This window comes from Pseudopipra pipra, chromosome 8 (genome assembly GCF_036250125.1).
Source record: "Pseudopipra pipra isolate bDixPip1 chromosome 8, bDixPip1.hap1, whole genome shotgun sequence".
NCBI classification, from domain to species: domain Eukaryota; kingdom Metazoa; phylum Chordata; class Aves; order Passeriformes; family Pipridae; genus Pseudopipra; species Pseudopipra pipra.
In genome coordinates this window covers 9,646,756-9,790,934 of record NC_087556.1, presented here as the reverse complement: position 1 = coordinate 9,790,934, position 144,179 = coordinate 9,646,756, and the positions used below count along the sequence as shown (strand labels likewise).

General features: G+C 39.3%; 3 protein-coding genes, 1 long non-coding RNA gene and 1 other non-coding gene across 10 annotated transcripts in view; 3 read left to right on the top strand and 2 right to left on the bottom strand.

Annotated features, from left to right (window-relative positions):
* OGDHL (oxoglutarate dehydrogenase L) overlaps positions 1 to 46,778 on the bottom strand; it is a 51,653-nt gene extending 4,875 nt beyond the window's left edge. The window contains exons 1-18 of one of the 5 annotated variants that reach the window (XM_064662504.1): positions 46,739 to 46,778; positions 41,957 to 42,191; positions 35,700 to 35,879; positions 31,994 to 32,096; positions 28,418 to 28,533; positions 26,526 to 26,680; positions 23,989 to 24,135; positions 23,270 to 23,360; positions 22,579 to 22,758; positions 22,070 to 22,198; positions 21,507 to 21,686; positions 21,095 to 21,247; positions 19,735 to 19,837; positions 18,988 to 19,116; positions 17,059 to 17,209; positions 13,729 to 13,856; positions 5,007 to 5,185; positions 1,276 to 1,347 (exon numbers count right to left, since the gene is read on the bottom strand). In XM_064662504.1, coding sequence (XP_064518574.1) covers positions 1,276 to 1,347; positions 5,007 to 5,185; positions 13,729 to 13,856; positions 17,059 to 17,209; positions 18,988 to 19,116; positions 19,735 to 19,837; positions 21,095 to 21,247; positions 21,507 to 21,686; positions 22,070 to 22,198; positions 22,579 to 22,758; positions 23,270 to 23,360; positions 23,989 to 24,135; positions 26,526 to 26,680; positions 28,418 to 28,533; positions 31,994 to 32,096; positions 35,700 to 35,879; positions 41,957 to 42,163 — 2,403 coding nt within the window. In that variant the 5' untranslated portion in view covers positions 42,164 to 42,191; positions 46,739 to 46,778. Of the gene's footprint in view, positions 1 to 1,275; positions 1,348 to 5,006; positions 5,186 to 13,728; positions 13,857 to 17,058; positions 17,210 to 18,987; positions 19,117 to 19,734; positions 19,838 to 21,094; positions 21,248 to 21,506; positions 21,687 to 22,069; positions 22,199 to 22,578; positions 22,759 to 23,269; positions 23,361 to 23,988; positions 24,136 to 26,525; positions 26,681 to 27,269; positions 27,292 to 28,417; positions 28,534 to 31,993; positions 32,097 to 35,699; positions 35,880 to 41,956; positions 42,192 to 42,327; positions 42,445 to 46,337; positions 46,358 to 46,607 lie in introns of those variants that run through there. The other 4 variants (XM_064662502.1, XM_064662501.1, XM_064662503.1 and 1 more) reach the window with 4 other exon arrangements.
* Positions 46,779 to 58,197: 11,419 nt separating this feature from the next.
* Positions 58,198 to 60,428, top strand: LOC135417876 (uncharacterized). Its single transcript, XR_010432255.1, has 2 exons — positions 58,198 to 58,776; positions 59,668 to 60,428. It is a non-coding gene; the product is annotated as an uncharacterized LOC135417876 (long non-coding RNA).
* Positions 60,429 to 63,850: 3,422 nt separating this feature from the next.
* On the bottom strand, positions 63,851 to 124,240 carry PARG (poly(ADP-ribose) glycohydrolase). Of its 2 annotated transcripts, none has more exons than XM_064662470.1 (18): positions 123,924 to 124,240; positions 121,053 to 121,119; positions 117,785 to 118,768; positions 115,356 to 115,539; positions 114,107 to 114,229; positions 112,729 to 112,812; positions 111,633 to 111,707; positions 96,291 to 96,383; positions 94,115 to 94,272; positions 85,363 to 85,442; positions 82,893 to 82,953; positions 82,175 to 82,250; positions 79,708 to 79,855; positions 74,280 to 74,358; positions 73,415 to 73,523; positions 68,784 to 68,889; positions 64,655 to 64,783; positions 63,851 to 64,044 (listed from the first exon to the last, which is right to left on the bottom strand). In XM_064662470.1, exons 1-18 carry the CDS (start codon positions 124,051 to 124,053, stop codon positions 63,875 to 63,877), a joined length of 2,856 nt encoding a protein of 951 aa, XP_064518540.1. In that variant the 5' UTR covers positions 124,054 to 124,240; the 3' UTR covers positions 63,851 to 63,874. The 2 variants fall into 2 exon arrangements, with proteins under 2 accessions (XP_064518540.1, XP_064518538.1); XM_064662468.1 differs by having other exon boundaries at positions 115,356 to 115,542; positions 123,924 to 124,210.
* Positions 124,241 to 124,317: 77 nt separating this feature from the next.
* On the top strand, positions 124,318 to 142,019 carry LOC135417875 (mitochondrial import inner membrane translocase subunit Tim23). Its single transcript, XM_064662500.1, has 7 exons — positions 124,318 to 124,470; positions 124,904 to 124,962; positions 128,040 to 128,133; positions 128,375 to 128,459; positions 130,684 to 130,742; positions 132,979 to 133,089; positions 141,428 to 142,019. Exons 1-7 carry the CDS (start codon positions 124,374 to 124,376, stop codon positions 141,541 to 141,543), a joined length of 621 nt encoding a protein of 206 aa, XP_064518570.1. The 5' UTR covers positions 124,318 to 124,373; the 3' UTR covers positions 141,544 to 142,019.
* LOC135418477 (small nucleolar RNA SNORA74) lies at positions 129,903 to 130,105 on the top strand. The gene has a single exon (XR_010432471.1). It is a non-coding gene; the product is annotated as a small nucleolar RNA SNORA74 (small nucleolar RNA).
* Positions 142,020 to 144,179: the final 2,160 nt, after the last annotated feature.

Below are 144,179 nucleotides of genomic sequence, written 5' to 3'. Positions count from 1 at the left end.
CAAGGCATTAGAAAAATGTGCAAAAGATTGGAAAAAAGGCTTGAAAGCCATCCTTCTATTTCTGCCTCTCAGCAACTCCCTTCCTCAAAAAAAAGTTAATTAGCAACTCTCTGCTGAGAATGTTTTATTAGCTAGGAAAGCATCCCTACAAATCATTTGCTTCTGTTTCTACTTCTTCCTAAAAATGTATGCAGATATACACAAAAAGCTTCCATTAATTTAAATAAACTGGGAAGTCCAGGAATGAAGACTGAGGAGGACTAGGACTTCAGCAGATGAAAGACATGAAATAGAACCTCTTTGAAAGAATGTTAAACTATAATTGAATTTGTGAGTGTACAGTTAACTGTCACTCTGCCATTTTTTGGTAGGTGTTCCATCCTCTTGTTTTATTATATTAATATGCTTTATGTTTATATATCTTATTAATACGGGGGGGTTTATTCATAGCTACATATATGTATATATTAGGTAAGCATATGTATAGGCACAATAATCTCTCTACAGATTGGTACAGAATTTAACCCAATTTCCCAGTCTGTGGCTTGAGCTCCTACCTTCTGTGATAAAGCTTATAGCTTGCTTAAGTAAGCACCTGTTGTAGTGCTTAAGTATAGTCAATCAAACAGGTCTTTACTGAGAGTAAGGTGACAAAAATCCCTTTTAGCTGAGGAGGAACATGGTTTTGGAACTATCGTTGCCCGAAGAGTAACAAAGTCAAGACCAAAACTGAAATATTCTTTTTTTTTTTTTTAAGGCTTTTCAATAAATGCATGGCAGTGTATATTAGGAAACCTGCAGTAGGGAAGTGGATGCCCAGCATCCTGGAGAGCTATATACTTTCTCTGTAGAAATGAATGACCAACCTATGAAAGTCTTAGCCAAATCACAATTAGAGTTGCTTATTTTCATGCTCCCAGCAGTACAATTTAGCTCCTCTGCAAAAACCAAGGAATAGTCTCACTTGGCCTTCTTTAGAAATTGTCTAGAGACACCTATTTGCAGTACACACAGCAACATAAACAAGCAGAATCACTGGCCCTGAGGAACAGCCATAAAAAGATCATGCTGCCAGAGATTAATTGTATGTGACCTCAGCTTTGCAATGAAGCAGCAATACTGCACACTTCCATTACTTCTACTGGGATCAAGTTAATGTTACACCAAGCTAAATCTTAACCTGCTACACCTAGCTAAAAGGATGCTTCTTAAAAGAAATATCTCTGAGACGTGAAGAGCAAAAAAAAGGACGTGGCCTTTGACAAAGCTACTTACTGGATAGGCATCAGAGTCATCATTGCTCATCTGCAGAAACCTCTCAGGCCTGGCTGATGAATGCTCTGGACCCTGGTAAAGGTATCATTTAAAACAACATTAAAGAGCCAAATGAGCAGTTAGACATCAGTCTAGATCATTCACTGCATAAATACCTCCTGTCACCCTGGCAGCTCTGCTCCATCTTGCACACCTGCCCCCAGCAGCAGTGAGAAGCGAGGACACACCACAGGATGGGAATTCCTTGTCTTCTATTAATTCTTTTCATGGGAGATTAGGTTTAACATGTATTTCCAATGCTTTTACTAGGTTCAAGTAATTTCTAGCCTCAATAGAGCTGCACAATGAAGACTAGTGAAAAGGCAGTAGGTCCATGTGGGCACAAGAATGACCTTACTAATGCAGGTCAGAAAGGAGCAGGAGGAATGTCAGGAACAGAAACTCCAGATGGTTCAGTGTACTGCAGTGACTCACACTTCTTGCATGATGAACAGGAGCAAACACAAAGTTAACTGCTGACTACCTTTGCTATATTAGCAACAAAAGCAGACACAGGATCTCCCTCGTATCATTGTTCACTGTTCAGTACAGGACCAATTACCTGGATGAATGCTTCAGCTAAAATGGATCAAAATGCATATACACATTATCTGCCAAACTAACCTATGATTAATATCTGCTTCCTCAAGAGGTATTTTATGTTCTGTCATTACTGAACATGTACATCTGCTGTCTCACCAGCAGTATCCAAGGTAATTTCTTGAAGTGCACCAACATTGTTATATCCATTTTACATTAGCAAAACATGCATGCTGGCCACAGACAATATCAGGAATAAGGAGTGTCACAGAATCTGTTATCTTCCTTTCTATATGTCCTTGTTTATAAAGGATGAGACGAAGTTGTGAGGAGTATGAGAAGAAAAAAAAAACAACAGTGTTTTTATATATTGCTAATACTGACAGCCTTTTTTTGTTTAAGTGACAGTTACTGTTAGGAAGGACTTTCATTTTGGAGACAGCTGTGAAGTATTTTAACCCAAAGACAAATTATTACACCTCTCAACCCTCCCTATGGCTCCTCAGTTCCGGATGTTCATGAAAAGATTTTTTCTTTATATGACCGTCTCTCATCATAACTTCCTCTGTTGAAACCTTAACATATGATCTCCAAAATCAGTCATTATTTTGACACCTTGACTCAACACATTATTCTCTCTAATACCAAGGGCAGGATTCCAGAGACCACAGGAGGGCCACAAAGAGGATTAGAGAGCTGGAACACCTCTCCTATGAGGACAGGCTGAGAGAGTTGGGATGGTTCAGCCTGGGGAAGACATAGCCCTATGGAGACCTTACAGCACCTTCCAGTACCTAAAGGGGGCCTGCAAGAAAGTCGGAGAGGGACTGTTTACAAGGATGTGTGACAGGATGAGGTGGAAAGGCTTTAAGCTGAAAGAGGGCAGGTTCAGATTTGATATGAGGAAGAAATTCTTTGCTGTGAGGGTGGTGAGGCACTGGCACGGGTTACCCAGAGAGGCTGTGGATGCCCCATCCCTGGAAGTGGTCAAGGCCAGGCTGGGCCTTGATGAGGCTCTGAGCAACCTGGTCTAGTGGAACATTCTGTTGCCATGATGAGGGGGTTGAAACTAGATGGTCTTTATGATCCCTTTCAATCCAAACCATTCTATGACTCTGTGATTCACTCTACTCTACAGACTAAGGGAATTCAAAGGAAAAAACATTCTGCTGGCAACAAATGAGTAACACCAACAGCCAAGAACTGTGCCTTGTATCACTATTCTTCTGAAGTGTGCCTACACTTTTGAGGTGCCAAATAATCTGGTCACAGATGGGTAAGGACTTGGGAGCAAGGAGCCAAGCTGCACAGAACTGTGGTGCACTGTAACAGTCCAGTATATTGCCATACCTCTGCTCTATACATCTGTTTGCTGTAAATCAAATCCTGCACTAAGTACAGCCTACACATGGACAAACACAGTGCTCCACAAGCACACTGCATTCAATACACTGGAAACAGAGATGTTACCAGCAAATAATTACAGGAGAGACAGCGAGGCTTCCCTAACATACACACACAGACTGCCCCAGCAACAACCTCAATCCAGAGCCTCAACGTCCACATCCATCTTCGATTTCCCTGCTGGCACCACCAATCAGACTGCCAGCAACTGCTGCATGGGATGGGGTTGGGTTTATTTCTACTGTGACCACCTATCCAGTGAGACCTACACTGAATCCATTAGCTACTTTCAGATGAGTCCCCAAGGAGCCATTAGGCTGCAGAGTCTTTCAATCACAACCAACTTGCCTGTGAATGCATGACCTAGAGGTGAAGGGATCCATATCCCATTAGAATCCTTCCCCAAATCATTTTGTCCCCAACGCTGTAGCTATAGAGAGACTAACACTCCTGTAATGGAAAGATCCTCTGGGAAGGTAACAGATTTCAACAGCCTGGTGGGATCCTTAAATGTTCCAAAACCATCTGACATTAGTAGCAAAATAAGCATATTTCAGAAGACCTGTGCAAATCTTCATTGCCAAAAAGAAAGATTAAATGTATTGTAAGTAGCAGAGAACAGACCCTTCAGCTGAATGCTTTCCTGTAGAGGACCACACCTCCTGCTGAGGGCTCATTCAGGCTGTCCCTCAGGATTCAGTTAAAAAAATTAATTTATCAAAACTCCTGTGAACAGCATCAGACCCTTTATTCTTTATGCACAATGGATATGGAAAGCCATTCATAGACATGAATGCACCCCGGTATATCAGGACGAGATTATAATTGAATGGAAATAAACTAAATTGTTTGTGAGAATGGAAATGACGCAGTTTGTGGTGGGAGGGTCTAGAGCATTTATACAGATGGAGATTGCCACTGTGGCACATACTATACTTCTCTTAGTAGGAAACTAGAAACATACATGCATCAGGTATGGTTAATGTATCTGAATTCATGAAGGTTAATGTATCTGAAAAGGAAAAAATTAACCTTGCCTGACAAGATGTTCACGTAACCTTTAAAAATAATTTAAAAGATTTGAAAACCAATTCTACTGCTGATATAAATTTCATATAACATTATATACAGAGCATTCCCCTGCCCTTTCCCTCTAAGACACTGTCTAGTTCCTCCTACTAGCCACCAAAGAAAAGAGAGTCAACAGCTAGTGGAAACATTTTCCTTTCCCTAAAGAGGGAGATTTCTTATTACATCAAAGTTAATCAAGGTCAATTATTTTTGAAGAAGTTTTAAAGTTGCTTCATATCATTTCATTGCAAGAGAGGACTTAGTGCAGAGTTTACACAGACATTCTTTATGCAAAATAAAACCAAGCAAGCACTCCTAGACACTCACATTGTACACTAAGAATCCAGCTTTCTAGGGAAAGAAGGCAGTGTCTTAGGGAAAGATACCAAGAAAGAGAGAGAAAAAAGAAAACACTGGGGGAAAAGTGGTACATGCCAATAAGGAGGATACAAAGCTAAGAGCTCAAAAATGTTTCTCAGGGTTTTTTTGTTCTTGCCTATCAATCTAATCACATTTTTTTCTGTAACAATGAGGCAGTCCAACATGCTAAACAGTGCCTTCCTCCCCTGGGTTTCTCTCACCACTGGATCCCCAGGACACCTTTGGCTTTTACAGCTGAAGAGGAAGGTACTGTAGCCAGCATTTCCCTTCTGCATTTCCCAGCCAGCAGCCCTCACCATTCCTTCCATTCCGTGCGGCAGGAGCAGGACGATCCCGTTGTGCCGGACCCACTTGGCCTGGCCAGAGCTGATGAACTGGTCTATTATACACTGTGCCGTGTTGTGGAAGTCACCAAACTGGGCCTCCCAGCACACCAGGGCGTTGGGACTCGCCATAGCAAAGCCAAGTTCAAAACCTGAGAACCAAACAAGCAGGAGAATTAGAAAATAAAGAGATTTGCTGAGAATTCAGTTCATTTCTCATTAAAAATAAAAAATAAATCCAAAATAAGAGCGTGAACTGGATTTTTGTAGCCCTGTTGTAAATCATGCTGTTTTCAATACTACCATTTCCATCAAAAAAACCAGGAAATTTCCAATCCCAACTCCAATCCTTCAAATGATTCCTCAAACATTTCAATATCATACAAGGTTTTAAATGAACAACTAAAACCCTCCCTCAGCTCCAACTTTTGAGTAATGTTTTCCTGAGAGCTCACTACTATCTTTTCCTGTAAAAACCCACTTACAGCCCATTACCAGTTCAAAAAGTTACTTATTAATTTTAATACTTGCACAGCCCTGCACAACACTGGGGTTTTTTCCCCCCTCTCTCATCTGCAAGTGCTGAACAAAATGACTGGTGACATCAATTTTCAGTCTACAGACAGGACCATAGTCTTCAGATATTCAAAAAAGCTTGAACATAATAGCTGCATGAAAGACACATCTGGGACTTGGATAAACAATCCTTTCTTTGGCAGAGTTAAGGACCCTTTGGGTCTCTGCCTTAGTGGCAGAGGAGACCAGAAGTGCTCTTCATGGAGACAACATCACTACTCCAGCTATGAAAACAGAAAGATGTGACCTTCTCCCTCTCTACTGTCTGGTGGTTTTGGTAGGAGGTAAATGCAGAAATTTCCCTTAACTTGTGCTGTTTGAACTGTAAATTCATCAACTCCATACAGAGCAGAAGTGCCACACATTCCCAGTACTCAGCCACATCAGGTTAACACAGCAGGACGAACATACTGCAGCAGGAGCTCAGGTGTCTTGCACAGAGCAAGCTACACAGCTTCTTGTCTGCTCCAAAAACTTGTCAAGGCCCCAAAATAACCGAAGGCTCTACCTCTTAAAGGCAGAAACAAATTATTGCTCTCCTTGAGAGACCTGCTGCAGTACAATAAAGCCCTGGTTCTATAACAGGACCTGAAGAGATGATTGGCAAAGAGAAAAGAAACCTAAACTGGTACTGCAACATGAACTAGGTAATTGATTCCTAGCAGCTCTGCAAAGGCAAAACATAGAAAACTACAAGGGTGTTTGCATGTGCTATGTCCCTTCTGCTGTGTAACTTTCAAAACAAACGCAGAATTTGGTGTCAAGTCAGAACATGAAAACCTAGCCATGTGCAGAGTACCTGTCTCAGTTTTATAACCATGCTTACAGGTAAGGTTCCATAGTGAACATCTAAACATAGAAAATAAATATTTGATTGATAGATACGTTTTATGTTGAAGCTCTGCACACAATATAATGATCTGCCTTCAGATACAGAAGTGCGACATGGGAAGACTCTTATTGAAGGTTACACCAGCAGAGCAACTAGCTTTGCTGTTGTAAAATTTTATTTGAAAAGATACAGTAGTGTGTGGTAACTCTTTCCTGACTGATTGCAAGACTGTAAAAAACCTCAGAGTGAGCTAACAGACTAAGATTTAGTATCTCTTTCAGTTTCTTTAAGACCTGCACATGTAACTGAAGTTGCAGAGTCCCATCCTGCTACCATTGATGTACACTGAACTCAGCCTCATGTTTTTGCTATGTACATATCACTGTAATTCCCATTTTTGCTGTTTGCCTTACTGATGCTGTTCTACAGCATGTTCTACAGGCTTGATAGCAAGACCGGGTTAGGCAAAAATGAACACAGTCTCTGGTAATAAAATACCTGTACTGTTTAATTTTTCCCCTGACTCCCAGCCTGCCCCCACCTCCAAACACTCACAAGAGTAGTGTACAATTAAGACAAAAATGCACCTAAGACTGGCATTTGGGATGCAGAGAGAAATCCCTTCATAGCTGAGAGAACAGTACATCCATCTAGAAACTATGCATTAATTTGGGTTTCTTCTCTATTTCACTTACAGACATTTTGAGGAATACAGGACGAAAATAGCAATTTGTAAACCTCATGCTGTGGGTAATATTTCCTAGATCCAAAGGTGGCTATGAGCCAAAATACAATCATAAGTCAGGTTCCTAATATGCCTCCTAAATATGGTATGTGAGTAAAACCCAATACCACTTTGTGACCATCAGTATTTCGTAAACTACAGTAAATGTTGCAAAGCCATGAAAAATCCCAAAGCCATTGGAACCATAATTTCTGACTTGATCAAACCCACTATATGGCTCTGCCAATCATGAACTTCAAAAAGCTCAGGCTAGCTGGAAGAGACAAGTTTAGCATCTTGACATTCTCCACACACAGGAGGCTACTGCAACAGGTTCACCATCAAGTGATGGCTGACATCTCTCAGATACTCATAATTTGTGATTTATACCCTGGTGACTGGAGGCTGCAGTCCCTCTAGGAGAGTCTCCCTTTGTGGAGTTCAGTGGATAAGAGAATTACTTTAAAGGGAACTGTAATACCAAAAAGATTATATAAGCAATATTAGAAAAATACCTAAAATACCTTTTAGATGGCCTGTCATTACAGGCACTACAAAAATTAATATATTATGAGATGGAACAACATGTGGCACATACAGCATATGTGCACATACAGCATACTTTAATGTTAGTGCAAAGTAATTGATTCAGCTAGGGAGTAAGATCACAGGATCAAATCAAACCTGTTCAAACCTTCTTTATCCTGTTTCAGTGTTGTTCAACTTTCACTTTTGTTTTCATTATCAGAGGGACACTCTGAGAGCTAAGCTAAGATTGAGGTCTCTGTGTGCTGGATGCCACAAACATATACAAGTAGTTTCATCCCTGAAAGTTTTACTGCCAAACTGAGGGAAGAGGGAGTGAAGGAAATTGAGAACTAATAAACATGTGGTTAGAGAGAGTTTAAACTAACAAAACCGAGACTAGTCATGTATCGAGTAAGTCCCTCTGTAACACTAACATCAAGAACACCCTTCCAACACTTGTCATGCAGTTTTGACATAGGTCATCTATGCATGAAACTGAAATTGCTTTAGGTTAACTTGATGAGTACAGCTAAACTGGGACTGCTACAGGATTTCACTCTTCTGCTCCAGGAAGAGGCTCTTCAGCCAATCTCAGTATACAAACTTTCCTGGAACATTACTAGAGGGACAACTGCAGGACAAATTAACTGCAAGACAAATTGACTGCATGAGCAAAAAAGCAACAAAGTGAAATTGTTTATTCACAGAGAGAACAGTTTTACAGGTTGTTTTTATAGTGTGGCTTCATAGCCTACTCCTTTGTAATTCCAACCCAGCTTTTTGCCTTCAATCACCATGACAAAAAATTTTGAGTCACTTGGCTTTTGGGCTGCTGATCTCTGAACAGTCCATCCATGTCTTCAGCAGATGTTAATGATCCCACCAAAAGGCAGCTAGTAAGTTAGAGGCCAAAAGGACACTGTTAAGTCAGACAGGCCTTTTCTCTGTGAGTCACCGTGACAGGTCACTACCACCAAAGATGGCTTTTGCTGACGTGCCTTTAGCCTGGCTGCCTGAATGGCTTTTCCTTCACAACATATTTTTGATATCTGGCCTCCTCATTTGTGTAATTCTGTTGTCCTTAAAACAATGAAAACAGTGGAAAAATTTACACAACTCCTTCCATGCATGTTGTTCCCAAAGGTATCTGAAAAATAGATTTCCCTAGATAGGCTTGAATCCCATTCTAATTTTACACAAGCTTTAAGAGACCATTTCTACTGATTGGGTGACATGGTTGAGAAAATATGCAATATGTTCAAGACTTATTTGTGCATATGCTGCTCTCTGTAAGGGTGGGGTAATCTAGCTTTTAGAGAAGAACAAACTGAGGTCTTGATCACTCAGAGGTATCAGTAATCACACAGTGCTTTTCAAAGAGTTTGCAGCTCAGTGCACACTTAAAATTTGGTCACAGCACACACGTGATTTTACTCCATATACCAAAGACCACTGCTAAAATTCACATGCAAAAAAAGAATATAATTTCTCACATCTTATTGCAAACCTTGTGCTAGTCTCCACAAGGTGAAAATGTTCTAGGTGAAGCTGCATCCAAAAGTGTGATCTTAACACAGATACCATTTGCAAGCTTTCTGACAGCCATAAAAATATCTGGGAAAATATATCCAAATGCAACCTATGCATTCTGATTAATATTTTGAAATTAATGTTGCCAATTTCATGGTACATGTGTCTGTGGTAAACACATTCTTTATATACCAGAACTCAGTTTTCCACCAGGGAAATGACAATGACATTAAAACTATACCAATTGTAGCAGAATAGTTTTAACTCTTGAGAGACTAGGGAGTCTGTCAAGAATTACTGCTCCTACCTGCATGTGGAGAAAATTGCTTAAAGAGCAAGATCTGAACTGCTAAACTAAGAAAAATTGCTGGTGGAAAGACACCTAGACAGATACAAGGTGAACAACCCAGGAGTAGTGAAGTGCTTCTCCTGAAAGAGAATCTTTGGGGCACCAAAGTCAAGGTCAGGGAAGGTGACCTGAGCTAGAAAGTCTCCACCACTCTAGGGATGGGACATGAACTGCAGGGGAGCAGGTTCCTACCCAGGCCTCTCATGAGGGCTCAATCTCAGACCAGAATAAAGAATTTTACAAAAACTGCAGCAGAGACCTTGCAAACTTTATTGTCTGTATCTGCAGAAACAAGAACTGAATATTTCTTCAGAATGCTGTGCGAATCTTGTGAGTTTAAGGGATTAACTCTTACACAGCTAGAAAAACAGGGAACAAGTTTAAGCTGTGAGGAAATCCAGTGTCAAGGCAACCAGGCAGCAAGACACAGCTTTCAAAGAATGACAGATAAGGAATATGTACACCTAAAGGGTGTTGGAGAGCAACCAGCCAACTCCAAACACCAGGCAGCCACTCAGGGCTCAGAGCACACCAGAGCACAGGGAACCAGGACCCAGCACAGCACTTTGGTAAACTTCTAAACTGAAGAGGGAGGGGGAAGAAAGATACACAGCACTTGACTAAGGCTGCAAAACTAATGCTTTAATTGCTGGAGTTCATTAAGGTCCCTAGATGACAGACCTAGCAGAAATGCTTGTTTCTATTAGTCCAGTTCCTGCTGTGCTCCCTCGCTGTTCTTTCATCACTCTGGTACAGAAAGAAGTGTTGTCAAGCAAAGTGGCAGCTTACACAGCACACTGTGCTGTGTTTTTCCCCACAGCACTTTTCATGATTGTCATAAGAACTGTAGGTTTTCAATTAATGTAAGTATGGCTATAGCTATAGCTTAATTCAATATGATTCCAAAGTGACTTAGGCATGAATGTTAGCTAATGGTTAAAAGGGCTTATCAGAGCAGGGATTTAATGTCAGAACGAGGAGAGTTACACAGACAGATTTGTGCTATGTTAGCAGAAATTCTAAGCACAGGGACTACAGACTACATGCATCCTTTCACAAATCCAAACACAGCCCAGGAGAAAGTGAAGGTAATACCCATCTGGTGGCTGACTCTATCAAACAGAAAGACTGATACCGTCTTAGAACTCCATGCAGACACCATTAATTACTGCAGTCTGTCCTACTTCCTAACACAGTTTCTGACAGGTAATTGTATTTGCTACCCCTAACCTTAAAAACACACTGCTCTGACTGAGTAGTAATGCTACATATTTCATCCTAGGTGAGTATTGCAAAAAAAACTTTACACCAATACATGTCCTCTTCCTTTCACCTTTTGCTTTAAACTTGACTTTTCCCCTTGAAAAAGTATCATGTTTCAAGAATTTCCTGAGCTATGCACTAGTTCCAAGTCTTTCTTGCCTGATGTTCCCTGGAAGTTCCCAGTACAGGATGCTACAGCCCAAGATCTCTCAGAGGCTGAATCTGAATGAAAGAATCACATCTCCTGGATAGAGAATCAACAGTACACAAGTCATTCTGAGGGCTGTAAAGAAAGACAGGAAATCCTTTCAAGTATTTAAAAACTGCTGAAGAGGTAGCATAGAGTGTCTCTAAGTTACTTTTGGTTTTCTCCTCTATCTTAATCAGCAAATATACTCAGACACACTTCGTTTGCTTAAATGACTTCACATGGCCATCTTTTATACTTCCAGACATTCAGTTTCAGTAAAAGGGAAAATTTATAGCCAACTGAGTGGATGTGCAGCTAAATTATAATAATGTGGATATATCTAAAAATAGTAGACACAGGATTTCAAACAAGATTATCAGAGGTTGTTAAATACTCTGATGTAATGACCCAGGTACACACACTCCACAGTTTCCTGTACACAAACCATAAACAGCTGTCTGAACCACAAGTTAATCAGACTGCCTTTGTTTTATTTCTAAGTGAAATCAGTCTTGTCAGAGTATCATTTAAACGGAGCATTGACACCCCAGGTGTTCCTACACAGCTCAACAATAACTTGGTGCAAAGCTCACAGCTCTGAACAGATACCAGCTCTTGGCTTATGTACCTGCCAAGGAAATAATCTGTAATTTTATCATGTTTAATCCATGTTTACTTAGCTCTCCCTCACAGAAAGTAAAGGAATTCCCCAAATGCTTCTGAGGTACTGCATGTTAAGGCAGTCATAAAATAATTTCCTAACACATTTTCACCTTTCTATTCTCTCACAACTCTCCCAACCCCCACCAAATACTTCAATACACTAATCCCAAACTGTTCCTTTGAACTGAATTATATAGCAGAAACAGCATTAGAGAAAATAAAGTGTTGGGGGGTTTGGTTCTCCTGAAGAAACAACTCCATGAACTGCAAACATGCACTTATTCTTCCATGTACTAAAGAGGAGACCCAGTGATGCTACAGCCAAACAGGTATCAATTCTAATAGCTCCTCTTTGACTGAGAGCCTTAACTAGAAGAGACAGGTTCACACACTGCTGCTTATCCCAACACTGTCTCTCTATGCAGACAATACACAAGAATAAACCTGTTGGAAAAGGTCAGTATGTAAAACCTAGCAAGGGAGAGGAAACTTCATTATAAAACCACTTCAACATAGAAACATAGCATTTTTGGTTTTAAAAAACCATCCCAACAAACACACAAAAAAAGCCACATCACTTATCAACTATTTCTACAAATTTCATCTCCTTTAATGCATCTCAGACAAAAGGGATTTAAAGTTCTTGACAGTTAAAAATATCAATATTATTAGTTTTGAAGAGCCTGTCATCCCATCTGCTGAAGCAGAACTGCACAGAAATGGTACTCTTGTTTTCAATGTGTGAAAGAATCCCTATTTTACCCTACTGCTTGTATTCAATGAAAGTTACTAAATCAACTTTCACCTATTTTTTGCTGGGCAAGGTGGAAGGGCCAATAGGGAGCAGGATGAGATCAAGAAAGAGAAAGAAAGAGAGCCCACTTGGTTAGGTTTTTAAAGAACAGAATTGTGGCAATAAGAATTGCCCTTCAATATCAACATATCAACACCAGGCTTCCTACTGAGGCGTAATTTTTGGAACAAAATCAGATTTCAACAGAAACATCCAGACATTTGTCACTTCCGTTTGGATGTAAAAAAAACCCAAACGCAGAAACCTCTGACTCACTCATAAAATTCACAGCAACACAGTAACAGGCTCAAATTAAGAAACCCCAGAATACACTGTGAGAAACAATAGGAAATTGGAAACAATCATTCTCTGAAATTAAATTCTTGCTTTTTATCTACGCCAATTATTTTCCTCACATTTATACACATCCTCGCTTGCACTTTCCTATTGAGAGTTTACATTTACATGTTAGGGATACAAAAATGTGATTCTGTTCACAAGAATTCTACCACAGAACCAACAAAAATACCTAAAAAAAAAACCTCAGTTCTTCAGACCATGTTCCAATTATACAGTTTTATACCACTTTAATTTTTAAATTATTAGCAATAGGTAATACGTAGCATTGTAAAAATTACTAAGTAATCAAATATTTCCAGAACTTTGAAGCAAGCAGCTATTACCATCCTTATCTACTAAAATGTTCCATCTTTTTCCTTCATGCAATATTTCATTATTTATCCAGAGAATCAGTAACACTGATAAATTATTAGATGTATTTCTTTTGTGCTCCACATTCCTCTTGCCACCCTCATCATGTCAGAGTGAGGTTATCCATTCTGTGTGGCTGAAGGTAAAATAATTCACTATGATTAATGCTATCACTAACAAGAATCTGCTTTCTTGAAATAACACATTCAGAATAGCAGTTTAGATAAGGCCAGGATGGATTTTTATATCTGTGTTACAAACTGTCAGTTCCTCCCCTTTTGAGAAAGCATCAAGTGCACGTTCCAGCATTGCCAAGATCAACCACAACAGATGGATGCTTTCAAGTGAATCCCAAATTGTAAAATGTGGGGATGCTTGTTTAAGAGATGCCAGACCCTGGGAGGAAGAGCTTTGATACCTATTTCATATGTAACCATTTTACAGATTTTTTTTCCCCACATTCTTTTCCTTGCTGAAAGCTCTGCTTCTTGTGCAGCAGAGCTATTAAAACACAAGCACATCTGTCAGAGACATACCTAAGACCCCGTATTCGGACAGGGAGCTGTTGCACACGGTGTAGGGGGCCTGCTGCTCCCACAGGTGATTCATGGGGACACACGTTCTCTTGTCAACTTCTTGGTCGTGAAGCACGTGATGGCGATGGCTGCAAAGAGTTGTTCAAAGAAATTTATTAACCAGGCATAACTTTGGGCTTCGACAGAGCTGTTTTCAAAGCTAAAGCATCAAAGGTACGTGCAAGCCACACAGTTGTCTTTGCTAAACACAACACCCTGGTTTGGTCCAAAACCATGTGAAATACAATCACATCTAAATACAAGGGCTGCACTGTAAGAACTTTCACTGACTATCCAGGCTTGTTCTCCAGAACTCACAGAAACTGAAAATACCTCATCACTAGTAGAACCTGGGAGGAAAGGGAAAAGGATGGGGAGGTTGTTGCTATAAAATAGAATGATTAAAGTAAAAAAATGCAGAGGAGCAAAATTGTTATTTAAAAAATTTCATTCTTCCTCCCTAACAGAGAATCTAATCATTCTTTTCCTTAAAACAACTGTTTGTCTTTTATGCAAAAAAAAATAATCTAATCTAATCTCAGCACCAAGACTCAAAGAAGTTGTATCCTCTTTCCTGGTATTTCCACTCACATGCACCATTTACAGTTCTCTAGAAGACCATTAATCAGCATTAGAATGGGGCACCAAGGAATACTACCAAAACAGAGATGACTGAAGTAATTACTGTAATCCATTAACTCTCTGAGCAGACTAACTGAGTGAATCACAACAATATGTCCAGCTTTACAACTGCTAACATAAGGACAGCTATTGTACTGGTAACAATACTGTGCACTGTATAGCTGCCAACACTGAACTAAAGTCTGGATCTTTTTGTACTTCCCTTTGCTATAATGAACAGTAGCAAAAGAGCTCTGAAATTTATTTAGAGGTCAACAACGTAAGGCCAGAACCTTGAAAAACAGCACAGGGAGGGAAGTAGATAGACAGGGGAAAATTCAGACACCAGGCAGCTGTTTGGCAGAAACCATTTTTGCCACTGACATTTTGGTTTTGCCATTCAGCCAAAGATAGAAGGCCCAGATAGATGATAAGCTCCTTGAGCACAAAGTCTCGTGTTTACCTAGCAAGAGGTGAATAAGATGAGCATAGATGGACAGCCAGAAACATTCAGACATACAAGTCAGATGTGTGAAATTGTCAGGTTTACTGACATCAAAGCAGTACAGACTCAAGTCTCTCTCCCCCCCTTTCCTTCCCTTCTCCAAGAGCGTGCCTCCAAGATGAGAAGGGGCCAGGTGCTTCTATCTGCAGCTTTACCTAGCTTCTATCTATTGATAGTGTTGAGGACTGAAACAGGAAGAAACCAAGCCCTCACACAGAATATTGACAGAAAGGACTATTTTCTAGACAGCACTTCCCAAGTTCCAAAACAGTGAAAACACCCCATCATGTTGTTTTCACTATGGCAACACAGTATCTTCAGTTCTTCCCAAATCCTAGCCTATACTCCCTCTTCAATTAGTCTCAGAGATTTGAGACATTACGTACTTCAAGGACTTTGGGGAGTGAAGAAGGGAGTTATTACAAAGAGAACATAAAATGACATAAGCTTTCTACATGTTTGCAATGTGGTTTTTTCCAATAAAAATGCACAAGTATTTGCAAATGTCTTCAGTTGTCAGGGAAGTTGCTCACTCTTATTATAAATTACAAAGAAACTCAATTACAGCTAAAAAAGAGCAGCTTTATGTCTTAGATGTATCTGTACCACAAGTTAACTTTTCTACCTATTCCTCTGGTGAAATGAGCTTGAATACAATAGATTGAGCTAAGTCTTACATATTTCTATAGTGTTCTCTTCTGTTTAACAGAGTAGTTAAATACTACCTGACTTCCTCAGGTCCAAGGCATTTTTTTCATCTCACTCTTTATTGTCCAGCTGCCTATCACATTCGTAACAAAAATTCAAAATCTCACCATGGACCAGTATTTTGTAGATCCCACTACCCATCAGGCAAACTAAAAACCCAGCAGTAAAGCAGAACCAGGTTCTATAAATCAAACATCTGCATATCAGCTTCAATCCTGAACTTCACAAGAATTCACTGGAATGCCTTTTTACTCGTTTTCTAAAAGACTGAATAATAAAACCCAGATAGCACAGGAATCCTTAGCTAGCCTTCACCAGTCTAAATAGCTTTCTATCTGAACATTTTTTTTTTTATTTTTCCCTATATTGCTGTGAACATAACTTCTCTATCTTAAACATCAAGAAAATTTGGAAAATAGTTCCGAAAAACCCTCTTCCTCCAGTGCGAGAACTGGGAATACAGAGAGTCAGTATTTGCAAGATAAGTCTATAGGTGTGCTAGATATGACTAAGCTCACACTGAAATAGGTAAGATGCTAATCAATGAACATGGATGTTCCTGTCCCAGGAGATGCTCACTTTACAAGACCATGGTACTGAAATCAAGGAGGATGAGAAGTTGGAGAGGGGGGAAATCTCCCAATTTTCAGTTTTCTTTTCAAATCTTGTTCCAAAGGATTCTGTGAAACTGCCATGAAAATGGAAGCAAAAGGAAGAAAGCCCAAAAGACTGGATACCAAATGAAGCTCGGCACAGAAAGAGAGTACTGTACCAGAGAAGACAGGCACCCAGATTTATTTCTCTTTTCTGCAAGCATGCACAATGAAGCACAGTACAGCTGCTAGTTCATTCACCCCAGGAACTGGCATCACATCAAAGGCTTCAATTAAATACATCATTAACATTTTACTCCACAGAGAATCAGGTAAGGCAGCAAACTGTATATGTATTACCAAGTGATCAGATTCTGCCTTCATTCATGCTCCATAGTCATTAAAAGTCTCAGTACAAAGGATCTTATTTGACTTTAAAAAGCCTTGCCAACTGGCAACATGTTTGTTCACAGGATATGCAAGTTCCAAGCAGCCACCACTGGAATGGTATTTAAAAGACCCAATCTCGTGCAGCAAGTCCCCTTATCTTATGTCTTAGCAATTAGATGGAATGCAGCTGAATTTTTTTGTTAAAAAGCGGGGGAAAAAACATAATTTCTGCTTTTCAGCAAGAGAAGGAAGAAAGTATTTAAAAATATTTGTTCTGCCTTAAATACTCTTCTTTAAAATGCTGTTTACAGAGACAGGAGATTTGATTATTCTTGACTGCTAGAACCTGTAACATTCAGAATGATGCTGAATAGCCCCAACTTCCCCCTCCCTGCAGAAGACCATACTGTTTAAAAAATGCCAAGTTGTTTCTGTAAGTATGGGACCACATTCAACAGCTACCTCAGTACTCACCTGAAAGTACCTCTCTCCACATCCTGCCCACTTAGTCGGACATGGATCCCTTCCTTCAGAACAGAGCCAAAAGCCATGTACTCTGCTAAGGCCCAGTCAACAACCCTGTTCTTGGTCATTTCCAAGCGGGCTTTCAGAATCCGAGAGAGTCCTACAGTGGAATAAAGATCAGAAATGAATGGACCTACTTCAGAGAAATTTTATATTCATATTACATTCACCATTTCCCTTCCTCACTGGCTAACAATGAGTTAAACAGAGATCCTAAATAGGGTCTACAAATTGTTTTTCTGGAACTGAACTGCTAGCAAAGTAAAAAAACTTTTTTCCCTGGCAACGGGTTGCATAAAGTTCATACCTTGGTTTTGAAGAAGAAAGTAAGATTGGCTGTGTCAGAAACTACTGAGGACAATTAAAAGACCCATGGTGAAATATTTCTTTAAGACTTATTTCCACATCTCTAACACCAAGTACTTTTTGTAAGAGACTGAAAATATTAGCAATTTAGTTTGTGATTTTTTTTCTTCATTCCTTTTCTCATTTTTTCTTGGCATTTGTCTTATTGGACTTTTGGAGATGTTATAAAGTGAAACAGACTGGGTTGATCAATACTATGAATATCATATAAATAGAAAAGTGTAGCAGCTTCCAACAGATTTTCAGTTGGTAAACAATAGTTGGTTTTTTAGTGAAGATTTTATAAGACCAACTTACCTTTTTAATTAGAATGTCTAACACTAAATTTTATTGGGTAACTATAATTTTTAATTCATCACTTGTCACAACAAAGTGCACAAATGTGTAAAAGAGCTTTAAAGTTTATCCATTAAACTGTATCTGCTCAACAAGCCTGCAACTGATAGCTGGGAATGCCCTATCATCATTACTTGTGTTTAATTGCCCCAAAGGAACACAAACACATAGAACACCTATGGCAGACACACTTTTCTCTAGAGTCACCCATCAAGGAGAAGAAAGATTAGCTAGAGATTTTGTACAGAAAAAAGCTCTTCCTCCTGATTCTAAGTGCATATCCTACAAGCCAAAAAAAAGAAAAAAAATCCCTAAAAGTGCCTCCATGTTTCCCCATGGAATGAACATGTTATTACTCCCAGTAGTTGCTAGATTTCAACCCTACCAGGAAGTAAAATTATCTCAGAACTCAGAAGTAAAAGGATCTATTTACTTTTTTTTAATTATCTTTTACTCAGAAGTAAAAGTATCTCAGACAGTGTTGGGATTCCACAGTGAAACAGGCAGTTAGCTTCTTACTGTAATAGATGCCAAAGTCAGAACTGAATCTCTTCAGAACAAAAGCTAAGATTTTTTTTTAAAAAATGCTATATATATGCTATCATCAATGCTAAATGGTAAGTTGAAAGAAAAACTGTCAGAATTTGCCTACACAGTGTCCATTCAGCTGTACTAAAATTCAGCTCATAGTAGATCAGCAATGTTGCCAGGTCTAAGAAAGTCCCAACTGTATTTCTGAGCAGAAAGTCATCTAACTACAAGAAGTGTCTTAAGTGGACCTCAAATTACCTCAGGTTTTAGCATGAGAAAACTCCACTTTAATAATGCCTCCTGAGATGGGTGTCTTACTTCCCAGTCAGTCCCACTAATATGCTGCATTTTCCACAAGGACTTGAAGAATGAAAGAAGGTATTTACTTAACGTTACAAAAAACTTTTACTGCCCTCAGAGGAAAATCTAATTTAATGAGGTATGGAACAGAAGTGATGTGATACTGAAAGAACATTATGCTGAGAACAAGCAGCAGGACCTTCACTGTCACATTTTTCTTATCCATAGAGTAGAAGAGTCAAAATAAAAAAGTCACAGGCATTTTCCTCTTTGGGAAAAGGCCCAGCAACAATTTCTGTGCAGAAATACAGAAAAAGAGCAAGAGATACAAAGAGCCCAGCTGACCTGAGTGTATTTTGAAGTCTTTGACTGGCACTGAACTAGCTACATTGCCAATGTGAGTCAGCAGGTCTTCCGAAATGCCAGTGGGAGGACAAGACATGCTCTTGGGTTCTCCATCCACATTAAAGAATCCTGGAAGTAAAAATTTTGGTGAATGTTCAAGGACTGTTTAAGAGATATCTATATTATCTACAATTTATTTAAAAATTCACAACTCTTAAGTGATATTCTAAGCAGCAGGCTAAACCTAGTTCTTCACCTTTCACTGGGAAACACAATAATTTTGGTTGTCTGCATGACAACATAACTTCATCTTACAGGCACACAATGATCTGCTTTGTTTCTGCTTTCACTCCCTGTGAAGTCCAACTATGTGGGCAGAGGCAGCCAATAAAAGGCATATGACACCTCAATCCCTCATATAAAAATCATAAAGCAAAAAGAGCATGAGATACACTCCTTCTTGACAGCAGAGACAATTAACAGTACAGGAAAGCCACTTCTCTGCTGAACTGGGAAGACATCTTTTTCAAAGTCACACCTTACTTCACGTGTTCTTTTAAGCAAAATATTTATTTCAAGTTGATCTGGAAGAATGCTATATTTACCCTTAGCAGGGGCTAATCAAAGGTCACGTAATTCCATTTTAAAGCAACATTATCTGATAAAATCTATTTAAATCCTGGATTATGGACTCAAACTAAAAGTGCACTCAGATAACACTAGGATAAGTGAAAGGACACTTCTTACCAGGCCAAGGTGAATCAAGCCAGTGCTTGATATGTAGGATCTTATTATCCTTGGATCTAGTATATGCTTCTTCACATATTCTATCATACTTCGCAATTTCTTCCTGTAGAACAAAAATCTTTTTTAAAATGGATAAACTTAACACCCTTGTATCATAGAGGTGACACCTATCATTCAGTAGGATAACACATTCTCTAAATGAATTATTTAGTTCACAGGACAGGTGTTACAGAGGACTGTACCGAGAGCTGAAGTTGCAAGCATTACTCTAAAATGAGACAGAACTGAAGTACCAAATATAATTTACAGTCATACTTCTAAGATCAGAACCATTCAGCAATCTTACTCCTGGCTACAGAAGCCACTAAATACCGGAAAAGAACTTATTAGAAAACCAGTCTTTCTGGGAGAGTCTAGTTAAGAATCTGCTGGCCACCCCTGTCAAGGCAACAGATACAATGCCATGTTCTGTAGAGGCAGAATGCCTCTGCAATATCTATGTTTCAGTCCAAAACCACACTCAAGTTATTGAGCCAGCTAATCTTTAAAGGCATTAACAACAATGATGAGCTCAGTCTGTACAGCAAAACATCCAGGATCCATCCAGGATCCTGGATCCAGTCACCAAAGTCCATGTCACTACTGGCACACTCTTACAGTGATTCAGGAAAGTTACTTCTGCATGAGCTGTGATCACTCCTGCAGATAACTGAATCCACCTACAAAAATTTTTTTCTTGATCTGCAATATCATGTCACTGCATAGTTAGCCACACCTTCTCAGAAGGTCCTTTGTTGCAGCTGTACTCTACACACTCATTTTCAAAAAGGTTAAGGTAAAGACCTAACCAGTCTAATGCAGGAACCAATCTCTACACTTTATCCTTCTGGAATACTTCAAATGATCTCTGAATTTAGTTGAATTCTTGCAAGAAAATAAAAAGGCTAAATTGATTCTATTGCATCATTGCTGAACAAAAGCCTGCCAAGGTTATCAATATGAAGCTACAATTATACCTGTGGGTGTCTTGCTGCTGAATCAAGAGTCTAGAAATGAAGAACAGCTGACAAATCCCTCTGTTTTCCAATATTCTTATCTGAGCACCTTTTACAAATCTCAAAACTGAAGTAAATTTTTCCTATGCAATATGTATTAATTACTTCACAGTACTTTCAGTCCTTTTGTTACAACAATACTATCTATTTTACATGAAAATCCAAACCAAATTGAAACACAAATTGTCAAAGGGTGAAGACTTCTCACAGTGAAGGGAAGGTTTTCAAGCAGACAGCATACAGTGACAGTTGTGTCTTTCTACTGAACAGCTCCTTAGGTTCCCTTCAACTCTGTTGATGTGTACCTCAAACTCCTGCAGTGTCACAGTCCCATCTGCAATCAGTTTGTCAGCATATTTCTTCAGCACTGGCACCTGCTTGTGGATCTGTTTGTACATTAGAGGCTGGGTGAACATGGGTTCATCCATTTCATTGTGCCCTCTCCTACGGTAACAAACCTACAAAGGGAAAGATAGTTACTCTTGGTAAGGCAAAATGTAAAATGAAATCTTTCCATTTCATAGTTTTACAGATATTTTTAGGAGGTTTATGGTATAAAAAACACTTATGGTTTCCTGTGGGCCTGTTAGTTGTTTGCCTTTTTAAAATGAGGATGCTAAAGGCCTTTAAAATCAAATGTTTCTTTTCTAAGCCACAGAAAAATAAGAGAGCAATACATAATGCACAGAATGAAAAGTTAAGAAAACCAAGACTTACCAAGTCAACCACCACATCTTTATTGAATGTGTTTCGCCATTCTGCAGCCACATTGCACACATACATCACTGCTTCAGGGTCATCAGCATTCACATGAAAAATGGGAGCATTGACCACACGAGCAACATCAGTAGGATATGGAGATGAACGGGCCATACGGGGGTCTGTGGTGAAGCCAATCTAAAAATGACAAAAACTTCTATTAAAATAATTTGGACACCTCCTTCTACTCTGGTTTGAATGCTTGAGGTTTGCATTTAATAGTAATTTACACAGCAGTAGCACCAGCTTTTCAGTTTGGCTAGCTAGCTTCTTTTTGCTCCCTTAAAAACAAACCAAAGCAAACCTAATCCAATTAAGTATTACAAATTGAATTAAATAAACATAGGTGATAAAATACTATCCACTCAGTCACTAGATACTATGATCATTTTCAGAAACACCCCAACCATTTTAATAAGCAGAGGGGACAATGCACTCAGCTAATAACAATCAAGAATAAAAAGAAATAGGAGAGCAACTATTCAGCAGAAAAGTTGATTGGAAAATCCTCTACTTGTTACCTGGTTGTTGACCACAACGTGAATGGTGCCATTTGTGGTGTAGGATGGGAGGTCACTAAGATGAAACGTCTCATAAACCACTCCTTGTCCTGCAAAGGCAGCATCCCCATGTAATAGTATGGACATAACCTGAGAGGGACAATTAGACACATACATCCACACCTATATTAGAAACCAAAACTGCAATTTAAGCTTCTCAGCAGGATTTCTTTCTCCATATTTCTGTAGTGCTTATAAAATAGAACAGTATTTTTATAATACACCATAAATTTCTCTGAATTCTGCTGCCTTTGTTCAGTTTGCAAACAAAAGAAAGCTTTAAGCCTACTTTGTCAAGTTACCCTTGAGGTACCATGTCAGAAACCTTATCTAGTTCAACAGGTGATATATCCCTTTTGTGGAGAAGGAAAAAAAGGAAGATTCTGTGCTATGAAACTACTGGTAAACTATTTTCATTAAAAATACTATGAAAAACTACCATTAAATTTACTATAGTAAACAATTTTTACCTTTTTCCCTGCTGTATCCCCTCGATAAAACTGCTCAGCTTTTGTTTTCCCCTGCACAACAGGATCAACTGCTTCCAAGTGAGAAGGGTTAGCCATCAGGGATAGAGTGATTTTCTTGTTTGTTGTTCGGTTGATCCTCTCATGGTACATTCCCAGATGATATTTTACATCTCCAGATCCCTAACACGCAAGATGCAATCACAATTCAGGAATGTCATTCACACCTACTGCATCTGATCCACTACTCCTAAAATTTGTGCCTCAGCCTGAACAATGCATCTAGTTAACTGCACATCAGTATGCACTGTGGGTTTGACAACATAATTTCAAATTGGAACACTGCTCCTATTCTATTACCTTACTGTTGCCATGCAATGTTGGGTAAATACTTACAGAATATTGATACTTATTACATTTATATAAAACAAAGAAAGATGCTTAGAGATTATGAACTCAGTCAAACTCTTACTCATCTACAGTCATTCCTGAGATATCTTCTGGATCTTAGAGGTACAACATAATCTTTACATTCATTAAGAAATTTCATCAAATCACGTTCCTCAAACTAGAAAAGAAGGCAATGCATTTCAGCAGCTGATAATGCTACTTTCATAATAACCATGACCAAACCAACTAAAAACTACTTTGAATGTTGACCTCTCTATACAGATCTCTTGAAAAAGCATCTCACCTCATCAGCTGCTTCAAGTTTGGGATCAAACTGACAGAAGATCTGCTCCAGCTCTTTTCGGATTACATTAGCCAATACATTCAGCCGACCTCTAAGAAAATTCCAGACACAGTTATGTCTCAAAAATGGCAGTAACAGAGTCAACAGCATAAAACTTACAAAACCTACAAACCACCCTATCAGAAATTTGCAAAAGTTCACTTCAAACTTTTGAACCTGATACCCTTGATTCAACTCTTCTTCCTATTGCAAAGTCCCTCCGATGGGTTCCCTCAGATGTTCTATAATACCTTGCTATCCAAGTGAATTTTGTAGTTATCTAGCAGTCTTTATATTAATTATCTTAAATAATTAATTATCTTAATTATTAATTAAGTCTTTATATTAATTTATATTAATAATTAGTTAAGGTAGACTACAAAAGTGAGTTCAATACTACTCACTAAGCTTTCCCACTTCCAGATGCTAGGCGACACCATGGCTGCTGCCACTTTTGTTTGCAGCTTCAAACTACACTGAGGAGAGTTTCTCTACCATTTACCTGTGAGGCCTGTAGCCTCTCACTGACAGGCACTTGTTACAGTTCTGTGTTCCCATTACTTGCTGAGATTGACTCTTGCTACCTCAGCTTTTTTAATATCAACTTCGTTAATAAAATTCTAGAACCTAAAACTTAAACACAGTGAGCCCATTTGTTAGGGTGTTTCCATTGACATTACCTATGAGGCATCCCCATTATAACATATTCGATTCCCATTTCACTGGATTTGTCAATGATGGTCTTAAGAGCAGGAATCATTACTTCACATCCTTCCAAACCAAATCTCTTTTCAGAAGACCACTTGCGAGCAAGGAAGTCTTCAAATCTTTGCCAAAAAGAAACACAAAAAAAAGAGTGTTTGTTTTAAGATAATGTAGCAAATAGTGTCAAACATCTTTTAGCAAATAAAATTACACTGTTTTAAAACATCTGTGAATACAAGTTTTTAGGCCTCTGGTATTAAGTCACACATAGGGAGGAAAACACAGGAAAAATTAAGTCTTCTTTCTCTTCCACCTGAGAAGTATTTACTAGGACTTTGAAACAATGAAGAGTCTCCATCTCAGACCAAATTCACTTCCCAAGTTAAACTCTGTTCCCACATACACAAATACTGACCACTGGGAAGGCAGAGTGACAGCAAAGAAGTCTCTCCTACAAATTGAAGAAAACATAGCAGAGAACCTGTACTAAATACTTGTAAAAAAACAGAGTAGAAAGCATGCCAATTCCATAGGTCCCATTCAATGGCAGGGCTCCTCAGACTGTGTGATGTAACAGTTGGGAGCTTGCCAAGAGCCAGGACAGTGGTATCTCTGCCTCAGCTGCAGCAGTGGAATGATGTCAATCCCTGACAGCTCTGTGTTCTTTCACTCTTTAATGCATTTGGGCCAGAGGCAATGTGAGCGGTTAAAAAGTACCTTTTAACAAATGTTGAAAGGATTATATGTTGTAAAGCTTGGAGATACAAAAGGCAAAGCAAATACATCTTCATCAAAGTAACTGTATTGGTTACATCATCTGTGCAATGCCTCAACTCATAACACTGCCATAATCCATTAATACTCAACTTATTCCTCACTTAGAATGCTGACATTTACCTCTTTAGACTGAAATCCTGGAGGCAGTGAAATGAGTTGTTGCCAAAAGACTCTCCTTAGCTCACCCATTAATACCCTTACAATTCAGCCATCCAAGCAACAAGCCAGACCCTCAGCTTAAGGTATTCTGCCAGAATCCCTCAGGAAAGTCTGTGGGACTATGCCAGTAAACTGGAAGTGGGGTCCCATGGGAACAGCAAGTCCTACAGGGTGAATCAAAGCAGTGTACATGCTGTTTTCCTCCTCTTTGCAGCTCCAAGTTAGGCCAGTATTGGACAAGCAGCAAGTTCATTATTTGAGGCAAATTGCCACTAAGTGTGCAGAACTACAGTATTTCACAGTCACATCTTGCAAGTCCCCCACATGCCACTACGAGTGCACAAAGGCTGGCAGCCCATCCACTGTCACTCCACACATTCTGTACCCAGTGAGGAACACATCTCATGAAAGGGATAATCTGGAAATGTTTGACCCTGCCCAGATCAGACTCCACATCAGATTTTTTTCCTAGATCATTTTTGAACCATAGAATAAAAAACGCACTGCAGAAAAGAGGATAGAAATTTTTGTAAAACTATTTCTCTTCCATTTTCAGGAGATAATTAAATTGGCAGAAGATGAACATTTGGCTCCTTCATCCTACTAGAAATCCCAGATCTTTTCACAGTTTACATAGGAATAAAAGCACCAATTCTTGTCTTAAGATAAATGGAGGTGGTTCATAATGAGCACCTGTTAAACAACAAACAAACTTACTCAAGTATAATATTCACTTGGCCATTAAGTTACATTTTTATTTCTGTTTAAATGAAACTTTTAGCCAAACATACATTCTTGCTATAATATTGGCTAACAAAACACCTGGAAAAAATATCTTTTGACACCTCCAATGAGCACTTCACTTTTATGTCTTTGAACATGGAATCTTAACAAAAAAATGTGCCTTTATAAATCTCTGACACTTGCGTTTATCAAAGGACATGCAAACTGTTTCAGATTGTAAAAACTGGAATGAATCTTGTGTCTGAGAAGTCTTGTTCTAAGGATAAGAGGATAATTCAGTCTCTGGGATCACAGCATTTCCACACAGATAGCCACAGTGGAAGCAATCAATAAGCTGTTTCCATATGTGCTCTCTTACATTGCAGAGACTAAAACTGCTGCTGCCAGGTCATGCAACAGTGCTGCACATCTTGGCACATCCCAAAAGGAAAAAGGCAGAAACAGGACTTGAAATAACATTCCAGCATTGTTCTGACACCTATTTTCTGAAACAGGATACAAACCTTTAACACAGATCTATATTACTTGTCTGTTGAAACAACTTTTTCCCATTTTATTTCCTCAAGCCAATGAAAACATTGCCCGATATGCCACTAAAGGCTGGACAAACGTTACAGAACACAACCTGCCTTTTAAGATAATGGAATACTAAAAGTCACAACATAGACCTGGACACACCTCACAGCACACGCTTTCCTTTGATATCACAGCCAGGTTAACTGCACCCACCTGGGCTCCGCATTTCACTGACTCTATTCACCTCAGCAGTTTACAGATGGCAGCAGCTCCCACCCAGCAGCCCCAGAGCAGTTTCCCAGCACCACCCCAGTACCTCATTGAGCGCACCAGCCTGGCCAACAAAGTCCTTTTTTCCTCATTAGTAAACTTCATAATTCCCGGCGTCTCAAACTTCTGCCGGATCCACTGGCACTGCTCCACATCATTGATGAACATGAACTCCAAGCCAATGTGCTGGCAGTAGGTATTCTAGGAAATGAAAACACCAACAGAGAAGCTTTAGGAGCTAATGGGCCACAAAAAAAAACAAATACATTTTTTAAGTCATATTCTCTGTTACTCTTCTGAAAGCTATATTGTCATCTTCCTCTTCCACAGCATCTTCCCCGCAGCAATTTTATAAGTGGATAAATTATTTTACTGAATCTAGTTCTGTGCCTCAAAGCTTTCTCTACAAAGTAACAAAATTTTGAAAATGAAAGATTGTCATTTTATAATGTATTTAAAGCAGGCCAATAAACCCACCTTAACTGGCACATTTCACCTAACTCAGTACTGTTCTTACAGTCTTTTCTTTAGATGCATCAACAAAGATTTCCACTTATTTACCAAAATTTACCCTGTCTTTTTTAAATGTCACCTGAAATCAAGCAATAAAGACAGTGAGAAGACAAGTATGAAGTCTCATGCAAATTATCTGATAACTGTCAACTTTCAGAAACTTGGAAATCTGAAAAAGACTCCAAGCAGCTGAGAGCAGAGAAAGGGCAGGGAGAAATGCAAAGACACAACAGAAATTTTATCTCCTTGCTCATTTTTTAAATTTTCTTTTTCTTACCTTAAAAAGACTATTTCATCAGAAAAAATGTTTCCAAACTAAAAGTCAACAGAAGTAAGACCTAGTGTGAGTTTGAGACAAAACCACTGTGAACAGAGATGTTCAAAATCACTCATACAAAGAGCAGTATGTGCTCTCTACTGCCTCTAAAAAGGAATTGAATGTTAACTTCAATTAAAAAAAAAAAAATCCAAAGCTCTAGAGAGAAGAGGAAACCAGAGAGTTCTCTCTCCTTAACACAAATCAGTTCCTTGAGGCTTTTAGATTTTGCTATTGATTTTGTCCATTTATTTGCACATTGCAATTTTAAAGATTTTCTCTTGAAAATTGCTACACAGATAAGCTAGAAGTACAAAAACAAGAAAAAACCCAAATATAGAGCTCAAATGCACAACAGAGATAATATGTTAACAATTTACCAAGCTTCAGCTAAGCCAACATAAAAGTCAAACTGAGGATATCCAGCACTAAGTCACTCAGCAGTCTGCAAATTCATTACCATTCCTACTTGCTATTTTGCTATTTGGAGTTCTCCTCTAATGATAGTGATTCCTTCAAATTAGTTTTGCTTTAAATTATTTCAGCTTTGATGATTTCTTATGGCTTAAACCCTATCACCTGTCAGACAATGAAACTCTACAAAAATGACTGGGGATGGAAAACAAGGAAATCACTGTCTACAAGCTACAGCCGGGCTTTCATGAATTTGGTACCCAGCCTTCATATTTTATCTTTATATTTAGAAGTCTCACTAAAGCTGAGGATCTGAAGGCAACCTCTGAACATCCTGAGCACTGTATACAGAGCTGCTTTATCTGTGGTTCAACACTTCAAAGACAATTTCTAAAGGCTCTACTCCTTTAAAGCAATATCAGTTCTTGACAGAGCGAGGGCTCGAATTAGTATTCTACCATATTCACCTCTTTTATACTCATCCTTAATCTATACATTTCAGATATCCAGGTAATGAACCCAAAGGTGCTGCTACCTCTAGAAACAGTACAAAGGTTATTTTTCATGCCACTTGAATTCTTTACATGCTCTGTTAATAACTGACAAATTAGAAGGTTCTTTTGTGACTGACAACTGGAAAAAGTTCACTTCTGTCTGGATGAAAACAACCATAAATTCAAAAATGTCCCACTGACCTCCAGGCGTTTGATGATCTCTCGTAAAGAAAGACTGTTCTCATTTCCTCCTATGAAGGTAGTTGTTGGCAGCTGAAAGACTTTGTCCAAATCTGATTCATGCAAACCATAAAACCCTACAACAGGTACATTATTGATTTGCAGAGCAGGGCAGGAGACAAAAAGGAAACCAGCATTGTTTTTCAAACCATGGCAATTATGTTTAATAAAACAATATTAAGAAAGAAGGTACCAGAATAAAACTTGAAAATGTGAATATTTTTCAGGTATCCATTAGTAAAACGCACTTTAGTCTGGATTTTAAAACTAATGTTTTAATTAAATAGTCATCATTTAATTAGAGGATAAACCATTCTTTCTTAAATGCTCAGATAAAACAACTGAAATTAAAATGGCCCAAACCTTTTTTATATTTTAGCTATTAGCACATATGCCATTGATTCTCCATACTATATCTTGCAGTTCACTGTTTAGTAAAACAACTAACTGTGATGATTGGGATTTATTCCTTGCTCTGTCATAAGCAACAAACACAAAAACAATCCCTCCTGACAGAGAGAACCAGCTGGTTGGAAGCATACTACATTAATAGATACACTAAGAGAAAATACACAACATGCTCAATGTAATGCAGTACAAGCACTCTGGTAGAACTTCCAAGGTGTTTCTATTTACTCTCTTTCTCTTTTTAGGGTAGTTTGAAATAGTCATGTAATGACCTGCACACAAAGATTTCCCACACTCCCACCAACTAAAACAAGGAAAGCATATGTTTAAGCATATTGACCCATCTTGCTTTAGACATACCTAAACTTCTTCTGGCTGAGAATATTATTTAAGAAAATACTTCACTTAACTGTTATGCAGTTTCAAAAACCAAAATACAGATAAGCAGATAAGACTGAAAGACTGGTTAAAGACAAGTTAAAAGCTTTGTACGATATGAGTTTAACCTAAACCTGTTAAATAAAGAAAGGAAAAACAGCTTCTTACAACTGTAAGAAGCAAATGTATGACACTTATAACAGATATTACAGTTGTAGAAAGTCATATGTACATTAAAACTATGTATTTCACAGAATTTCTGAGTTGGAAGGGACCCACAAGGACCATCAAGTCCAACTCTTAACCGAATGGCCTGTACAGGGATTGAACCTGTGACCTCAGCACTGTGCTCCAACCAACTGAGCTAATCTCAAAGGTTATGTGTGTATGCATGGGTGAAAATATTCTAAAAATTAAAAACAGCTTCTTTTTAACTTTGAATTCTTTATCTTGATTCCAGACAAGCTGCAGACATGCACTTTAACACTGACAAGACAGCCTGCACATGACTCTTAAATCAATAAAGAATAGTGCTCCCTATTCCCTACTAAATGACTTTTCTGAAGATGAAAATGAAGCAGCAATTTAAAGATGAAATAATAACAGAACTTAGCATTTAGAGTTGAAGTCAGGCCACAGGACTGCATTGGCACCACTTTTACTATACAGCACTGTCAGTAAATAACACATTCTCTGCTTTAAAAATAATATATTTTAAAATATTCATTTTGGTTTTAATAACAATTTTAACAATATATTAAAATTTCAAACCTAGAGCAACCAAAAAAAAAAGGGTAGGTACCACTACTTCTCCTTTTTGGTATTGTAAGAGGTGTTTTCCCAGCAGGAGGTTAGAGGGACACAGGGAATGACAGGGGCTTTAGTGTCATTTGAAACAAAGCAGTGCTAACTGTTTTGTTGGGTTTTTTCTTTGCTGACTTTCCCTCAGACTTCACAGGCTCTTCATGTGCTATCATGCATAAACCAGAACACGTACAGGAGTGATCTGGGCAAACACAGAACATCTGTGCTTTGTACTGCAGCACCACATATTTACTGAAGCATCACCTCATGTTTAAAGAGATACAACCTTACTGAAATCCTGAGAGCAATTCTATAACCCGAATCATGCAGTAGGTACATCTGTGACTACCTGCATTTTCAGAAGCAACTCTCAGAAGAAACTTCCTACCACAAGGTTTCTCAAAAAGAAACCAGAAGGAAGGATGAAGTAAATGCACAGAAAAAAATCAAACACTGAAATACTTTCGGTACTAGCAGAGACCTTTCATAAGTTTCCTGCTTGAAACATTCAAGGATGGGCAACATTTGAGACCCTCCTCTTTTTTGCTGTGCCAAGACCAGGGCAGAAATTTTGTTTGCCCTCACAAACTGAAATCACTTCAGATAGACTCTCAGAGACATCTCATTCAGAGGTCTCACATATTTTTCCTATGGGCACAAGGGCTTCAGTGTGGCACCTTCTGACCAGTCACAGCACTGTACTAAACTATCTGTACAGTCCAAAGAAATGTGCACTGATGTGCTGGCTCTGACCCATGCTCCAAACTGTATTCACTCACTAAATGTCTAATATATTTACTAGTAGGTACTTTCCTTTAATTAAAACTGACAAACTTCAGAGAGAATGCCCAATTTGTGTAAGCACCTCTCAATTTACAGTCCTAGGCACTCTACCGCCTTTATGTGATCAGAACTGCTTCTTTCCCTACCACCAGAAATAGAAAACACAGCAGCAACGAGGCAGTAGATGAGCTTACAGTAAAATTAAGAAGAATGTGCTTTATCTACTGCTTGCACTACGTTTTATGTCTGGTCTGAAAAGCTTCCCAACACATCAAAGAAAAATTGATTCAGTGTCTTCATCGAGTAGAAAACCACATTTTAAACAAACCAGGTAGATTGAAGAGTAGAGAAAAATCAATCAGGTGGGTTTTTTTATTCAAGCAGAGAGAGGCAAAGCAATTGATCAGTGCAATTTCTGAGACCTGCCCTCCGAGCGACCAGAACTACCTTTACCAGGGCAGACCTTGTGCACTCCACTCTTCCAGCAGTAAGCTCAAGTGATCACCATTGGATTATACCCACAAGCAAAGAATACTATGCTTTCCACCTTTTCTTTTGATAAATTCAAACAGACTTCTTCAAGACATACAGAAGGAATAAGTATCATACACTAGAATCAAAACTGGGTATGAAATTTTCCCTAAGTCTCTCTGTCCAGTGTTTTATTTATTGCTTGTCTTCCCTATTGACTAGCCTTCAGATGTCCCCAGTTCAAACACATATCAAACATAATGGTGTAAGAGTAATTTAGATTACCAGAGTCTTGGCCTAATGTATTGATTAGTATTAATTTCTGGTGTGGTTCAAAAATACAAGATTCAGGGATTTTATAGAGTGCTTATAATCATCATTCATCAGAAGAAGAATTCACAGGAACCTCACCTGTGATCTCAAGGTAGAAATTCCATGGTCCTGAAACTTTAGCCCCCTTACAGATACTCAAAGGCACTATTTCATGATACCAGCAAGCAGAAAAGGTAGAAGGTTCCTTGAAATGTGGCATCCCTGCCCATGGAGTGGGGTTGCAACTAGATGATCTTTAAGGCCCCTTCCAACCCAATGCTTTCTATGGTTCTGTGAAATGTCTTATTTAATCACCTCAGCCCAAGGAGACACAAGAGCAAAATGCCCAGTGCAAGTAAGAAGGCAGGCAGACATACACACCGAGCTTATCGATTGTAGTAATTAGGTCAGAGGGAACAAAGGAATCCAGGTCTGCATCCAGAATTCCAAGGGGATCTAGCTGAGCCACATGGTGACCACGGATCTGAAAATGGAGGGAAGTAAGAGAAAAATGAAATCACACTAACAGAAGTCAGACAAAGGGAAAAATTCACTGATATCTCTCCACAGTATATATCTCAGCCATTAAGTCAAATAAACAAACACCACTAGTGTGATGAGAGGGTCACATATTTCCCAAATTTTCTCATAAGAACAAAAAAAAAAGCATTATATCACTGGCTACATATACTACCTGTATTAAAAATTAATCAATACACATTAGAACATAACATTTATTTTATCTGACACACAATTCAACTGGGATTACACTGAAGTTTAAGTGAAGAAAGCCACTAAAGATTACTCTCAATCTCTGAGTAAAATTAAGAAACTATGACTAGTCTATAGGTCTTATCATTTGCCAATTCAGTTATTTTGTATTTCTGCTTGAATCTTCCTTTCTGAACCTGCAGAATACTAAAATACAGCACTGCTGACCTAAAACACTGATGGGTGCTGAAGTAGTTTATATTGGTAGTGAAAGGATTGCTCTTCCTGAGCTCTGTTCTGCATCAAATAGCATCTGATAGCATCCATTTTCAATTGTGAAATTTTGGAAATTTGATCTGTAACAAAAATTGACACTCAAGACACAAAAGAACACAAATTGAGTGGGGAATTTAGCCAGCTTTCAGTTATAAGTATAACTGGTGTCAGTGCATGCCACAAGTTGCTATAAACTAGTGCCTTACATTATCCTATAACATTGCCACACAAGAAATTTTGATTCAATTGAGCCACAAATATAAAACAATTTTTAATATGTCTCTTATGTGTGACTCTCATATGCCAGATTAACTCATGAAAAGCTTTGTATAGATGAATATATGAATATTTTCTCCTTAAATTTTTTCTTTTTAATGATGAATTAAGATCACTTGGGTAGAATTTCATTCACACTATGAGTATCCTAATTGTCCCTTAAAAAAAAAAGAAATTATAAACTGTATTATTAACAGTGAAGTGCATCACACAGTCATAGAGTATGATTGATCCAAATATTCTATATTTGCAGGAGAGTTCATAACAAAACGGTTTCCAGTCTTAAAAAAAACCAGAAATGCAGCATCTTTTTTAGAACCACCAGCCCTGTAAACTCAGCCTGATTTCTGCAATTCTTTGCATCTCATGAATCACCAGTAATAAAACCCTGACAGGCCAAATGATGCCCACAGCATCATCTGTGCCATCTGACTGTTTACAGCAGCACTAAGTCTATCTGACTGGAACTAAGCAAACAATTCTGTCTCAAGCATCATCAGTGGGAAAGAATTCACCTCCTTAAGTTACATCTGCTCTATACTATTAATAGGAACAGGAAGAAGACCAGTAAAAATGCCAAAACACAGAAGAGCAAATCAGTAAAAAGATGTCCCATATTACACTTCAGGAGCATTTAACTAAATGACAATATTTTCCTTAATATCAAGCTATTCTTAATAACTTCTACCACTTTCACTGGCTACAGGAAATAGTAACATCTGCAAAAATTGGAGATCAACCTTGTGGAAATACATGCATAAAAAATTTTCATCAACTGTCATAACTTTGACTAAATGCAAGTATAGACTACCTGAAACCAGACCTTAAAATCAAGACTTCTAGACTAAGATGTAAAGAAATTAAAGAAAATAAACAAACAATAAAAGCCAAACCAAACCAAAAAAACCCACCCCAAAATAAAAGAAGACTCAAGAAATCAATTTTTCTAGACGTGCTTTTGTTAAGCACACACATTTCACTGGAAATCCTTGTTTCAGTGTGTCCAGTGCTCTACATTAGAAGAAGCAATAGATTAACTGCCTTTTCAGAAGTCCAGCTCAGCAGACCACAAAGTAGTTTGCCACAAAAACCATAAAACACTGACAGGTTTGAGAAATGAAAATCCTGTATCCTTCTGCATTTCACTTCATTATCAGGCAAGGGAAGGTCACAAATTATTATGCCCCTTCAACACTGAATTGAGAGGGTATTAAATACCTTTTAAAAAACACAGTTGCCTTAGGCAATCCTCTTTGATTGTTTGCTGCAGACACATAGGTGCCTGCCATTCACACAGACATTTCTGTTCCATCTCTTGACTTGGACAGCACACTCTTTCAAACACAGGGAACAAAATGGCAATCCCTGAACTATTTTCAAGTACATCATGTCAAAGTGGCCTCACATTCTCCAATTTTTTCTAATTCTTCACCAATTTTTTACTGCAAGCAAAAGTGGCAGTTTTCTACACACCTATTTCTAAGCAAATTTCATATATTCTTTATATTCACAAGCATTTATACTCTTTTACAACACCTTTCCAACTCAAAGGTGACAATGTGATGTGTACAAAAAAAGGCTTTCAACAAGTTCCTCTTCTGTTCTCTGATGACATCAGACAGGAGTTAAAATTCTTAAGGCAGGGCAGAACAGATCTGCTCAAGTCAAATTGTAGAAAACTTCTTGGGAAGTTACATACTTATTTAAAAAATAAAAATCAAATGGGAATATTTTGCTCAACACATCTGGTTTTCGGGGTTAGGGGTTTTTGTTTCGTTTTACACTGGTTTTAAGCCTTTTATTGAAATTAAAATACTAAATAGAAGTCTAAATAAAAATATTTAAATTTGTTTTACATTTAGAAAACATGTAACCAAAAGCACTGTATTATTTCCAAAATCCTCCTTCATTTAGAGGAAAAATAACGATATTAGGCCTAATTTCTTAATGTCATAGAAGGGTTAAAAATTTGAGTGTGAAACAAAGTCAGCTTTGATGAACAGCTCTCTAAAAGAAATCCATCAAAGCTGACCCAAACTCTGTCAGCCTTCCAAAATTCAGCTTCTAGTTAATTCATCATTTCTCCTCTCTCTTTTTATCTATAATCCTGCTCAAATCAGGAATCTCAAAATTCTCCCTAAATGTAAGGGAAGGAAAGTACATTTCATCCTTTCTTACAAAAAGTAACATTTAGAGCTGTAATACAAACTTTCCCAGAGGTGAAGACTTGGATCATGGAAAAGTTTGGTGTTGAAGAGAGGGGAGTGTTCTTATTTCACTGCACACATCTGGAGATTCACTAGTACCAGTACACACAGGAAAGCTCCCTCCACATGAAGCACAGTTACTTCAGATAATGTGGCTTTCCAGTTTGGTCAGGCAACTTACTGAATCAGACACACACACACACACACACACACACAAAATCTTAATACAGTCCAGGGAGCCAAAAGAATAGCAAAGGCTAAGCTTCGACTTGTTTGGCTCCTGCTCCTTGTCAAGGGACAAAACCCAAGAGATTCATGTTCCCTTTCACTAACAACTATCTCCATAAAGTGCTTCCAGGCTAAATCAGATGACCAACAACAGGTCTGCAGGTAATATGGATAATGAGTTTGCTAAACCAGAGGATCACCCCAGTCTGAATCCAGCACTTCTGTGTTTAGACACTGTGCAGGAAATAAAAAGCTGTCTAGTTCAAGATATTTTGGATCAGAAGAAAGACAACAGTTAGGCCCAGAAGACAAACAAGAACATAAAAAGGAAGAAAAATATTGTTTGCAAAGTAGAGGCCCTCCCACACCTCCCCCCAGAAAACACTTACTTGGTATGCTCTGATCAAAGACTGCACAGCAAGGTGATCTTCAACAAGCTTTTCAGCTTTTCCCGGTGTCTGGGCCAGGCCGTGGCTCTGAAGAAATGATGCTTTTCTTTCCAGCTGTGCTGGCAGATGGGGATCATGTGCTTGGCCAACATTAGCATTTCGGAAGAACAAATCCCAGGACTGGACACGTGTACAGAGAGGAAGAAGGGAAATTTGTTACCTCAAACAGAAGTCTCAACCAAAAGCAGGTCCTTCAAGGTGCAAATGCACCCCATTACAGTGTTAAGGACCACAAATTACCAGCAAAAAGAGAGCACTGACATGTCCAAATCTCAGTAGCAACTGCGTGTTTTATTTACACAGAGCCCTTTTCCTCCCATTTCTTACACTGAGCTTGCTCAGTGGAAAACTCTCCAGCACATATGAGTGCAAAACACCTTCATCCACTATCCATTCACACAGCTCTTTCTAACTGTGCTATGTATTCAGACAACCAGGAATGGGTATGATATTATGTAGCTGGTAAAGAGCCTACAAAACAAAGAACTTTAATAAATGAAATTAATCCATTCCTTTAATGATACTTATAGAATTTATGAATTCTATAATTCATAACTGAATACACTATATCAGAATCAGTCCTTAAGGGTTTTTCTTGAAGAAACTATTTAAAAGCAATTAAAGTCTTTTTGAGTGAGGCTTTTGTTCTAAGATGCCTTCCTCACCAGCTCAGGTCACCTTACTATGAAAGAAATTATGGACCTGGTTCCAGGTCCAAGCCATAATTTTAGAAAGGTACTTATTTCAGAAGTTGAATCACAACAAACAAAAGATCCTTTCATTTCCATCTGTGCTTTTACACAAGCTACTTCATTCACATATGCCCAAATCTCGTTTTCCTGAATTGTTTCCATTCTAATGAGATGGTCACTGTCCCAGACTAGAATGGTGTTAGATACATGAATGCTAACAGACATAGGGGATAAAACATCTGAGATGTTTATACTCAACCAAGAAGGAAGTCTGCACTAGCAGGCAACTAAGTAATACTTGTGCCCAGCTTACAGTTGCCATAGAAGTTAATGAAAGCTCATAAAACACTTCCCTCAGCTGGCTAACTCCAGAAAAAAAAGAAAGCTATTTCAAAACTTTAAAATCTTCGTGACTGGAATAGAAGAACCGATATAAATTTAATTTTGTGCAGTGCATGTTATTTACCATGGCTGTGAGCTTCAAACTAACACATCTCAAGGAACCAAGGGCCAGAAAAGACAAAAAGTAGCCCAGGGAGTTTATTTTAAAAAGATTACTTCATATATTCATTGCAGAACACACAAAAGAATCAAAATAATGTAGTAAAAACATGGCACAACAGGAAAATACTTATAAAATCACGTTTTCATTAACAAAAGGTCTTCCCATTGAAATTTCTTCAAGATTTAAGTTGTTCAGAAACACCACGAGAGGGGAAGAATAAAAGAGCTAAACATCATCCAACCTTCCAAGTTCAAGTTCTGGAACTGGAGGGGACCCATTGAACCTGTAGATTAGAACCTCATCATTAGCATTTGACTCCTTTGTTGAGTCAAAACCTTTTCCTTTAGATGTAAAAGCACAGTCCCACAAACAACTGAATATTTTTTTAGACAAGTGCTCTGCCTAGAGAGTTGCTAACAAAATTCAAATAGACTTGCCCAACAAGTGACTTGTTTAAGGAGAATCAGCACAGGACCCTTTCTTCATGCAAACTCACAAATACAAAGAACACGTTTACATCTGAAGATGCAGCCAGCTGGGACAGAAAGAACCTATACTATTTTGTCCTATCACATTTTTGAACTTATTGATTTGTTGGGCAGGCTTGACATTTAATCAGAGGGGAGGGAAAATACATCATTTGGCTACAGAAAATTAGTTTTTTCTAGATACACATCCATCAAAGCCTTTACAAATTTCTATAGTGTCTTTCAAGATTGATACCAGATTATAGTCTTCAAGTCCTGTGTATCAATGTCAGTCTTTGGCAACAGCATTTGCCATGTGACTGAACAGAGAGAAGACCAGTTTGGTCTCACAGCAAACCTGCAGCTTCTCAACTAAATTCGTGAAGTTCTTCAAGAAAATGGTAGAGGAGACTTATAACAGAAAAATACATCTGCAAAAAAACAAACTTACTATAGTGATAGATGATACATTCTTTTTTTTTTTCCTTCTGTCAGCAAATCTATATTGTAGTTAACCATTATTTTTTCAAGTAATATAACACCATTCAAGTGATTCAGTGGCAGCATTCTACTCTCATATAATAAACAGTGTTGCACTTAGAATAACAAGTAACATATTTGTTATCCTGATGGTTTGTTTTTTTCCCAGTGACATCACAATATTTATCAACTGCAGTGAGGACAGTAAAGCCTTAAAAGACACACACTGAGCATCACTACATCACTTAAAAAAGAAAATAAATAAAATGAAGTCAAAACAAAACAAAGCCCCCACACTTTTTCCTAGTACATAAGCCAAGGAAGTGATTACACACAGTAGAGTGGCTGCATGCAGGATAACATGGCAGGCATTATGTACTCCATATCCAGCCATGCAGTTTTGTAATTAATCTTGTGATAGTAATAACTGAGCCTTGTCAAGCTTCTCTCTTATGATCTATGGCCCTGACACCAAGTTTCAAGGAGAAATAATGATGCTTTTTTCAGAGACTACGTCATTTTATTCTGATCGTTGCTTTGGCTACTCTAAGGATGGGAAATTCAAAACACAAGGAAAAGCAGGTAATCATCAGGAATGAATCTGCACCAAGAATAAAAGCTCCTATGTCTATACATGCATATTCCTTGAAATACAATCATGATATACATAGAACAGAGAGATTCTCAGAAACACTGAATATGCTCGTTGGAATGTGACAGCCATATTTCAAACAGTTTTAAATAAACAGACGAGGGAAGAAATGTCCAGTCAAATCTTCTGAGAGGGAAATCATTAAGGGAGTCTTGATTAATTGGAGTTTCTAAGTAAAAGCGAATAGAGTATGATTTTTAAAGCCTAGGGAGAAAACAAACAAACAAACAAACCCAACCAAACAAAGAAACCCGAGCATTTCCATCTAATCAGGGAGGCACATCTCGTCTGAAAAGGGGCTATCCGAGAAGAAGAAACATGAGGAGAAATAGGATATAAAGAGGAAAACTAAACAGAATGTTACATCTAAAGACCTAGCACAAACTGGCTCTCTGTGCTGGACATACTGAATAAAACACTGAAATATGAGTGACCTGCAGAGAGTCAAATTATCAACAATACCATAACCAACACCACATGGTGTCTTGACATTATTTTCCAACACTTCCACCCCTTTCCATAGCAGAAGGACAAATTCACAACTTGTCTACAGTCATAAAATTATGGCATGAATTTTTCTGTATTTTTAAGAAAATGGGGTGATTTCAACCCTTAGCATTTTTAATCTGTTTTATATAAGCCCAAACTGAACAATTTCCATCAGTAAAAATCTCGGGTAGGTACTCACAGTTTTCAGTTGATGAAATCAGATGCATTTCAAGAAGCCAAAAATTAATTAAGTTGATGAAACAAAGTAAAATTAATTGGAAACATTCTTCTCCCCCTCACTTTTTTTCTAGGCTGTGAAAAACCTAATAATTTAGGCAAGAATAGCTGTAATCCATTATTTCCACCAACCTTCTTCTTTTAAGCCTCATAAACCAGGGACACAGCGAATTTACTTTGGTTCATTACTGTTGTAAGTATATTACACATAGTTAACCTAGAAAAGAATCCACACATTTTTATAATTGTGCTAGTTTGGGCTGGGGTAGTTAATTTTCCGCACAATAACTGGTTTGGGCCTGGTTTGGATTTGAAAACGGGGTTGGTAAAATAGAGATGTTTTCATTACTGCTGAGCAGCACTTACACAGCATCAAGGCCTTTTCTGCTCCTCACTCCACCCCACCAGCTGGGAGTGCACAAGGAGTTGGGAGTGGACACAGCCAGGACAGCTGACCCCAACTGACCCAAGGGATATCCCCTACCATAAGACATTGTGCTCAGCAGATAAAGCTGGGGGAAAGAACAAGGAAGGGGAGATGTTCAGAGTGATGGCGTTTGTCTTCCCAAGTCACCATTACACACATGATGGAAACCTGCTGTCCTGGGGATGGCTGAGCACCTGCCTGCCCACAGGAAGTGTTGAATGAATTCCTTGCTTTGCTTTGCTCATGTGGATGGCTTTTGCTTTCCCTATTGAACTGTCTTTATCTCAACCCATGTGTTTTCCCACTTTTACCCTTCCGATTCTCTCCCAGTCCTGCTGGTGGGGTGACTGAGCAGCTGTGTGGAGCTTAGTTGCCAGCTGGGGTTAAACCACGACAAAAATGCATCTTGAATCGCCTGGGATCCACTCCCTAGGCCACACCCTACTCCACCAGGACATTTACATTCCTCTGTCAATTCACTTCTGCTGGTTTATCGGTCACTGTTCAACCTACAAAGCGCATCACCTCATCAGGATCCATCGTCAGACCGTGTCTGAACCGCCAGACGAACTGGATCTCCTTTCGGCAGGACTTTCAGCATTTCCGCCCACTCCCGAGCACCAGCAAAGTAACGAGCAGGTCTAAATTCTCCGAAGCCTTAGTTCAGCACCCTGGCCAGCTCCGGGCGGCGGCGGTCCCCGCGCCCAGCGCTGCCGCCCCGCTCCCGGCTGATGCAGGGCTTGCACTTGGGCTGTGCTCACCCAGGGGAACTCCTCACCCCGTGACAGGTCTGCCGGGCTTCCCAGCAGCGAAATGCACTCCATCGCGAAGGGTCTGAACGAGGAATTTCATTCTTCCGAGAGGAAGAAGTTCACCGCTAACCAACATAATGTAAATAAAATAAAACCAATGTCACCGTGATGTCACCACCTGCGCTCCTTATGCCTGAGTTCATCCCCTCAGTGTCCTCAATACAAAAGGGCTCATATGGATCTACCCCCCACACATCATGAGGGATTCTCAGGAATTAGTTCAGCACAGCCCCACAACGTGCTAGTCCGTTCCACACTGGCTGGAACTTCAGCTGGCAGTTACAGGATGAGGTCTCAAGTCAGATGGGATGAGAGAAGGAGACACTCCTGGAGAAGTTCTCTCCAGTTCCAGGTTAAGGGATAACATAACAGACCTAGAATCTACCTCCTATGTGAATAACAGTCAGTCTTCAGCATTGTCACTGCATATATCAGCTTTCAACAGGACTAAATTCATACACAACATCCAAAAAACCACCCAGAACTGCCTTTTTTGGTCTCCGTTTTTGTTTTCCCTCCCCCCCTCAATGTGCATCACTTCCTCAAGCTGTAGACACATAATCAAACTTAGAACAACAACTTTTAAGTGACATTTTGATATACCTGCATCGAGAATATGGGAACAGACAACCAATTTGATAAACATTTTGGGCACAATTCACATTACTTCCCTAGAAAATGACTTTTCTGTCTTAGAATTTATCAGACTTCTCATCAGCTTCTTAAGTTACTATACATGTATCACCATAACAGAGCCTTCCTTGTCAGCAGAAAGCTTGTTAGAAAATAAGTCTATGTATTTTGCCCACAAGAAAGGATTTGGGCAGTAGATTTAAAGTTCAAAAAAAAATGAAACAAATGTGTGTTGCCTGGATAGAGAGGCAGAAAGACAAAACAAAATACTTTTCAAGATACTTCAGAAGAATTTTCTGACGATTTCAGATTCAGTTTTAAGGTTACAACTTCCACAGCTACCTAAGGGTTACTAAACATTCATCTTCTTCAGACAGTTTGGAAGTACCAATGTCAACACACATTATTTAAATATAACATATTCTACGATACAAGCTTACTACAATAAACCAAAAAATGAAATGTATTTTATTCTTGGGTCTTCTTCCAGGTGTAACTAGTTACTGAACACTGCTTGAACAGCATTTCCACGGAGGAACAAAGTTTCAGAGCAGCTTACTATTTCTGGTCTGGACTTCTTGTTCTTTCCCCTCAGCTCATCATGCCCACGGCTCCTCTGTACTTTTATAGTTGCAATATCACATCTTACAACAATCAATATGCGGGAAATTAATTTCACAGTTTTCATTTCATACAAGCCCTTTTCCTGAGCTTTTTATAAAAAAACAAGTTAAAAAGTAAAAAAAAAACCACATACCACTCTTGAACCAATATTATCATTTGAAGGTGAGTTTTAGGCTTACCTTATGCACACTTTCAGGGTTTTCAAGCCATGCATAGTACATTTCCTCCACATAACTTGAATTGCCCCCACTTAGGAAAGGTTCTGAGGTTCCTGACGAAAGACACCGTTGGCCATGTAAAAATGCCCTTCTGGCTATGTTCTGCTTTTCCAGAAGTTTAGTGCCATGACACTTCAGCACAGTTGCAAACAACTTCAGATGACTCATGTTTGTTTATTAGACAGACGATCCAAGTCTATTAATAAGACAAAACCAAATTTAATCAGAAAAAGAGACAATGAATTGCAAACACGTTTCAGCCCCACAGTGAAAACTGATGTTTATGGCTACAGTGCTCTTCAACAAAGCTCAGGCCTAGGCATGAAGCTCACCTCAGGGTTAGACCTAGAGCAGTGGAATCGCTGCTGATGGCCATCCCCACATCAGCAGCTCTCTCACAGCTCCTGTAACTCATAACATTCCCCTGAAGCAATCACCCCTTGTACTGCATGCCCTGAGCCCTGGTTCCCTGGGAACAAATGAGTCCGTTAATCATTGACTTTTTGGGAGCTCTGGGCAACCCCAACTGTTGTTTCTCTGTTTAGAAAGCTGCAACCTTTCCCCAAGTCAAGCTGGGGTAGGTTCAACCAACAGTGTCAAACACGGACACCATGGTTACAAAAATTTATGCCATGAGTAATGGAGCTGACAAAATAATTAGAAACATTAGTTAGGTGTTCATATTGACATTAGCCTTCAATCAGTGTTACACTAAGAAAAGGCTCAGGTTAATTTGTTCTCCTATCTAGCAACATTTATCTTGTTCTTCCAGTGAACTCTTACCAGCTTTGTAACAAGGAGAGAAGATTCCCTGCAGTTTTGAACACAAAGGGAAAAACAACAAAGGTTGAATCTTGGGAATGCTGAACACGATCAGCTCCAGTGCTAGCAAAGGGAATCAGAGCTCACCTTCAAAATAACACGAACAAATGCAGCTTGCACTAGTCCCAAAATAGAACAGTCTTAATGCTGAAGTTGCTACAACTGCAAAGTAATAGCAATAATGTGAAAAGAAACTATTAGTTTCATTTTCACTGTAAAAGTATTTGGAATGTACAAGAATAGAGAGGGTTACTTAAGAGGAAGTAAAATTCAGATTTAACTCCAAGGTGTCTCTCATTTGTTTTGTTGTCTACCGAGAGAAATAATTTATTTGGTCACAAGGTAAAATACAATGTTTTTTGTTGGTGGTGTGACTAGTTGAACAGTTGTTAAAAAGAAACAAAGGTACTGAGCTGCCAAGTGAACTTCAAAGTGTTTTAAAAACAACACTGTCATTTTGAGTCATAGAATACATTTTAATGTTCCCCATTACATATTAAGTTTTCTTTATCTCTATTCAAAAAGTAATAAATACCTTAAAAATTTTGTGTAAACATTTTCTGTATATAAATCCCATTAAATTATTTTCTTACTGTTTTTCCTGTCACCCCCTCGCTTCAAAAAAACAAAATATATGGTTATAAAACTCCTAAATTTCTAAGGGGTGGCAAGAGCTGCATTTTTCACCCTCTGATTTAGAAGTTAATATTGATCTTTAGAAAAAAAGCAAAAGGGCTCTTACTAAATAAAACAGTATTACTCCTTGTTCTTCTGTGGCATTACATTTTTAACTCCCCATCTATTTTAAGTGCTGATGACCTTTCCTAGTTGCTGCCCAGCAGGGAACTCTTCTCCTTTGACACACCAAATTCCTTTGTTTCCACTTTCAAGACTTCTGCAGCCTTTTCACTCTCCCCCAGTAGCAGATCTGACATGTAGTTCCTAACACCAGCTGCCATCATCCACTTACTGAATGTTCCAAACAAGCACTTGTCCACGTTCTCCACGGTGCCCGACACATGGAAAGTATCCTCCCGAGGCAGCATCCTCCTTTAATCCTATGAACCCCTCAAAACCACAGACTCTTCTCTCTCCATTTGGCATTTGCAGCAAAATGGCAACAGTTAGGATACTGATATGCTAAATCCCCATACATCAGCATTATTTCCTATCTACCAATATTCACTTGTCATTTCCCATTTCACAGACTGAAAGCTTACTACGACACCGATTTCCTCCTGTGTCAACACCCCGTCTCTGAGCTGGGCTCTGAGGCAACTGTAGGAACAGAAACACTACCAGCACCATTCTGAAAGTAGATTAAGTCCTGCAAAAGCTCAGAGTGACTGCAAGAGCACTGACAGAGTTAATACACCGCCTGCATACATAATTCTCTTTAAGATGTAACCCTGTGGATGCATGATGTCATTCTGGAAAACTTGGTAAGATTTCAACATGTTATAACAGGGAGAACAGAGAGGTCACCATGGCACTTACAACTTTATGAGAGAAATTATTATTCCACCTATCTTACTGCATGCAAATCTCACCCTCTGCCACCAAACTCTTGCACAGATACCTCAGGGGTGGACACTCATTCCTACAGGGTTACCTACCCTCATTCAAAATGGCTCTGCAAAGATCTAGGAGATAAGACAATGAGAGAAACATTTTCTCAGTTTATCATACTACAGTGGCAAGCTTCTTAAGCAGGGGTAATTTCACATTCTTTCTTTAGAATATGTCTGTCTGAAGAATGTGCAGCTCTTTTTTCTAGCATTTAGTAAAGAACACATAGCAGAACAACAATTTGTCAGGGAGATTTGAAAATGGATGCAAATGACATAATATATAACAGAAACAAAGAGCTTGTAAGTGGTACCAGTCACTTCCAGTTCCATTTAAATTTCAAAATGGGGTCAGAACCATACTTCAAACTCTAGCTACTGAATATGCAATCTGTAAGAGCTATGGTCACTCCTGTGAAGATATAAAGATCACAGGTGAGGAGAACTGTTACCACAGCCATTATTCCTATCTCATGAAAAAGTAATGCATCCATTGTTATGCATGTATGAAACACAAATGGACAGAGTCACCAATTGCTTAATTCCGGTCAGATTTCACTACAGACTAATACAACTCAAAAAACCTGACTTCTTCCTAGTTCTTCCTTTTGCACACACTGCTTTTCAGCACAGATGTCAGCTGTCAGCAGCTAAACAAACCAGAGACCACCAGCGTGATCATAGACCATTCCAGCCCACTCAGCCTTGAGGCTGTCAGTCAAAAACCTGCACACAGGACAGCAGGCAGAAGTTGGAAGTAGTAAGACCTGTTCCACTCCACTATGCTTCCTAAACCAACCCTGAAATGGAAACAGTGATTGGCACGGAATCAAGCTGAGCCAAGGGCAACCTAAAGGATGGTATTAATTAAATCCCTACCGGAGGTCAAAAATAAGAAAGAAGCAGTGAACCAAAAGAACAACCTGATATTTAATGCACCAAAGCACTCTCAAAATGGTGGAATTAAATGAAAGCCCTGAGCAGCTGAAGATTTCTGCAGCTGTTCCGTCCCAAGCGGCGAGTTAGCTTTCACCTTGGCACTTCCAGCTCTAGAAGTGACCTAATGTCATGGGCAGTCTTGTGAATTATTCTACCCAGGTTTCTACAGGACAGTAGAAGCAGGCAGAAAACAGCAAGGCACTTCTGATTACAAAGCCTTTATCCAGCTTTTTACAAAATCACTTTAAATATAAATATGTTGCACATATGAATCACTATCCTTCTGGTATTGCCAATGCCCTTACCATGTTTCTTAATGCACAGGAAGCCCTGCTGCCAATGTTAACAAATGATCTTTATGCTCTGCAGAAGTGGTCATTAATAAGCCCGGCCCATATTTCGCAAAAGCACTCCTTCATCCACTATCATGGTCATTTTCTCTATATTCTGCATACAACTCACTCCTAAAGCACTTTTTAAGATTGAAAAATTCTAATAAAACAAGGCTGACAGTGAAAAAAATGCATGAAGATAATAAAGTTTCTCCGAAAGTCTGTCATAGATAATTTAAACTAGTGATGCATGGAACATCCTTATTAAACAAGGCTACTTCAGGGGTATAAACCTCCACGTGCTAAATGCTTCTGCTCCCCCCAGCACAGATGTACCATGCTGCACAGAGAATCACAATTCTCCATCCAGAACTTTGGCCTGGAGGAAATTTTCAAGCCACAGGGCACACACTGTAAACCTCGGGCAACGGAGGTATCTCAGTGCCTTGAAACCAACGGATTTATTACTGTCCCCTCGAAAAAACGCCTTCAGTGGGTACCGAAGGGACAACATCACCGCAGTGCCACAGGGATAACATCACCAGGGTACCAAGGGGATGACACGACCGCGGTACCCAAGGGACAACATCACCGCGGTACTCCAGGCTACCAACGCGTTGTAAAAGAGCAGGGGGCAGTATCTGTGAGGGGTCGGGTTTGCTCTCCCGCCCCTCCCCGTACCGCAAGGACGCGTCCTTCCCCGCTGTCCCGGTCACCGCGGCCGCCACCGGGGCCCGGAGCCCGCGGGGCTGTCGGAGCGCTCCCGGTGCGGCAGGGCCAAGGCACCACCGGGGCCCGGGCCAGGAGGGGCCGTCCCCGCTCGCCCCGCGCCCCGGCGCCCGGCCCGCGGCGTGACCGCCCCCCAGCAGCACGGCGAGCGGCCCCGGGGACCTGCGCGGCCGGGCCCGGCCTGGCCCCGCCGCCCCCCGCCCCTCACCGGCGCGGACAGACCTGCGGGGGCGGGGAGGGTCCGGCGCATCCGCGGAGGGAAGGGCAGGGAAGGGCAGGGCAGGGAGGGGAGAGCAGGGCAGGGAGGGGAGGGCAGGGAGGGATCGCCGGGAGCGGCGGGGCGGGGGCCGCACCTGCGTCACGTGGGGCGCGCGCGCTGAGGTCACGGCGGGGCGGGGCCGCGCGCGCCGCACCGGCACAGCCGCGCGCGGGACACGGCCCCGCCCCCCCGGACACACCCAGCCGTGGCCCCGCCCCCCCGGACACACCCAGCACTGGCCACGCCCCCTCGTCCCCTCAGAGCCCAGGGCGCCATTGCGGGTCTGTGTTCCCAGGCAGCCTTTAGGGACCACCCCCCCCAACAGCTTTTGTTAAAATATAACTAATTTAGTTTAAAATATAACAAGAGCACTGCTCAAGTGAATCGTTTTGAAGGGTTATCCAGAGGACAAGTTGTTCACAGCACTCCTGTGCAGGAATGCCTGGAAGTTTCACCCAGGGTATGTAAAGTGTCCCCAGGGGCGCATGCGTTTCTCTCCAAAATTTGTTCATAAACCAGGCTGACAGTAGTAGACCTTGACCAAAATGACAGGAACTACGTGTGAGGGGGTTTTAGGACTGAGTTATTGTCCCAAGTTATGTGGCCAACTATAAAACGCAAGGCAATACCATTTTGAGTGTTCCTTTGCTGGCAGAGTTCTTATTTATACCTTTCAAGTTTTCTCCTGGATGCCTTCAAATTACACTGTCTATCCATTTTCTCTCATAATTCAGAGATGACATATTTGTAATTTACCTTCTCTCTATCAGCTTACACATTGCATACAACCAAGTTCAGTTGTCTATACAGACGCTAAAATTGGTATTTTAGGTAAATATTGACACCATGACAAATCCCAGTCTTTGGTAACTTTCTGAGTAAATAATAAGATAAGATTAATGGGAAAACTTGGCACACCTTAAAAGGGGGAAAGAGAGAAAGAACTATAATTTGTTTTGTGCTAAGAGTATAGTGGGAAAATGAGTTTATCAGGGTCAGGTGGGACAGAAATGAAAAGTAAAAACCTTAAGAAGGAACACAACAGGCTTCATCTGAGGCTTTATCACCTAATGGTCACACAAATTTTCATGAGGCTTATTGGTTGTTACAATTGTTGATTAGAGGAAAATTAATTTCTTCAAGATGAAAAAAAAAATCTTAATCCTCACATAAATACATCAAAAACCTTATTATCCTCTCAGCAGTTTTCCTGGCAGCTGTGCATCTTCAAGGAACTGATAAATACTGCAGAGCAAAGGTGTGAACGATGTGAACTGTTTTGTGATACAGTATTTAGTGCAGGGAACAGATTGTGAGAGGTTTGGCAGGAAGAGGAGGCCCTGCAGGATGGCCTGTCCCACCTCAGAGCTGCCCATCACCACTGCCCAGGGACGTGCTGAACTGGTACCTGCAGCTGGCCAGATGCTGGCTGGGCCTTCTGGCAAGTGGTGAAACATTATTAGGTGCTGCAATTACTACTTGAGTTTTAACCTTATTATGAGCACACAGAAGCCATCTTTAGAGCAATCATGTTATGCTGACTGAGCATAAATTCAATTAAAAATTGTAGTGAGGACAAGCAGACCTCCCCTTCACTCCAGAGGGAAACCCACATGTCAAATCTGACTGTGAATACCACTGCAGCAAACAGGGTAAATATGCTTGGGTAGACACTAAGATATTACAGTGTATTTCAAGTGCTTGTGCTGTTCCTGGAAGCCTTTGCCCAATTTCACATTTATGTTCTTTTTTTTATTTTTTTTTTATTTTTTTTTTCATTTTTCACACAATGGGAATTTGTATGCTTGAAACAGCAAGATTGTGGTTTATTGTGCTTTGAAGCAGCTCCAAAATTCTCAAATATTTATTGTGGCTGGGTTGTCCCACCAGTCTGCCCCAGCAGCTCTTGCTGTACTGAAGCACTGCCTTGCTGCTTCCGGCTTTCAGTGTCACTTTGTCACCAGCCTGCAGCCCCTGAGCAGAGAACCTTCTTGCCACCTCTCCATTTGCTCTCCAATGAGCTTATGATGGACAATAAGCTATTTTCTTGTGATTCCCATTTTAATTCTTACAATTTCCATTTACAATTCACATTTACCTGCCCATTTATGTGGTATACTTACCTCTCCCACTTACCAGCCAGAGGGAGATCCATACACTGGCTTTGCTTCCTGCTAAACTATCACACTTTTTAATTGGCTGGAATGGAAGTCCATCAGTGCAATGAAAACTTAGAAAAAATGCAGTTTGTAGCAGACAGAGCCAAGTGTGCCAGCCTGCCTTGTGTCATTCTCGTGCCAGCTCCACACTGAGGAAGTGTTATGTGCTAGAGAAGTCTTGCCTGGATAAAATGTACAGCACAGGATAGTCACAACAGCACCCCTGTGCTGTCAGATGTGAAATTGTCTGCTGTGCTGAAAGACACACTGCCTACCCGTGATTTATATTTTACATTCATCCTCATTTTCTGTAGCAGCTCAGTGTCAATCTAACATGTTTGCTTACTTAATTCTGCCTCCTTTATCTCTCAACTCAGGCATGAGTTAACAGAACTAGAACCAAGCTGGTTTTGGAAACTCACCATGTTGCCCACTGAGGGCACAAGGTGACTCACTCTTTGTTCCATGGTGTGGTACTCCATGTCCCTCTCATGCCTTGCTCCTGTCTTCGCTTGGTTTTGGTGTGTGGATCTTCCTCACTGGATCAGCAGCCACTTGCAATCAGCACTGCTGTTCCTGTGGTTAATTGCTCCACACAACACTCCTTCCAACACAGCAGGACTTCTCAGTGGGCTTGTTTCTTCAAAGGATAATCTCATAGGAGGTGGTCTGGGTACAGGATTACTCATAGAAGGACAATCTCATTAATAGCTTCCCCCCCTGAGATAGATACATTTATGTATTTTTGGCAACTCTTCATTGTTGTTGGTAATGTAATTCCAGTAGAGACAATGTTTACCAGAAGTTCTCTCAAGACAAGCCAGGAACTGTATTTCCCTTTATTTCTCTATGTGTTTATTACACAAGCAGTCTAGAAACCAATAGAGGTTCAAATCTAAAGTACCATCTTTTCTTAGAACAAGGCAATTTGGAAATTGTAAAACATGCTCTCACTCTGAGCCTAACAATAAATGCTGTGAATGTTATACAGACTTCGCTCATTAGGCTTGTCTAATATTTAAAATTGAGACTTAGAACCCTCATAGCACCCTAGACCAAACAGTTCCAACAAATGATTCAGTTTTCAGAGGGGAGGCTTTGTGTGGTTTACTGCTTATCCTAGGTAAACATTTCAAATAAGTGCTAAAATCCCTTTTTTAATCCCTGTAAATAGTAGCAGAGTAACAACACTCAGTCTTCCAGATGGGATTTGCACCAGTTCCTTGTACAACATTTCTCACCCATTTCTGCAATGCTTTCAGTTGGAATATTCTGAAATTAATCTGGCAGGCTCCCAGATTCCCCCCTCTGCCAAGCACAGCAGCCTTTCCTCGGCAGGTACATCACTTGGGTTGATCACAGCTGCCTTGACCCTTCCCCCCAGAACTGCCCTGCTACCAGATGCACTCACACAGGAGGGTTAACCACAAATTCTTGCTTAAACTCCCCCCAGGATGTAACAGAGACCTTTCTGCTTCCAGCCCAGCACTCTCTGCTCCCATTCCATGCCATACCCTCCCTGTGCAGTATCCAGCATCCTGCCTGCTGTTAAGCACCCTGTGCTGTCAGCACTCCACTTATATCTGTTAGTGTGAAAAGATACTAATTGTAGACATACTTTTCAGCCTGCAGTTCCTACCATATCTTCCAGAGGAAACAAATTACTTTTAGCAGCAGCTGACAATTGCCAAGTGCTGCCAGGCAGTTCCTCTGGAATATTTCTTATTTAAACTTCTCTGGGTTTGCTCCACAGCTCTTGTTTTTATTCTAGCAGATATATCTGCATTGAATGCAGATCCCCTCCCGGATACTTCTCTGTTGTAGCTACAGAGCCTTGTTCTACGTGTTTAACTACTACAGAGTCAACAGGTGAAACCATGACCCTAATGAATCAGCAGCAAATTTCTGCTCACTTCAGTGCTTTTCCCCAGTCTCTTTTATCTTCCTTTTTTTGTCAACATATCATTTATCAGGCTTTTCTCCTTTCCCAGTCCTACTTAGGAGAAGCATATTAATTACATATGCAGAAAAGTTTATGTGAGGAATTTCACATGGGTTGTTTGTGTTCCCTTTGCTTGCTGAAACCTTGGCTTTGTGCCATAAGCTTCAGTAATATCCTTGACTTCCCTGAACAAAATTCCCATGGCAAAGGAGACATGCTGCTGGGTGTCTGAGGGACAGAAAAATCAGTCCCAGTATCACACTGCTTCTTGCATTGGGCAGGTTAAATGTGAGGCAGCAAGGGAAGCCAACAGCATGCTGGGCTGTGCCAACTGAAGCAGAGCCAGGAGCTGGAGGGAAGCAATTACTGCCCTTTAAGCTGTAGGGATAACGTGGGGAGGGGAGGGGGTTCAATAGGAGGACAGAGCCAGCTAAGCCAGGCTCTTCACAGAGCTGCATGGCAGGAGGATGAGATGGTGAAATAGAAATGGTTCAATCTAGACACAAGGAAAACATTTTTCGCTCAGAGGATAAACAAACATTGCAACAGGGACCCAGAAATATGGTGGATCTTCCATCCTTGGAGGCTTCCAGGCACAGCTGAACAAAGACCTCATCAGCCTGGTGTAACTTCAGTGTTGATCCTGCTTTGAGCAGGAGTTGCCCTGGATGACCTCCAAGGTTCCTTCAAACCTGACTGAAGCATCTGTGATTCGTACCAATTTCACAACAGAAGTCACGTCAAACCCAAGGGTAAGAATGCAATCAGTATCTGGTCAACAGACAAACTCATGTTGATAGTTTTATACAGATAGCAGCTATCTTGCTTTTAATTATTCTCTGTTCTAAATTTTCAGGCTGTATTGCTCTGGAGGAAGCAGCTTACAAGTACAGAGTGTTTTATTGGAAGACCAATATCACTGAAGACTGTTCCTCGATCGATTCTGGCCAACAGGTTATCCTCAAGTGACTTTATTGTCCAAACATATTCCTGGGTAGAATCAAACTGCAGGAGCCCATTTGTCTGGCCACAGATCTGTTAGAGAGAGACAAGCCAGACAATAGAGACCATTGAAAATCAAGAAAACACAGCTTCTAGTTGGTGGTTTCATGAGTCTTTCCTAATAAATTAGCCCATTACAACTACAAGAAAAAAAGCAACTATCGCTGTAATTATTTCTTTGATATTTCACTGTATTATCACTTAATTCTCAGAGTAAACAAATAACTACAGCAGATACAAAGCAGTGAGTCAGTAAGAGACGTAGGTTAGGGAGGAACTCTGGCATACAACATTTATTATAGCTGCCAAATAATGAATTCATGTGGAAATTAGCAAGAGCACTAAACTTAATTTGTCCCAGTATTTTAATGGGAAGTTAGTAAATTGGCAGGCAAAACAGCCAGAAGTCTTCCCACTTACTGTGGAAATAGATCACCACTGGCACTGTGAAAAAGCCTGCCAGCATTTGGCAGAATAACATGAACAAAGCACTGCCAACTGCCCTTTCCCTAACCAAGAAAGAATGTTCTATGTCACCAGTGGATTAGGAGAAAACTGGTAGAAAATTGTTTTCAGAATTTGCAGGTGTTTCATAAGAGAGTCCTAACAAAAACAGAAAAAGATAAATCGTTTTTGATACCTTTCTTTTGGCTAAAACACACTGCATTTTTTTAGGTTGTCCCTTTAGGTGAAAATAAAACATGAAGGTACCCTGACTTATAATACTCAACTAGAAAATTATCCTCATCTCTTTAGAACTATACCACTGGCTGCGTTTTCTTCAGGAGGATCTATTTTGATTTTTAATGCTATTTATCAGGATGAAGGAATGTGTAATTATCTTCCCACTTCTTTCATTTGGAAGAAAATAAATAAGGCAAGACAGTTCTCCATCAGCTAAAACTTCTGGGGTATCAGAGATTTGCAGCTCTCACTGGGAGCAGGGTTTGCTAATGAAGCTTTTGAAGCCACAGTGGCAGTGTCTGATTGTAATTGCTGAAAGGTGACTCTTGAAGAGCTTTATTTGCACTAATCAACACCACGTTGTGCCTCAAAGCTAGAGTTCCCTTAGATGCACTGTCCCTACTGAGTTATTCTGCAATAACTAAACAGGCTTTTCTGTTTACTTCTGTTTTTCAGAAGTAAAAACATATCTGTTTTTCAATGGGATCCTTTGGAGCTCCTCTTCAAACTTGTACAAGTAAAAGTTTATAATTTCTTTCCAACACTTACCTCTTGCAACCCCCAACTCTTTCTCCTGCAGTGCCTGAGCCAAAGCAACCTTCAATGAAAGTACTAATGTAAAATATCCAAGGGTGGGGTGGGCTGTGAATATCAAATCCCTTATGTGCAGGGTCACAATCATTACTTATTTTCCTGACAGTGGCCATTTGGAAACATTACATTCTCAGTGCTGGACTCAGCTGGACAGTATTAGAGAGAGATTCTGCTTCAGAGCTGAAACAGCTCTGTGCTTCCCTTATTTTTTGTTGCCAGTTAACTGTACAATTGTTCCCCAGTAAGAAAGAAACATCTGAGCTGAGTAGACACCTGAGCATCTCAATTACCAAGGTGAGATTAATGTCTATGCTTCACATGGATTGTTGATCCATGAGCAGCCACCGTATCACTGAAGAAACTTCCAGAAAAATAATGTTGGTGTTAAAGGAAAATGCAACAACTTACCTCAAACTTGCCTGCAGTGTGTCATTTTGTGCTTGTTTTATCATCTCAGAATAAATTGTTTTAACTTGGCCCCGAATTCCTTTCAGACTAACTTGCTGTGCAGTCCATGCTGTCACATTGCACAGATCCTCCTGTTTTTCCAAGTCCTCACCCATCGATGCCACTGAATTGCACTAATGCTTAAATTGTGGAGCTTAACAGTTCCATAACAGTGTCCAGCTCTCCAGTCTCTGCAGGCCAGTTATCAGGACATGTTGGGATGGTGCTTGTGAAAAGAGTCTTCCTACAGCTCCATTTGAAGGCATTTTGAGCTGTGTGACATCCTAGTCTGATTAATCATAATATCCCCTTCAATGCACAGAACACTACATGAAGAAGATCATCATTAAATGAAAAGCACGGCCCACAGTAAGGTGAGTTTTGGTGGTAATGATGGTAGGTTTGGAGTTTTAGTGTTATTGCTGTGGCAGCCTAAAGCAATTACAGATGTTGCCCTAACGAACAGACCTTTCCTGCACAGACCCATTCCTCTGGATGTGCACAGCGCCTGTGGGAGGCTGTCACTGAAGCCAATTATAGAAAGCTATTGAAAAGTCTGTGAAGGTGTTTGGCAAGTGAGAAATAAATCCTACCTGTAGTTTCTTACTCAATCCAGCTAGCAAATCATGATCCTCACTCATTACCACCTCGGACCTTGTAGCAAGGGAAGGCTCTAGCTGCAAAGAGCAAGGATTGCATGTCATTTTGGGCACTGTGATTAGCCCAAGCCTTAAGCAGACGAGTTTGCATGTGGCAGTTCAGTCAATACTGTAAAGCCACTGAGCACAGCGGTCGCAGCTGTCCCCGCAGCGCTCGCCTGCCATAGCGGCTTAGCGGGAGCGAGCCGGGAGCCTGAATTACGGCTCGTCCTGCAGACAAGGGTGAGCCTTTCGGGCCGGCGCTGAGATCATCGGCTAGACACTTCTGAGGAGCCATCAGAGCAGTGAGACCATCAGACCAGAACAGAGAGAGATAAAGCAAGCACTTCAGTAAACAAAGAGGCTTTTGCAAGGAATTAACACCCTCTCAAGCGTGGGACAAAACACACGAGGGTTTCACCCACCGAGCCGGGAGTTGTGGCACTGTGTGTTTGACCTGCTTGTGCCTGCTGGACACTGGCTGAGCAGGGGACACTCAGGAGTCCCTCGCCTCCTCTTGGCTCATTCTTTCTCTCAGCCCACTTCAGAGAATTTCCCCCACCTGGGGACGTTCCAAATGCTCATTTTTCAAAGGCTTTAAGATACCAAACTACCAAATACATTACAATACTTGGGCCACTGGCTGCTGCTTGTGTTATATCTCAGCCCCTGAGAAATATTAGGGCAGCAGAGAATGCCTGGCACTACTTGTTGTTTCAAGACGTTCATTTTGATCCATACATTCCATCCAATAAACATCGGCCAAGTATCGCTAGAGATCAGAATCTGAAGTTGGATTTAACTTAAGTCATAGCTCTGTCAGGTCATTGCCACAGAAATTTTGAGAACAGCAAATCCTTCCCCATCTCATTTAAGTATATAAAAGCCTTATTTTGGTCACAGATTAAACATTTTTCATGGTTACAATTTTACACTGGACTGTAGCAAAAACCAATCTCCAAGTAATGTATTAACATTTGGAGGCTCTCTGAAGGTCACATGTAATCAAGATGTGAGGCAAAAAGAAGGGGATGCTTGTTTAAAGCAAACAGAAATCTTATTAGCCTTGAAATCCTTCAAACTACTGGGGCCAAAAGCTTTCCTGGCAGCCAAAAGAGGTTCTTGCTGTCAGTCAGGGTAACAAAACCCTTCCAAAACTGACATGCAGAATGTGCAGGTTCATCTGAGTGTTTCCAGCTCACATGCAAACAACTGGGAAACAATTTTAAGACTTCAAAAACTTTAAAACAAAACCAAACAAAAGAAGTCAGTCAAAAGATTCAGAGCCAGAGACACTGAAGTCATATGACTTTAGGAGGTACTTAGTTGTCATTAGAAACATCTAGTCCTCATGATTGCTCACAATCAAATGGCCCAGCTTCAGACAAGAAAAAAAAAAAGTGCTTCGAATCTGTTGCATTTTAAATTCAATCTGCTGGGTTTGGCTGCCTAGTTTTTGTGTTTGTGGAATTGGCAGAATGAAGGGAGGGGTGTGCACTCAATCAATCAGTAGGTCTCTTTTTTTCATCTGAATGCTCAGGAAATTGTCATCACCAACAGTAAAGTCTAAATGCCACTTAGCTGAGATTTACAATGTGGATGAATTAGAAGCCTCCTTTTCTCAAAGCTGCAGTATGTTCAATCCTTGTCCAGAAGACACCGATTTTATTTTTTTTTTAACTTTTCTTGTCAAAATACAAAAGTTTTGATTTTCCACAGAATGTAACATCAAGCATCCTTTCATTCCTGACCCACATTTGCCGCAGGTCATGTAATTATGAATGAAAATGCCACTTTGTTTATATGAGTTCTATTTATGACAGAGATTAAGTTGTGAAATTTGTACTCCTGGCATCTTATTAATACTGCTCTGCTGTAAAATTCCTCAGGCAACAGGGGAAATAATGACTTAAAACTGCAATAAGATTACCTTACAATGCAGGCACTTTGAAGATAGAGTTACCTCTGGATTTGAAAATACAATTTTTTAGGACCATATCCTTTATATAAAAGGGTACGAAACACTTACAATTACCTTAATTTATTTTCAAGACATTTTGGTTTAGATCCAATCAATTCCTAGTACATTAAGGAAAATTTTGTCATTATTCATTAACAGGATTTAGCTATTCACACCAATTTTCTAAACCTTTAATTCTGAAAAGGTAAGTCTTCAAATCTTGGCAAAATTAACTTCATGCCGTGATGAAACACTTTGATCTATACAATATTTTTATTGCATCTGGTGTGCCAAGATGCTTTGATAAATGAAAAAATGAGCAAATTCAGCACTTCCCATCAACTTCCAGCTGAAAGGTGGTGTACATGTGCAGAGGAGCCAAATCCTCATTGTCACAAGGCCATGGAAGAGGATTCTTCTGAAGTATCTCTAAAGCAGTTGACATAAACTACATCTAAATCTTAAGTGGACACAATTAATTGATTGATTTAACTTCCTCCCCTTTCAAATGGAAGTAAACAAAACATCTTTCTGCTTAGTTATAATCCACACTAATGTCATAGTTCAGGATTATGAACTTTCCTAAGTGTCCCTTTGTAGGTAACACCTGATGTTGAAATAGCCCAATAGAATAATTCAACAAATACATTCCCTTTGTGAATGGAGCAGGTTAAACTCCAGGGACAAGATCTGTAATACTGTGCTTTTCACCCTGGTCAGTCCTGCAAGGCCAACAGTGCCAGAGGGGACACCCTGCCATCTCTACACAGGGATACAGTTACTTACTTGCCTGGTTATTCAAGATCACAAAAGAGGACACCATTAACATGGGAAGACACACAACCCTGTGGAAATATTTAACTGAAAAACGACTTTCTGGTGTTCCAGGTACACAAAACAAAACAACTTGACCTAACCAGGCAGCCTGCAGAAAATTTTCCAGGTTTTTCTTATTCCCAATTCTAAAGTTGCAAGATTTTGGCCATGGAAGGTGCTTAAGTTTGTGATTTCCCCACAGAGTTCCAAAATGAACTTGACTTACCCAGACACGCTCAGAGCTCACGTTGCTATTTTCAAAGAAACCTCACCTTTCTTTCCCTCCCCTGTAAGCAAAGCAAGACTATGTCAGTGTCCAGTCAGGACAGTCCTTCACAAATGAAAAACATTAATCAAATAGGCACCCAAGGGAACTCATACAGGTTTTTCCTTGGACACCAACACATGGGGAGATGGCAACCCAGCAAATGGAACACAGAAACAAAAACCAGCTGCCTCCCTAAACGGTTTTCTGTCATCTTTGCAAAGACCTGCAAACTTGAAAACTAAAGGCTAATTGGGAACACACATCCACGCCCCTCTTATAGTTGGTCTTGATGACAATTTCTGAGAGAACCCAAACATCACGTTTAGAGAGCATGACTATAGCAGACTCCTGTGATAAATGTGAAAACATTGAAGTTTACCCCTGATTCTGTCTTTGCTTTCCTGCTTTGTTCTGGTTTTTAATAGGTACTATCAGCAGTTTCTGAGAATAAATATAACTGTTTCCAACAAGCAAAATAATTTTCTATCTGTCTCCACCAAGTGCGTGTAGAAGGGTGAAAGCACTGTCTTCGAGCAAGAAGTCTCCTAGCACACTCCTCCACCCTGAAAAGATGTCAGATGCTCAACAGCCATTACAGAGCACATCCAGGCAGGATTCACAGAGGTTTAATTCCTCACATACTCAATCGTTGTTCCCAGTGTAAACTGCAGTTTACACAAAAGCTCACAAACACTGTATTTCCAGGCAAAAACATCCTTAATGCCTGTAACCTTTCGCTAAGGTCAGACATTTAAAAAAAGTGACAACACAGGGATGTATTAAAACAGTTTGCAATTTGACATTAGTACCTTCCCACAAAAATAGCCTGGGAAGGAAATGTCATTATTTGCATAGGGACAGTGATTAGATGCTAACACATGTAACATATGTTTTCCATCCAAGCTGGTAGTGTCATGTGTGGCACTACATTCTTGTTTCTTGTTCTGTTAACTCTAAACATGGACTTTAAAAACAAATCTGCCTCATTGGTCTTTTGCCTCCTTATTTAGCAAATGCAGAATCTCACTTCGATAACTAATAGGAAACAGCTACAGTAGGTATAAAAATTCCAATAATTTGCAGAAGGCATCTCTTTAAAAACAAACAAACAAACAAAAAGGTGTTACTGAACTGGGCCTTCCAAGTGAAAATAACAGAGCAGGGAAGACAAAGCATCTGTGGGAAGTTCTGTCCAGAGTAAGTAGGTTCTTACCTGTGTGTTATATGAATTCTCCAAGAGAAGATTTACACAAACCAACACTTAACACTTGGGTAGAAGGAGGAGTTGAGGCTTTTCAGTAATCTTTACCCAATCAGGCAAGCTCTTGCCATTTTACACCCAAAACAGAAATCCCCTCGTATTCTATTACTCTGCAAATTTGAACATCAAAGTGGTCCTCTTAGATACTCAACAACGAAAAAAAAGGGCAAAAAAATCTCACATTTTTAGTATCACCTGTTTAAGATACCATTAATAAATAAAGAAAAAACACAGGAAAAAAACAGCACAAAAACCTGTCTTTTTCTTGTTTTTTGGCAGATCAGTTGTGCAAAGGATTTTCAGTGCAATCCACCTGATTTAGAGGATTGATGTGTTTGAACTCCTGAGCAAGCACAGCCAGGTTGTAAAGACAGTGCAATCTCTCTCCCTCTCTAGTGCTCAGGTTCCCCTGTGCCCTGCTTTGCAGATTTACAGCAGCTGATTAACAACAATATTAATGATCCACACTCCCGGTCGTTCGCAGCAGCTTCTTTAATCCCCTGCAATGCATGTGCAGGCACAGCAGAGCACCCCCCCCCCCGCCCCCCCCCATCCAGTGTCACACAGCACTGCCAAGAGGACTTGGAACACGCCAGTGCTTCCTTTAACTGCAGCCCAAGTGCCACTTACCAGAAGCGCGCAGTGAAGCCCCGGCTGACAGCTCAGCTAAGCAGGAATTGATGGCATTGCTGTAATGGAGTTATCAGTGACAGATACCTCCTATGCAGCTTCCAGGTCACACTCACTTAAGCAATGATAAATGAGCATGAAACACTGTTAGCACAAAACAAGATCATAAATACTCAATTCTGAGCTAAAAAAACCAACAACTTCAGGCAGCTGTAGCATCTTGCAGTTTCTACGATTTTATGGATGTTCTCACTCCTGTCACGAACGTGCCACAAAAAAAGTGAAAGACGACTTTATGCAGATATTCAAAAACAAAAAGAACCCCAGTCATCCTCCCAGAGCAAACATTGCATCACCCCACACTGACTAACTCACAATTACCTCAGTGACCCTGACAGAGTTTGTAACAGCTTTAGGAATCCCAAGGTCTGACATCCATCTGTCCATCCTTCTGCCATATAATGCTGCTCAGGCCGAGAGGATGCAGAATGTTTAAGATGTAAACGTCAAAAGTGTGAAATTCAGTTGTCTGTAACTCCTCTATCCAAACTGACATAGGTGGGAAAACAATGGGAAAAAATGGGAAAAGCACATGGTGAAGCAAATTGTGTTTTATTCGCAGGGATATCTTCCCAGGCTCCAGTTGCTTCTAAGAACTAATACAGTGTATTCCTGAAGGTGTTTGCTGATTACAGTGACAGCTGATCAGTGACAGGAGAGACTGGCAGCTGCTTTTGCACTGCAGCAGTAGAGTGTGAGCACCTTCTGCCTCCCCTCACCTGGGGTTTATAAGGTACAACACGAAGGGCATCCACCCTTCTCCCTACCCAGCCATCACTCAATCAGAGCCCTGCCATCCCCAGCTCGTCCTGCTCTCGGCCAGACACCACTCATGGAGAATGGGATCCATGTACGACGGACTAAATCCTTCAGTATTAACACTGCAAACTCAATAACCACAGCTGCATGTAAAACCTGGTGCAATCATACAATATTTTGATCCTAATTTTCTGCAGTGCTAAAAAAATGGATTCCTTACTGCCTTAAAACAAGATTTTTGAAAAGCAGTTTGAAATCTCATTTAGGAGGATTTCAGCCCCACTCTTACAAACTCTATGACACGCAACATGTTTATTATTTATACTTTTTAGGGGGTTATTTGCTTTTGTTTAGTGACATTTCCTTCATGAAGTTCAAAGAGTATTCCCAACGCTTGCTTACCTAAAGCCTGGGAACTAACATCAAAATGTCTGCAGATGGCCATACACACGGATGAAACCACACCCTCCCAATTTACAGTAGCTAATTCCTTTTTACAGTGCTGCACAGATGGAAGCAACCACTACACTGTACAGTAAGAATAAACTTCTCAGCTATGTTTAATATGACAACTTACTGCTCAAACTAACTGTAGTGCTGTGCCATGTGTGTTCAAATGTGCTGGAATTTCTCTGTCCTGGAAAGGAAAAATCACGAAACCTTGCTTCGGTCAGAATTTTTTAATCATATTCCTACAAAATTATGTAAACATTAGCATACATATCCAGAAAAATCAATATAATATAATGGTGCATAAACTGTAAGTTTAGAGGACTGTCAGGAACACTTGAACAGTTTATAAATTAATATATACAGTATTGGGTACTCTTCATCAGATAAGAAAACCTCAAAACTGAGCCATTTAGGTGCAAGAGCCGTAAAACAACAGAAGTGCTCCAACACCAAACTTGGCTACGAGGCAACATTGCAATCGACATGACTGCCTGTTGTAGTTCCACCATAAACATTCCATTTAGCCACTAAAAAGTATAAAACAAAAGTTTTGGTAGGAAGTTTATTTTTATCGGAAATCATATAGCAAACATCCCTAAAGTAATAAAAAAACCCCAAACCCGAAATACTCCATAAACAGGTTTCTGGAAGAGTGAAACTGAAGCTTTCTAGGCTGCACAAGGAGATCATCAGCATCTCCATTCCACTCTACTTCCAGCAGAGCACCAAAGGCCTCACTAAAAGAAAACGTTTTGGGTAGTTTGTAAACAGAGAGTGGTGGGTGGAGGGAAAAAGAAAGATGCAGAGCACATATTGGGCTGACATGCAGCATTCTGGGCAGTTCAGCTTTTCCTGAATTAGGACACCATGAGAATGTAACATCATTGTTAACTTGCTGATTTTGGGCTATTTTGCTTAAAGAAAAAACAAACAAAACAACCAAAAAAAAAAAAACCCTCCAAAAAAACCCCAAAAACCAACCAAAAAAACCCCACCAAAAAAAACCCCCTACTTAAAAAACCCCAACCCCAAAAAACCCCAAGAAAAATAAATTCTTCAGCCTGCCTGTGATTAAAGTCATATTCAAAGCATTCTTGCAATGTTGCCCTTTACAAGATCAGGAACACACCACAGAATGCATGATATGTCACTCTTATTCAGACACCACATTAAATGTGTTATTTTCCTCTCCTCCTGTCCATACAAGCATAATTCATAAGGGAAAAAAAAACAAGTATGGTAAACATACCCTAATGAATGATTTCAAACAAAAGGCATTCTTCCCCATATTAGAAAATTCTCAGTATCACTGAAACTACAGACTGTATAAAAAGACTAGGATTATCAGGGAAGCACTTGACACTGCAAGAACTCTTTTAACTGAATTCTTCTAATATGATCATCAGAGAATCCTTCCAAAGTTAAATTCTTCTGTTTCTAGAGTTGAAGTAGAATTTCATTCCACCATATTTTGGTACATTTTTCATACCTGACCAACCACTTCTTACAAAGAAAATTCATATTGCACTAACAAAAATGCATTTAGCTACAATAAAGGGGAGGTCATATCTAGCCATCTAAAGCTTTTTGCTCTATTTTTTCCAGTTGTTTAGGAACAAATTCTGTTAATCTCTTCTTATAGGAAATCCTGAGTAGTAAGGTGAAGAAGGTTTGGCAGATAGCACCAGTTTTCCATCACTTGTCATAATTAACAGGGTACATTTATCATCAGCAATGCATCTAGAAGCACTATCCTAGTTTAACCTAAATGCCCAAATAAGATCCAATCAGCTAATAAAACACTGTTATTCCTATTAGCAGCATCTGAGCCAACACTGAAACATCAGGAGGAAAAGATTTCTGCTAAATCTGAGGACACAGATTGCAGACACAGAAAGAAGCCTGAATTCTAGCACGAATCTTTTCCTTATAATGGACAGGGGTGGAGAAAACTACAGGTGGTGGGAAGAACAGGAAAAACCCCTTAAACTGCTGTGTCCATCACCTTTCCCCACTTAGGCTTAATGCCAAGGCATAGCACTCTGAAGGTGTTTATAAACAACCCAAACTCTTCCCTATTGCTTCCCCCAGAGCAGCTCAGTGAGTGCTTTATCGTGAGCCAGACTGCCAACAGCTTCCAGCATTTAATTACCACGGTGTCTTTGAGGCTTGGAGAAGTTTTATCTGACATAAGTCAAAAGGATTCATTGATATTAGAGGCTTAGGTCACTACATTTCCTGCTGCAGTTTTACTTGTATTGCTAACTTGTAATAGCAACCATGACAGACCTGAAAATCTAACAAAGAAGAGGCTAAACTTAGGAATTTGGGCTTAATCCGAGCTTAAACTACTAAAAGACAAGTCTCACTGGATTGGCCCTGTACGTAGACCTGAAGAAGTTTCATCACAGATGTATCTGCAGTTTTGTGTAAACTATCAATGTACTACAGCAACACTAATTTGGTATTCACAGGCAGTAACAGCACAGTTTTTACACATCTGTTTTTACACTCTGCATTGTTACCATTCCCATGTCTAAAATGACACAGGTGCAAACTCCTAACAAGACCTCATGTCCTTATCTGTAGCCTGCAGACTTTCCTCCCACTGATATGTGATTTGTTTCCTCACTCACGTCATCCCATGGGGATCTTATACTCACATATATGCACACTGTGATAAAGGAGAACTGATATGACAACATAAACACAACTAACAGACCTTAATTCAAATATCACCAGCAGCACTGAACCTTAAGAAACTTCAAATAGACTAAGACCTTGTTCAGTGTGGTAACAGATAGCACCACCAAAATGGTATGGAACAGTTTCACATGAAAATGTTTCCCTCTGCTTTGGTCACATTTCTCATTTTCCCACTCTCCCGTACTTCGTTTTTTCTCTCCTTCTTCATGCTCACCTTATGCCTGATTTGATAGAGACCATGCAGTTGTGAAATGCATTATAGCTCCTCCAGAATCTTTCAATTTTTAACAATTTATTAAAAAAATAGATTAAACCCAGGACATTTTAAGTTAAACGAACGAAAACTTTGGTAAGAACACTGATGGCACCGTGGTAATCTTTAAGGATTATGACAATTTTCAGCAAGAACAATCATTACAGTGCTTCTCTCTGACATCATCCCAGAGTTCCATGGCTGCCTGCACTCCAGCTCTGAGTCTGTGTAAGGAATCTACATAAGAGTTCTGAAAAATAAAGGCAAAGGAGTACAGGGAAATATTCTAAAGTCTTTCAGCAATCTCTTGAGTGAAATACACATGTACCAAAATATTCTACTTAACAAGGTATAACACAATCCAGACTTACCAAAGAACTTTTTTCTGTACACACATGAACAAGGTTTTCATGTATGAAACCAACCAAATAAATCTAGTCTCTCAAAGGTGTTTGTAGTTTTTTTGTTTGAATGTTATACATAACTACCAATGCAGTCAATATAGATTGAGTTAAGCCAGCTCATTCATTATGTCCAGCATTTCACACAATATACCAGTGGGAGGAGATAAACATTATTCTGATCAGATACATTTATTTTAATCTTCAAAGCACAACCCTTTTTCTTCTTCATCATCATCATCAGTAGAATCTGCATAGGACTCAATGGTGTTGTATATGAAAGAGTACAGCTTGACATCTGGTCCTGAAGTGGAACAGTTTCTGCATTCTTCATTGTAGTATCTCAGCAACAGCCTATAAATGTCCCCTTAAAAAAAAAAAAAAAAACCAAAAAAGAAATAATTAAAAAACATGTAAGAACATGCCATATGAGCCATATGAGCCCATGCACACAGATATAGTGGCTAGGAATGTCTCTCTAAATGAGCAGTGGTAGAGGAGCCATGCAATGGGAATGTGACTGCTTCAGGTTGTTCAGAACATAGGATGGGCTCCCTCAACTTCCTGCACCAGCTACCCCAACACTGGGCTTGCATACCCATTACTTACAAATGCATTGCCAATTACACTGTAAGACAAATCTGTACCAGGAATGTGTAAGCAGATTTTCCCCTTTTTAAAGCATTACTGAGTTATATTAAAAGCTTTTGCAAACCTTCTACCTACGACATATATCTGTGTTTTCCAGATTCTACAGCTTAACTCCCAAGTGAATCAGAAAGAATTCCAGAAGTTTTCTAACAGATTACACTGTTGACCCTGAATCAGAAGAGTTCCCCATTCTGGAAACAGGTACAAATAAACCAAGACCTATGTGCTTGTGTTCAGGACTTGATGATGATAATTCCATTGGAAAATTTCTACTTATAGAGATGGTTAAGTCTCTTTGCTGCAAGGAAAGATTTTTTTATGCTCACCAATAGTTTGGCCCTTCTCACAGAGAAAAGTATGCATGCTGTAAATATCCCGCATCAGCTCCACATCTCCAAAGGTAAAATAAACAATATCACGTCCAGCCTCAGCAGCTGCCAATATCTGTATTAAGGCTGAAACAACAAAAGAGATTATACACATAAATACAGGATCAAATCATTTGCTGAAGGGAAAAACACAGCCTAATTTTACACCAAAGAATCACAGCACCCATCTCCAGGTGAACACTGCAAAGCAATCTGAACAACGGGTAGTTAAGAATACTGGGCACTGCAGCTCAGATGCTGAAGTATTCTGCTAGAGCTGCTAGTGACAACCTACTTTGCTAGTGACAACCTACTTTGCAGATAAACAATGTGCTTGAAATTCAGAGGAGTTTCTTCTGGTCTGTGCCTGCCCCCAAGCAGGACACAGCCACTAATTAGCCACTAAATGCCTGTGGCAGCACAAGGCAACAGAGCCCCATCTCACATCCTGGTTTGAGCTGCTTGCATCGAGCCACAGACAGTGGGGTACAAACCATTTCCATGCTCTGCCACCTGTCAGAAGGAATGGAGCCAACCCTAGGTAAGCTATGCAAAGCAGGAGCTGACCCAACTTTTAGCTTCCCAGAGGAGATCTGTGGTTCTGCAGCCTCTTACTGTGCAATTTAAGGTGCCCACCACACCCATAACAGAGACAAGCAGCATGGAATACCATGGCTCAGGCTGACCTGTAGGAGGCGAGTGCTGATGCCAGGAATGCAATTCATGTTATTTAACCTCCAGCTTTCTGTCACACTCACTAGACCAAGCTGCATTCCAAGTTCTGTCAATGTCTAACATTACAATATAGACAAGACTGTTCTTCTATATGGAGAAGAAAGAAAATGCTTCCTATTTTGGAAACAGGTTTCTGAAGATTCATCTTGAGAAGTGATGTGGGGTATTGAGCAACAGTCCAGCTGAGCCAAGCTAATGACCCACTGCACCTGGAGAAAGTGGCTCTGGTCCACTTCTCACCCACCTCCTGACTTTTCTGCAGCTCTCAGGTACTCAAACATCTCATTGTCCCAATTCCATTTACCAAACTGGCAGAAAATTGTAGGAGTTGTTTTCTGCTAGAACAGCAGTTGAATTGGCTGAGTGAAAGGTCTGCCAAGAGCCAGAGCTGAGGCAAGGGAGGGCCCCAGACCACAGAGCCAAGAACGAGAAAGAGGAGAAGAAGAACAAGGACCCTCTCAGGTAGCACCAAACTTAAAAGAGCACAGGTCTTTCACCAACCAGTCCTGCGAGGCTGGAGTGTCACAGGGGCAAGTGATCAGTCACACCTTCCTTCCAGGGAATGTTACAACAGTCCAAATAATGGACCCCAGCAACTATTTAATCTATTGCAGCTTGTCTTACTTCAGAGCCTACTGGTACAGTTCTGATATTAATTCTTTCCTTTTCTACCCAGTAAGTAGAGTTAATTAAAATGTGATTAATATTGTCTTTGTAAAGATTAATGTTAAATAAAACAGCATACATACTGCATTGCCACCTGCTAGTGGAAGCTAAATAGAAAGCTGTTCATAGCTAAAGAATCTTTCGCATTTTTAAACAGAGACCTAGTAAAATATTGCATTCTTTAATCAAAAAAACCCTCTTGTAAACCCATTGCTAAAATTATAAATTACATGATTCACATGTGAAATTAATCTCAATCTGGGAATGATATTTTAATTAAACTACTGAACCAGCTGTGGATTTAGTAAAGCTTCAGTAGTTCAGCTTTTAAAGAGTCCAATTAACTGGCTTGCATAGGGGAACAGAACTTAATGAATACTATTTTTCATTCCAAACAAACAATGCAGTTTCACTTTACAGAAGATATTAAAAATATCCTCCTGTTGATTTTGAATTGCTGTAAATCTTATGAAACTAGGACCAAAGTTTCTGTCAGGAATCAGACTTCTCAGTCTTCTGGACATTAATGACATACAACACCATGTGACATTTCCATGCTACTGATGCAGACAGAAGCACCACGGGAAGAGCAGTAGAGCTGAACTCCCCCTGCAGGCACACCGATGCCATGCTGGGCCAACACCCGGCACTCGCTGCCCAGGAGGCACAGCCAGGACCTCAGAAATACCCCGGCAGCACCTCAGCAGCATTTCCATGAGGCCACAGGCCTGCTTTCCTCTCCTCCCACTAATCCTACAGGGGCCTTTTTAAAGCATCCTTCCTAGTGAACTTCATAAGTAAGAACACCAAGTCAGCTAAGGAGCACTTTCTCACAACCGACAGAAGTTAAATTTAGGTATTTATGAGATGCCTCATCAGATCGCTTCCTTTGCATTTTCAATAAAACAACTCTTTTCCAGTGTTTAGACAGTTGCACAGAGCTCCAGCAGCTACTAATTGTTAAATTATCCTCTGGTTTCAAAAGCAAGACAAGATCTTCCAACTTCTCCTGATTATATAAACCTATTTTTTTCAGTATTGAAAGTCTTGAGTTTATACTGAAATTCTGCAGAAATTTCCCTAACTTAGTTGGAATCTGGCTTGTTTACATACCAGGTCTTTTTTATCAAGTCAGGTTATTTTTTTCCTCCCTTAAGAAGACTTAAGATTTTGCATCATTTGTGACCTTGAGTGAAACCATATTTTATACACAATCGTGTTCCTTTAACTTGCAACTCAAAAAGATCATGACGAAATATCATAGTGCATTATGGCACTTATCCAATTATATCCAATTGCATCAAATATTTTGGGGGTTCTGAAGGCTCTGTTACAGGTCCAGATATTAATTCTTAAAGGACAAGGGTGGATATTCGAGAATATAGGTCAAAAAGTAAGATTTTAAACTCTGAAAACTATTTTGTCATTCCAATACACTATCAAGCCACTGTAGACAACAAAAGCTATTTACTTGGACTCAGTGATGCAGTGAGCAACCCCTATTCTAAAAGACACATCTAGTGTTGAAAAAATAATGAGTTAAATAATGAGCCATAGTTTTATCAGAAAGCCATACATTAAAAAAATATACATGGGATATGAAAGTCTAGACCCAAGACAAAGACCTTATGCAAATTAAAGTGTTTATTAAACCTCCCTAACACAAACGAAATATGCTCAGATCCTGCAGTGAATACTGCTCCTGGTATTGACAATCTGCACTTGGCAGCCCATTTTATCTAATGGACATCAAAAAACAACTGTCAGGAAATCAATGAGCATTGAGAAAAAAATAGATGCTCAATGAATAAAACACATTAAGAAAGAAAGCTAATGAAGCTAGGAGCCTGATGGTTGTTTGTCTCAATGTAGCTACTTAAAGCCATTCAGAAAAGAAAATTTTAAATACTCTCCAAATGTCTGGAAACAAGAAAAATGTAAATTTCTACTTAGGACTTATATATGAGTCAGGGTATCAATTTACATGTCAGGATCCATCAGTTCTTGACTTGATGGAAAAGGTCTTAAATGAATGTAGGCATGTGATATCTGCTGCATTATAAATACTCTAATTAAATATAAAAGAACATGAGAAAGTGAGTGATATAACAGGCAAGTCAGGAAAGAAAGAAGCATGTCTAAGTGACTGGAAACCTCTCTGGCATACAGCAATATATTAAGGAGCAAAACTAAACATGAAGCATTGCCAGCAAATATGTGATGCCTTGCAAATTACCAGGTACCTTAAACAGCTCTGCAGAGATATGAATTTCAGACATAATCTAAAAAGTCTGCTCCAGAAAGGCCAACTGATTCATATGACTGACAGCTGCAATGAACATGTTCTTTTGAGAACTAAAACTGTGTATCCATGCTTTTGAAGGTTTCAGTGCTACAGGTCCCTCTAAACCTGGCATCTTACCATCACGTACTTACCTCACACTTTAAACTGAAAACAGCACATAAAAGCAGTGTGTTTTTTTATTGTTTAGGGCAAATTACTCATGGCCTAAAGATCAAAGCTAATGAACCAGTTCTATGGATATTTTAACTACTATTCCAATTCTCGGCTAAAATGTATTAATTGGAATAAAACCAAAAAATGTACTTGAACGAAAAATATGGCCAAGGATCAAAATCTAAGTTATCTGATTCATTTGGACATAAGGAAATTTCTGCAATTTACCTTTTAATCGGGAGTCCCCTCCAAAGGCACCACATCCCCAGTTTCCTGTGGCTATTGCAGAGAGATGTTGAGGTGGAACATTGGGTCGAGAGAAGCCACAGTAGGCCTGCATGCAGACAAGAGGCAGAAGATGAATTTCATAGGCAGTCTGGTGCAACACTTTCAAACAGTAAGATGACAACAATAATCAGTATTGTCTTCTAGCGATGCCAAATTCAAACTACTTCAATATACTATTAGTCTTCCTTTAAATTTAAGATCAGTAACAAAAACATTTAAGGCAAGAAGAATTTTGCCTTATTTGGATCCAAGTTAAAAATTAAGATACAAGTGCTGAGTTCCAGGGATTTCACCACAGCTATAGGAACCTTATCAGGATACCCAGAGCAGAGAATAACTAACAGTAGATGGTAGCATGTTTGTTGATTACATAATAGCTGAACTGCTGTATCCAGTATCACCAAAATTCCTCAGAACTCAAAATAAAATACAAAATGACATCTTCCAGTACAGGTCTAATGAAACAAATGAGGGTAGGAGAAGAAAGTGTGATATTCACTAATAAACCTTGAGTAAAGGCAGGTGCTTCCATGTACAGAAGAAAAGATAAATCTCTTTGGGAAGTTTTTCAACAGTACAAAAATGTATTGAGTTGGTACAATTGTCTAATATAGACTGAAGTACCCACAGTTTCACTCCAATCTGATCTAAGCTGCAAATTCAGACTTCTGTTATAATTCAGTTAAATTCAGCAGGGTGCCCTGATTCAGAGTTTACATAAGGAGCACTTACACATCATCAGGTGCATGCAGCTCTTTCAAGTCAGAGCCATTAGTGTGATTAATGTCCAAAGCAAGTGTGCACCAAACTTGTGGCCCAAGCAAGCCAGTACACTGGCTGTGGGGACAATAATGCTTCAAATTCTATCCTCCCAGCTGGGAAATGGATTGATGTTGCAACAGGATGCCATTTTCTTTTCAGCTTTTACTTAATAGGCATGTATTTCTCAAGTTACCAGGACATGGAGAACAAAACCTGTCTCGTCAGACACAATAAGTCATCAGCAAATACTTGGGAGGACTTCAGCAGCAATGAAGAAAAATATCTAAGTAAGTGCTCCCATATGATTTTTCATAGCAAACAAAGGACAAAGAAAACTCATCACTTTTTTTTTAGAGACAATGCATCAATATTTTAGATAAGTTTCACCTAGGAATGCAGGAATATGAAAGGTTTCTGTGCAGCTTTAAAGGAGTTACTTCCATATCAGAAACAGAAAAGCTGTTACTTTTGAACTACATAAAAGAATCTGATTTTAAGTTGTAACAACTTCTAAATAATATGAGAGAACATACACTTGAAGTTGTGTGATGCTTACAATTAGTTTGTTTTCATATAAAACTATTACATATAATTCTCACACTCAGCACCGTTTGAAATATGTTCTGCATACCATAATTCTTAGGGAAGCATTTCTTGTCAAATATGAAGCTGCAGCTTTTTTTTAATTGAGGACTATAAAAATAGTCTTAATGACATTTATGAGTGGGATTGCCAGTCCAGTTATAAGTCAGTTGTTCCCCAGGATTTGGAAAGTGAAATTTTAACTGGAGAAATCATTGCTAGCGAGAGTCTTTACCAGGCAATCATTTCAAGGGGTAGCAAGGACAGAACAGTGACATGTCTTACACACAGATCTGCAAACCTTCATGCTGAAATCAGATACAGTGATTTATTTTTTTCTTACTCTGAACAGCTGGCTTCAGACACATTAATCTTGTTTTCTGGGTATGGGTTAAACCAAAAACAAGGGTCAGCCTCAGACATCTTACTTTTGAGAAAACTAACTGGGAATGAACATCTGGTTCTTTAAGACAAACGATCTTAGAGAAATCATACACGGTTATAAGAAGATACATGTTTTAAGAAGAATCATTTGAGGTTGTTCTCAATAATTTCATAGTGTCCAACAAAATAACAGACAAACAAAAGAACTTCTGGATCCTGAGCTCTGTTTACTAACACTTGTATTTCAAAGCCTGTCTGCATATACTGGGGTATATGGGTCCTGATTTATTATAGAAATGCAGTTGCAGCTTATTCCATCAACTTGCTTTTACCCACAGAAAATTCTTAAGGTTAATATTAAATGAAATGGAAAACCCCACCACAGTACATGAAAAAATATTTGAATAATTAAAATACTGAAGAAACTCCAATAAGCTTGATCAAATCTTTACTGTAATAAGCAGAGAATTAACTCAGGCTTAAAATTTTCTTTAAATACCAAATTAGTCCTCATAAAACAACATCAGCCAAACCAATACACTTTATACAAGTTGCAGTGATCTACCATAATTTATTTTAAAAATCCAAACTCACTCAATAAAACTAAAAATTGTAGGCAGATCATAAATTCGCTGGTGTAGGTAATTTGAATTTTGTTCTAAGATATCACTGAAATTTACAAAATGTACTTAACTGTCTTTTTCAGGGCTAATTTCATTATCAACCACGAAAAAACAAGCTGATAAATGTTACTTTAGTCAAGATGCTAAGGTTTTACAACTAAATTAAATTAGTCCTTCAGCACTGTACATCATCTTGAAGGGGTGTATTCCTCTTCTGGCTGAGAATCTGGGCAGCCTACTCCTATGTTTGAATTTGTTTAAAATACATCCTATGTTATTCTACACTCTGCTATACTACAGGAAGCAGGAGGCTTTAACACCTGCAGCACAGAGCCCTTATATTCAGCACCCAAGCTAAAGCAGGTGCTGCATCTCTAAATGTAGAAGGACACTAAGGAGACTTCATCATTAGCACATTCTGAACCCAAACATAAGCACACTAATACAGCATAACTGAATTACCATTCTTGTACTCAACTGCTCAGTAAAAACAGCACTGCCATTGCTGTAACAGGCCTTTCACCACCTGTGCCTCACACCAGCCATGCAAGGCCCTCATTCCAGCCCAGTAGCATTTGTACCAGCTTAGAAGAATTTGCTATGTGAACTGGAGACTGATTCCAGATACAGCATGTTAGGAGATAAAATCTGTGTGTGAGATAACAGCAGAAAACATGGGCACAGGTTGAAAGCTAATATCTCTTAACTATAAACAGCTCTCTGATAGCAATTACTAGTCACTGAAAAAGTACAACCCCAAAACCTGGGAAAAGACTGCTTTAACTTTAATTAAAGGGCAGCAGTGAAACAAGAAAACCAAATAACAGGAAAATCTCAGCCATGCAAATGTTAAAGCACCTGCAATGGCTAGGGAAAGTAACCCAATGTTCCCAAACATTATGCAGCACAAAGTCCAGGGCAGAGACCAAGGGCTGGGAACCATCTCAAATATCTTCTTTAAGGACAAAATCCCAAAATAGGCAGAGGACAGGAAAAAACATGCCCACCACAGTTACAGCTTCCCTTGTCAAAGAGCTCTTCAGCCTGGCAACTTTGGTGTCTGAGACTATCAAGGACCATAGACACTGCAAAGTGCAGTTCTGTATACACACAGATAACTCAGGGAAAGGTCAAGGACTGACAACTTTGAATACACACCGATAATGGTTAATAATTATTAGTAGGAAGTGTGCTGGTCTCAAATGTAAGTCTAGAAGTTTTGTTTAAAGGATTAAAACTGATTTGTCAGTCTTCTGAACACTGTGTGCTCTAACTGGCATGTATATACACATATCCAGCTGCAACCACCCTTACAGCTATTGTGAAAATAAAGAATGGGGATTTATGAGCAGCTGGATCTGAACTCAAGAAGTCATCAACATATGAAAAGATAAACTCAGGTAATATGTCGATACCCCAGGAGCAGAGAAGAAAGGTGCAAGAAAAGGAAGTGGCACCACATCTATGAACTGTCACCATGTTAAAACATGAGGCACCTCCTTCTCCACCTTGACTGCACAGCTGAGTAGGATGCAACAGAGCAAAGCACAGGAAAAGAACTTAATACCATAATTTTGAATCATAGAATGATTTCAGTTGGAAGGAACCTTGAAGATCATCTAGTTCTAACCCCCAAGCCATGGGAAGGGATGACATTCACTACATCAGGTTGTTCAGGGCCCCATCCTAGCTGGCCTTGAACACTCCCAGGGATGGGGCATCCACAGCTTCCAACCTGTTCTAGTGCTTCCCCACTCTCACAATAAAGAATTTCTTCCCAATATCTACTCTAAACCTGCCCTCTTTCAGTTTAAAACCTTGTTCTGTATAAAAGGTCCCTCTCTCTCCTTTTTTAAGCCCCCTTTAGGTACTGGAAGGATGAAATAAGCCTCTCTCTGAAGCCTTCTCTTCTCCATGCTGAAGAACCCCAACTCTCAGCCTGTCATTTAGAAGCAGGACAGGGAAGAGTAAACAAAACATATATGCAAGTTTCATTTATATTTTTGAAAGTATTTTATACCTTTGAATGGTGTATCAAAGGACAAGAGTTATTTTTCACCATCTTGTGTTTAACATTGGATAGCAAAACCCTGAAGTTCACCTTTTTTTTATACGAGACACAAATAAGCAAGAACTTCTTTAGCTCAAGACAATAATACAAAACTATTTGAAAAGGTACAATAAACATTAGACTGCAGGCTGATTTAAGAAGTTACTGGCCTTGTTGAGCTCTCTTCTAATTTTCTCCGGACCAAACTGATCAAGGAAACGTCTGAAGTGAAATGCATCTATAGCAACAATTTCAGTGTGGCGGCGCTGCCATTCATCCCTAGAATTGGAGGGGGAAGAAAAGTAGATGGCATTAGTTGTTTAATATTGGCCATATAACCAGAACTCAAAATGAGTAGTTCTCTGCAAAGCTTCTCTGTTACAAGCAGTTAAAAAGGTGAACTCGTAACAGGCAATGCAGTGCTCTCTCTCTGGGGGTTGGAAAGGAAAGCAGCATCAGAAGTGAGACAGGTTGCACCATAAATTTGGGCATAAACGTGAAACAAACCCAATTACACAGCACTATTTATTAAGTACACCAGAACACTGCAAGGTCAGTGTCTCTCTGTCTTCCTCTAACATTTAAATGAGTATATTGTGTATGTTTCTCTACCAAATGAATAATATTTTGTATACACTATAACAACATTGTCAGAGAAATAAATTCAAGAGCTCAGAGCTTTCTACTCAGATTCATGATATTAAATCTTATTTTGCCACACATGAACTGCACTGTTGCACCTGAGGTATTATTGTCAAACTTCTTGTGACATTACAATCCACAGTATCTTAACAAAAATGTGGATTAAATACATACAACTATAAAAGATGTTGGTCTAAGAACCAACATAGGGTCAGGTACCACTTGTTAGCATTAACATCTTATTATTAATATAACTTTCTTAACTTGTTTGCTCTACTGAAGAGAGCAGCATCAAGCAGTCAAATACTCTATCAAGGCAAATGCTAGGAAATACTTAAGAGCACCAAGGTATTAAATTTGTAACATTTATTTGTTCCTTCACTTAAACTTTACCTTGGGGTCTTATCTTCATGGCTTCTTGCCCAGCGATAAGTTTCTGCATAGCCTGTATACTCACTGTACTGCTCAGTACCTGAAACAAAGGATTTTCCATATTACTTATAAAATATGCACATATTTTTCTCACTTGGCGAAACTCTGATAGGAATCACTGCTTCACCCAATGAACATGCAGCTCCCAGAAGCAATGGAAAATAGAGAACAAGATCTTGTGAAGCTCCTTTTCCACAGGTGAGGAGTAGCATCCACCACAGAACATGACAAGCGCAGATCTATGTCTGCTGCCCAGCATAATAGCAACAAGACAGTTTTCAACTTCACCACTCCCTAGTTCAATAGCTTCCCAATACACTGCCTGTCATCTTTGAAGTTTTACCAGCTAATATCTGGTTAACAAGAACTGTGATGGCATCTTGCCTTTCTTTTTTTTGTTTTTGAGGTTACTTACTACCTGTAAACACAATGGTAACAGTCACTCTGCCATTAAAAATGTGGCAGCCCCACTTCAATACAGTTGAGCAAACATCTGGGCTGACAGTTTAGGAAATATGAGAAGAAAAATATAAAGAAATTCAAATGTATTTGGTGAGCTATATGTTTACACATTTTATTATTCTAACAAGTTTTATTTCTCTAACAAAATGAAATCCATACAGCTGAAGAAAACTCTGATGGTCAGAAATCAAACAGATTTCCAGTATGCCAGTGTTACCCAAGTTGTTGCCCTACAGGCTTTTGAGGGTAACTTTACACAAGCATAAGTGGGACTGTTAAAGCTTTGTAGTCTCATTGCCCAATACATCTCTTCCCTTTTGTTTTACATTGGTTCAGCATCATTTCTGCACTATGGTTCCTGGCAGGAATTGTCAGATTTCACAGCAATTAATGGCACTGAATGGACTAAAGGCCACTGCTCTCAGCTGCAGTGGTCAGCACCACAAGCCACTTCTGTAAAACCACAAGGACCCAAGAAAACATGGTCTGGAACACACTTGGCTGCTCTTGAAAAGGTCCAACAGTGTATCTTGTCAAGCATGAAGGGCTGTAAGAAAGCAGCTTATTAAGGCCACCAGTAATTTCAGCTACTGTGCTCTGCTATACCAACTCCTTTTGAATGGTTTATCCCAAGACCAAGAAGGAGCACATCTTAACTGAGAACAAGGATCATAACCTTTCTAAAAGGCTGCCTTTCACCTCATTTTGTAGAGCTTCAGGACCTTGCTTCAAAACCTGGGGACTGCACAAACACCTAAAAGAAATACTCCTGAAGTAATGCCACAGAAAAATCACAACTTTTCCCCCAGTTCTGAGCTCACACCAGCTGAATTTGGAAGTAGGGACTGAAAAAGATAACTTGTTTGGAGAATTTCAGTTCTAACAGGTATAGTGTGGCAAAAGTTATAAACAGTACGAGTAAGAAGAGAACTGTTGAGCAACCCCTTAATTAGTGACACCAGCTATGCCTATAAAAAGAACAGGAAAAAAATAGATTTTAGAAAGAAGTGCAAGCAGACAGCACAAAACATCTGATTATTAAGACAAGACTAGTGCCTAACTATTGTGCAGATCAGCAATACCCAAATGTTTAAATTTAATCTAGTTTTCCAATCTCTAAATAAAAATACAATTAAAGTTGAACAATCAAAACCATAAAACTATTAACTTTAAACCTCACTGACAAGTGAATTTGAATGTTGGCCTTCAGTAGTCTCAAGCACAGGAAACAAGCTGTTAAAAACTGTTTAAAATTATGCATATCCTTCAAGACATTTTCCCCATTTATCCTTATTAATTTTAACTGCCAAGGCTTATCAGCGCTTCTTTAACTCATCTGCCCTATTATCCACTCATTATTTATTTAGATTTGTCTAGATGATTAATCATACTGAGGGCACACAAACCCCACTCAAGGCTATTTTGAGAAGTTGCTAAGCAAAATGAGTGGGATGGTAAAAGATTCCTCACCAAGAGTTCACTTCCTGATACCAAACCATCTCAAAACTGTGGATGACAGAGTATGAGCATGTATTCACACACATCCGTGCCCTCATACAAAGGACAACCACAAGTAGCTTCAATATTCAGAAATCAGCTTTCTAATTGAATTGCAGGCAGTCAACCTTCAGCAAGACTCTTCCTGACATACATAAAATTCGGTTTTACTGATATGCTTGGAAAAAGTGTCCGAGCATACAGCAAGAAAAGACAGACAAGGGAAGAACGTGACTTTTCTGAGAGCTCTCTTCAGAGGACAATCTAACAAAACTTCCAACTTCAAGAAGGAAGCACTTCCTTTGGTGTCTAACGTGTGGAAAGAAAACACTAGGTTATCAAGATATTGTACCAGGATAGACTAAATGATAGTTAAAGTATTAAGCTGGCTTTTTCAATGTTCATTGTTTTCATTAATTTTTATGGAATTGCAGTGTCTGATGACAAAAGCACCAGGAAACAAACAAACAAGCAAACACACACACATTTATAAAAAAATCAATAGCAGAGAAACTCAAAGAAATCACACAAACTCTAAAGCCATGTTCCAGAAACCCAAAGTTAATGAAAATCAATGACTTTTCATAAGTGAAGCTCTGGAAATTTGTAAGGCAAAAATGATTATTCAACTGGCAGCACTTTTGCCTCTGAACTACTGGGATATAAACTTTTGTTTCTGGGAGAACAGAAGCAGTATGGGATAAGCTGGATAAGCTAATGTTTCTGTTGAATCTTTTTTCTTCCTATTAAAAAAAATAAAGGGGTAAAAAAAGGCAAACCACAAATAATGCACAATAGCAGAGTTCCATCAGAACTTTAAAAAAAAGCTACAAAACCTAAAAAAGCCTACCTAAAGTCAAAAGAATCTATGTACAAGTACCATTCAAAAACCTATACTTTGTGAAACTGGTAAAAGTTACAGCATTAGACATCAACCTAGAAAGATTTACAACTACTACTAACAATAAATAGACCTTTCTCAGACTCCACAGTCCAGCTTTATATTTGCATATGACTTGTATAGTATTATAGTGTTTCCAGGGATTGGGAAAAACTCCCCTATAGTGTTCCTCTAGTATTTCTTATGAGCTAGAGATTTTACCTCTGGAGAGGCAGTTCTACTAGCACTGAATAAAAAGCAGATGTGAAAATTGCAAGAGTACAGTTTTGTAGTCACCAACATAAAGGTACATTAATGTCAAAAGTGAGGGGAAGGTCCTTCTCTCCCTTTCAGTCAGTTCTTCCAATCCTTATCTTGCACCACCTTAAGTCTTCTGGCTCTCCTGACACTGGCATGATCAGCCTGCTAAATCCAGCTGAAAAACAATTTTCCCCCGAGTAAATTTTCAGCTGAACCAATTATCTGATCTCATTTGCTGCCTGGGTAATGTGGTCAGAAGCCTCTAAAAATGCATTGCTAAGATGTGGTCCAGACTGGCCATCTGCAGATTCAAAGCAAACATGGAACACAGCTTCATTGCTCTTAATGCTGCCTGAGTACATGTGAGCTCAAACAGGGGAAAAACAGAATGAAAAAAAAAATCTGAATGAAAACCACTCACATTCATTCACAGCCCTGCCAGAAATGCAGCTGTGGGAACCTCTGGCATTGCTGTTGACATTTCTGGAGGTAGATGTCCGTGCTGAAGAACTTGACTGTTTGCTTGACCAGTTCCATATTCATTACAGCAGTGAGATTAACCAGATACTGTGCAATCACAACAAATTTAATTTATCTCCCAATTTCTTGGACTCCTCTGCAAATTTAAGCTGCACAGTTATACCCATTAGGCCACTGAGTCAAGATGCATCACAAAGAATGTAATTTATCAAGAGGATTGTGACACAGGGGAGACTTGGCTAAGCACCAAGGTGGAAGAGCTCCAGGGATTAAATAAAAATGATGGAATGGATATTTCCATTAGTGAAGAACACCATATCACAAATACTAATCACAAAACACTGTAAAGCACTCAAGAAAACTAAATGTTGCTGCAGTGAAAAAACATCCTCACCTTTATTTGTCCATTTTTTTTTGCAGGGGAATGGAAGAAGGTCTTTCAAAACATTCATTTAGTTTTCCCCCCTCAGTTATTACTCAGATTGATAGCTGTGCTCTATTTTTACCCCCCTCATCCAGAGAACATATTCAATATGTTAATACAGTATCATATCCAAAATATACAAAAGAAGTTTGTGATAGCCAAGAATTTTTTTTCTGACTCATTTTTTTAAAAGGTAATCACAAAAGCCAATTTATCAAAAAGTTTTCACAGAAAAGGCATTAATTCTGGCAGGGTGGAAAAACAAAATAAAACACTGTCTTAAGAAGATTACCAAGTATAACATTGAAAACAAAAGATGTTCTGCCCAGTACAATCAATAACTCAGGAGAGAGTAAGCCTTGCAAGATTTAAGTTCAATTTTCTACTGTGTATGCCTGTGAGAGAAAGAAGTGCTATAGATGGACTTTTCCAAGAACTGTATTCTAAAACCTATACAAATTCTTGATTTTTGAGACAGCTCAGGTACCTAAACATGATATTTTTACTATAGCAGACTGAAAAATATAAACATAATCTATTACAATATTTACCCACAGGATCTCTCTGATCATATATTTTTTCTGTACAGTTATTCTTTAGAGTAAATAAAGTATAATAGCATCATTTTATTTTTCAGTCATGAGAAATGCTCACTGTTCTCGTGTATAGAACCCAGACACACAAGGCGTGACCTGGGCCGCTCCAGTTTTTAACAGTGACATTTGGTCTTTTGATGCAAACTATTTTGATCCAGTGGATAATAAAACATTCCAAGTTCTATGACAGAGGTGGACAGAAAAAGGAAATCTCTTTCAGCAAAGCACTGGACATGCACAGCCTTTCAACAACTGGAGAAGCAGTTAAGTTTTTGATGTTGTAATTGCAGACTCACAAGCAACACAAATACATGGGTGTAACTCACAGGATCAAAATCCTTAAGAGACAGTTCCTGACTTTCTACCCTTTTTTAATGGATGCTGATTTTTTCCTCTTCCGCTTCCTCCCCTTTTAGGAACAAAAATTGCCCATCCTTTAACAGAAGCATTACCCACTGATAGTTGGGACCAGCTAGTAGTTGGTAATTGTGGCTGTCACCGATATTGTCCAACAGCATTCTTTAGCTAGAGACACTCAGGACAAAAAAGTTCTGTCTGCTTGCTCTCACTTTTTATTCTTTTTGCCTGTTTCACAAAGCATCTATTGGAACATGGTCTTAAGGGGTGGGATAAAGTAGGAAGCTCTTTGTCAAATGAGTACTGACTTTTTTTTCCTTCTTTTTTTTTTTTTATCCCTAAAGCATTTAAACATACTAAACTTCAACCTGAAAAATATTTTCTATATATAAAATCAGAATTAGATGTGAAACATTTTCTGCAAAGACTAACCTGTGATGATAAGACATTCATTGTGATCCAAGACTTCGGTGATGAGTCTTGATACAATCAGTTCTGGATTGATTAAAAACCGAATTTCTTCTTGTACTAGTCCTGCCCCAGTCACACCACCTCCAACAAAACGGTTTGCAAAATCAACCTAACAAAAATACATTCAGGGGGATTAGGAGAGAAGCAAAGAGCATAAAATCCTTTCATTTACCAAGGTAAATAAAGTCCTGTACAAATTCAATAATTCTGTTGAAATCTGCTGCTATCACTTAAAAATACAAGCAGAGGGACTGATTAACATGATCATGCCTTTCTCTTTTTTTCCATTCCACTTCTCAGAAAACGTAAGACAAGTGAGACAGCAAAACAACTTTGGCATCTCAAATACTCTGAATCCAGGTTTTGTGGGTTTTCCTTGAAGAGCACATATTTAAGAATAAAACACATTTCAGTAAATGTGAAAGATGAAAACAGCAAATTAGAGCAGTCTTTTTGCTTTTTAGGGATATTGAAAAATCATTAAGTTGTCCTTTAATAAGCATTCTACCCCAGCTGTCCATACTGAAGAATTTTTAGATTAGCAGTGTCCCTGTAACAGTTCTATACCCATAAACCCCTTATGAATTCTCCTTGAAATGCACTAACAGAATCCCTTACAAATTCTCCTTGAAATTCACTTGAACAAGGCAAGTAATTTTGACTATTAAGGTTTCTGCTTGAAACAGAGAAGCTCTGGACTATTTTTTGCTGCAATAGTACACATTTTTGCAAATTACAGTTTCATATAAACAACAGTTTTACAAGGATTTTGTTTATTCAATAAAGTAATTACTATTTATGCAAATTAACTGCCCATAGAAATTTATTATTTTAAAAAGTCACTTCATCTTCGAAATGCTATTAGCTTCTAACTGGTTTTTACTTAGATAAGAGCACATATACAGGAGGAGAACAGAACTTGCTGGAGTGACATGAACACCTGTGTAGATTACAAACTGATCAGGAGTTAGAGGCAAGCCTAAAGCACACCAAGAGCCAGACATTACAGCAGCAGGTGCTCCTTTAGTCTATCCTGGAAATACCAACACATTTCCAGTTGTTTGAGATTTACTGAACTTGACTACAATAAAAAAAGTTACATGTAAGCTACACAAATGTTCAGTGTGCCAAGGCCCCAAAAGCACTTTAACTGTGCTGAGTAACCCCTCGGGCCTGTGTTACAAACACACCCCCTTGTCCTGGAGCTCGCTGAGACACATCACGTGTGGGCCCAGCCCAGCCCAGTCCCTGCTGGTGCTTGGATGTCCCTGCTTGGATGTCTGGGATTGTCCTTGGTGCCCTGACTCATCACCTTTGGCTGATGGCCACCAGCAAGTCAGCAGGAACTGTTCTTGTCACTGTTTCTGCCCTGCTTGTGCCAGCCAGCCAAGGCTGGGGTCACTGGGGACTCCTGCATTGTCCTGTCCTGCTCCCTCCTGGAGTGACTGCTCTTCATCTGAGCTGAAATATTTGGCTTGAAATAGCCAGGAGGAGGAAGATCACATCCTAGGCAATACTTACATCTACAGAGTGCAACACTATAAAAATGGTTATTATTGAGCAGTTGCTGAGTTCTTAATAATTTCAAAACTCATTTGAATGCTCATGTTTCATAAAGTCATGAGACATTTTAAAGTCTGAGCAAAAAGCATTGGAGAAAAAAAAAAGTCCTCCTATTCTTTCTACTCCTCTTCCCATGCAGTACTTGTCCCTGCTCAGAAAGTTCCAATTTTGTTTGTTTGTTTGTTTGTTTTGGGGGTTTTGTTTGTTTGTAGTTTGGGGTTTTTTGCGTAATTTTTTTTTTTGTTTGGTTTTTTTTTTGTTTGGTTTGGTTTTTTGTTGCTTTGGTTTTTTTTTTTGGTAAAAGAACTCTAAAAGGCAGTCTATTTTTTTTAAAAGAAAAGCAGAAAGCAAACAAAAATATTGAAAACTCAAATATGTTTCTTCCTATAGATACGGAGAGGACATCCTCCTTATGAATTTCTTTTGCTGACTGCCTCCCAGACTGAAACAGTGGTGCTGGCAGCAGCAAGAAAGTCTCCTGAACTACTGACCTGGTCACTGTCTGGGGCACAAGAATAATTTTTAAAAAATAAACTGAAACCCTTGACAAGTCATCAAGATCACAGCCTGAATCTTTTATCCTGTCAATCTTCAATCCTGGCTTGAACCAGAAGACCTGAAGCTGTCCAGGGCTTGTGATTTTCTGTCAGCCATTTCTGTATCAGGTACCTGTGCTACCTAGAGCTGGGGAACACTGACAGTGTAAGACTGCCCATGGAATTAATTTTGATGTTTCTTTTACACTGCATAACATCTTGTCATTTAAGTCAATTGAGGGTAAACAAGTAACTTAGTTAAGCTGGCAGACCATAAAAGTACAACAAAAACATGACATAAAGCCACATTAACTGTTGCATGCACTTACCTGTAGCATACCTTGTCCATTGCTTTCGATGGTGCCTTCATAGGTGACATGCAGTCTAGAGAGTTTTTTCTGAGATCTACCATTGAGGAAAAATATTGTACAGAAAGGACAATTCAGAACCTCCACACAGAAGCATCCATTTTAAAACAAAACTCAGCCGAACCCAAACTTCTTACACACCTTAAACATAAGGTGGTTAAAAAAAACCAAAAACCCTGAAGGATTAAAGAAAATACGTTTGCCATTCAGAAACAATTTCTAAAGGTTTAACGTAGTAAATTGTTCAGTTTCTTCACCTCTTTCACCATAAAGCCCCAAATTTGAAATTGGAGTTCTGTGTTTTTCTTGTCCCACATTAACTTGCTAACCAGCAAGAAAACTGCTACACTTGTGTTCATGCTGGTTATCACCCATATTTGTTACATTTCCTGTCATTTCTTAAATCAAGTCATCTCTCTCTTTTTTCCCCACTCAAGCAACAGCACCAAAGACGTGCTATGTTTTAAAACTTGACTTAAGACTTGTTGGTTTTATGGACAAATCAGGGCACAAACTACTTGTGGCAGTTCACCCACTTCCCTCTGTGCTCCTTTCTGCAACAATCCATAGCAAATATTGCTTTCTGCAGTTCTTCCAGGCCTGAATCAATTGCAAATGTATGAGATTCAGTTATCATGGATTTAAGACATTTCTTGCATTAACAGGATGTTTGACTTACCTCTCCCAGTCTGGAAATTCCTGGAGACACTGCCTTGTAAACGTCACCAATCCTGTAGGTTCTACAGGCAAACCAACCCCAAAGGAAAATGCATTAAGTAGGGGAGCTTTAGTCCTTAGATTATTTTAACTGGTAAGCTTTTAAAATTACAATCATCATTCTTAGCAGAAACCAAGAGCTTAACTTTCCCCAAGAGCTGCTTTGAATCTTTCCCTGACAGCCTATGCTCAAATTAAAGACAACATGAAGATCAAAGTATTTACTTCTCTTACAGCTTTGTAGTTTGAGTATTGTTCTTTTTCTTAAGTGATTTTCCCTTTAACAGTAAACACTACTATAAAGGCTCAGTAATTGAAGTAAAATGTGCTGCCACTTAGAAAAAAGGAAACTGCACACGTTTGAAAGCAGCTACTGTTCAGTACCACCAGGCAAACCACAGAGTGAGTACTATGGATGGCTGAAGTAGCAGCTCATATTTCCAAGAAAGTCCTACTATGTCAATAAAGATGCAGTGTTAGTGGATTCCAAACCAAGCAGTTTTCAGCCCTGCCAAGATGCTAGTGAAATTCACTGTATTCCAACTGAGAAAAGACTCTTGCCCTCAAGAGAAAAAGAGGAAGTGTTGCTCTCTGCAGGAAGGATGCAGTATCATCTTTTTTCCTTATGTTACTCAAAAAAGTTCAGTTTTGCAACAGAAAGGAAATATCAGCCTTTTATTAGGTGATGTCATCCTAAAAAAACCTTCATTTGAGAGTCACTTCTTTGCTGCAGCAAGTCTACTGCACTGGTTTGTGAAAACATTCAAAACAGTATGTAAAGCACAAACTCACCCTTCTAAAAGCCTTAAACTGTCCTATGCTTTTCTTCACAATTTATAGGGGTTTAGGGGAAAAAAGGGTTACTTGCTCTTAAGAAAAGTGCACAGCATTCAGTAATCAAGTGCTTTTCCAGATGGGAACTCTTGGTATCAGTTGCAGTATTTTACAAACTAAGCATTCAACTTTTAAGTGCAAAGTCTTCAGTCTCCATTGTGTTCTTTTACACAGAATTCAATTACTATTTACAGTAAAAAGAGTTGCAAAATTATTACAGTAATTTAGAAAGTTATTCAGTCTTAGGAATTCCTGAGTTATTCAGTCTGAGGAATTCCTGAGACAAAAAAAAAAAGAATAAAAAATTTTTAATTCAAGAAAAGAGCATTCAAGAATCTCATTAAATATTATTTAAAGTTATAATCTTAGGGAATCTAATATGGTAGGTTCATAAAACACGTTCCCAACAAATTTCATATGCACAGTGGCTCAGGGACAGCTGCCTAAATTTAGGATTTGGTTTGCATGAAAACTTTATAACTCAAGTATTAAAAAAAGCTAGTACACTGTATCTCTTCTCAGTCCCACACATAAATCATAATTTACTTTTTACCTCAGAAATTTAGTTCTCTTGACAGTGTTGAAAGTCTGACAGCTGAAACAGGCTATAGCTGCATTTAGTTTGTGGTAAATTAAAATGATGAACTGAAGATGGACTGAACCAAGGGCTTCTTATATTTAATAGTTTAAAGCTGTCTTTTCTTTTAAAACATTCTGAGAAAATATGAACCTAATAGGGAAATGCTGACATGTAAAAAAATGTAAAGAAATGGTTCTTTAAAAAAGACTATAGTAAGGATATTGCTGCAGATGTGATGTATGCTACTGCAGTAAAATCTCTTTCTCCCCAAAAATGCAATATATAAGGTATGATACAGTTATCACAAAAATAAATCTATTTGTGAAAGCTTGTGCAGATGTTCAGTTCATGGTAATAACAGCAGATCTGACTATGCACTAATTTCTCAAAGAGTTGGAGATATCTCATGTCTTGCTATCACTTTTTTATTTGAACTGGGCAAACTTCACAACAGCTTTGCTTTGGGACAATAGAAGGGAAATACCTGAAATATCAACACAAGTAGGGGAAAATCCCTCAAACTACAAACATTCCAGTCAAAGAACTGTGTACTGCAGGAAACTTGAAACCTGACTCCAAATCTTTAAGTCTGTGGTTTTAATGACTGTATATGGTGCCAAGCTCCCCCTACATTCTCATTGTGATGCTGTGCATATATTCCAAACATTATACAAATATTTATGTCTACACATATACACAATGATATACACACACACTTATATATATATATATATATCTACAAGGGGGTGAAAATATATCTCTGGATTTTACACACCCCCCATACACACACACACACATATATTTATCAGAAAAAAGAAAACAGAAGAAGCCCTGTGCAAGAATTTGCTTGCATGCATCATGTACATGGTAATCATATGTATATGAATATCAGTGTACTTTGCAAGCTGGCTTTTGTTAGACACTTCCATCATAATAATGCATAGCCATTTCTAAATTTAATGGGATTAAATCTGACATGCATCTGCTTTGTAGTTCAAAAAAAGAATAAAGGATATACTTTTTTCTGTGACTCTTCTAAAATAGCAGAAAAGGGTCTTAAGCTTCTCAGGCTTTCTTGGTGACCTTCCTTCAAACAATCTGAAAAACAAGAAATAAAAGCAATCAACTAGATTTCAGGGATATAGTGCATAGTAATTAATGCTACTTACTAACTGCAATTTGATTTTTTATAACTATCATGCACATATTACATTAGCCTTGCATTTAAGTACTGTACTGTAGAAAGAACTCTCTAGACAGCCCTTTAGGAGTAACAAGTTTGTTGACTTGCTACGTTTCTGATGAAGATGCCAAGTGAATATAAAAAAATGTCATTTCAATATCAACATTCAGGAAAGCTACTAGTTTTATTTGCAACAGATCCAAAGGTTAACAGGCTTGGATTAAGTGACCAAGGGGTGAAAACATGTATGTTGAGTACTCCAAGAACCAAATGTCTTACCCTTCTTTCAGCTCAGTGAGTTACACAGAACAATTAATGCAATTAATTAATAAATTGTTGCTTTCAAGAGCTGCACTGCACCAGCAGTGCTTCTAAAGGAAAGAACCTTCCCCCAGAAGAAATGGCTCCATCCACTGGGCTTTAATGGCATTCTAACATTCATTTGTAAAAACACAAAGCATTAAAAAGAAGTATCCTATTTTTAGCCCCTAAGTGAATGTATGCTTTTAAGGTTAGCTGAAATACTTTTACTGCATCATCTGTCTTCCAGCAACTTGAAAACGCATTACTTAATTTCATTTCCAACAGAGTGACAAGGCATTGTGATTGGCAACACATAATGGAATTTATCTGGAAGGGAGAACAGCAGTGACTTCAGAAACAATCCCCTTTGAATAGGAAGTTCACTAAAAGATGCCTGATCCACTGAAAGCCCTGAGGATGTAAGATTCCCCCCTCAATAAACAGTCTTAAGTAAAGGAATGACACAACATTATTCATTTGTTTCCATGTACTGGAATGACAACCTGCCTTTAAAACCAGAGTCCTGTCAGATGAATTCAGCTTTCAGCAGTGAAGTGAACTAGATTTTTTCAGTATTTGAAAATTCTTATGAGGTATACAGGCTGAATAGATCCATTTCAGCCAAAATCTATATTAAGTCACAGAAGCTAATTTTATTAACTTGTTACTCTTTGAATACTGAATCAGGACTTTAAGAAGGCAAACTCCAGACTCATACAGTCTATTCTAAAATGGGCCAATATATAAGTTCTATCAAGGGTTTGTGCCTGCACAGCTAATAGGGGTTCATAAAAGGAGCTATTGTGTGCATGTCTGGAGGTCTTACCTAAATGCCTAAATTAATTCTGACCTTTTATCTTCAAGTCTTATTTGTTATGAAGCCTTTAAACTGGTTAATTTATTTATTAGCCTGATCATGCCTTTACTAGGGTTTTTTTTGCCTCTTTACAGCAAATTGACATCTTGTTTGAGTTGTAAGCTCTCAGGAGAGAGTTCTTCATGTCACAAAGGTGATTGATGATTCTGTATAACAAGCAAATTGGGCAGAAGTGGTGCAGAACTTGAAAAACTATGCCTGAAATAAGTCAGATCAAGCCAAAACCAGTCATATTTGTGAATGCAACAGCAAATGCAAGTGATTTTTACATGATTTGAAAATGGCCCAGTCCTACCCCACTAATTTAACTCAGGACATAACACGACAAAGTTACGGATGTTTTAACCTTGAACCTTATTTCTGAAATGATCAATTAGGCAACATTATGGGAATTTTTATTTTTGAAGCAAATATTTTAAAGACTAAAGCTATATCAAGGCATCACTAGATATTAAATAAAATTCTTCCTCCAGCACAGATCCTACTAAAAAAACACCCAAAAATCTAAGTGCAAACCACATAATTTCCTGACAGAAACACCCAGGGCCAAACCCCATTAATTCCAATTAAAGAACTCATCCAAATGAAGTGCACTGTAAATCAAATGCAAAGCACTTCAAGCTCACTTTCAGGTGAAGTAATTGAAATATTACTGGCAATTGCATATGTAAGCTGTTTTGCTTTGTACAGGATGTTCCCACTGCCATGCAGCAAACTTAAATTTAGCAGGTACTGGAGCTAAGAAAGCTTCCAGGGCTGCCCACCAAACATAGCTGGAAATTCATCTCTCCAGCTTCCAGGCCACGGTAGTGGCAATGTTAATCACACAGAAGACCTCTAGAGAGATACACTTAAGTATTCAAGCAATCAAGTCAGATATTTTAAAACATAAGTAGATGTGTGAACAATGTCATAAACACAAAGTAGATTGTTGAAGTCATTGTGGCTAAATGAAAACTCTTTCCTGGCAAATATTCAGACACTTAATTGACTTAATTGTACTGAAGAGAAATCCTATATATGAGAAATAAAATATTAAAAATAATAAGAACTGATATTGGGAAAATTTAAAACAACTGTCAGCAAACCTATAGTAAAATTACAAGGCAATAGTTTATGTAATTTCAATAATTATTACAAAAAACATGTGCATTTGTTTTGCAGTAGTGTTTTCCTAAAAAAAAAATAATTAGTGGAAAAAAAAGCATTTGAAAATCAATAATTTTGGTTTTTGCAGTCTAAACTGCAAACTCACAATTCTATTTTCAACCAGCATTTGGAGCCAAAAGCTCTAAAGAACCTGCTCTTAACTCCTTCCAGCGATGAGGCAAGTGGAAAATCTGCAAGGAACTTCAAAGGCCGCACTGCCAATGATGCAACAGGAATGTGATTTAAGAACATTAAGAGTAGTATGGATCATAATCTAAAGAATACTTCCCATTCATAAATCCATGGCATTTCATAGGAGTTGTTTGCAGAAGTGTGGATACACAATTTTGTGTTGTGATCCCTACAATTAACTACGTGCTTTTTCCTTGACTCCCCCACAGGCACTAAAAAGTGCCTTTTTCTTTATTACTATAGTTGAAGATACACTTGTGTTGTTTCTTATATTTTAGTGTGATCTCACTAAAGATAACATCCCAGCAAGTATAAAACATTTTACTAAAACATCATTTTTCTCCTACAAATAAAAGTGAAAGAAGGACTTAAAAAGAAGTACTATGGATAGCCAAATTTCACCCAGTAAAGGGATAGAGCAGTTGGAAGCATGGAAAGTTAAGGCAGAAACAAAAATACTGAACAATTTCCTTCGACCTCAACAACAGTGCTAATCACTAAACAGAGCCTTAGCCTAAGGTATAGAATGATAAAACACTTGGAAAAGAGAACAAACCAAGTATCTTGCTTTTTCTACCTTGCTGCATTTCAAGCCTATGGTTATCTGACATATACATACATGTAGGAGTGGAAATAGTATGTTTATGTATGTTACTGTCAACTTGTATTGCTCTCCATATGATTGAGGGCTATTTTGATTAAATGGCTGAGCATCCTCAATTGCCAGCAACCTTAATGGGAACCACTGAAATTTCATACTGATACACAGCACCCTGAAGGAAAAACCAATATAGTGCTGAATGGCCCAATAAGCACATCATTTAGGATTGCACCAGTTACACCAGGGAGCACATCTCTTCTGTCTTTCTCCTGCAATTCCCAATCCCTTGGCACAGTTAAAAAAAAGTGGAGTTCCAGGAATAGAAGAGAAACATAGAACTTCCTCTTTTTCAAAACCAGTATCATACTTGTCATGAAATACTTTGTAAGCTTTGCTTTCCAATACTAAGCACAGTTTATCAAAGCACTTTGTTTCACTTTGTTTTACCCTGGGGATCTAAAACCAGAGATGTCCAACAGCATGGTACAACTGAGTTCTGGACTAAATTATTATATTTACTAAGCTAACAAAACTCTTCAGATTAAGTACTGTTTTAATCACTACAGCAAAGTAATTATGCCAGACTTGTTATAAACAGTGTCCTTTTGAAGTTGTCTATTTAAAGACGATTTCCACATTTACCAAACATAAATGTTGATTTCAATTTTTTTCATAAAATTATATTCAAAGTATTCCATCCATGGCTAATGAGAACATATACCCAAGGCAGGCATAACAGAATGAGTTTTGTAGGATCAGTGTCTGTAAACTCAGAAAATCTAGAAACACCTTTCAGAGAAGCAATGCATCTCAGTCATCTCTCAGAGTCACTAAATAATTTATTCCCCAGAGAATATTCATTAGTGTTGTGTAATTGATGTTGTTTATGGAGAGACAATTGCATTACTGGTAAATTAGATTTCAGTTCTCCTGCATAAATGTACTATACAGTTTCTCATTTCCTTTCATGTATTATATATTCCATAAAAGATATATATCTTAACTAGTGTGTTTTTCCCGTCATTTCCAACCACTTGAAGTTACTTTAAAGGTTTGTTTCATATACATGGAGAAATTCAGTCCTAGTGGAATACTGGTGGTTTCAGGCCAGGTCACCCACTAATATATGTGCCAAAAGACCCACCAGGCTTATGTCATCAGACACACTACATTCAGTTATAATGGGGGCTACCACAGATACATAACATCTCCACTTCAGCTGGGAGGTTTTTGAATAAGGAAAACAGATGGGTTATTCTAACTTGACACAACAGCTAAGAACAGATCTGTAGCAGGTCAAAGACCCAGCAGAAGCAAAGCAGGTCCTTGACAAACCTATGTCCTTTCCAGAACACTGACCCAAGATTGCAGACATTTTTCCTTGTATTTTGCTTTCACGTTAACCAAACCAGATAGTTTCCTAAATTATCAAATTCTACAGTGTCTTAACACTGTCTGAGAACTTGGTTAACAGTGGGAAAGAAGAATGTCCAAGAGCAGACTTGTCTAACAAGATTGGATGGTATCCATTTCAGTATCTTATAAAAAATAAATGCAAGAAAGTACGGTTTGACCTCAGTATATTTCAAGAGGAATATATTTTTCATGAAAGTCCTAATTAAACCACAAACTATTCACCAAAGAAGGTTAATTATAACTATCATCACAAGAAACTACTTTAAACTCTGCAACTAACATCATAAATGTAGAGAGTCAATGCAATTCATTAATAAGATATATAAAACTGTAAATTCAATTATTTCTTTCTTTTGTGATGGGTTATTTTTACATAAAGCTGCCCAATCTCTTGCCATCAAATACATTAAGTAGTGTTTTTAAAAAGAAAAACGGAACACACTAAGTTTAGCTTGATATTTTGAAGCAGTACATTATGCTACTTAGTATGATCCAATGTTTGGCCACTGAATGGATGCCATTCTATCTACTAGAATTCATAAATATTAAAGCTCTTAAACTACCAATTCCATTTTAATCAACTATATTTGAAATGAATTATGTTATTAATGACTTAAGAATCATAATAGGCCCAACCTTGCCAAGTACAAAAGGGAAGAATTCAATTAAATTACTGAGTATTTAATTATACACAGGTGACTTTCAGTCTGTAGCAAGATGAATAATCAAAATAGACAGACAGTGTCACAACATACTATTAAACTGAGTGCTTCATTGGCAAAAGAGGAATGGCCACCATTTTATTCCTCCTCTCATTTGGCAAGGCTAACAGGCAGGAGAGGAGATGAAAAGCACAGATGATGTATGTTAATACTAACACACAGAACAACCCTCCTCCCAAACAGCTGCAGTTATGTCTCTGTAAGTAAATTTTCAATATCTTGCACTGAGTGTCTGCTGTTTTGTCAAACAGATTCGTACCTTGAGGGGAGGAGGAGTGGAACTTACACTATGGTAGTTAATACCACATAAAAACCTAGAGCAGGGAGAAGACTAGGAGGAAAGAGGGAACATAATGGCATTTAAATGTAAAAACCATAACTATTTCATAGTTTATAAAAAGGCACTAATGTTGAAGTCTGCAAAAAGACTGCTGTGTAAAACCAAAAACAACAAGAAAACTTACACAGTTGTGTTACTAACTTTAAAGTCAAGAATTTCAGTATTTCAGTCTCAAGGAGTAGAGGGGAGGGGTGGAAGCTTTTTGTATTAATGTGGACAAGAAATGGAGAGTGGAATCAAGGAACACCACCTTTGCTAAAGAAAAAAAAGCCCTCAAATGTATCCACTCAGTAATGTTGCTTTGTTAGGGAACCACAGCAGAATATTTTTTGGTACCCAAAGAACAAAGTCATTCATTCACAGTCATGTAGCAGATGAATTATGCTGAGGAAAGAACTAAGTCTGGAAAAAGCTGCAGACCATAATACTATGGGGACAAAAGGTTGCTGTGTGAACAATCTGTTATGCCCATCGCTAAGCACAGAGAGCAGAGCAGCAGCCTCCAAAGCCTTTACATCAAAACATTGTTATAAACAGGAAAAAAAGAAGTCAAAAGCATTTTAATTTCAGTCACTGCCTATTGCCTTTAGAGTATATCCAGCTTCACAAAAGACTTTTTTCTAAAAGCTGAAAATACACAATGCGGTGAACCAAACCTTGTCATCACTGCAAGCCTGAAACAACAGCTGAAAACATGACATTTTACTCTGTCCTTGCTACTAAAGAACTTACTTTGAAGGGTGAGAAAATATAGGGTTGGCAGGAGGAAAAAAGAAATTGGATACTTCTCCCTCCTCCTTTTAGATTTTAACTAAGGTTATATACAGTAACAGAAAACTATACAGTCTTGTAGTACTCTCTCCACTACTCTTCAATATCCTTTTGCTTTTATCCTGCCAGTCCCCCTCTTATTTTACCCACTGCCTGTCATACCTTTTATTCTACTTCACTGATCTGTTTATTATCAAATGCAAAGTACAGAGGGTATAGGGGTGTGGATTTGCTGCAACAAATGGTTAAGTAAAGTAAAGGACTGGAAAAGGAAACTGTACTTATATAATAAATGCATAAATTGGCAAACACTGAGGAAGAGCCACTTTTAATCCTCAAGAACCAGAGGACATCAGCTTCCCTTCTTTTCTCCAGTTTGGCAACAATATTCTTGCTCTTGCACAAATAAAAATGGCTTTCTGTCCCATGTGACTAGAAGCTGAGCATTACTTCATCCATAAGGCAAGAGGAAAGCCTGAAGGTTGTCTGCTGTATTCCCCTTCTGAACAACATTGTTGGAACTTACTGTGAGTGAGAGCATCAGGAAGCCAAGTCAGAAAACAATGAAGGACTGACTGGAATAGGGCAGAAAATTCTGAATGGTTAACACTTTATACTGGTCATTCTTTAAGTCTGTGGCAGGAAATTATTTACCTAATAATTTGCCAAGGCTTTTTTATTTAAAAGTAGCTTGTGACATTACACCCCAAGTATTTCACTGTACTACTGTGACTTTACATTGCTCTGAAATGTTCATAGAGGAGAATATGAATTTACTCCAGTTATTTAACAGTGTTTTATTCTGTAGTTGGTAAGAAATTATCCAATTTAAATTTAACCACTTGGTTTATAGAATGTTTAAGTTACAACAAAAAATGGTAGCTTAAAGTCCTTTAAAAATACCATAAAATATAGCTAGAAGTGTGTAGTCAAACAGAACTCCTTCCAGACCTTTTCTGTCCTCTTTCACTGCTCTGAACATCAATATTTTTTAATGCATCAATGGTATTTTTCATTTACTTGTTCTTGTGAACTACTGGTAGAAAAACATGCTGAATTGAATGGCATATTAATGCCCATCCACACTTCTCTTCTGTAACCCACTGCACTCTAGGAATAAACACCAAGACAGTGCCCCTGGTCTCCCTTCTGAAATACACAATTTACATAAACCTGTGAAAGCCCTTGAAGGCAGCAAGCACCAAAGCCATTATTAGTTCATCAGCATGCCTGACAATTTATTGCAGGAAATTCTAGTGCAATACAGCTCTCGTGATACACACACCCAAGTGTCCTGGATCACAGGGAACGCTGGTTTTGTATCTCATCTCAGCTGTCAGAGCACATACACCACATATGTTAACAGCAAGGAATAAGAAAAGCTCTAGATCAATTATCTATCCAAGCTCCAGATTTAAGGTGGATCTACACAGACTTGTATGGAAGTGCCAAGAAACAAACCCTCATTTCTAATCTACAATTCCACGTGAACCATAATATTCTGCTGCAGAAAATGTCTCCATCCTCTTCCCTCATTTAAAAGTGGTATAAGGATATTTAAATTATAACAAAGATGTGAAGAAAAATTTCTAATCAAATCTGTTTGCAAGCTAGCACTGATGAAAAAAGAATAAAGCTTTGCTTAGAAATCAGAGTATCTTTAGGTAAATTCTTACTGTGGTCTTAAAATCTCTATGTTAACTTGCAGCAAAAAGGACAGGTTAACATGCAGCTCTACAACTGCCTTAAAATGATTATATGGATGCAGAATGAAGTCCTATTGATCTGACTTAATGTGCCGATCACCCCTGATGATGACACAGAGACAACAGAAATGTGGCTGGGGAAACACTGATCTTTAACTTAAATATATAGAACACTTCAAGCTCAACTAAAATATACCATTTGCAGATGACTGGCTTATGAGGAGTTAGGAAATTTTATCAACCTAATTAATGCCAGAGCACGAGTGTGTCTGTGTATGTTCACGCAGGGGGAAAAAAAAATTTGGAATATTAATCATATCTTCCTGTGCACAGGATCCTTTCTTGCAGCATTGCACAGTCTTCTTGTCCCTTAGAGGACAGAAAAAAACCATACAGCAAACTGCTGAAATCAGCAACAGAAACACGAAACAAACCAGTGTCTCTCCCAAATGACACCAGTAATATTTTCCTGGGAGGGTTATCGGCTTCATTTACTCCAGAGTGCCATACCTGTTGAAGTTAATGTCTGGATAACTGGAATACTCAGACTTCATCTTCGCATTGCGACGTGGAAAAGTACAGAAGAAAGCATTGGCCAGAAAGCTGGCGATCTGTTCCTGTGACATGGTGATGGAGTGATTCATCTTCTGTTTCAGTAGAGGTATTGGCTACCAACAAAAGAAGTGAGGGGGAAGGAGGGGCAGGGGGCAGGGAGGGAAGGAGAGAGAAAAATAATTAGCTTACCCTTTTTGAAAGAAAAAACAGGAGCACAAAATTACACTTGTTATATTAGAGCAAGAGTAATTTAGGCCGTTGGTAAAGCCTTTAATCAGCAGCACCATTAAAGTCAAGAACAGTTTATTCAAGACAATTTAGAAAAGGTTCGCCTGAGAAACTGCAGATTTCTAATCAATAATAAAAAGAAAGATCAGGAAAACACAAGTCATCAAACAAAACCATGGGGAATGGAAAGGGGGAAAAACAGACAAGATGTTGCAAGTGGGTAATGTTAAAAACTGAAGTAAAAATCCACGTTCAATAGCTGTATGGTTAAGAGCCCTTAAGGAATGCTTTCAGCTACAAAAACCCTGCTTTAAATTTTACAAAGAAACAGGGAAGTCATAATTCTGTGACTCTTTTTGAATTTTTTTCCATCCTACTTTAAGAAATAGCAGTGACAGTATTTGCAGAAAGTGCATAATTATCCATTTCTTTTATAAGCCGAATGAACAAAAAGCTCAGCTTCACTTTGTTATACATCTTTTTTATCAGGCATTAGCCTCCTGATTTGGAACTTTGGCTCACAGCATTCATGGCATTTTATGTGGGTTTTTTAATTATGTGGTAATACGTGGTGTGGGGGGGATATATCATTCTGACTGCTTAGGAGTAACAATTACAGTAAACCCACTTGTGACAGGAGAAAGAGAATAGTTTTCACCTCTTCTTCCAAAATTCTCAGCCATCATCATTAGCCAGGCTCCAGTAGAGCTGAGCAGCTACCTTTTCATCCTTTCAGTTGTGAATACAGAAACTGCTGCTAATTTAGACTGCAGAATACACAGCCCTGTTTACTCCAGAAAACAAACAGGTTTTCCTTCATTCTTATAACTACTACATTCATGTTCACTGAATCTCATTCTGTCTTCTGGCTGTTTAATTAACACACTATACTGTGATGTCTGAAGTCATACAGCTAAAAGGATAAAAAAGCCTGGGCAGCTCACTCTAATAAGTTCTAAAACCTTATGAAAACAGAATATTTTGGATAGTGTTACACTGCAACAAATTTAGCTTTAAGCTTAACCAAAGAAATGAGTCTGACAAAGGTCTTCACAATTTACATTGCCTAGCAGTACATGATCTTTATAAAAGGCATTACTACATGAACTTGCAAGTCATGTGCTTGACTTTCGTGTTCAGAACCTTTACAGCAGTCTCAAACAATGTCCTTCATCAAGTTACTGGTAAAAAAATTTAAGAAATATTCATAGTTTGAAATTATGCATCTATTTTAGGACTCTCACAGCATAACAAAGTAGGGAGAGATTTTCCTGTCCAACGGAATCAATTTGGAAAATGAAAACAAAGAAGTTTACAAATTAGAGTTGTTTACCCTGCTAATGTGTTACCTCACCTGACCAGTCTTATTCACTTTTATCAGCTTTATTACTTCCAGAACTAATTCCCACAGCATTCATAAAGAATTATCTAAGGTTTCTATGCATGCAAGTATTATATGCTCTAAGCAGAATACAATGTGTTCCCAAGCAAATGAGGGCTTTATGAAAATACCACTTCTAGGATTAAAAAAAATCTAAAATAAAAAATTAGAAGTTTCAGGATTATTCAGTTGTTCCAGTTTCTAAGTGTGATTTTTACAACCTCAAATGTTGCATGGTCATTTCATTTAAGAAACACAAGAAGAAACTCCAGCATACACAAAGGAAAGTATTACTGAAGCTCAGGGTAAAACTATGACAGTAAGATTTACTTTTTTTTTTTTACATGCTATTACATAATTTCAGATGTGTATTGTCTGTTCTTCTCCCGAGGCCTCAGCTGCATTCAACACAAAAATTATAGCTTTTATTAAGAAGATAACATGGTCCTGATGAACTTAGCCATCAGTTACAGTTTGCAGAGAATGGTCTGCCACAGAACACCTGCTGGCTGTGTTACTTACCTGAGTGCAGATGGTAGGGAGACAGAGTGCCAGCTTGACCATATCAGGAAGAATGGATTGGAAGAGATGTTGAGCCTCTGCATCTTCAAGAACCTGTTAAAAACAAAGAAGAAAAAAAAAGCATTTTACCTCAGAAATAATGACTGAACAGAAAGTTTGTGGAAACAGGACCCACTCACAAGAAATGAGAAAAAAAATAAGTCTTTATGCAAATCTGTAAAATTTTCACAGTGGTACCTCACTGAATTTACCTTGCAGTAATCCACTGATGGAAATACAGAAGCAACTCTCAAAAGCTGCAGTTGAGAAAACATGTCACCAAATGCCCTTTTAAAGGAACCTTGAATAAGTTATCATTTGACTCTTTCCAAAGCAATGAACCAAACTCTCAACTGAAAAATCCCTACCTAACCACAAAAGTACTGGAACGCTTTGCCTGAATTTCATATTCAGGTCACAGTCCAAGACGAGCACCTGTGACATTCCCCTGCTAATGGCAGCTGAAATGCACTCCTGGCTCAGACCATTGGGCCTCTGCAGCAGAAACAGGAAATCCTGTGCAAGAGGATTCAATTCTGGGCATTTTCTGCCGTCCATCCCCACCGTGTTCCCTCAAGAACCACAGCCACTGGATTATGTAGTGGGTGCAGCCTGCCTGGTCCCACATGCTGCAATCTTTTCCATCTCTTGCTGTAAAACAGCTGATACTGTGACTGTTTAAGCTGCCTCTCTCTCTCTACCTGTTCTAACATTCTTCCTGAGAAGGGAAGATCAGAACTGACAACACTGAAAACAGATGGACACACCAACGTTTCACAAGGCTTCTCAAAGCTTTTATACTCAAGACAAGTCACACCAAATCTTTCATGCCCTTTTCTCAGTTCCCTCCCTGATACTGTCTAGCCCACATGTTTAGCTGCCAAAGTGTCTCAAGCCAATATATTCAGAGAAAGTCCAGAGCTTCTCTTCTAAGTTGCAGAAGCCAGTTCTGAGCTCAGCATCACAACCCCAGGCTTTAGATGAACCCACTCACACCCCGATTCATGTATCATACACCTGTTTTTAAAAGGTGCAAAAAGGTCTTTATGGTGGGCAATGCTCTTCTAAGAAAAGCTAGGGCAGGAGGTTGTAAGAAGAAAAGCAACATAAAGTGGTGCAGCTGCAATAAATGAAGGAGCACAAAAGCCTCAAAACTCTCACATTCTGCCATATGAATGGGCTGAAGGAAGATCAAGAAGAGAAAAGCACATTCTTCCTTGCACTGCAGCTGGGGAGCGGAATCCAAAGGTCACAGTTCAGCCTGCTGCCTCCCTCCTTCCCCTGCACCCAGTGAATGTGTATTTGAGACCACTATCTCTACCAGTTTCTAGATTAAAATCATTCAAATTCTGAAATGGTGGCTTTAAAACTACAGAATATTATTTTTCGAGTAACACTTGGAAAATAATTTGATTTACTATCAATTTCACACAAAACCAGCAGCAGCCAGAACAGATGAAACAGCATGAAGGTATTATTAACTTTGGTCTCTGCAACATTTAAGACTAATTGTGAAATCACAGAAAGTGATCTTTTTAGCCATATGATCAGAGCGCTGTAATTCACATTTCAATGGAAAGTCTCATACAGCCTTCAGAGTGTAAAAAAGATACTGGCAAATCTCTTGAGAAGAGGAAAATCTGGTGCCTCTGATTCAAAGCATACTGTTCCCCATAAAGGCTGAAAATATCGTCTAAAGGCTACAACCTCTCTTCTTCTGAGATCATGAAAATAACTATAGAAATATCTTTGCTCTATCCTCTCCCACTCCAAGTAATATAGAGGGATAAGAGTACTCAAGAAGTTAAAAACCAAAACACAAACAAATGCCCAAAGGAGAAACAACTTCTGGTAGGGAAAAGGGGGAAAATAAAACAATCCCAAGATCTACACAGTTACTTTCTATGTATTATGTATGCTACTTGTGGAGACATGCAAACAAGGTTTTAATGTAAAGTTTTAAAATGAAACAAGAACTTAAAAAGAACAGCAAGCCCAGGAAACACGAAAATCATTTGATAAAATAGAGGAGGAATCCAAGTAATATACAAATTACTACTGAAAGGAAATTTATTTTTAAGATTAGGAAATAAGCAAGATGCATCTCTCCTGTCACTGGCTGCATATTTACCCACATATTTATACAGCATAAGTCAGATATTGAAAACTATGACCTAACCTTTAACATTATCTGCTCTAGCAGGAAACTCTGCTCTGTTCTTAGGCACAATGTTTTTAAGTGCCATAAAGTAACAAAATGAGCGTTTAAAGTCTGGAATTTCAGATCTCAATACACAGAATGAATATGTAAGTTATATCTATTCAAAAGATGACATTTAACCTTAGATGTCTACCAGGCTGTCAAATTCTGATATTCTCTCCCCTTCGGGTAACACTTCCTCTCTTTTAAACTTGACATATAAATAGTGGCTGCCATGCTTTGCTGACTGCCACAGACTGTACAGTATCACTTATCTGGTGACACATTATGGCACCAGACTTTGTCACAGCTGTCAAAACTTCAACCTTTTCTTTATGCTTCTTTGAAAACAACATAATAATAGAATAAGACAATTTCTTCCCAAAACAGGAGCCGGCCAGCAATTGCACAGCTCAGCTCTGATGCAGAATGCTTAACTACAAAGGTCACTTCTTCAACTCTGAAATTCTACTTTTCCTTTTTCTTACCTTCCTGATGTTGTAACAGAATACGCCCTCCTCTCGACATTATTTCTATGCATGGCTTTTACTAGACCTCTACTAATGAAAAGTGTCAAAGTTTAGAGGTGTTAATCCCCACAAGTTCTGACTTCTCATTATTCTTACATGTAAATGAACTGAATTTTCTTTAAAAGCATTGGGTGCCACAAGGACCCCACAACTTCAAAAATATGACTGTTAGGAGTTCACAGACCTGGACAAGAAACTCCTAACTCAGCACTCTTCTCTATCAAATGACCAAGCATCAACAGCCACATCCATGTAACTACAGCTTACCCTTTCTGCCCACACTCTTCCTGTACAGGTAACATTCCTGTGAGGTTTCTATGGAAAAGAACACCTGCAAATCCCTGCCTGCCCTCAGCCCTCAGCCTCTTGTGACCACTAACCCAGCACACCATCACAGGTGCAGCTCTGTAGACCAACCACTGTCACTGCATATTCTCAGCTATGCTGAGTGCAACACAGAGCCTGGTGTTATCTGTGACAGTCTTTTCAGACTTTGAAAGCAGCAAAAAAAGAACACTCAGTCATGGAAAGTAAAAGGATTCCAGGACATGGAGTGTTGACACCACAGCTACATCTGGCAGACATCCCACGCTGCAAATGCCAACCTGGGAGAATCCAGCATCAGCACGGAGAACACCTGGGCACAGAACTGAAGGAAGATTTATTTAGAAGGAAACCCTCTTCAGGAAGCAGTGACTTGTACTGATGTAAAATCCAGCATATTTAGAGTGCCATTAGCTATTCTACTTATTTGATGCTGCTGAAAGAGGGATGTGTCATTCTATCCCCTCAAACACATGCACAATCAGCACATTTCACCAGTTCCAACGTTCACCTGACAATTTCCTGAGATCCTTCAGCTTGCTAATTCTACAGGAAAATAACCTAGGGGTAGGGGATAGCCTTCCTCTGCATTAGTAAGTCAAAGCAGCCTACCAAAAAGTCATGCATTATTAGATGTGTGCAGTGTGGATGGTAGTGAGACAGAACCAGTCCTGCCCCTTGTCAGTGGGCTACGAAAGGCAGATATCAGTTGCAAGTCTTCTCACTGAAAAAAGCAGCAATATTCTACTCAGATTGAAGCTGTTACAACAAGCATCTCCCTTGGAAGTCAATCTGTTAGAACAGGAATGTCTGTTTCAATTCAGTAACATACTTTTACCTGTGTACAACCTTTTTCAAGGCTACAACTCTGCAAACATTAAGAGAAAGAACTGAGTTTGCATTTTTAAAAAAACCCTAAACATTTGTTTTATAATTTAAGGAATTCTAAAATATGAAATGGTTGACAACAATTTTTTGATAAAGGAAAATACATGAAGTACCATAGCAATTTCGGTTTTGAACAATTGAACAGGTTCTCCTTTCCTTATTACCCATACACGTCCTTTGCAGCTTCCTTCAGGATTTGAAATAAAAACATATATACACTGTTGACTTTATTCAGCCCTCCAATCATGCAAAATATGTAGGAACTGAATAAAAGAAGGGGTTATACCCTGAGGGAAAAGTGTATGGAATCAAAGTTGGAAAGCATGACTTGTCTTTTGCCAAAGAAATCACTTGGCAATTTGCTCTGGAGCGACTGATTAAATGAACATGACTTAGGGCTCCAATTCCTCAGATGCAAATGGCTCAGTGAGCCGTGGCAGAGGGACAAGCTCTTTGCCAAACCTGCACTGCAATTTAGCAAAAGGAACATTTATACTGCAGCAAAGAGGCCTGACTAAATGCAGCCATAAGTAATGGCCTCTTGTCACTATAAACCAGTCCTCCAAAACGTAACGGACGAGGATCCTGACAGTCCTAATAAGAAGGATCTGCAGCAGTATGGGGTGATAGTGATGGTAGAGAGTTTAAATCTAAATCTGACAGCTCATCAAAGCAAACAAACTGCACATAGAGAACACAAATTTGGACAGCTCCATCTATCACATGGGAAGGCAGAGCCATCATGCCAACAGACAACCAGCATGCTAAGACAGCAACGGCTTAATGCTTTCAATTTGTTTGGGTTTATATCCCCACACTAACTTCTGTGGCAGGACAAGGACCAATTGAATCATGTTCTTAAGGATGAAGAGGAAAACCAGAGTGCTTCCTTTAGACTATGTGTCTCTTATTTCCTAATTCTAATGGATTTTGTGCTTCTGACTTTTTCCTTCCCAGCTGCCATAATGACTCATGCTGTAAGTGCTCTGTACCATTAGTTACTACACTGAACTGCCTTTCCAGTAACAAGCTTCCTAATGATTTTATTGTAAGATATCATATGGTTAGAGGTGGTAGTGCTGAACGAAGTAACTAGACAAACCAAATAACTTGTCTCAAATAAAATATTTCTGTATATTTTTACAGGGCATTTCGAGCCACATGGTAAATATTTCCAAGCTGAAAAACTCGATTTCAAAGAGGTGTAGCAAATAAGGGCACAAAGGGCTGTAAAGCATTAGCACAGGCTGCCCGGGGAAGTTGATGAGACACCATCCTTGGAGGTATTTAAAGAACATGTGGATGTGGTGTGCTTAGGGACATGCTTTAGTGGTGACCTTGGCAGTGTTAAGTTTGATTCTGTGAACTGAAAGGTCCTTTCCAACCTAAATGATTCTATGACTCTGAGACACTGAAACACCTGAGTGTGCTCAAGCAATCACAACATGTGGCTGCACCTTTATTGCACTGAGCAATGTTGTTTTCATTTTCTCTTCCTTCCAGAGCAGCCTGAACTTACTTTCTTTCTCTTGTCTCATACAGAAGTCACACGCTTTCAGTATACTCTTTAACACTTAAACATGGTGTTTAAGTTTAAACACTTAAATCCATGACTAGAACATCCCAGTGCCAATAAAACAACCAAGCCACTGTCTATGACATTGAAGTGTTTTACCTGAAAGTAAACCAACCTCAGACTGGCAACCTGTACTCCCCATCTTCCCCTAATCCTTGTCATGAGTGCTTTTAAACATTACAGAATCCTAAAAGCAGACTTTCTCAATTTGTTAGTTGGAACAGCTGGGAAGAAAACAAACAAAAAAGCCAAAACAAGTTTTTATTGGTTGACTTTAAAAACTAATATATTTAAGTTAATACACTTCCAAACAAGCTTCACTAAGTTGTACTCTCTACAAAGCCTTTTCTTCTGAACAAGGAAGGAGATGAATTCTACTTAAACACATTGTACCATAACTCTTAGTGTACCTCATACCTAGACAGAGACACTAGGCTGCAGCCCACTAACTCGTATGCTTATGTAAAAAGGACTGCTTACCATAATGTCAAATATTATACATATAAACAGATTGAAACCTATAAGAAAATAAGGAGTGAGGGGTGTGTGTGAACATTTTAGTTCCCATTTTATTAAGTTCATTAACTTCCAAAGCTGCGTCTGCCTCCTTTAGTTCCCTCACAAAACTAATTCAGTAGGAAACACACTTAGCTGTCAAACCCATCCCATTTCTTAAGCACTTGTCTGATTAGAAACCAAAGGGAGGACAAAGTAATCTTTGGAGGAAAGAGGGAAAAAGCCGCAACACTGGATTATGCAGAGAAGAATCTTATTTGAGAGGAAGAATGCTTCTGACATTTATCAAACCCACAAACTGACACTTCAAAAGCAAAAAAGAAGACAGCTTACAAGGCAGAGGTTAATTCATTTTTGTTTAATTCCCCCCCCCCTCCACAAGGCTCATTCATGAGTTCTGCCAATCCAACCCTGGAATGATCTCTCAGGTGTATCATCCGTAGCAATTGCTGCTTTGTTTTCAAAGCTTTTAAACATTCTAAATAAAATCTGAGAGAAAAATGTGTATTAATTTTTCAGTCACCTCTTAATGGTCTTAGAAGCCCAGTTTATACTTCCAAGGTACTGAAATCTACCCTCAATCGTTTTCATTACCAATGAGTGAAATCTCAGTCCTGATTCTCTACAGGCCACCAACAGATTCTACCTGTGTGCTCTTGCAAAGAATTCTATCACTGTTAGAGGCATCACAACCCTTTCCAAAGCAGTGGCAGAGTCCTGGGATGAAAAGTCAAATACTACTTTCTATGTACTTTCAAGTTACTCTTGGGAAGTAGAGGAGTGGAGAGGACAGTGACCTTGTTTCTACAGCAAGGCTGTAACATGGGAGGGGGGAAAAAAAAGTACCTTTCACCTGACTGACACAAGTTAAAACACTGTTTCCAGGTTTATTCAAAACTGATACCTCTCTAAATACAGCACTTGGGGAAAAATGTTCAATACTGCTATGACTTTAAAACATCTGCTAAAAACCACAGTGTAGAAGCATTTGAAAGCCATTAGATATTTAATATAACTTTTTTCAACCACTTTTGAAACTGATAACCTTGGCAGTAAAAGCTTCATGAGATAACACAGCTATTACTCTTATGAAAATTGTATTTTCTTTAACATGCCAAAAAAAAAAAAAATGTCAAGCAGAGGCAGAAGGGGGAAAAGGATCCAGTAAAGGTAACACAATAGCATTGCAGATTTCATCAAATCTATAGACTATCTTTGGCTTGACTGTCAGTATTACATAGACTCAAAATAACCAATAATTTGAGAAAAATATCCTGTAATTAATATTATACTGGCCAAATAAGACCCTTAGATCATATTCAGGGTACACACTTTGCCCTCTACAATTTGTAAACCTGCTCTTTAAAGAGTGCATGGCAGCTGGTAACAAACTCCTCAAGGAAGCAATATAAGCAAATTCAGTTTTTCATATGAAAAGGCAGAAATTAAATAAAAAAAGAGGTATAGTTAAAATACACTTCATTTATGCCTTCATAATCATCCAAACAATGGCAATGCCTCTTTATCACTTCTCTACTTCCATGTGCACCTTTTCCATGAGCATTCCTCTTGAAATCTTTGACCATCAGGGTTTGTTTTGTTGTTTTGAGGGAGGGGTTGAGGGCTTTGGTTGGTTGGTTTTTTGTTTTTTTCCCCCCTAACAGTTCAATACACTATAAATAAAATAACATAAAATAAAATAAAAAATCCAAAAGCACAAAGCAGCTAAGGAAAGCCCCCACAACCAACAGGAGCTTCTCTCAGTCATTTGGTAGATAGGTGGGCACACATAAAGGATGACTTACACATAATCCAATGGAAGGAAATCAATCTATTCACCAGCTCTCTGACACCAAAACAAACCAAGGCAAATATCAGAAGACAGCTTTTAAAACCAGGACATTTATATTTACTGTGGGTTTTTTCTTTTTCAAACAGGAATGTTCTCAATACAGTGAAAAACTATGAAAGAGACCCTCAGAATGTCTTCATAAAGATCTTTATTAAAGCATTAAGTATCCCCAAACACTTAAGAGACAGTGTAAATATAACTCTACAGTGGTGTGTGCAGATATCCCTTCCCTGGTAATTCCAACTCAACAGTCACTGCGACAGAGCTTACAAAACACCACTTAAAAAATACGCAACTGTTCTGCTAAGAAAGTACAGAAAACTAAGAATAAACCTGTAATTCAGTGTTCTATCTCCTCTGCAATGCTTAGCTTCTGCTTTAAATGCGTACAAAATGCATACTCCCCCCACCCCAGAAAAGCTCCCCTTTTGTTCAATACAGGAATAAATTCCTCTCTGCTACTGTGAAAAGAAAACCCTTCATGGCACACTCAAAAGACCTTTTCAGTTTAGATTTTACAAAGGTAATCTGATGTAATGAAAATTGCTTGAAAACATCTGGAGTAAAATAAAATCCAGCAAGGAGCACTGGATAGGCTATTTTCAGCCTTGGGACATTCTGTTTCTTGCTTAAAAGCCTACATTTGTAGTGCTGACATCTCTATACAATGCTCACTTCTGTTAGTGCTGTCCAGACAATTATAAAAATGACTTATCAAAAACCCAGTCACCAGAACAATTTGGTACTTCAAAATTCCTTCTATTCCAGTATCACTGATTAAGGTAATCATTTTTTTCAAGCAGGTCATTCAAACAACAAAACATACCAGAAAGACTGACATGGTTCTTAAGACCAAGGAGACAGGAACGAGGTGAAGCCTTATTAGGACATAAAAATTTACCAAGATATGCACATACTTAACTGTAGTGGGTGTTTTGTGTTTGGTCTTTTTCAAATAAATGAAAATCCAGAGCTCAACCATAATCCAACTAGACTATAATGCATTTGCATCATCTTCAGATGTGTTTTTTCAGATGAAGGTTTGAAATAATGGTAAAAAAAATGGAAGGGTGATTTCCAAAATTGTCCAGATGATTTCCAAAATTTCTCAAGCAAAGTTTGAGGTTATTAAGGATAAGACCCCACATATACACACAAAGGCTATGTGGTTCTTCCACATTCTGAGTATTTAATTGACAAAACAGTTAATTTTATTCAGTGATATCAAAATGCAACCAACTCTTCTCAGAGAGGAAGCAGACACACTGCCAGTATTTGCACATCTGACTGTCTTCCTCAGTTCTCAAACATTATGTATTCTCTACCTTAAATCAATTACTTGCATCTGACATTTTCTGAAAAGTAACAAGTCCAGTGCCAGTATACCATGTTGTAGTATACATTTAAATGTATGCTACAGTTTGGCCAAAAAATGCACTAAGCACATTCTGCAGATATTATCCCAGATTTTCCAGGTTTATACCACGACTCAGCAACACACACATGCTAGGTGATTCAGTGAAATATATTAGTTAGCTTCTACTTATTATTCAAAAGTGCAAAGCATAAACTAACAGAAACAAGACTGATTGTAACATGCTACACCACTCCTCACTTTAAGAATATTCTCCTATATTCTGGAATCTGTGTGGAACACCTACAGTAGAAAAAGTGGTATCTTAGAAAGCACACATCCATATAAATATTGCTAGGCCAAAATTTAAATAGTAAGCATTTGTGCAAACAAAAAATCATTTCTAGTACAATAATTAACTTCGATTTTTCAAGAGAAGGAAACCAAACTTTTGGAAGAGCAAAACATCTGTAATACAGATGTGCAATATTTGTGTAAAATAGAAGAAGTTGTATTTATACATGATTTTCTTTGTATATTTATCTTTTGTGTTATATATTAATAAGTTTATGTATTTTTAAATGACATTTATAGAAAATTTGAAAGAAGCATTTAGTGAGATTCTAGAAATTTACACAGACACTTGCATGTAAAAGCAGATGATAACAAAGCCTCATCACAGCTGTTCTGGACTTCTAAAAGGGTCTAGTGTACAGAAGTATTATCATGCAAGTTTTAGTGGAAAGAAGTGAGAAATGGAACTTCTTTTCTAATCCTCTTTCAAAACTAATTACAGCTGTAATTGTAAGGGAAACATTTTGAAAAGTCTATATTCAATACCATGTAAAAGCATAACTAAAGGGTGAAGAAAAATTGCAATATATTCCTTCAGCTTGGCAAGTGACTTTGTTTTCTTTCTACATGGCTTTTTATCAGATTTTAGGATAAGCTGAAATTTCTACCATAAAAAACCCCAACTGCTAACAGTCAATTCTGAGGCAAAAACCAGTGAACTCATACTTGACTGGAAAAGGAGAAAAAGGAGCACAGATAAAGTGCTCTGGTATGTTCTTCCTTCATGCTGAAGGTCCTTCTCTGTAATTAAGTATAGACAGGGAAGAGACTGGTCTTTTTAAAGAGCATTGTCATGTTTCTTTCAATCTGATAGAAAAATCCAAATGTAAAAGTTAAGACAGCTTCTTTCATAATATAAAAAGATTTCCTCAATGCCTAATTTATATGGGAATCAAGAGCAAATATGCAATTTCTGGTCATTAAATAGATTGATTGGCTTCAAACAGCTTTCTCAGAAGACAAAAAGACCACAAGCCATCCATACACAGGCACTGTAGACCCACACACACACTTCTTCCTACACTAAAAGCCAAATCTAACAGCTGGAAACTGAGTATTATATAGTGGAGAGTGTCTTTGTAAAGATACTGATAACATATCCCCTTTAAGTATTCCTACTTGAGTCAAGTAGGCACCAAGGGTTTAAAGTTCTACAGAGAGCCTGGAAAAGCAAATTTGAAAAGATAGAAGTGCCTTCAAGAGAGGTTCATTTAAAATGTCAATTACCTTTATTATGTTTTCCTCCTAAAAGAGGGCAGTGTATAGAGCCCATGCCTTTCTGTCAGCAACACCTCATACCGATGCTACACCACAACGGGCCCTGCATGACAAAGCCACTTCTATCTCAACTTCAACTCAGAAAAGTCATAAGAACATAAAAATGGACAAAAGTTCATCAAAGCCCATCAAGAAAAGATGCCTCAAAAAGTCTAACAGCAAGAAAACCAAGTAATCAGCAGCACTTCCTCACAACACCCTTCGCTTGCAGTAATCAGTCTGAGAGATTTCCAGAGTCCATCACAGTACCTGTGTCGGTGTCAATGGGATTCTTCTTACAGCAACTTCTCCAAATCCCTTCAAAACCTGATGTAAAGCCACAGCATCCTCTATGTCCCATGACAAGGGGTTCCACAGCCTTCTGTTCAGTACCCCAGTAAGTAATTACTTTAGTCTGGTGTTGAAACCTTCACCTGGTAGGAACACTCAGCTGCTGTCCCTTAACTGCTGTACTAGAAGAAAGCACAGCCATTTCCTCTTTACCCTCTCCTACATTCATTTTGGGCACCACTGTTATACCCATTACTCACATCTCTCTTACCTAAGATGAAAAGGTGAAATTCTCCCAACTTATTCAGACATTCCTGATATGGGAACTATTAGATACCTTTACACCATTCCCGACTCCTCTCACTGAATCGTCTCCATTTCACAGATACAAACTTTCCACTGAGATGATCAAGATCAAAGAGTCCAGAAGAACAAAAATAGTTATGGATACAATGTATTGTACCCTCCAGGATGTATTGTGATCCATTTTTCTGATGACTCACAGAAGCTCAGAGATAATCACTGTCCATGCCACACAAATTTACCTGAACTCAATCTCTGGTCTACACTTAAGAGATCAATCAAACTTACATCAAAACTATTGGCAATTTGCAATACACAAATAAGCACCAAAGACTACAGTTTGTCTTCTAATCACATGCCTAAGTATTGGATATAATCCTTTTCAGCACTGAACAGCATACAGACATCATTTCACAAGTAACATTTTAAACAGGTATTTGGGGAATCCTAAATGCTAACTCCGATTTTAAGGATAACAGAGGTTCTCTAACATCAAGGTTCCTGAAGCTTCACAACATAAATCCTACTGACTTCAGTTCTTGTATACTATGCAACTAAAACTGAGTTTAAAGGAAGGATCACCTTTCAAGAAAGTTATGCCCTGCTTATACAATGTCGCATCATTTTCAGATTAAAACACTCCTCTGTTCCTGAAAGAGCAGGACAGGTGCAAGCAGTAAGAAGAAGAGTTATGCTTAAGCTCTATGAGACTTTAAAAACAAAGCATGTCCAAAACAAACAGGCCCAATCTAAAGCAGCAGACCACATGACTGTATTAACTGACAAAACCCTACTTCTTCCTTTACATAAAGTTGCTGCCGTTGCAGATTAGTCTAAGGCATAAGTCTTTAATGACTGAACTAGACTTTTTATTTCATGCACTTGGGAAAAAGCAAAATAATTTGGTCTTGCCTGGAAGTGGAAGGGCAAATCTGCAAAAAAAAATAAAAATAAAAAGTACTACAGTACATAGCACTGTTGAGCAAAAGCGTGTAATTAATACCAAACTCATCATCATTCACATAAAAAAAGCTCATCCACAGCACATTGGGGGTCCCAGTACAGCTCCATCCATAGTGGCTTCCTCACTTTTCCTTTTCTGCTTCTTGCTTACTCTTTCCTAAACTTTTCCTAGGTAAGGCCTGGAGAAACAGGCACAAGGATGACTTCCAAGTGACAAGAACTTTGCACACAGGAAGAAAAATCTTCACACTAATAACTTGCAGCCACTAAGTAATAACTTGAATAAATCCTAAGCCTGTCTGTCAATATTAACAGACAGATGGCAAAACAAATTAATACAGTGTGAAAATGCTTTAGAGGACAACAAAACTATCAGATATCTGAAGCAAATAAGCCACCCAGATCTTTTTGTACATTATTCTAGAAACAAGTTCTATGCCCTATGTATAAATTCTATGAATTTTTAAAAAGACACAAACAAAAAAAAAAATCCAAGCTTCCAAATTTACTTCACTATACAAACAGGAATTTTACTTCCACACATAAACTGACATTCAAAAGAATCTTTTGAGAAGTCTGAGAGCTCCCTCTTCTGCCAACACTTTGAACAACTGCGGAACTGGTCAGGTTATCTTGTTTTGGAAGAAAATTCTGGCTCACGTGCATTTTATGTACTTATTTCCTATTAGTTAAGAAAGCTGAAAGTGTTTTAATCCTAAAGGAAAGAAACTTAAGACAAAGAAACTGATAATTACTGTTATTATAAGACAATTTACTTGAATCTTACAGAGTAGGGTTTAAAAATAATGCATATTTTGATCGTGTAACTTGGAAGGAAACTACCTAAAATAGAACTGCAATGTAACACTGACAAAAAAACCTTCAAGAGATTAATAGATTAGGTGAACAGTGTCCATAATCAGAAGTTAAAACAACAAATGGCTTTTTATAATTTATCAAACACAGACCTATTGAAGTAATATCTGAATACAGTGGCCTCCAATCCCTAAAAGAGACACCATTAGATTTGAGGACACAGCTCTCTTCTAAATCAGACCACAGAATTTTTGGCTAAGCATGCACCATCAATACCATCCAAGAATATAAGTAGATACTTACACAACTAGACTCTGCTCTAATCTTTTTCTTTTAATATATATTTGTGCCTATTTTTCCTTCTGTTGAGCTACTGCCACTCCCTTTGGGCTGATTGCTGAAGGCAGCTTTCCTTTCAACCAACCCCCTCAACCTTTGCTGGGCGAACATCACCTGAAACAGTTCCCCTGTACTCTCAAAACTGTAGGATAAACATGAAAATACACAGGCCCTTGGTATGCCCTTAATCACTAACTGCCAAATACAGTAAATTCAAAAGCACTACAATTCACTACAGTTTGTATATTTAGGTCATTTCCACAGAAGATGTCAATATTCACTCAAGAGCTTAAGTAGACTGCAAACAGTCTTTGAAAGCAGATGTCTTGTTAACTCAAAAATCTTGAAGAGTTCACACATCCCTTTATAATGCAAAAGATTCAAGTATTTCTCTACAAAATGTACCACGTCCACGTGGTCTGTTCACTAAACTCAATACATTCAACAACGCAAGCCAGGCTAAGATTTTGCTCCTTTGGTCTACAAGAGGCCACTGTGTCACAAGCACTTCACTCTTTCTTATTTAATATACTGCTGCACATTCTTTAACTTGGTCTAAAATCTGTGTATGAAACAGCCCTCCCCCCTTCATCTGGTAACCCCACAAATAAATCATCATTCCCAGGATACAGAAATTTACTTTTCATCCCAGTGAAAGACTGATGACTGAAACACAGTTTATTTCCCTATTGTCCCTCTCTTCTCTGGAGACAACTGATATTACTTATGCTCTCTGGCTGATGATCTCTGGATCTAATCACCCATAGTTTCCAAAATCCCAAATGCATGATATGAACATGCCAGGACAAGCTCAGTTGCGCTTGTAGCAATATGATGCAAACCTGGTACATCCCTGAGTCAGATTTTTAACTAAGGAGCACTTGCAGTTTAAAACATTCTAATTTAAATATGTGTACTTTAATAACACAAGAGTGAACAGTTGAACAGGCCAAGTGAATTTCAGTTGGTACAAGCATCAACAGCAGCAAGGAGGCCAAATGTCCACACCTCAACCATCAAGCCAAGGTGGCCCAAAAAAAGAGAGGCTCTAGAGGTGAGAGGAGGGAGCACTAAATCAGCAGGATGGGTGAGCACAGTACCTCTCATGGCTTGCAAATATGGTACCACCAGCATTTTTATAACTACCTTTTGTCAATAATAACAATACTGTGCTGCATGCTAAAGAAAACTCATTCTGTGAAAGAGCCCCCACACGTAAGGGAACAGGCAACAGAGAGAACACCTCCTCTGACCCCATGACCCAAGCAGACATCTATTTACACACACAACCAGCAAAATTAACTTCAAATCAAATTTAGTTTCCACTGAACCTTAATAGAGCTTAGCAAGCCCCTCCCAAGAAAACAAGCACATGTGCTTTAGAAGTACTTCTGAGTTGGTGGAATAAAAATACAATTTCTACTGCATCTCATTTAATCTCCCGCAATGCTTTAATTAGAAGTTTCTGATTATCAGTCAGGATTGTGTTCATAAAACAGAGAAAGGGCATTTTTCACCTTACCTTCAGTAAGTTTAGGCGTAACATTTAAAATTAAGCCAGTTTATAAAGCATAATTATTGTTTCAGCTGAAGTTACCAGTCAAGGAGCTGTTCACATAGATGATGACTGCAAACCCTTTACTTTTGAAAATGGAAATAAAGCCAAAAACATTGAGGTATATAGGCAAAGTAGTCACTTTTATTTTACTTTTCCTCCTACTTTACATCAACTTGTTTTACCTTCTCACAGAAGTCAGTAAGAGCTGTGAAGTCCCATTTCTTGGAATAAGCAACGTTGTACCTCAGTATGGCTTCCTAGGGAAAGAGCACAACAAAACAGAGTTTAGAGATAATTATTAAGGGAAGAAAAACCAGGTCAGGAAATTTCCCTGTTGAAGGAACAGCACCATCTGGTGGCTAAAACCTGCCATAGAGCCCACCAAAATCCATAACACTGTATTAATACAGTGCAATTCCATGACACTGAACCCTCTATATTAGGTTTAACATTGAATAAGCTTCAGTCTACAGGTTTTTCCTCCTGGCAGAAAACAAGACAAGCCATGCCTGGATCTGCCAACACACAACATCAATGGTTTGCACCCCATGCTTGCTCTTGTTAAAAATACCAATAAAAGGTGTCTCTTAGCAATATAGTAGAAGTTGTATCAGTTTAGGGACTTAAAGAAACAAAAATAAATAGGCTCTCTACAACACCACCACCTTGAAAAAATTCACAAGAAAAATATACCAAATAAAATAGTATTGTCAAGGGGAGTCTCACCAGTTGCTGGGGAAGCACTATTTATTCATTTAAAGTTTATCTGTAGCATTATTCTTCACAAAAAAACATAATACCAATTCTGAGCTGCTCCAAGTCATAATTCATGTAACATAACTACAAGTTATCAACAGAGCTCTAGTCTCCAAACTCTCCAGATTTTTGTCAGCAGCTTGAATGGTTGCAATTCTAGTGGAGTGAACTGAAGCAAAAGTTACTATTTCAAACTCTCCCACCTGTGCATCCCCTACCATCTGGCTACAGAAAGCCCTCATGCTACATTTACCACAAACTAGTAGATACTGCTGGACAAACACAGCTTTATATAAACTTAAAAAAGACAATAATTTTAATAATAGCTAATAAATTCAGTGGTAACACTCAGGGCTCATTGAGAACTTCAATTCATTAGGTAATCCCTTGAACAGCATAGATTTTTTTAATAATTTATTAAGTAATTAAACAAATAGGCTTGAGACAGGATCACTATTAGTACACAGAGAACCTGAATGTACTTATATGTACCTAGGTTTGATTTCAAATTGACAACCTTACCTTCAAATCATGTGAGCAGGTAAATTTGTTAAGTAAGGCAGTTTGGATTAGCTCCCATCGACTTCCAGCAGTTCTATCTCCATTCTTTAAAGCAAAAGCCCAAAACAATGTCAGATTAAGTTATCCAAAACAGAAAGACACATTTACTAATAATTGTCTTCCTTCACATATTCTTTTTAAATAAACTTTGCTTTATTTGTAAAGTTCTTTAAAAATAAACATCTTTTGAGTATCTGCAAAGTAACTTCTGCAACTGCTAGTCCACTGCATTTTACTTCTCCAAGAGTTCATTTTTAATTGAAGCATTCACAGAATTCATAGAGCTCTTTTTCCATAAACACAGCACTCTTCCTCAAGAAGGACAAATAGTGTTCCGTACATTCCTTGCAAAGAAAGTAAATTTTGAGGATAAAACACAACCACACTTAATAAAATCCGCAACTCGAAAATATAAACTGAACTTTATAAAAATGTAACTTCAAGAACATTAAGGGCTTGGAAGACAGAAGCATATTGCTGTGGCTGACACTCATGCCAACCCAAATTTAAGACATTCTGTGACACTTTTCCTCAACAGAAAGTCATATTGCCCACTGCAAGCAATAATGACATTTCTTCTGAGACTACCACACCTTGACTATTTCTTACAAGGATAGAGACAAATCATCTTGCTCATCTGGCAAAGAAAGATCTATCTTATCAACATGTTATCTCTGAAACATCAATTAAATTCATATTATGCTCCATCTTTGAAATTGATAAATGAAATGGTTGAGTGTATTTCCTAGAGGCTATAAGAATTTTCTGTTCAAGAGCCAAGTACCAATAATCATTACACAGTTTTCACTATAAGACACACTTGCTGATTTTATTCACTACAGTCTGAAGTATTTCAGTGGGTATGTTTAAGTAAGTCTCAAGCAGTGACAAGAAATACCAGACCAACAAACTATTCAGGGCCAGCTCTAACCTCTGCCACTGTTTTAGCAGAACAACAGTCAGACACACCTCACTATCAAACTGTGGTTACAAATTCACTCACAGCTGTTGGCATTGCAAATTGCTTCACACACACACAAAATATATATACCATATAAACACATAAGTAAATAAATACATGATTTATAAGGAGCTTAAGGTTCCACTCCATTTAAGCATAGAAATATACACATCATCAACTCATTTGCTAGCTAAAATAATTACCAGGGAAAAAAGTCTTCTGCTCTGTCTGGAGCATCATGACCCAGAATCCAGCTTTTCAGACTTGATTTTCACATTCCATACACAGTTTGACAACTGAGCAAATGCAGTAGACTGAAAACTCATCTATGTGTAAACAAAGTTATTTGATTACACAACTGTAAATACTTAATCTTACCTCATCCTCCACAGGGTATAAATTTTGTTCTGAGCAGGGCATTTTAACATGCTTGTTGTCCCACAAATCTTTGTAGTGAGTTGGAAAAGGTTTAGGTACCTCTCCTTCCCTCAGAAGATCTACCTGCAACACAGAAAGAGAGGGGGGAAAAGCTCAGACTCCGCTTTCAAGTTTCTAAGTGGAAGAAATAAAAAGCAAGAAAAACATAGTTTAAAAAAGCTCTCATCTACAGCCACCCTTTGTGGAAAGGGGTAAGCTACAAACTGACCACACAAAGGATGTTCAGTTAGGAAAAAATCCATCTGTTAATCTTACATCATACTTCTTGAAAAGAATGCTACCTTATCATTTGACCTCTTGAAACACACTCAAGTAAAGGTAATATATTTATTTACTATCCAACTACCAGTTAAAGATTTTCTCATTTATGAATTTAAGTATCTATACAGTTTCACCCAAATATTTTCAAAATATAGTTCCAAATAGTCATGTTCAGAAATAATATTTTTTAACCTAACACTGAAAAGGATGAGAAATTATTATAGATAGAGCAATATTTCAAATTTTCTCCACAGAACGTCAGAAACATAAAACCAAATAACACAATGTTCTTAAAGACTTAATTTGATATATAGCCCTCAGGCAGAACTGATTGTCTCACAATGTGTGTTTAAACTCAAGGTGCTTTTGTTTTGGTTGGGATTTATCCATGACCCTACAGGTTTCTGGTCACATTTTATTTCAACAATAATTGGACTGAACACTACTCCAAAGGATTAAAGACAAACATATCAGATTCAATCTAAAATGAAGCGGTAAAATTGCTAGAAATTCTTCTTCATTCTTTGTCTTTTTTCATATCTTGAACCTTTTGTACATCTTGAACCCAAACCAGAATCATATCAAAATGAAAATACAGAATGAAAATGCTGGAAATACAAATTTTACTTGCAGATGTATTTAAATTCCCACAGTTTATAACTCAGACAAGGAAGCACCCACACCCACATGCAAAACAAAAATACTTCTTCCTAAGAAGACACAGGCAGTAAAACCATAATTATGTTTCTTGTGGATTTTAATATCCTAATTCCGTGCATCAGAAAAGTCAGTTTTCAGGAAAATCAGTTGCCTGAGCAAAGAACAGTATTAGCAGGATGTTGAAATCTAAGCCTAACATTTAGCATTTCCCACTCCTGAGCAGCCCAGTAAGGACTTTGGTGCCAGGTGACACCCTGAGCCATCATACCCTGACAGTCACGGTGTGGTTGGCGGAGGGGCGCAGGTGAGGCAGACGGGCCCCACACGCCGGCATCCTCCTCATCTCCTCGATCGGGGTTCCAAACCACTTCTTGTTACTTGGGAGAGGAGGTGGCACATATTTAGGAATCTTCCTTCCTGGCCTCTGGGGTTTGAATTCACACTTTTCTTTCCTGCTGTCAAAATAAAATGCGTTGAAACATTTTATTTCCACTGAAAAAACCTGGTAGGCAAATACACAAACTTCCACCCCAGGGTTACAATCATAACAGAGTCAGTTTATTTGCCAGCCTTTGCTCTGGCCCCAGGATAAAGCTCTATCTGGGGAAAACTCCCACCATCACCAACCTCCTCCTCCCCAGCACAGACAAGTATGTGATGTCTACCAAGACACTCTTCTCTACAGGCTGCAAACACCTTCACAGAACTGCAGTGGGTTATCAAGGCAGGGTATTCCTCTGCAGAGCCATCCTTCCCAACAGGATCTCTTTATCCATGGACAGGAGGCAGACTCAGTGGTCTGCATCTGTCAGGCTACCTTCTACAGCCTTTTCTCAACTATTAGAAAACAAATGTGTGCATGCACAAATGCACATATTCCTTCCTCAAAGTGAAAATTAAAAAAAGAAAAAAGCAAACAAATTCCTTTAGCACCCTTTCTCACTGGGGTTGTATTTCTCACGTCAGGCATATAATACTTGAATGGAAGTAGACATTTAAAAGCAATCAAAAAAAAAAAACACTTGCAACATTCAAATATAGGCAAGAGCAGATGAACTAATTGTCTTTAATGGTCAAAGGTATTTGCATGGATCTGAGATGTTTTGGGGAAGAAAAATCTGAACCTGCTGTATGTTTGACATAACACACTGAGTCCTGGCCCCTGTGCACAACCCTGGCACAGCATCAGTGATGTCTGAAACCTGCTTCATACACTACTGCTTCTTCCCCTGCAAGTTAAGACCTGGGCCAGTCTTATCTGCTGTAGACCTGGTCTAACAAAAACCTTTAGTAGTAAACCCTTAGGATTTTCTAATCACCCTCTTAAGCACTATAGGCAATACCACTATTTTTCCTGGCACTGAGGTTTATAACCTTCATATTATCTTGTTTAGGCCCCAGAAGGAAAAAATCATCTCTTTATAGCCTCATGCTCTACCTTACTGATTATTCTGTAAAGCACTGATAGAATTCCCATCTATCCACAAAAAAACCCCACTTTTGCATGAGTTTCCCTTCTCAAACATCAGTTTATTCTAACACACAATGCTCTAGCACTGAAAAACACAAGCCTCGACCTCTGCTGCTTTGCTCAACAGCAATTCATTTAAATTAATGAAGAGAACTCTCTAAAGCCATTATTTTAAACTTGAAAACCCCCCTTTCCAGACTTTTTTTTAGAAAAAATGGATGAAGAATTTGCTAAGAACCACCTTTCTTTTTGTTTCACATGCTCAGTCTATTCTTAAGATTTCTCAAATGCAAGCTCCTGCCACTCATTAGCCACCCTCTGTCAGTCTCTCCTCCATTTCCTTGAAAAGTTCCTTGTCCTGCTCCTCACATCCAGAAACCATGACCCAGTAGAGACCTGTGAAACTACTTCCTTGCCCTTCAGGACTTGAGTCTAGTGACGTAATTGCATGTTATACCAACACACACAGCCCTTTTGTTTCTGCTCACTTCTTAGCTGCTAATTCACTTTCTCAGCTCCCACTGGAATCTAAGCTCTTCAGAGCAGAGATTATCCTTTTGTCCTTGTACAACACCTGGAGTTCAGAGTCCCATGTCATGCTCATGGCTTCTATGTCCATTGCTGTAGTGTGTAACCATGGGTCCTTCTCTCTAACAAATTATGGATAAAGCCAAACAAAACAAAACAAAGCAAACAAATAAAAAAAGAAACAGATCTCTACAACTGCTTTCAAACGTGAATTTTTTCATATCTATTTCAATCAAAGCATCAATAGCACTGATGGTTCAACAAAGTAAGATTCACTATTTTTGAAAGGTAAAACTAATAAAACCGAAAAAATATCAGTTTCTTCAAGTATTTTGAATTAAATACTGAATGCTAAAGATACTCCACAAAGCACTCCTGTATCACCATTCATTTTCAAGCATTAAAAATCCTATGGTTTAAATCACTACTTTGATAAAGAAAATCAACTTCCTACAGTGTCTTAATCCCCAATTTTAACAGATCTCAAATTATTTTAAAAATTTCACTGGACAAACATCTCCTTTAAAGGCACAAGCAGTCCTAATAAAAATAAGTTCAATCTTATATCAGAGTTGTCTTTTTGTCTTAAACTATATTTTGCAAAACTCTTTATATAATCCAGCCTCCAAAGTTCTGTGGCCAAACAGGAAACTCTCAAGCATGAAAATAACAGATGGAGCAGACAGATGGAACACTACCTTTTCTCCTCAACTTTAGGTATCCTCATGAAGTGAGAGGTGATTTTGGAGTCTCTCTTCACACTCTGTTTTGCACCTTTGAATTCTGATGACGGAGCAGGAGAGATTCCAGGTGGCTTTGTGTGCAGACCGTCCTCCTTAACCGAATTATCTGTTTCCTCAAAGCTTCCACAGACCTTGGCAGAAAAACGTGACTTTCTAGACTCCAATTCAGCATCCCCATATTGAATTCTAAAAGATTTGTTGATGGATTTTGACATATTATTCTCCTCTCGCTCATCCAGAAATGGACTTGTTTCTTCATCAGCCTCTGACCCATGGCAGCTATTTTTGGAATTATCTACATCCATTGGTGACTCTGGTTCACTCTCTTTTTCAAAAGCAGGTGAGTCCCCTGAACTGCTCTGACATTTGCTCAGTTTCCCAGGACCTCCAAGATCAGGTATACAGGCATCACAACCAGCATCTGAAAGTGGACTTTCTGGAATTACATCCCCTTCTTCTTGCTCACCCATTAAACAGACAGAATTGCAACTCTTCGGCTTCTGTGAATTGCATGAAGCCACCTGTCCATACGCGTCACTGTCTTTGGAAGGAGGTTTTGTATTTCCTGTTTTCAAAGACTGGCCTGATGACAACTTCCTCTGAGTCCAACTCTCACTGCTTTCCTCACAGCCTCTCTGGGCCTGCTGGCCAGTTTTGTGCATCTGATCAATGTTGGCATTTTTAAAGAGGTCTCCAGACTGCGGCCCCTTCACAGGATCTGTCTCCAAGGCTGTGTCTTTGTCCTCAGCCTCCCAGTTACACACGTTGCCCGTCTGAAGCAAATTTACAGGCTTTGCACCAACTTCCACAGACATTTTTGTGTAATTTTGCTGACAAGTGCTCTCTAGTTTTTTCACATCGTGCTCACAAAAGTTCTCTTTTTTAATGGAAGTCATCTTGGGATTTACTTCAGTATTGTTATTAATTTTGCTGTGTGAGCTGCGGGAGAGAAGTCAGGGAATTCAATGTCATATTTCCAAATGAAATTCCTCTAAGTATTTTTTTTAAGGAACAATGATAACCAAACAATAGAAAGTAGAGATTTTTACTCATTCTACTCTGTAAGTGAGCACTACCAGGATCAACAACTTTTACTGCACTGAGGAATGTAGCTCAGTAGCAACCTATTTCCATTTAAAGGCTCCAAAAGATGAGGAATCAGTTGCTTACCTTAGGAATCTATTCATTATCCTTATTTTCACACCTAAACAGTATGAGGCTGCTACCCTCATACTGTTACAGCTAAATAGCTAAATATTTAGCTATTTTCTCCAGATGAAAAAACATTAGAAGTCATGATAAAGTCCTCCATAACTTTCATTTTTATCTGTTAATACAGTGAGCAAGGAAATCGGTGGGTTTAGGGCCTTTCCCTCAGAGCTACAAATTCATCTTTTAGAAGAGTAGGGCACAACAGTCCAAAGTCTCAAAAACATCCAATTACTCCCTTACTTTTTTATAAGTTACTTACTGTTTTATAAACAGCCCATGACTCTTCAAAAAAAAAAAAAAATCACCATACAAAGGCACAAGTGTAAAATGTATTTAGAACTGATAATAAATTTAAAAGATACATTACATCAGTTATTTTTTAGGAGAAAAATAACCTGATTTGTCCTTGTATAAGACAGTGCAGGATAGAAATGTGTCCTAATGGTTGCACAGAGAAATGAACTGAACTTTGTATGAGCAGATGAAACTTTTCAAGACGACATGGCAAAGTCATTTCACATTTATGTACCAATTTGTGTGTCCGTGCATTGATAAAGAAAATTACTTAGATGGCACATGAATATTAAAAAACCCCTGATTAGTCTTGGTGAATACATTGCTCTGAACAGTATCTTCTCCTGAATGTATTGTTACAACTCTGTATATTACCAATGCAAACCAAACTCTGTGTCTGGTCATTGCCCAGCTTCCCATCTACAGTAAAAAGGAAAATATGCAATTATCACACAATCCTAAATTCATCAACTGAACATCTCAGCAGATTCCTGAAGGCATTAATTCTCTCCATGAATGATAACAGATCTCTTCTAAAAGACCACTCAGGATTAGGACAGAGCATTCACACCTCTACCACTCCAGAACAAAAAAGAAAAAAGGGGGCTTGAAGCAACAGATGACAGCTGGGAAAGGATTTTAGAGGGCTTTATGTTATGATAATTTAATTTCCCATGTCTGCATTTGTTCCTGAAAATTTTGATGAACAGAAATGAAACTTATGCTACTGATGCCATCTGAATGACTCTTTAAAGGTACTGACAACATGTGTTGCCAACTTGAGATATCAAATCTAACACAAGGACAGAGTTTAAATTAAAATTGTGACGTTAATTGTAATAGAAAGGCACATGAAATGTTTACATGAATAATCTGCTGCTTAAAACTGAGTAGGCTGTAATTTGTTAGCAGGGATGGAGGAACACTATTCTAAAGGGAATTAAAAAAAATAATTAATTTCCTCCTTAAGCATCCTTTTAACATCTCTGATTTACTGCAACCTGTGAGCCTCTAATTAGCTCTGCATACTTCTGTATTAACCATTAGGATGAGTCTTCCCAGCTATTTTAGCACTGATACAGATTTCAATTTGTATTTATTAGGAAAAACTCAACGAAAAATAAACCAGCACATTTACTGGCAACTGTAGAAAAATATTATCTGATATTGCTCTGCACCACATAGTTAAACTCTGTGGAGTTTAATTTTAACCCTGCCTTGCAATCATTGCTCCGGACAGCACATTAGCAAAAAATACCAAACTTTACCTGAAGCCATTCAGCAGCAAAACTTTTGGAACATCTTTCATAAAATAACCTGAATGCACATTTGAGCATAGTTTGATATTACAGCTAACTTGATCCAGTGTTGACTGCTATTGGAAGCAAGTCCCGCTTTGCCTTCCCTTGCTGCAGGTTCCCATCTATTTCTTTGTAGGAACAGCCGTGTTTTTTCACCTAAACTGTGAGATGCTTCAGGAACCTCTGTCAGCAAAAAGTTTGGGTTTGGGGGTTTAGAGGAGAGGGATGGGGGACTAGTTAGCTTTTTGCAGTGAAAGTCTTTCAGTTAGTAACTCAAGAGGATGTGCCAAGGTAAGGAAAGCAGCAGAACTGGGGCTGCCTCTACTTATACAGCTATACTGGCAACCTGCACCTTTATCTCTCCCCAGACCCACTCACAGAACACAACTTTTGAACAGGTATGCTGTGCATTTTACCTTTTGGACTCCGTTGTCTTGGGTCCTTTATTCTCCAACCAACTGGTAATTGTCTGCTGTTTGCAAACTGAAAAACCACAGTTCACTGGTTACTACATGGAACACAATAAAACTGCAACATCACTGCATAATAATAAGGTAACTTGTACTGGATGAGGATAAAACACCTCAATTAAATCCTCATTAGCATCTCTACTGTAGGGAGCATCCAGACACCAGCAGTATTAAATCTGCTGTCACTTTTGTGATGATCTTTATAAATTTCAGGCTTGGTGTGTGGTGGGTTTTTTTTTTCATCCAACATCATTCTTTTAATATCATTAAAAGGTTAAGAATATACAGTGAATGTTTAGGGAAAAAAAAAAAGGGGCAATCTGAAGTTTCCAGCCCTCATGATTACCTTTAATCACCACCACACTGAGTCCCAAAACCTTCTGCTGATTTTTGGAACAAAGAGGCAATATGACATAGCTTAAAAGAAACAAAGAATGAACAACTAGACATCTTAGAGGACCCATCCAAGAACCTTATTTGTATGTAGCATACTGGGAAACATAAGGCTTAATATAACCATGGCACACACTAGAAGTGACAAGTGCTCCGAAAAGGACTTCTTCTTTTCCCCTCCATTCACAAACAGTTTGAAAAGCTTTTCAATGCTTACTACCCAAAACCAGCAACAAAACAAAGGACAGAATTTTTTCAGATTTACTACCAACAACACAGTTCCAGTCTTATCTGTATAGAGCTTTCAATAGAACTAATTATGCAGAAACCTGGGTGGGGGATTAGGCAGAAAAAACTCAAAGCAGTTATTTCACAACTGGAAATATCTTCATTAGCATAATGAGTTTTTAGTTGTGTTTTGTTTGTTTTATTTAATGGTAATTCTGAAAATGTGGCAACTAGCTTCCATTTCCTTGCTTTCCATTTGCCAAGAGAAAGTACCTACCTGCTACTGCTGACTGTGCAAAGTGTTCACTCAATGCTCTCAACTGGATAGGTAACATTTGTAGTGCCCTTATTGTAACAATAATTTTGCAGAACTTAAAAACCAGTATAGCAGATCTGGCTCTTCTAATTTAACAGTCATTAGGGGCTTTTTCTGCAAATGGAGGTTGTGTAACTTGTATCAAAGGCAGCTTAGGCCACAGGTAACTTAAGAGACCTTGTTTCATAAACACTTTCCCACAGCTGGTTATCAAATATCCTCATCAGAGGATACGAGAATTTCTAGAATGAGCAGGAATCTCCAGAAAATGTTTAAATGGTTTTAAGTTCCTCTAAAATGGCACAAATAATAGCGCAAAATTGCCATTATGTGGCTGGGTGATCAGGGAGCAATGTGTAGGTTACAAGCACGAGGATACCTGTGCCATAATCAATGTTCCAACAAATGCTCAGCCTCACCACACTCAGACAAAACTGGACAGATTTTATGAACTACAATGTTTTTACTTCTAAAGACTCACTAAATTGAAGTCTATTAGTCATTCTGATTACCAAATTTCACCTTCCTACATTTGAAGTGTTAACCCAAATTAAGGTAAGGGAAAAGCAGCAGCCAGAAAAAAAAAAAACAAAACAAAAACAACCTGAAAAGACATGTGAAAACATGGGACAAATAAACCTCTTCAAAGGCAGCTGACTAACTCCTGAGGTATAAACTTGTGTTGAGGAAGAAATACTTATTCACAGCACAATAAAAAGAAATTATGGTAGCAGCATCACAACCAAATGGCTTTGGTCTGAACTTTAACAACTGAGTAAACACGTAAGTTCTACAGCAACCGTAACACACATCACTTTCTCACTGCCAGCATCACTTTTTGCTGCAGAAAAGGTGGTGAAAACAACAGGCAACAAAAAGACAACACAAACTTACTTTCAGGGTAAACAACAGAACCAGACTTTGCTGTAATTTTTAAAGTGGTGTCTAAATTTCTACTCAAGATTCCCCAAATCATTTCCATAAAAGAAACCACTCCCCACAGTCTACCTCTGAGAAAAACAACTTACTTTCCAACTCCGTAGGAGTGCACACCTACAATTACGAACTATTATCTGCTCAAAGTTGCCTCTTACCTGCTGATCACTGGGGTTTAACTCATCAGCTGCAGACAACAGCAAATCTGTTTGGGGTCTTTTTCCCCTTCCCTCCATACCTCTCTATTCCTGGAAGAGGCACTTTGTCGTGCATTGAAATCTTATTCTGACAGCGTTAGCTCCAAATAAGAAACAAAACTAAGGAAGCCACGTGGGAACTTTTCCGGGCAGCTCTGCGAGGCGGCAGGAGGAGCAGCCACCCCTGCCCGCCCCACGGGGCCAGCAGCGCTCCGGGCCGGCAGCCACAGCCCATGTGGGCTCCTGTCATTGCTCTCGGCTTTCCCTGTGACAGCCCGGCACAATCCCCGCCCAAAGCCATTTTTCCTGCAGCAAGTATTCGCCTTCTCTCCTACAAAACACGCTCCCTTTGGCGGCTCGCACCTCTCTGGGATGGTTTCCGCTGTCAGTGCAAGTTCGCAAAGAGTCAGGCACAAAACCAAGCTAAAGATCCCGCACCCAGCGCCGTCTCCAAGGGGGAGCAACACGCACTGACCAGCGGGCTCGGCTCCACGGGACACGCCGGGAACCGGAGCGGGAAACAATTCCAGCCCAAAGGAAGGACAGCTCCAGGGAAGCTCCGCGCAGAGACACAGGCGGCCTCGCCGCCGAGGGATGGCCGGGGCAGCAGAGGCTCCCCCTGCCCCGGGCGGCACAGGGGGACCCGCCGGCCCGTCCCCGCACGGCCACACGGAGCGGCACAAAGGGCGGGGGCCACTCGGATCCCGGGGAGACCCGTCCCGCCGACCCGGGCCCGCACAAACCAACCTTTGTTCCCCACGGCGGTGGCGGGGCTGCCCGCGGGCCCGTCCTGCCGCTGTCCCTGGGCGCCGCCGGGGCTGCCGGGGCCGAGCCGGGCTCTCTTGAGCGGCGGTTCCCGCCCGCAGCCCGCGCTCATCCTCGGCGGGGCCGCCCTGCCCGCCGGGACCGGCCGGCACCCGCCCCCCGGGGACGGCGCGTCGCTGCGGCAGCGGCTCGGCCCGTCCGCATCCTCCGCCCCGCACGCCTGGCCGTTCCCGAGGCGCGGCGGGAGCGGCAACGGGAGCGGGTTCGGGAACCAGCCGCGTCCGGGGAGCGCGGCTCGCGGCAAGATGGCGGCGGGCGCGCCTCACCCCGTCGCCATGGCGACCCGCAAAGCAGCGCGGCCCGGCGGCGCTTTGCGGCGCTTTGCGGCGTTGCCGGGCGGCAGCGGGCGGTGAGGGCGGCGGGGCGGCCGCCATGGAGGGCGGCGGGAACTCCAAGGGCACCGGGCTCGGCGGCCTCTTCGGCGCCGGCGGGCTCGGGTACTCGCACGCCGACCTCGCCGGGGTGCCGCGTGAGTACCGGGGCAGCCGGCGGGGGCGGGGTGGGGCGGAGGGCAGTGTCCACGCACGGGCAGCGCGGCAGGGCCGGGCGGCCGGAGCGAGGCCGGTCTCGGGGAGGGAAGGCGGAACGAGGATCGACAGACCCGCCCGCAGGAAGCCGGTCCCCGGCGGTTCCTGCTCCTGCCGGGACGGGGGCGGAGGGCCAGGCCCCGGCCGTGCCGCGTGTCGCGACAATCGCTGGTCACGCCGCGGCCGCCCCATCCCGGAGCTCCCGTTCCGCTTCCTGAAAGGCCGGGGCCGCCTTTTAACGAGTTGTGCAACTTCACGGGGGAATCTTCCCTGCTTCCGCGCACGAGGTGTGCCCCCTTCTGCCTCACAGGATGTGGATCGTTACTGTGGAAGCTGGTGTTAAAGTGCTCTGTTTATTTGTCTTTTTCTTTTCAGTGACTGGAATGAGCCCTTTGTCACCGTATTTAAACTTGGACCCCAAGTATCTAGTACAGGTGAGACGGAGGCTTGTTTTTACCGTGTAGAACTCGATCCCAGTGTTTGCACAACCACACGTGAACACCCCAAAACTCCTGCAGTGCTGTGCAGGGTGTGCTGAGGTATTGAGTGGTGAACAGTGGAAAGAAACAATTTTTGAGTGTTGTACCTAATAAAAGCTTGCAGTGCCATGACATGTAGAAGACAACCAGTGAAAATACGGAGGATTGGTAAGGCTGTTGTGTCAGTCCAAGCCTGCTGCTGGGGAGGAGAGGAGGTGTCCCTCCCTGCCCTGAGGCTGGCACACCCAAGGCACCCTCACAGCAATCCTGGCATTGGTCACACCCTCCCCTGAGCCCCCTCAATCCGTAACAGCAGCCAGAATCTCTCCACTCATCTCATGGATTAGTTTTCTGAAGTGTGAATTTTCTGATCATCATCACAACTGTGAGAATTCTGATGATTCAGGGATTGGTCTCCAGAACTCTGTGAAGCTCTGAACTTTACAGAGGTGTTGGGCCAAACCCCAGACCTGATAACAGGGTTTGTCATCACAGCAGCAGCGAATGTCACAGCACTTATGTCATTTCCCAGCTCAAGGGGGACCATCACGAAGTGAAACTTCGCATTTTGTTCTACAGAATAGTGGTTGTCACACACAGCTTAACATTACTTAATATAAAATGATGGCACCATAAGGAAAAAAAAAATTATTTGAACTCCAGTAATGTTTTTCTTTTTCAGCAATATTAACTGCAGCTGAAAATGTTTAAGTTAGGCCAATTAGGATGCAGGTCTTAATGATTTTACTTAGTATTTTTCTCTATATGTGGCTCATATTATCTGAGAACATTAAATTTTGTAGAATTAGCACAGTTGCATAGGATCTGCTATCTGTGTGCCTTATGCTTGATAGGTACACTGTTTATTCTGTACCTGGAAGCTCTGAATGGAGTTCTGGGGGCTGTTTATTATGTTTCTCTTTCCTTAGAAGCTGTTGTAGCCCAAATTACAATGTAACATTCCCATAATGGCAGAAAACAGGGGATATGGCTCTGTTTGTGTGTTCACTAGTGGGGCCTGCTGTTGTTGAGTGGTCAGAAAAATGCTGAGTGATTATTTAGACCTCTCCCCAAAACACTCTCTGAAGTTGTCTTGTGTCCTTAGTACAGTTTATCTGAGAACATGGTGGTGTTAAAAGGAGTGTAGCAGAGGCTGTAGAACAAAGCCTGTGTATATACTAAGAGTTTTTAAAAACAGAAATTTGCTTTAAACTAAAAGGTGTTGGCATCAGTGTCGTGGTACAGTTCTAAAAATACCTGTTGATGTAACACATAGGCTGCAGTCTGTGTTATAACACTTCCCTGCCTTTAAGTTTAGCACTAGTGTGTTGAAATAAAAGGAAAGTGCATTGAAATAAAAAGGGAATTCCATTTAAATGTGAGAAAGTTTCATGGTTTTTACCTGAAGAAGTTGCCCAGATAAGCTGTGGGGTCTCCATCCTTAGAGAAGCACAAGACCTAGGGGCGACTGAGTGCCCAGCACTACCTGACCCTACTTTTAGCAGTGTGGGTTGCACCAAGCAGTCTCCACAGGTCCCTGGGATTCTAAATATTCAAGGAAAAAGAAATAGCTAATATTTTAGAATACAAGAACTTAAATTATTGGCCTTTAAATTTGGGGTTTCTGTGAAGAAAAGAGAGGTGAGGGTCTCCTGTGTTCAAAAACCATCTCTTTGCTTTCTGAATGCAAAGGAAAAGCCTTATTGTTGAGAACCTTACATTTTGATTCTGGCCTTCCCATAATTACAAATGAGACAATGGTACTCATTATTTAAAGCTCACTTTCTTGGTTGGTCCATTAATGCAGGCCCAGAACAAGGTGTTTCCTGCAATGCTTTGCTGCCTTCAGAGGGTAACATGCATTATAAAATAGCATTTTATAATGCTATGGCAGAAGCCCAGAGGATGGGGCTCCTTGGTTGTTGTTATAGAAACTTAAATGTTACATACAGACAAGGATTGGTTCATCTTGACTTTTGGGGCAGTAGTGAAAACTGTTAGAAGCTGCTAACTAGTGCATGCACTGAATTTCTTCAACAATTTAGTTAGAAGGAAGATAGAAACCATATTACAGGTTCAGTTTACTGATACAGTATTCACAATTTTAGAAGCTGTATATTTTTCCTGTATTGCCATCCACATTTACTGTCAAGTGTGGGCCAATAAAACCCCTTGGAATGCAATTCCTTGAGCTTGCAGTTGTTGCAGTCATGTATCAGTTACAGAGGGGGTGAGTAATACTATGTCTGGAAAGGACAGAAGCATAAAACAGATCTTGCTGCTTTAGCACCTCATCAACACATGTGCATCCTGCTCATGTCTAACTGAAAACTTTCTTTGGCCCACCTTAATCTCTATACATGTGCTGGTTTCTCTACAGCTTCTCAGGCCATTCACAAGGACACAAACTTGTCTCTGTAAGAGGAAGATGCACAAGTAAAAAACTACTGACCTCACCTGATCATTAATTTTGAGTGTATTCCTTCTTTTTTTCACCTCTTCAAAATAAGTCACTTATTTCAGTGCATGGAAACACTTCTTTTGGCACAAAGGTAGTTTTTCTTTAGTGTCAGAGTAGTGGAAAACCTTAATTAAGGCATTATTGCATCAATATAGGTTGCTCAGTGAGGAAACAGTGCTGCATAATCAGAAAACAGGAAGGTTTTTGGAGGGCTTGTTTTGCCTGCTGGAAGATGTAATAAATAATTAAGCAAATAGTCATTAAAAACAAAAACAACCAACAACCCACACAGTATGAGTTCCTTGGCTGACTGATGTAATTTCTAAAAATTTAGAGAGCTAGGGGGAAAAAAAAGCTCCCAGTTTATCTTTTTAAAGTCCTTTTTCACACTTAATAAAGCATACACATACTGTATTCCCTCTCTCTGCTAGTGTAGGCAAGAATTTTCCAGAAACACTCGTATCCATCTTTAGTTCATTGCATGAATTAAAGAAAAAAGATTAATATGGCCTACATTTTGAAGCAGGTATGCTTGGAAAATACAAAAGCATTTGTTTTTGTTTTCCCTCAGGACACAGATGAGTTTATCTTGCCCACAGGAGCCAACAAAACTCGAGGCAGATTTGAGCTGGCCTTTTTTACCATTGGAGGATGTTGTATGACAGGTAGGTGGTTGTGTTTTCCCCTTTTCCCAACTGTCCAGGTAACACCTGTGCACTACAGTAATTGATAAGTTTGTCAATGTCTTGTTCTGCAAGACATTCTTTGTTCTAGTCTTAAATGAACATATATTTGACTTCTGAAATACACTGAAGTCTACTCTCAGTATTTGTTTCTAGTATTGTTTCAGGGATTTTTTGTTCCTTTTTCTTCTCAAAAAGTAATGACTGATCTTGTGCCACCCAGGGGCAGCGTTTGGTGCACTGAATGGTTTGAGACTTGGCTTGAAGGAGACACAGAACATGCCGTGGTCAAAACCTAGAAACGTACAGTAAGTGTTCCATCTCAAAGCAAAGCACACCTTAGTGACAGAGCTCTTTCTTCCACCTTGTACAAGATCAGATATGAATATACTGCAAAAATAAATGCCCTTTTTTTCTTTAGTGGGGACAAACAGGAATCAATATTTGTCTTCAACAAGTTATCAAATGTTTTTCATTATAGTTATGTTCAGTTCAAGCTTTTTGCTTTTCATTTAGTCACAGTTGGTGTGTCCTCTGACTTACCTTAAATACTTGAGAATAAATTACTGCCTTGATGTTTACTAAAAATCTACTTCAAAGGCAAAGCAGCATTTTTATATGTTGAAATACTCCCAGAGGCAGCAGAGTTTGCTTTGAGCTATTTTTTGCTGTCATTTTTCTGGGAGTGAGTCTCCCTTCTTCCCCAAGCTTTTCCAAACCAGGAGAAGATTAAAATGCAGAAGCTGGGCCTACCTGGATTTGCATTAGAGTTGACATTGGTGCATGCTGCTCAGCAAGTGCTGCAAGGTGGAAATTGTTCTGGACTATGGCATCCATGAACACCCATGGCATTGCCATGATTTCACCTTACCTGACTGTTTGACAGAACGCAGTATGAAACAGGAACATTTTTTTCAACAGGATAGTTCTTCTAGAATTAATGGTAGTTTAGACACAACTATAAGAAAACCTAAGTGAAGGAGCTATAGGAAATTGGAGGAGTGGAATGATGGGGGGAAACAATTTTCACTCCCAGAATACTTGGTAACAAGGGAATTTTAGAGGAGGAACTTATTATTTTCTGGTACAGTTTATACTGGGTCTGCCCCATTTTAAATTCTATTTCTGTGTTCAACCTCTTTATCAAAATATTCACCACTATAATTACAGCTCTTGCCTAGATGAACAGAATTGTGTATGTATTTGGAATGGACAGAACCATGTTGTTAAGCACAAACTTTGGCAGGTCGAGGCCAGGAGGTGGCAGTCAGTGCACACCCTGCTGTTATCCTGGCCCTGCAAGGGAAAGGCCTGCTGAAGGTCACCACCTTCAAACAGTGCATTAGGTTCTGTGTTTTCTTTATCAGATGCAGGGAAGAGACCTGCCTAGATTTCCTCCAAATTTATCCTAACTGTGCACAGATTTTTTTTAATGAATTTGAATCAAGTATCTCAATGTGTCATGGTTATGAAAATTATCAGTTTTGTCATCAGTTCAAAATTGATGTAAAGTTAAGAAGTGGGTTGGGGGTTGTAATTAAGGACAGGTTGTCAGTACCCTGACCTCTTGGATTTTTTTTTCTCTTGTTTCAAAACAAAATTTTCCCTTATTGTTTAGTTCATTTCCTAACCATATTCAGTAATGAGCTGTGTCCTATTGAAAAGTATTTAAAAAAAAAGGAAAAATAGTAGAAAATTAAACCAGAAACGACATAACGTGTGACTTTTTTGCTTTAAATGATAAACCAAGTTCCAGTAGTAGTCAGCTGTCCAGAGCAATACTGTGCCTGTGATAGTGTTACACTGCTGGGAGATAAAGATCAGTCATTTCTTCTGGCTGCTGTTGTCCCCAATCTGGAGACAGCTGAGGCCCAAAAGAAGTGTCCCTGTGCTTCCCTGAGAGCGCACTAGAGGTTTCCTTTCCCTCTGTAGTGCTAGTCTGGGAGCATACATACAGACACACCTGGGGTTCTTCACCTTCTGTTGGTGCTAAGTTGGACAAATGGAATTGCAAAGGATTGCCTCTCTTCTTCCTGACTTGCTTTAGTTTGGAATTGGTTTTAGTCTCAGGCATCGCCCCACTCCCTGACACATGGTCCTTCTAGAAGGGCACTCTGGCTTTCCCCGAGGTCTTTTACCCAGTTACCTCAGCACAGGTGTACCCATCATTCTGGTAGCTATGTGTAGTCACCATGTAAGGAACACCCAGGGTTAGCAAGCTATTTGCAGGGAAGAGATTTGAGTCTTGGCGAGGGTCAAGTTTGCCCTGAAAAGAGAGAAAGGTTTTCTTAAGATTTGACAGGACTGAATGTTTGCTTTCAGTATTGCCTGCACACTATCCATGATAGAGATTGTGTGTTACCAAGCTGTGTGTTTTGCCTTAGTGTTTTGTTTTGAAGAGCTTTCAGTTCATTATTCCAGTTTTATTAACCAAATGTGTAGTGTAAACACACAAGACCTGATGTCATAAACACTGCCTTGATGTAAACACAGAGCATTAAACATTTTCATACCTTTTTAACTCCTTTTTAGAATTCTAAATATGGTGACAAGGCAAGGAGCATTATGGGCTAACACACTGGGATCACTGGGTAAGTAAAGTCATTCTTTTGTAGGGAAAACAATTTACTTAAAGATGTAATTATTGGGAAAGTGTATTTGTGTATTCTCTAAACAGAATTCTCTAAATTTTCATTGTTAAATCCATTGTGGAAAAAATGCAAGTTTTTTCTTTGGGACATGAGGACATTTCAGTAGACATCAAAAAAGACATTAAAGGCTAAAATAGGGTTTGAAGCATAAGTAACCAAAAGCCTTTAATTAAACCCCAAAGTTTTTACTGTATTACAAACAAGAACTCTATCTGTAGAGTAAAAGAAATAACTAGAAATTATAGATAATGCTTATTTGTTAATAAATTACAGTTAATTCACAACTTAAGGCAAAAAAATATAATTTAATATTCTGAAGTAACTTTTCTAACCTACAGAGATCATGTGATCAACTGCCTGATGTTTGTTTCCATTTAAAGAGTCAACAAAATATTTATCTGAAGTAGAAAAGTGATAGTGACTACAAAGATTTATCTTTTAATGATGGCCCATTAGCTAGAAAAGTCACATATGACACCACCAACTCTGAACCTAAATACTGCTCATAACTAATATGGGTTAGGAAAAAAGAGAAAAACAAATGATCAGTAACATGATATATGAAGAAGAGACTTCTGCGAACTGGGGTTTGGGTGGGGAATGGGCTGTGAAATAAAATCACTTCAGTTGCCTTGGAAAAACTGGAGATGATTTCATGAAAGTCAGTGAAATACCTAATGCCCTAGGGAGTACAAGCTCTTTGGCCTCCCCCCTACCCTCAGTCTTCCCCAGTCTTAAAAGACCAGAAGTTACACAGTACCTTTGAAAGGAGAAATGTAAAACTGATGGAATTATTTTGAAGAAGAATAATGATGGAACTCATTGCCCTACAACATTGTAGTGGAACTTAGCAATATTTAAATGAGATGACACCATGTAATATATTTGAATTTTGAGAAATGCATCAAAGCATACGCTGAGTTGCATTTATTGCATTTTGTTTCAGTCTTATTTCTAAAGAGCAGATTAGCTGCCATTCAGATCAGACATTACCTTTTGAGGCATAGTAGAGAAGCCACAGAGACAGGATTCTGAACTACAGCAAAAGTGGCACTTATTTCCTAGGAGATGCATTGATTGCCTAGTGAGTTTTATTGTGCCATTTTTTGGTTGGTTGGTTTTTCTTATTTTTTGTTCCAAGTCTAATCAAAACATGTCTGAAAACTGAGATGCAGATACACTGCAGTTCAAGGTTCCAGTTTAAGTGACACATTAACATGTTTTTTCAGCTGTGTTTGAAGAAAGATTACTCAAGAAAGTGTTTGTGCATTCCAGTAACAAATTGTTATTTTCCTACAAAATGCAGCCTCCAAAATCAGAGAGTTAAGCTGAACTTTAACTTTGGGGATTTCGTATAGCTCTGTCTTGTCCTAGCTACCAGAGAAGCTTCCTTTCAAAGGAGCTGAATTATTTTTGCTTTTGATTTTGCTTGTCCAGCATTTCTGTATCTCAAAGATTCTTTTTGTCACTACTGACAGTTTTTGTCATTCTGTTCCTGAACAGGGGCAACATCTGTGTTGAACTGCTTAAAAAAATTATGTTGAATTCAGCTTTTCCTTCCCCTCACTCTTAATACTACTTGCTGCTAAGCCAAGCTAAAATACCATTGCCTCTGCTGAAAGGAGAAAGATGCTGCTGTTCAACTCTTCAGCATTATTGTTGTTGTTCAGGAATGATTTACATGCTTTTTAGCAGAAGTAAAGATTTCAAATTGTCAGCATGAAATACAAGTGGGGTTTTTGATGTCTTTCATTTAATGCATGAAATACACGAGGGGTGGTGATGGTGGTGCCTTTTCCCTTCATCACAATGCATAGATGATAGATGCATCCATACTGAAAAGCCCATGCATTTTTCTTTCTAGTTGTCTGAAGTTGTCCCAGAGCAAAATGTGCTCTAGGGATAAAGTTTTCATTTCCAGCTGCTGCTTCTCTGCCTGTGCGTGTCAAATCGCAAGCAATCCAATATTAATTTAAATATCTATAAAATAGAAAGAGGTCTGGGGAGAAAACCACCAAAGGTGGGATTTTTCAGAGGATTCCTCTCCTTTAGATAAGCAGAAAATCAGTGCTTCAGAAGCACAGTCCAAATAGCTACACCAAGCCTGGATTCTAAGCCTTGTGTCTCAGGCAATGGGGGTTTTAACTTGAGTTTTCTTAATCTTTTTTTTCCCCAGCTCTACTTTACAGTGCATTTGGAGTCATCATTGAAAAAACACGAGGTGCAGAAGATGACCTGAACACCGTAGCTGCTGGAACCTTGACAGGAATGCTATACAAGAGCACTGGTAGAGTAGCAAAGTGTTTCTCCTTTTCCTCCTCTTGTACTTTGTCCTAGTTATTAGGATCCTCATTACTTCTACTAAATACTGTCCTGCTCTGAAAATTGACGGTGTAAAAATGACTATTAGCTCAAAGTCCCCTAACACAATGTTTTTTCACACAACTAAGACTACTTAAGGAGAATTTGCACTTTAAAAAAAAAAATCAAGCTAAATTAAATTTGATTCTTTCCAACTTGCACAGGACTGACAATAATCATGAGAGCCAAATTACGACTGTTATACCTATATACTGAAGAAACACTCAAGTATTTACTCAGGTTTATAGTAAGGTTGTGTAAAATACATGCCCACCTCATTCTTAGCCATGTTTTTCAGCGACAGCAGGAATAAAACTAATTGTTTCCCAGAATACACAGAACATAGAGCTTGACTGCATGAACTTGAAACTTTCTACAGGTGATTCACGTGATAGGAATTTATGGGATAGTAGCACCCAGAGCTGCACAAAACCCTACATACATTGAAACAGATGTATTTATGAAGTTATTACTTAGCTGTTGGTGAAACTGTTGTCCTGTGGTAGGACTCTGGTCTTTGCATAGTGGTCAAAACCAACAAACAACATCATCTGAGAACAGCATGGCTTTAAGGTTAGTTTGCTGATGCATCCTGAATTGTTTGCAGAAGAGAGAGTCTGAGCTTCATCAGCAAAATGTCTGTCAACACATGTTCAAAGCTTGACCATTGGAGGTGTCATCTTTTTTAGAGGACCACAGGCTGATATTACCACATGAAGTAAAGCCTTAAGTAACTCAATAAAGGTTTGGCTATATGAGTCACCTGCATTTTACTGAGGAGATAATTCTAGAATTAACCTATGTACTTCTGCATATCTAACTGAGCCTCAGTGTCTCAAAAGCATTCCTGAAGTCCAGCTTTATGTATCGGGCAAAACAGTTTGAGCAGTCTTATTTTCCTGTTGGCCTAGACGAACTGAAACCAAAAGTATAAATACCAGCTTGTGCTCTTAACTCTGCAAGGGCACACAGCTCTCTTGTAATCTGCTAGTTCCTTGAGGTTTCATGAGTGATATGACAGGTTAGCAATAACAGCCAGATAGGGTAGCAGTGTAGAAGTCTAACATTTTCTGTAGGAGGTTAATAAGAACTGCCATCTTAGTCTCCAGCAGAACGTTCCCCCTTACCTTTCCAAAGTATAGAGCTGGCATTACATGTAATCTTGTTTTGTCACAGTGCAACCACAGATAACTCCCCCAGTCACATGCACAGTCATCTGACACTACTGAAGTTTTTCTGACCAGGGCACAGTGGGACTTTCTGTTTTGTAACATAAGATCTACTGAGCTAATAGTAGCACTGATAAAGGCAAATGTAGTCAGTAAATCTGTATTCATTACAGTATTGTATTTCAAGTATGTGTCGTGCATAGGAACCACAATGCAGAGAAACTCAAAAGGAATAAGTTTTTCACCATATGCAGGAAATGTGACCTCAAAGATCAAGGATTAGTTCTCAAAGTGAAAAAGATTATATTCACATCTGTTTCAAGAATTTAGTTCCAATCTTTTTTTTTTCCTCTTGCTACTTCTCCCATTCTGCCTCTCCTGTCACCTTATGTCAGAATGCCCTTTCTTATTCTGTATGGTAAAACTTCTAAGTTCTGCCTTTGCTCAGCATCAATGTACATATTCACCTAAAAAACCTTGAATATTTAAACCATGCAAATCATCAGCACACATCTGTGACATATCAAGATTGTAATCATTTCCTCTGTTACATGGAATGCCATGTTGTGTTGGCATAAAAAAAAAAAAAAGGAAAATTTAAAAGCTGTCAAGGACACTTAGTTATAAACCTCCATATTTTAGTGTCAGCTGGAAACTCCCACAAACACGCCATTGCAAATCAAGGCTGTTCTGTAATTCACAAAGTGTAGTTACAGAGTTGGAAACAGTGCTGTTCAAACACTCAGATTTCCCACTTCCATCACTCCTGCTTTGTAAAGAGGTTGGGAACATACTTAAGAAGAAACCTTTAACGTGTGGAGGTCTTTTATTATGACTTCATATTTAAACACAGCACTGATGGAGGAATCACATCAGCAGCCGTGCTGCTCTGAAAAATCCTCTTGTGTACACCACAAAGCCTAGAGTGAATTTCTTAAACAAATGATAAGCATTTGATGAGTGACCAGGGAAAAAAAAGTAGTGGGAAGACTTTTTGAAAGCTGAGATTTGTTGCCCCAAACTGGTCCCCATTTTCACAATTTGTCCTTGTGGAAGTGTTAATCATTACCAAAATGCCAGGAGTCAAACAGAACGTGTACGTTCTAAAGCCATTGGATTGTGAGCAGTTTTGTGCAAGGCTACTTGACACACAAGCTGTGTGTGAGAAGATAAAAGAGGATTGAAAAGTCTGCAAGTGAGGACAAACTGTGGCAGTTCAGCCTCCCCCCATGTTCACTGGAAGTGGCAGTAGTCACTGGAAGTTCCCCATTGCAGGTGACTAAAGCCATTAAATCCCCATCATAAATCAAGTGTTAGCTGGAATCCATCTCCCCACACTGCTTGGCTTAGGTTAACAGACACTGAATTGAGTTTAAACATAAAACTGATATAAGCAGTTTTGAAACATCATACTGGTTGATTCCTCTGACCAAAGTGATCTCTAACTTTCACATTTGTTTTAAATTAAATTCAATACCAATATTACTTACTAGATTTTAGCCCAAATGTAGTAATGAGAGTACAGTATTAACTTGTTTCACCAGACTTACAGCTTTAGGGAAGCTGCTTTTTGAGCTCACCACTTAACTTCTACCCAGAACATTCAGTTTGAGTGACAGACAAAATAAAACCCTTTGTGTTCCTCTGTCAGTGGCATATGTAGTAGAAATGTTACTGTGACTCAGCCAATTCAGTTTGAGTTTGGCTAAAAGGAGGTCTGGATATCTCAAGTCCACAAGGATGGTTTTTCCATTTAATAAGATACTATTCTTTATTCTTCAGTTTCAAGAAAAGGCAGAAATTAATATCTGTTATGCCAGGGTTTTTTCTGATAAATGTTATGAAGCATAAATACATCTTAAACAAACGTTTAGCCCCCTTGCCCATGTTTTCAACCTCTTTTCTAAGCTATACATCTTTCATTTCCTCATAATTTTACTAGTAACCAAAAGTAACAAGAGATGATTGGCACCGTGCACTATGTTATTATCTCCCACCATGAAAATGCACATGGTTCAAGTCATCATGTCACCAGGGTACAGCTGGCTGAGGATCTTGCACTGCTCAAGGATTGATCACTCAGGAAAAAAGATACTGAGCTAGGTGGGACTTTGGTCTGACCCTGTGTGACAGCCATTAATTTCTCACTGAAATTCCTGACAGAGACTTCAGTAAGCAAAAAAGTTAACTAACCTTTACCTCTTATCTGAGGGTTACACAGGCTGTAGATGTTCTTTTTCTTAGGTAATTACCCCTCCCAAGGTTAGGGGTAACAGGAACAAAAGTAAAGCAGTGCTTTGGAAAACCTGAATTAGTTTGTTTTATATACTTTTGTGCAGTAGGAACCGATACTAAGCACAGCATCTCATGCCTTTTGCACAACAGATGTTATGTAATTTGGTATATAAAGTGGTGTGTGTCTGAGAAGAAGGGAACTGCATGCTAGCAATAGCTGAAGGTAGTAGTTGTCATTTTAAGACCTCAGAACACAGCCCTGAAAAGTCAATACGTTATGAATTATGAATGTTTTATTGCCAGCAGTAAAGTCTGGCTGGAGCTCAAGATCAGTGCTGTGACATTCAGTGGGTAGTTCAGGGCAGCTGTGTTAGCTGACTACTTTTTGAGCTGTAGAAAGCCTCTTCCCTTTGGGCTCAACCTGGGTTTTTCTTTGGGCCGGGCAGGATTGTTTTCGTGTTCCTGTGGCGTGGGGAGGGGGAAAGAGGAGCTTTTGGGGGACTGCCCAGGTGTGGGCCTGGGATATCTTACTGTTCTGCATTATTTGGAGAAAAGCAAGTAAAGGATTTGCCTCTGAACATGGAAGTTGAGGGCTGTCAGGCATTTTAGAAATTAAGAACTTCTTAAAATCTCTTTCAGCAGAACAGGTCCATAGGATTATCAGTCAAATGGTGTTTAGTGAAAGGATTTTGTTTCAGATCTGAAAGAAGGAAGAGATAAGGGCAAAGTACAAGTAGCATGATAGCTTGTTGAGGCTTTCTTAGTTACATGAGGACTGATGTCTAAGAGTATGAGTGGCCACTGAGAGCAGTGCTGCCTTCAGTGCTGCCCAGCCCTCCTAGGCAGGAACAATGAACTAAGGGCTCATTCCTGCAGGGATTTGCAGGTGCCATTTAAAGCAGCTGAAGTAGCCTCCTGTCACTCAGGTGCTGCTGCTTTCACTCAGTGAGAAGACGGGAAATTTTAATCATGTCTGCAAAGTAATTTCAACAGCTCTAGTACTTCTAAACTTGTAAATTAAATTGTAAGTTCCTACTGTTTTTCTAATTTAGCCTTCATAGCACAGTAACTACAGGAAATGTTCCCTGTTTCAAGCTTTGTTGTTTCTGTATTTTAACCACAATACTGTCTTAGCTGCAGCAATATGAAAATGGAGCATGCTTTTTTGGAATGTATCTTGCTTCCATATATAAGTTTATCAATTTCCTCAGTAATTTCTGTATCCACAGACTTTGCCCACACTTTAAAGATTTCATAAAATAAACACCATGGAGCAGCAGGAGGAAACTGTTCGTATTTTCTAATGACATAGGCCCACTAGGACTACCCATAGATGTTCAAACAAATGTCTTGATGGTTCAGGTGGTCTGGTTAGCAGCACTATGCTTTAATTTGGAACAAAACTGAAATTGCCTTGTACATTTGAGAAGCTGAACTCGATAAAAAAATATTTTTGTTCCTGGAAGCCTGAAAGGAAGAGAAACTATTTTCATTCAGAGTATCCAAGAGAGAGATTAGAAGACAAAACTAGTAACTATTTAATGATTACACTTCTTTTGTTTGGCATGAGTGTGCCAGCCTGAGGTTTCAGTTAAGGTATTTCCAGTGTTTGCTGTTGGATGGTTCTTGGTTCTAACATCCCAGGAACTGTCCCAGGATAGTGTAACATTCTGAAAATCGAGACCACAAGGTTCTGAGGACTTTGCCCTAATGTTATGGCATGTAGTAATGGTTTTACCTACTGCACAAGTCGAGTTCAGTGTTAGGAGAGGCTCCTACCATGAAGAAACACAGAGCTGTGCTGTTGGAATGCTGTGTCATAACACAGCTGCATCAGAATGCAGTGCTGTGTGTCATGGCACGGTGTGCACCAGAACCTACTGTAAATGCACAGAATAGAGACAATACTTTATGGTGAAAGGGTGCAGCAGCCAAAGCCAGAGAACTAAACTCCCATTTAGAGAGCATCACATGTATCTTTGGAAACCCATAGCAGTTCTCAACTATTGTGCAAGGTGCCTGGTCTCAAAATACCTGCTTCCAGAAGCGTCTGTCAGCTGGAACCTTTATCTGACTGGGACCTGCAAGATTAGAGGCTCGCAACCATGTTTCAGCAGGGTTTGTCAGGGCAGGCTTGGTATCAGAGGCTTGCAGAGAGTGATTGCAGAGGAGGGGTGGGAACGTGTTCTATCATGTAAACACAGCTGGGATGGGAGTGAAGAATTTCTTTTTTTATTTTTCTTAACAAGTTAATTTTCCTCAGAGGGCCTAACATTTCTGCCCAGCAACAGGGCTGCATTCGACAGTGCCTTACTGTTTGAAGTCTACCACAGACCTGCACATATTTACTCCAATGCAAATCTGACCCGTTAGAGAAAACTTTCCTTTCCCTTTCTCTTTTTTTGTATTTACCATGGATAGCTCAGAAACCAGGAGAAACTGCTACAAAAAAAAAATATAAAAAATTACTGTGAATGTTTTGTAGCAGAAGCTTAGGCAACCTGGTAGGAAACATTTTTTTACCTGTTTCCTTGGGTATTTTCTTTCTCAGTAATGCACAAGTTTAGTTCCTGTTCACAAAACATCTTCAGCAATGTCCCCGAGTTGTCTGCCAGCCTACAGATGGCTTTAGGCCCTGCAGTTGACACTTGTAAGCGGGTTCAGAGCTGCCATCCTTACCTGGCTGGCCTCAGCACATGGAAATACCAACATCTGTTGGGTTAGAAGTAGTACATCTTAGCAGAACTGTGCCCTGGGTCCACATGATGCTACAAAGTGGCTCAGCTATCCAAATTAAAGATGATACCCTTCTTGTACAATCCTGTCTTCACAGAATCTGGAACCAAGCTCAATCAGCTTTTGACTACCTGTCCTTCCATAAGAATAGGATTTTAAGAGGAAAGGAGAAGAATTGAACATGGGGGCTTAGGGAAGAACCTATGGGAATAGTCATAGCTCTGTCTGCATTGTGTTGTGTGGGGATGTTCCACATTCTGTGCATTTCCCTGTACACCCTAATGGTTATGAGCCCCCTTTGGGGCTTTCTGCTGTGATCAGTTGATTCCTGATAACAACAGAAAATCAGGCTCTAATGTTTTATTCATTTTTCCCAGCAGAAACGAGGAGTCAATATTTTTACAGATTATCTCAAATACTTGTTTTGCACAAAGTGTCCTTTAAATTTCACCTGTGGCTTTTTGCCAGACACTGCTTGCACTTGGTTAGTTTTGTGTACCCAGCTGCAACCCCTTCATATGAAAAGCTTTTTGTGCAACAAATTCAGGATCAATTAGCAAACACAGAAGTCTACATTTGCTTTCCTAAATGCTGATTTAGGCACATAGAGCATACTCAGTAAGGCTTTTCTTAGAGCTGTTGAATTCTCAGCAGTTAGGGTGGCAAACTTAGGCTTATACACCAAAAAACTCAAATGGTCACAGCTGGTCTGGGAATGAATTTTTGAGAAACTATGACTAGACATGGCTTCTAGTATCAAGTCCCACTTCCGCAGCTTCTTGGTTTCATTGCATGCCTGGGCAATAGGAGGAGGTTTAATAACTCCAATGAAATGTATTTTAACCTTGCAACACAGGTAACACAGTCTCAGTCTAACTGACACCATCAGCTTTGTGCCCCAATACAAGCCTAAAAGCAATTCTGTGAGACAACTTAATGACCCACAATGGGGAAAAAAATAAAAATCTCTGATTACTGAGATGGATTTGTTTTCAAGTTTGAGGAACCTGAATTGCACTGCCAGTTTTACCAATAAGGCAGACAGGTTTTATCTCACTGTCAGCAGAAACTGGCCTTGTTCTATACACTGTACACATTATCTAACTTGCTTCAGCTGCAATGATAAACATTGCAGAATCAACCTCAGTGAAGTTTTCCTAGCATTGAGGGTCATACTCTCAGCTGTGCATTTGTGGTGCACTCTGGGAGCTCTACTGAGGCACTTCCTACTGCTGAGGAATAGAAGCATTTTGCTGTTTAGTAAAAGCATCAGAAATCTCTACTTCTGCCCCTGTACACCCCAACACTTACATGGATGGAATGGAGTTGGGGTGCCATCTGACTCCCAGCTTCAGCCATGTACTAGCCAAACTTGCCCTCTCTTTTTGCCTTACACTAAGGTGCTCACAAACCTTAATCACCTGTTGTGAGGTGATAATTTTGAATATTAATAAAACTAAGAATATTAATAAAACTAAATAAATTGGTCAATGTACACCCTAGTAAATTCTTGCCAGTTAATCTCTCTCATCTACTTTTTATTTTTTTTTGTCAAAGGGTTTTAAAATTCCAAAGACACAAAAGCAGTGATAAGTTCTGCACAATGGCCCTCACAAATCTCTGGAGCCCAAGGCCATGTCCACATCAGCTGCTGTTGTGTTCACTTATTTCCCTCCTGCCCTTTCTCTTTCTGCCCAGCGCTAGTTACCATAACTGAAAAACATTCCTCCTCTGAAAACCTAAATGGAAGAGTTCTTAGAGCAGGAAGAGATCATACCTAACTGTAAACAATTGTGTTAAGGACAGTTGGAATAGATTGGGAAAAGCCATCTTTGCTTCCAGGGCTCTGTAGTGGTTCCATGAGGCAGCAGTGCTAACACATTTTGAGAGGAAGCCATAACAACAGAGTTAGTGTCAGGATCAGGAATGACTGACCTCAAGCCTGGCAGCAGGTTTGAGAGGAAGGTAGAATTAGCACAGAGACCCTTTCTGGAAAGTTACTCAAAAAAGAAAACCTGTTTCATTAAAATGTCTCTGGATTTAGAGATCTTCTTGGAAGTGCTGTTGACTGACCATTTCCTCAAATGTAACTCCAACGAGCTTTACTGTTTTTTTCTGTTTCAGGTGGGATGCGTGGGATGGCACGAGGTGGGATCGCGGGGCTGACGCTGACCGGCCTCTACGCTCTGTACAACAACTGGGAGCACATGAAGGGCTCCCTGGCCCGGCAGTCCCTGTGAGCAGGGCAGAGGACACACTTGCATAGTCACCAATCAAATCAGTTGTGAGATATATCTGGTGCCCCTTCCTATTTTATTTACAATTAGTGTGAAACCGAAGGAAGCTGTGCTGGGAGGAACCTCTTGACACCGTGTAGCTGGACTGGCCCTTTCCTTCCCACCAGCCAGTTGCTGGAGAGGCAGCAATATTTGTTGGACTTGCAAGTGAACAGAGTGGCCACCAAGACAGTCTTCCTGGCACGCTCACCAGCCAGCCCTGGGCCAGAGCCACAAGGCCTGCTCAAGTCCTGCTGCCAGGTTTGTTGGGGCACGGCAGCGACAGCCCTGTAATAAAGTCTGTGTCCATAGACCATTCCCTGCAGCCTCAGCACACATCACCTGGCAACTGGCACAGGGCAAGGCTTGTTACTCTGACAGCACAAGGCAAGCTATAAAAAGGGACATCATCATTAATAAAAAGGGTGGTACTTACTCAATGCCATTTCTATCCTTTGCTGTTCCTACCACTGGTAAGACAAAAATGTGCTGCATCCACTGACTTATTTATGGATTTATTTTGAAGGACCAACGTGATAAAATCCTGGGGGAGTCAGTGGGTGAGGGGAAGTGGACTAGCAGGCTGAGGGTCTCCTGATGCGTGGTTGTGGTGGGGCATAGCAGGGCTTCCCTGCACGCCCTTATTTGCGCTAATAAATAAGGAACTGGTTATTTAGGGATGAGGTACAGTTGCTGTTGCAGAACAGCTGCCAGTGGATTATCAAAACACTTGGGTGCTCCAGTATCTCAGAGCTCATTTAGCCAACAGTTAAAAACCAAACAGTATAAAGACTCCTCTCATTGCTTATTACAGGACTTCTAATTAGCACAAAGCTTTTTGCCTGAAATACCATTTGTAAGGTTTTGGCAGAATGAAGGCTGTGATGAACCTAAACCTTCTCTGGTGTTAAAATTAAACCATGTACCAAGCATCATTTGTGCATAAATTAAACAATAAGATGTTAATGAGTTCAGTAATTAGAGTTACTGTACAACAGCTCATTCCTTCAGTGTTTAAAGAATTAATCAGGTAAATCATTAAGCAAGTCTGAAGACAGTGTGAAGGCAGGGCAAGGGAAAAACAGGAAACTTACCGCTTAGCAGACAACTTTAAGCTAAACAAGAGTCTACTTTGAGTTCTCCTTCCTGAAGCAGCTCTCGATAACTACAGTGCACCTGACAAAATAAAGGCAACCAAAAAGCAGTAACAGGAAGGCAGTAACTCTTACCTTCCTCCAAAAAGACATGCAGCTTTTGCTAAGAAGCCTCCTTAGGAGGAAATGGCCACCAAGACCAGCTTTTTATAGAGCTCCAGCTAACAAGCCCTCACAGCTGAACTCAATTAGCTTTGCTTGGATACCAGGTCAAATTAGATGCTTTATGCCAGCAATGCCTGTTTTTGTTAAGCCCTATGTTTCACAGTGATCAGTGGGTTGCATATTACTGTTGTGGTGTGACAGCTGGACTTTCCAGTGGGCATTTTTTGAGGGCTGCCACCAAAGAAATTGTCCCCTGCTCGCAGGCTGCACAACAGTGATGTGGGCACTGGCAGCACTGTCGTGGGACATCAGGAAAACGTGTGCTCTGCTCGCTCTTCTGAGCTTTTGCCCTCCCCGTTGGCATCAGTGAGTTCCTCCCCCACGTTTCTTGGTCACCATTAGTTGGACTTAAGTTCCAGTGCTCTTGACCATGATGGATGAAGGATTGAGAGCTGCTTTGGGGGCTGATGGTGGGTGAGCATTGCTTTTTAAATCAGGAACTTTGCAATGTATCTTTTAGGTTTTCTAGAGATTTTTTTCAGGACTAAAATATGACCCAGGAGCTCTCTTTGCCCTAATTAAATGGGAAAACTCTGAAGCTTAACAAATGTCTTTCCTCCTTTAGGTACACTAGAGATAATGTAGGAGTAAGCCTTTTCAAGTTCAGAGTTAGCACAGCCTGAGTCTAGGCTGACTCTTGAACAACTTAGCATGTTATCTGGTCTGCAATACCCCCAGATCTCCTGGAATTGCTTACCTCAGGGGCAGAGCTGAGTGCATTTTTCTGAAATAGCTGTGTTACAGCTATTGAAAGCTTTGGTTCATAATTTGTTTGTATATAGAGTGATCCATAGTTTGAGCTTTGAAACACAACCAGCATGGAGGCAGCAGTGAGGGAGGTGAATTGTGCATATGGAATAGAGGGAACATGTTTACGATATTGTGTGTCATGACATACTGTGTTCACAGTTTAATGGCAAACAATATACCAAAATTTATGCAAGTTCAGTAGGAATAAAAGGAAGTAAAATCAAGTTGCAAACAGGATTTGGCAAGCAAGTTACAGCCCTCCCATGCAGCATTACATAAATGTGAGCATGGGAGACCTTGGCTGTCTTGGAAGAGCAGGGTTTTGGTGCCAGTCTGGCATCCAGCTTTGCTGAGAGATCCAAGGCAGCTTTCTGTGCTGTGGCAGCAAGTGAGGGAGCCTGAGACAACAGGTGTAATGAAAGCTTTTTGAATCTTGTAAAGCTGGGTTTGCTTAGTCTTTGGAACAGAAAGGAAAGCACTTGCACTATCCCCTGCCAGCAGGTGACTTTTCTTATGGTTGGGGGAATTTGT

Excerpts from the sequence above, each read along its gene's own strand:
- PARG (XM_064662468.1), bottom strand. The coding sequence starts at position 124,053 with ATGAGCGCGGGCTGCGGGCGGGAACCGCCGCTCAAGAGAGCCCGGCTC. Across the intron at positions 96,384-111,632 it reads TTACTGACTTCTGTGAGAAG|GTTCTTGAAGATGCAGAGGC; the intron begins GTAAAACAAGTT and ends TGTTTTTAACAG. Across the intron at positions 79,856-82,174 it reads ATGGACAAGGTATGCTACAG|GTTGATTTTGCAAACCGTTT; the intron begins GTAAGTGCATGC and ends TATTTTTGTTAG.
- LOC135417875 (XM_064662500.1), top strand. The coding sequence starts at position 124,374 with ATGGAGGGCGGCGGGAACTCCAAGGGCACCGGGCTCGGCGGCCTCTTC. Across the intron at positions 124,963-128,039 it reads ACCCCAAGTATCTAGTACAG|GACACAGATGAGTTTATCTT; the intron begins GTGAGACGGAGG and ends GTTTTCCCTCAG. Across the intron at positions 133,090-141,427 it reads AATGCTATACAAGAGCACTG|GTGGGATGCGTGGGATGGCA; the intron begins GTAGAGTAGCAA and ends TTTCTGTTTCAG.